The 144179-nt window shown below is 46.2% G+C and overlaps 2 protein-coding genes across 2 annotated transcripts; both read right to left on the reverse strand.

Annotated features, from left to right (window-relative positions):
* Nucleotides 1–18543: 18543 nt before the first annotated feature.
* Nucleotides 18544–102810, reverse strand: LOC147727464 (RNA-binding protein 43-like). The gene is made up of 4 exons (XM_086961533.1): nt 102650–102810; nt 32529–32739; nt 23282–23376; nt 18544–23192 (listed from the first exon to the last, which is right to left on the reverse strand). The coding sequence occupies exons 1-4, from the start codon at nt 102650–102652 to the stop codon at nt 22398–22400; spliced, it is 1104 nt and encodes a 367-aa protein (XP_086817659.1). The 5' UTR covers nt 102653–102810; the 3' UTR covers nt 18544–22397.
* Nucleotides 102811–108948: 6138 nt separating this feature from the next.
* On the reverse strand, nt 108949–109681 carry LOC147727465 (uncharacterized). Its single transcript, XM_086963122.1, has one exon. The coding sequence runs from the start codon at nt 109621–109623 to the stop codon at nt 109021–109023; it is 603 nt and encodes a 200-aa protein (XP_086819248.1). The 5' UTR covers nt 109624–109681; the 3' UTR covers nt 108949–109020.
* Between the last annotated feature and the right edge of the window lie 34498 nt (nt 109682–144179).

Genomic DNA, 144179 nt, shown 5'->3' on the forward strand with positions numbered 1-144179 from the left:
ACCTGTAACAGGACATTTCAAATGCAGTACGTGTAAAGCATGCCCCCTCTGTATTGAAGGACCAGCCTTGTCTCATAACAACAGAACATACACACTGCCATCACTGACGAACTGTAACACCTCCAACGTAATATATATCATTCTATGTCCCTGCGACAAACTATACGTGGGTCAAACTACGCAGAAGGCCAAGGCACGAATATTACAACACATGAGCAAAATCCGTTGTAAGATCCAAGGAGCCCCCATGGTAGACCATTTTGTAAACCAAAATCATGACACAGACAGTCTACGTTGGCGAATACTTGAAAAGATCAAGGCTAATCCAAAAGGAGGATCCATGACATCTGCACTCAACAGAAAAGAGTGCAAATGGATACATACTCTGAACTCTGTAACCCATGGACTGAATGAACACGAGGAAATTTCCAAGCAAATGGGCTTACTGTAAGTTACTGTAATTCTTTTGGCACTATCCAGCCCTGAACAATTGTTGACTACCCCTTTTTACACAGTCATGTACTGTCTGACTGTGTTATTTGTCAACTGACCTGATTTTTGAACAATTTAGCATCAACTGTATAGTTTGTATACATTAATTGACTGTCTTATTCCATCCAGGGCCGGCTCTAGGCACGTGCAAGCTGTGCACCTGCACAGGGCCACCAAACCCCAGGGGCCACCACGCCAATATATATCCTTAATATATTAATCCTCTGAGGATGGATACATATTTGCGTGGTGGCCTCTGGCAGGGATTTGGCGGGCTCTGGCTCTGTTCCACTTCTAAACTCCCTCACCCCCTCCCCTCTTTACTGGCCTGCGCGCTCCGCCCTGCCCGGACCCCTCATCCGGGCCCCCTACCTACGCTCCCTGCCCAGGGCCACCATGAGCCTAGAGCCGGCCCTGTTCCATCCAATCACGCTTCTGTCCTTATCCGGCCCGAACAGTGGTGAAACCCCCCCCATTTACTGTCTGACTGTGCCATTTTTAACAGCTTCAATTGTTTAATTTGTATGCATTCACTGTCTGATTTCACTCATTCCTGCCTTTGTTCCAATTAATGTTTCCTCTGGCCTATGCGGTATTCTTATCTCAAACCCTCCCGCCATCACGCTTGATGCGTGATACCTGGCACGCGTCCACACGCTGCTTAGCAACCATCCAGCTTGCCCCCGTCACCGCGCGTTAGGCGTAATACAGTAGGCCTCCACTGTGTTGCCTAGCAACGGACGAAATGTACGTACACGAGGGACTTTCTTAAACGCTCTAGCAGTGGTTCCGCATTCATCGCTTGCAGTGATCGTGGTCGGAACCACAGCGCATTCTTCCGCGATTTGCTTCACTTGAACACGGGGTAAGTCACTATCCAAAAACGCAACTTTCCCCGGCGTTAATCATCACTTCACTCCTCTGGGATTCACGACCTGCTCGACGTAGCGAGCATTTTATACACAGCGCTTTAATCTGACTCAGCGCTTTTTTAGCACTCACTTCACTTTTAAATCCCCTGTGCTTGGCAACACACTTACCGCCTTGAGTTTGGCAATCTTATCGCGTCTGAACATCGATCGAAGCATGTTGATGGAGGGATCAAACATGACTCCCTGTCACCGCATAATTATCCATTAGTCTCACGAGTCAACCACTCTGATCAGTTTTAAACGATGCTTGAAGCCCTAACATAGAGGGAATGAGCTTATATTTAGTACAATGTCACTGATTAGTCTAATGAGTCAAACAGCCTCACTATAGAGGGAATGTCTCTTAGTTAATATAATAGCATCGGTGCATATCATTTAATTGCATCTCCCTCACTTACCACTTCTATAATTTATTTGGGTCACATTTAAGCACTTTAAGACAGACCTTTTTAGTTACTCTGGCATAGACCGCCGCTCTGAATTCGCTTTTTCCCCCCCTCTAGGTTTGACCTTTCGGCTACCCACCAGGCTGCGATATCTCCACCTGTTCCCCATGTGAGTAACTCTCGCTCACATACGTCATCTCTAACGTTTTCAATCCCACTCCTCTCTGAAAACCTTCTCCCCTTCTTCCTTTCCAGACTGTCCCTTGTTTTGATAAAGCCCCGCCGTGACCACCAACTGGGGCACATTAGGGTCAAAACGTCGACGCTTACCACTAGTCCAGACACTCCAGGAGCTTGTATAGTTACCCCTTGTCTCCTTGGAGTAATAATTCAACACTCTGGCCATCTTACTTCCCTATGTATAATTTGTATATATGTGTCACTGGATTTAATGCACTGATCACTCTGTTCACCAACAGTCACGTTCATCACGTTTCCTTAACGTTTTTACCATTTATTGAAACCTGTGGCATCACAGAATGAAGTAATTCTTATGTATCGTGATTGCTTTTTACTAAATATAAAGACTTTATTCCTAGTTGCTTGTTTTCAGAGGGGTTTTTTCAATATGTATTGAGCTGATCTAGCCTTCCTTTAAAGTAATTTCTCACTACCCAACAGAACCACCTTTGTATTTAACCCTGATTTTTAGACCTGCTACCTTCTTTATGGTGAATTTAGGTTTCTTGTTTTTCTGATTGTGTTGATCGTCTTTGGACTTTACGCGTTCTTCCTTTTGATCTGATCGTCCTCTTCTTTCGGATTTCTGTGACGAAGTCTGAAAGGTACGAGAGGAACGTGTATCAGTATCTTGATATCTGCCAGGTTTTCTCAAATTATCCCTATTCCTGAGGTTGTACCTCCTTTCAGAGGGATCCTTTTGAGGAGACCTACCTCTGGTTAGAGAACGCTTCTCTTTAGAAGTTTGTTTGCTATTTTCCTACTTCTTTTTAGAAGGAGTAGGAGTGTTTTTAGCAAAGACCTTTACAGAACATTCAGATAGTTGTGGTTTAACTGGTTTATCACCCAAACTGTCTCTACCTAATTCTTCATAGGATTTTTCAATTATTCTGGCTAGCTCTTGTGGTTGCTCAGTTACATCAAATTCCCTTAATTTTTGGCGAATCGCAACTGATGCTGCTGCACCTTTAATATTAGCTTATATTATTGCTGAGACCTGTTTGAAATCTTTCAGTAGTTTCATACCTAAATTTAAAGCAGGTTCTGCCCAATATTCGTTTTGAATCTGTTTCAGGATGTCGGGTATTACCGCCATGGACGGAACACCATGTGTTTTAGTGTAGATAGCAGCGAAGACTGTACCCCAAGTGTTGCAGCCTCCGATGTGGTGTGATCCCTATTGGTGAACAAATTGTTAAAATACTGTTTCTCATTAGGAAATACTGCTTCGATTTGAGTAATTTTTTGAGCTATGCAGAATGGAATTTGTTCCCTCTTTGCAGGTAACTTACCAATGACTGAGTGTAAAGTCTGTGGTGTCATTTTTAGTGTATTCTTCTGGTGAGATGTAAGTTGAGGAATCACTATTGCAGGTTGGACAGTAAGAATCCGCAAGACATATTGAACCAAGTGTCTATAGATTTTTATCAACTCTTTGAGTTGAGTTCGTAATTCTTGATCTGTTGTTTTGTTAATGTCAGTATGTGGAGTATAGCTGGCTAAGACCGGCCATGTTAATCCTGTTCTACCTAGTGGAACGAGCCTGGTAATGTGAATTAAATGTTTTAGGGCGCCTTTAAACCAGAGCTCATGCTCCTGGTATGTGAGTGGAATTTCAATATCCTTGAAAGGAATATATTCCTCTGGTGGTTCATCTTCTTTATAAAAGTGAAACATTTGTGTTACTGGATTTGCTTCAGGGAAGATTATCCATGAATAGAATACCTCTGTCTGGTGATATTCATGTGCCTCTATCACAAAAACTATCCTATCACCTCTCAATGTTAGGCCATTTTTTATACGTTTTATAGTGATAGCTTTCCTTAAATTCATAGGAATGCATATAGGATCCTCGTCAGTTTCATTAAAACCTGTTATGTTAAAAGCTGCTGGATCAGCCGCAACTCCACCGTTCTCGGTGTTGTTGCTGTTATTCGAAATTGTTGACTGAAAGTTTGCAGAGCAAGTTTCAAGGAAACAAAGATAAGGTACCTAATATTTTGGAACACTGTATCCTTCAACGTTGAAAAGAAAAAAAAAAAAGCTAATACATAGGATATTCGTCCTACGGATATAGACGTCTATTGGAATATTTACGGGAAAAGGGGTCTCCGAGAAAAGCACAACTGAGTTACTTTAGTATCTAGCGTTAAATTAGTGCCTTACCAAAGTTGGGCGCTATGTAGTGTAGTTCATATATTCCCAATAGGCTCTGCGGATTGAAATAATATACCTATAGATATGACATAGGACTGAGGTCAGTAGGTCTCTATCGAATATACTAGACTTAATTGTGAGTGCCAGCTAGCTCAGAGGTCACTAGAAACTTTTCTCGAAAACACAAGAAGGGATTAGTTTCTGACAACCGCATAAACATGACAACTTTGTTTTCCTAGGACTGGAACAAATATCTTCAGAGTCGTGGAAACAATAGATAACTATTTCACCTAGTCAATCGTGCATGCTTCGTATCTACAGAGTTGCAGAGAAAGAGTGAGACGGGCGTTTTCAATAAAAGGGTTTATTGAAATGAGAAAGATCAAGTCACGGAACCTGAACTTAATAAATTATGGGGAGAAGTAATAGCTCTACAACATGGCGAATTACAAGGTCTTTGGGGAGATTCTTTTAAATTGTTGCATATGGTTGTTAAATCTGCCCCCTTAAAGCGAAACCACTTGTTCACATTATATAGATCGTATTTTTCACCCAAGAAGCTGTCCAAGTTTACGAATATTGAATACTCTTGTTTGCGCTGTAAACTTTCCAAGGCAGACGACATACATATGTTCGCTGAGTGCCCTAAATTATCTCTTTCTTGGTCCAAAATAGAGGAATTTATAATAGAAGTGTGCAATATACGGTTTAAAATTACTCCGATGACCATTTTCTTTGGGTTAGAGTTTGGATCTCCGCTTAATGAGATGAGGACTAAATTTATATTCTATGCAATGATTATAGCTAGACGAGAAATATGTAAACTTTGGAAGTCAGAGATTATTCCTACCTTCACAGATTTTTTAAGCTATATTATATATATCAGTGAAGCTGATCTTGCATGTGATAATTCTTGCCTTGACAAAACTTGGGCGGCCCTGGTGGCCTGGCGGAACCGATGAGATATATTCCTATGATTTCACCTGGGTCCTGTGGATGCTTGGTATCCTACCCAACTGAGGGCCGTATAGACTACAGGGTATGGAGTGGACCTAGCTCACAGTGGAGACTGGAGGGGTATCCCACCTCCTCTCCGAATCTGGAGCCAAGATGGTAGTTTTGGTCCAGTTGGACGGAACATCGCACTGAGGAGAGGAGGAGATACCCTTTCTAGAATACCCACTTCTGGTATATGAGGAATACAAAAAAAAATAAAAAGGGTTTATTGAACAGTCTTCTTTCTCATGCAAGAGAGGTGAACTGCTACAATCGTTAGACAGAATGCAAAGTATAATGCGTACAGCGAGAAGAGTATTATAAAATAATACTGTAATAGCATTGCCTGTTGCTATGACATGTAAAAATACATACATAAATAACATAGGCAAAAATACTCAACTGGTGCTTCTAAAATACGCCTACCCTAATGTACCTAACCTAGGTCTAGTACGAGGGAAGAAGTAAGTGCGGTTTTAGCATAAGTTTTAGTTCTGCCAAGAATTGCCAGGTACTTCTAGGTTCTAATCAGCTCCATACCTTAGAATGAAAGAGGTTGGTATCTCTGTCTCGGGACTCGATTTTCCAACACCCAACAAGGGGAGTCAGAAACACTGGAGCTGAATTCTCGGCAGGAGGATGTCAGCTTCTTGTCAGTGTGTCAGCTGGAGAATCAGCTTCCTTCGGCACTTGCTGTAGCGAGCTGCGTCGGGCAAGTAGGTAGTCGAACTGCACTGAACCACACTGTGCTTTGACATAGCAAGTGAAGGTATATTTATAACTTGAAGGTGTTTAGGAATGCCAGTTTTGACGTAAAGTCGGGCATATGAACTTCATGGATGAACCCCTAAGGAATAGTTGTTCATGCATAATAAATGAGTTCTTGGAGTAATCAATATTCAAGCAAGGGGAAGTCTCTAACGGCTTAAGAGTCTGGTTTTCCAAGAAATCGTTGTGACGTAGATGAACGGATGGAAGTAGCCATGCCTGTATTTGGGTAGCATGGGCTATGCCTAAATAAGGATTGGATTTCTATGCCTATATAAGGGCAACGGAACTTGTACCTATATAAGGGTATGAGTCACAAAATTTAATTCGGAATCTAAAACGGCATACAACACCGGTCTCGTCATCCTGCTCGTCCGCTGCAACGTCTGTGCCCGTGTTCCATACAGGATCCTTCCAAGGCATATGGGCATCCAAGACACCTAAACCTCCCTTGAAGTGAAGAAGTCACTTCCCTGCATCTGCAGGCACTGCAAGCAAGCTGACTGGACTGCTGCCCCTGGGCTCCCACGGACTCCGAAAGTTTGAGGCCAGTATCCCTCGTCGGAACTGCAGGAACCAAACCCCTGTGCACAGCGTCGACTTGCCATGGCAAAGGCTCGTTGGCTCTCTTCCTCAAAGATCTTCGGGCTCCAAGTAGCCCCATCCTCAAGCACCGTCTGTGACCAAGATCTTCATCTTCACCGCATCTCGTGCATCATGGGCCTGAATCTTTGGTGAGCTGCTCAAGGTCCTCTTGCGACTCCAATGCCTCTGGCCTGTGGGTCCTCAGGAGGGTCTCCTTTTTGCTTGAGTGGGATCTCCTGATTGCTCGGGCCTACTCTAATTCCCCTGCTAGTGGTGAGTCCCTTGGACCTTGCTGGACCAGACACTACACCTTGCTCACTTGCCACATTGTTTGCAATTGCCAAGGCTTGGTGGTGCTACCGACTGACACCGATCCTTTAACTCTCAACATCGGACGTGGGACAGCTCGTGAATGGCTCCTGGTCATCCACAACATCGCCTGGTCCCCACAGCCGCAGCGTCAAGGTCACTGTCACCTCACTTGCAACACCGACATCGGTGGGCATTGGTCTTCCGTGCCTCCTGGTCACTCCTGTGTGGCATAGACTCTGTCCCCTCTGCTTGCAGGTACTTCTCATCATGAATCCACCGGACACTTTCACCTTCTAGGCTGGCGGCATCTTCCCGTAGTCCTCCATTGAGTTCAACGGCGGTTTCTGACGCCACTTCGCGTCTACGTCCCCAGCTTCCCTGGTGTAGGTATCCTGGTTCCTAGTGCATCGACGGGAGGGGTGGCTCTCCAACCTTCTGTCTTCCACTGGGTGTCTTCAGAGTCCACTGGGAAGGGTCCTTCTTTAAAATTGGAACCATGACTTACCTATTGTCTTGAATTGAACAAGTGGTCCTGTTCCCACTCTGCACACGGCCTCCGTGGAGTTCATGGGTACTTATCCCAGGTGGTTCCTTGGGTCCCCAGCACTTCTGCGTCTTCTGGGTATAGTCTTGGCTTGGGTCGTGGTTTGCATACCACTGTTTTAGTATATGGTTTGGTCTCCCTCTGGTGATCACTGTGTAAATTGTGCTACTTAGCTGTTTTCTTTGCAAAGTATTGTGTGCATTGTGTATATCTTCGGGTAGGAGATGTCTGTATGTGTTAGTGAGTGTCTTATATTAAATACCTACTTTTATAAATACATTGTGTGGCTCTTTTTCACTTAACCTTTACCAATAAGATTATGATCTGGTAAAACAAGCTGCTTTACAATCCTTCTGGTCTAAGCCTGAAGGCTGCTCTCCACAGCTACCACTTAAAGGGCTTTCTACGGTTGTCTAAGACAACTAAAATCACCACTTGCATAAATGAGCACCATATACTAAGCCAGCCTCCTACAGCTAGTAACCTGTAGATAACATGAAGACCAATTGATGTTCAGCTTACAACAAAATAACCTAGTGGGTGTAGAGGCACACCAAGCATCTCTACCAATAATGTCCTATCAATAAGGTCATCTAGGATGATGTTCACTTGGAGCTTTGTCAAAAGTCTGATTCTGGATGCACCTTGCCTTCATCTTTACCTTTGTGTACAACACTTGTTTTACAATGATGTTCTTAAAAATACACATACTGTCTATTCTTTCAAGAAGTACTAACACAATTCCACTTCTCCATTACTGTATTTCTTTACACTTTAATCACGTACCTACAATCTTTCTTCAAACAGGCACCTCACACAGCAATCACGAAAACATTTAAAACATATACATAAATATAATTTAAAATGAGTAGCAAACTAACCTTTGCTTATCAGTAACAGTATATTGACCCAATATCAAACATAAGAACCTTCACAAATGTTGTCTGGCATTCCTTACAGTAACTGAATGAAAAAGCTCCGCAGTGCCCCTACTTTCAAAAAGAAAAGTAACACCTAGGAAGACATGATAATGCGCTTGACTTTACGCTGGAGTTGAGGCCTACTCTAGGTCTATTTTGCTAGCTCTGCCACTCATTTTATACTGATGTGAAGACGCTGCTGAAGTTGAGAGAGTGGACAACTAAATGACCATAGGTGACACAGGTCTGGGTGAAGTGGTTATGAAAAACTTTAATGAAAACAAAAATATATCCTGAGCTAATAGACAATAAAGTGTTTCTTATAACTTTAAAAAGTTTGTGTTTCCCAGCTGTAAGTAACGTCCTGTTCGTTGAAGGATAACCGGCGTTATCCTTCGACGAACAGGACGTTACTCCGTTCTCAGTAAAACATATGGTCTCTCCTTATACTCGGAGTTTATTATTGAATTGCGGTAAACTTACAGCTGGAAAACACAAACTTTTTAAAGTTATAAGAAACTCACTTTGGGAATTAATAATGGCTGGGTTATACCAATAAGACCTGAGAGCCTTATTTTAGCCCTGAAGAAGTCTGTGGTATATAACTACTAAAGACGAAACACGTGTTGGCAACGGCTAGATTGCATTAAGAGAAGGATTACTGCTCGATAAAAGAAGAAAAGAAGAAACACTTGATTCGTCATTTGTTCATATGTACACTTTATTGTCTATTAGCTCAGGATATATTTTTGCTTTCATTTTCATAGGGTTTTGACTTGTTCATACCTATCTGGCTTTAGTTGGATGGCCTAAACCTTATCCTTTGAGCTTTCTCTTATTGTTCATTACATATTTGTCATCACCATAACTCCGCGCAACTATCGCCCAGCCATCTAATCTTGTTCTTTATGAGAAACTTTATGCAACAAGAATAACTGCCCACTCCGTGGACCCTGGACAAATAATTGCTCAATTCTGTTTGATGCAAAAGGTTAAGAGTAGTTTGGAGCCCGAGGTATGCATTTCTGGCAGCGGGAAGCTCTCAACAAAGGTTTGCAAGTAGTAAGAAATCCTAATCCCTTTCAGAATTGTTAAGCCCATACACATCATCTTGTAGTTCCTGGAGTCAATGTTTGCGGTAATACTGGATTTGAATGATCTCTATGCAACAAAAATTTGACCACCAATGGGCACTAATTAACATTACACATGATAATCACCATCGTTCTTTGTGCATCAATTTGAATAGCAGAGAGAGAGGATCCCCCACAGACCCATGCCCTCACCACATCTTCAACAAAGCAGACTCCATCATCGCACCACACCTCCGAGATGTCATCAACTGCTCCCTCAACTCTGCCACCTTCCCGGAAAGCTGGAAACACGCAGAACTCAGCGCCCTTCTGAAAAAACCCACAGCTGACCCCACCGAACTCAAAAACTACCACCCCATCTCGCTTCTTCCATTCCCGGCCAAAGTCATCGAGAAAGCTGTCAACAACCAGCTCGCCACCTTCCTCGAAACCAACAAATCCCTCGACTCCTCACAGTCCGGCTTCCGAGCCAAACACAGCACTGAGACCGCACTTATCGCAGCAACAGACGACATTCGAACTCTACTAGACAACGGAGACACAGTCGCCCTCATCCTCCTCGACCTCTCCGCTGCCTTCGACACAGTCTGTCATAGCACCCTTCTACAGCGCCTCAGAAACGTCGGAATCCAAGGAAAAGCACTGGATTGGATCACCTCGTTCCTCACTGGAAGAACCCAGAGAATCCGCCTCCCACCATTCAAGTCAGAGGCCTCTGAAGTCATCTGCGGCGTGCCACAAGGATCGTCACTCAGCCCCACCCTCTTCAACGTATACATGAACCCCCTCGCGGCCATCGCTGCCCAACACAACCTCAACATCATCTCCTACGCTGACGACACTCAACTGATCCTCTCACTCACCAAAGACCCTAACACCGCCAAAACCAACCTACATGAAGGAATGAAAGAAGTAGCCGAGTGGATGAAGCACAGCCGTCTGAAACTGAACTCAGACAAAACAGAAGTCCTCATCTTAGGCACCTCCCCCTCCGCCTGGGATGACTCTTGGTGGCCAGAGGCCCTTGGAAAAGCACCCATCCCGACGGACCACGCACGGAACCTGGGCGTCATCCTGGACTCCTCACTCTCGATGACCAGACAAGTCAACGCCGTTTCATCATCTTGCTTCAACATTCTTCGCATGCTCAAAAAAACATTTTGCTGGATCCCCACCGAAACTAGAAAAACGGTCACCCACGCACTGGTCACGAGCCGCCTAGACTAAGGAAACACCCTATACGCCGGTACCACCGCAAAACTCCAGAAAAAACTCCAACGCATCCAGAACGCTTCAGCCAGGCTCATACTAGACATCCCGCGTAAAGAACACATCTCTGGTCACCTGAAAAACCTCCACTGGCTCCCCGTAAATAAGAGGATTACTTTCCGCCTCCTAACCCACGCACACAAAGCACTTTACGAACTTGGACCCGAATGCCTCAACACACGACTGTCCTTCTACACCCCCCCCGTCAGCTACGATCCTCCAACCAAGCCCTTGCCACTGTACCTCGCATCAACAAAACCACCATGGGAGGTAGATCCTTCTCCTACCTGGCAGCTAAAACTTGGAACTCTCTTCCCACTCACCTTCGCCTTACTCAGAACCACCTAGCATTCAAAAAGCAACTTAAAACTTGGATATTCGACAAGTAATTCCCCACCCTTCCTCAAGCGCCTTGAGACCCTATGGGTATGTAGCGCGCTATATAAATCTCTTGACTTGACTTGACAAGCAGCCCTCACAGTCGCCTACCTCCCGTATAAATAAGTCTTAAGTTTTTCCTGAAAATGGACTCTGAAGGCTCCAAACGTAACTCTGTAGGCAGGGCATTCCACTGCTTGGCGGCCAGATATCTAAAAGACCTGCCCCCTGTGAGAAGTTGGCCCGATATGCAACGTTCGCTATTCTAGCGACCGCTATGTATCGTTCCAAAGTCCCTTATGGTGTTTGGTTGTAAGTCAACCTATAGACCAGCTATCCTAGTAGCGTGGATACGAGCAGTCTAAGGCTAAAGACTCGAGAGGGCGCGTTAAGCCAGCTGTTTACCACACATGTACCCCTTGAACACCCAGTGAAAGGACACCACACAAGTGTTATGAAAATAAACAGGATATTTATTAAGATTCACAACAGCCCTGGACTCTTTATGAGGACAGGGTACTAAGCACAAACCAAATCTCTTAGGAAAATACTTCAAGTGCACAATTAAAACAAGTGTCCGAGGACACGGAAAGTTTAAGGTCTCGGGCGGACCCGATAAGGCAAGTCGGAAGCGAGGGACTCGGGACCCTAGAGTAAAGAGGCTATGCAGGCACCGAAATGCCGAGTTACCTAGCCACGAGGGCTGCGGCTGCACAAGTCTTACAGGCGTCGGGGTCTTCGCTGACGAGCCAGGAGCCGGAAGAAAAGGAGTTGCTGGCCGGCGACCAGTGATGAATAGTTCGTAGAGATCCAAGCCTGGATCAGAGGTTGTTGATACCTGAAAGCAGAGGGGACCAAGTTCGTACTACTAGCCAGTAGTCGGAGGGTACCAGGATGGCACCGGTTGGCCGTCACCTCGACCAGGTGAGTGGGCGACGCTAGGCTCTGCAGTCTCACGGACCAGGAGGCGTTGTCGGCGACCACGGCGGAGGTGCGAGCTGTCCCACGAAGGATGATGCTGTTGGCGTCGCTGGGCCCAGGATGGGGCAACAAGCCTTGGCAGATCTCAGGGCCACGTGGTGGGCCTAAGATGGCGTCTTGAGTGGACCAGGAGGGCCCGGGGTGCTTCTCGCAAAGATGGAAGCAAGGGCCAGTCTGGAGCAACCAGACCAGCAGTGTTGATTGTCGGATGTCGTCACAGAAGGGCACAAGCCAGCGGCTAGTGACCAGACAACGTGCTGAGCAGCGAGCAGAAGGGCCCCACGCAGATCGTGGAGATGCTGGGAGACTGCACTTCGGTGCTAGAGCGGCTCAGGGTCGGGGCTTCTCGGACCCCAGAGCACTCACCAGGGAATCGCTTCGATGGTCGTGCTGGTTTAAGAGCGTGCAGGTTCTGATGATGGCCGGTCCCTCGAGGTCTCGTCGCACCCACAGATCACAGCTGAGCTGATGACGTGGGTAGAGGTCAGAGGTGCCAGGGAAGCCGGTTCTCGTCGAGCTGGGCCGTCGGATCCTTGAGGAAGGACTTGCAGCAAACCGCAGACTTCTTAGATGGTGCCCGCTGATGCAGGGTGACTACTCCTTAGTCACAAGGGAGAAATCTTGAGAAGAGTCTTGAGTGTCCTTTCGTAGAAAGTAGTTCTTGATTCAAAGATGATCTAATTTGGAAGGATCCCCGCTCCGGCCTTTATCCTAAAGAAAGGGGTGGGTACATGACTAGGTCCTGCCCTAAGGGTGGGACCAGGAAGGGGGGTAGTTACACCCCTCTCCCCTGCCGGACTTTCCCCAGGCCAGGGCTGGCGCCCCTGGAACTGGTTCTGACCGGCAGATGCGTAGTGAGCACCGGGGTGCCACTCCGCAGTCACCTTCTCGCAAAAGCCCTACCTACCCAGAATACACAAACCCTGTCTGGGACGGTGCGAACACCGCCCTCGACAGGAAACCCTTTGTCCAAGCGCCCCTCACTGGAAGGACTCCCAGCAGCAGGAGGTCAGACTCGTGTCTGTGGTGGCAGCATCCATTTTGTGGAGCTGAGGCTTTAGTTAACTTTAACCGGGGTTCACAGTTACGTACATGTCGTGTCCCTCTAGAAGGGCGGAATGCTAACCTCATCGCCAGGGTTGGTGAGAGCGCAGCATCCCGATTCGTATGACACCTTACTCGACATGCCTTGATAACGCGACACCGAAGTTACCGATGGGGTACGCGTTATCATGGAACAGCCATTGGGTCTTGGTTCCGCAAGCTGCAACCGGGCTCGGCTCGGGCCGGAGCCTAGTCCACACGAGCCCATGCACTCTGCCTTCAGGATTGTCAAGGCCTGCCATAGGAGTGACTGATAGGAACTCGAGTGTCCATTGTATGGTTAGATATAGGGCTACTATATCTAAAGCAAAGTGTGATTACACGACTTCGCCCCAGCTGTCATGCAGCCAGTTGTGTCAAATTTGGGCGGCCAGCCAGGGGTGGCATAATACATGCTGCAGCTCCTGGCGGCCCTGGGTACACCTATGCCCTGAGTTACAGGGTCTGATAAGGTGGCCCAGTACCAATTGGTAAATGCACCTAGGGTACATGTCGTAATTTAGAAAGAGAACAGCCAGGCTGTGGGTCTGATTAGCAGGCCCACAGCCAGAGAAAGTCGTAAACCAGTGAAACAAAAGCAAAAAATCTGGGTGATCATAGGATTGCAGACCCTACTCTCCTACATGACCCCCCCCCCCCAAACGTCGGAACAATAAGCTAACCTTGACCAGGTGAGTCTTCTTGTTCTAAGTGGAAATATCTGGAGAGCCCATCGGCATTGCCATGATCAGTACCAGGTCTATGTTCCACTGTAAAGTCCATCCCCTGTAGGGAAATGGACCACCTTAGCAGTTTGGGGTTTTCACCCTTCATCTGATTTAGCCACAAGAGGGGCTTATGGTCGGTCTGAATCTTGAAGTGAGTGCCAAACAAGTATGGCCTCAGCTTCTTCAGGGCCCAAACCACAGCAAAGGCCTCCCTCTCAATAGCTGACCAATTCTTCTCTCTAGGGGTCAGCCTTCTGCTTATAAAAGCAATGGGCTGGTCTTGACCATCAAAATTCAGTTGAGAAAGAACAGCTCCCACACCCAACTCAGAAGCATCTGTTTGGACAATGAATGGTTTGGAGTAGTCCGGACTCTTGAGGATAGGCGCCGTGCACAAGGCCTGCTTTAGGTCATCGAATGCTTTTTGACAGCTCGCTGTCCACTGAACCTTTTTTGGCATTTTCTTGCTTGTCAGTTCGTTTAATGGTGTCACGATGGAACCATAGTTCCTGACAAACTTCCGGTAGTATCCAGTCAGGCCCAAGAAAGCTCGAACCTGAGTCTGGGTGGTTGGAGGAGCCCAGTCCCTGATTGACTGTATCTTGCTCTCCAGTGGCTGAACCTGGCCTCCACCGACAAGGTGGCCCAGGTATACAACCTGTGTCTGCCCTATCTGGCACTTGGTGGCCTTGATAGTGAGGCCTGCTGCTTGCAGAGCCTCTAACGCTTTCCGCAGGTGGACCAGGTGATCCTCCCAGGTGGAGCTAAAGACAGCAATATCGTCAAGATACGCCGCACAGAAGTCATCCAGCCCAGTAAGGACTTGATTCACCAACCTTTGGAAGGTGGCAGGTGCATTTTTCAGACCAAAGGGCATCACCACGAACTGATAATGCCCACCAGGGGTTGAAAATGCGGTTTTAGGCTTGGCGTCCTCAGCTAACCTGATTTGCCAATACCCAGCTGTCAGGTCAAACGTACTTAAGTAGTTGGCCGAAGCCAATCTATCGATAAGCTCGTCTGCCCTTGGTATTGGGTGGGCGTCAGTCTTAGTGACTGCATTGAGACCCCTGTAGTCTACGCAAAACCTCATCTCTCTCTTACCACCCTGGGTGTGAGGTTTCGGCACTAGAACCACGGGACTAGCCCAAGGGCTGTCCGAGGGTTCAATGACTCCCAGCTCCAACATTTTCTGCACTTCACTCTTGATGCAGTCTCTAACGTGATCAGGCTGCCGGTAGATTTTACTCTTAACGGGCAAGCTGTCACCAGTGTCAACCTCATGGGTACACCAATCGGTCTGGCTGGGTGTTAGAGAAAACATATGTCTGAAAGACTGAAGAACCTGTTTACAGTCTCTCTGTTGATGTTCGGAGAGGCTGCCACAAAAGACAACACCATCTACCGATCCATCGTCAGGATTCTGAGTGAGCAGGTCGGGGAGAGGGTCACTCTCCTCCTTCTGTCCCTCATCTAGGGCCATGAGCAAACTCATGTCCTTCCTGTCGACATATGCCTTGAGCCTGTTGACATGAAGCACCCTGTGGGGGCTCCGGGGAGTTCCCAGGTCGACCAGGTAGGTGACCTCTCCCTTTTTCTCCAGGATGGTGTAGGGCCCGGACCATTTGTCCTTGAGTGCTGCTGGGGCCACTGGCTCCAACACCCACACCTTCTGTCCGGGCTGGTAAACAGTCAAGACAGCCTTTTGGTCATGCCAAGCTTTCTGGAGTTCTTGGCTGGCCTTAAGGTTTTCAGATGCCTTCTCCATGTATTCAGCCATCCGCGAGCGGAGGCCAAGCACATAGTCCACTATGTTGGCTGCAGGCTTTTTGAGAGGTCTCTCCCATCCTTCCTTCACCAAACACAGGGGTCCTCTTACAGGATGCCCGTACAAAAGTTCAAAAGGGCTGTAGCCAACCCCCTTCTGTGGGACTTCTCTGTAGGCGAACAAGAGGCAGGGGATCAGGACGTCCCATCTACGCCGAAGCTTTTCAGGTAGTCCATGAATCATCCCTTTAAGGGTCCTGTTGAATCTCTCAACAAGCCCATTGCATTGTGGATGATAGGGTGTAGTGAACTTGTAGTTGACACCACATTCCTTCCACATAGCAGTTAAGTAGCTCGACATAAAGTTTGCACCTCTGTCGGAGACGACCTCCTTAGGGAAGCCCACTCTGGAGAATACTCCAACTAGGGCTCTTGCCACAACAGGTGCTGTAGTGGTCCTAAGGGGAATAGCTTCAGGATACCTGGTGGCATGATCCACTACCACCAGTATAAACTTGTGCCCTGATGCGGTCGGTGGTTCCATGGGACCGACTATGTCGATCCCCACCCGTTCAAAGGGCACCCCTACCACAGGCATTGGTATAAGGGGGGCCTTTGTCGTGCCACCTGACTTGCCACTGGCTTGGCAAGTGACACAGGAGCGGCAAAACTCCTTGGTATCTTCGTTCATATGAGGCCAGTGAAAGTGTGAGACAAGCCTGTCCCACGTTTTCGTCTGGCCTAAGTGACCTGCTAAGGGAATCTCGTGGGCCAAGGTAAGTAGGAAACCACGCTGAGACAAGGGTACAACCAGCCTCCTGGTCATGCCAGGCTTGGGGTCTCTTGACTCAGTGTACAGGAGTCCATCTTCCCAGTATACCTTGTGGGTACCTGTGGCGTTCCCAGCAGCCTCAGCAGCAGCCTGCTGTCTGAGGGGTTCAAGAGAAGGGCAGTCTAACTGATCCTTCCCCAGGTCTTCCCTTGAGGGTCCCCCTGAACCCAAGAATTCAACTTGATCAAGTTCGAACCCTCTCGGCTCAGTTTCCCTCAATTCCTGTAGGTCAGCCTCCTCTGAGACTTGATCCACGACCTGGGGCAAGGGGGAAGGCGCAGCCTTAACCCTACCGCTCTTTTTCTTGGGAGGGGTCTGGTCCATTGTTCCAGGATCCAGCACCTGTTCAGTGGGGCATTTCCTGACCTGTGACCTGGTCACAGCGAACACATGTGCCTGCAAACCTAACATTTCCATGTGAGTCCGGTGCTCCACTTCTGACCATTGTGATGACTCCAAATCATTGCCCAACAAACAATCCACTGGGAGGTCTGGACTAACTACAACCTTCTTTTGGCCAGTTACCCCTCCCCAGGAGAAAGCTACAATTGCCATACTGTGATTGGTAGTGACATTGCTTGCATTGGTCACCAGGAATTCTGTACCTGGCATGATCTGTCCAGGGTCCACAAAGTTAGGCGTCACCATGGTGACGCTGGCACAAGTGTCCCTATAGGCCTGAGCCATCTTTCCATTTATGAAAGGCGTCTGTCTGTATTTGCCCAAGGTATTGGGACTTATGTCAGGGGACACGTCCGCGTCCCCTGTACTGACAAGGACAGCCTGAGTGAGTGTGCCAACTAAGTTGTCACGCCCCTCAGAACCCAGGGTTAACCCTACTAAACCCTTGGGAGGCGCACTACCACTGCTGACTGTACTAGGGGGCACAGGTGCCTTAGGGGCTGCAGTGGCAGGAGTCTGCCCTCCTCCTTTCTTGGTGCACTCACTAAACCAGTGAGATTTACTTTTACAGTACTGGCACCATCTTTTGGATTGGCCTTCTTTCTTCTTTTGGGGAGCCTGACCCCCTCCCTCTTTGGGTTGTTGGGGACCTGTCGAAGACTTCTGGTCATTTTGTTCCCCCTTAGAATCTTTACCCTTCTGGTCTGCTTTCTTCTGACCACCTTGATTCTGGCCCTGGTTCTGTTTAACTCTCGTGCGAACCCATCTGTCTGCCTTCTTTCCCAATTCTTGGGGAGAGGTCAGATCCGAGTCGACAAGATGCTGATGCAACAACTGGTTCTGACAATTGTTTAAAATTTGTTCTCTCATCATCAAATTATACAATCCTTTGTAATCAGTAACCTTGCTGCCCAGCAACCAGCCCTCAAAAGCCTTAGTGGCACAATCGACAAAGTCAGACCAATCTTGAGACTGCGTTTTCTGGGTATCCCTGAACAGCACCCTGTACTGCTCAGTGGTTAGGCCGAACCCTTCAACGAGTGTATTTTTCAAGACTTGGTAATCGTTCGCATCCTCCACCCTTGTGGTGAGGAGCTTGTCTCTTCCTTTACCTTCAAAGGAGAGCCACAAGATAGCTGCCCACTGACTCTGGGGAACACCTTGCACAGTGCAGGCCCTCTCCAAAGCAGTAATCCATTTGTGGATGTCGTCCCCTTGTTTAAAGGGGGGTACTATCTTACCAAGATGTTTCGTATCGAAACTCTTTTCCCTATTGCTAGGTACATTGCTGCCACCAGTGGGGACTACCCCACTTAACTGTTGCTCTCTCGCAAAGGCAAGCCTTTCTTTGGCCAGGACAAGTTCTTCCCTTTCGATCCTCAGATTAGCTGCCCTTTCCTTAGCTTCGTACACTCTCCGCTGAGGGGACGTCATCCCTCTCTGAGAAGAGTTGCGAGAGCCATTGGTTTGAAGGGATCTGCCAGAATCTCTTGACAGAGATCGGGCTCGTCCATTCCCAATGTTAAGCTGACCTGATAGTGGCCCCAGGGGTCCCCCAGTACCGCTATCATGTTTGCTTAAGTTGGACCTGCTTAGTCTGACGACTTCTACCTGTCCCTTATCTGCCTCATCCCCAGAGGGATCCTCATCCTCATCATCCTCCACATCTTCGTTCTCAGTTGCGAGGTGGATGAGGTCAGGATCGTCTCTGGTTCCCTCGAGGGGAGGCATGTCTCCTTCTGGATTAGAAGAGCTAAGACGGGTCTCAGCTTTTCTGGCATCATAAGTCTCCAAGAGACCAATCAGAAAGGACGTGGTGGGGTTAGACCCCTGCTTGATCTTCCTGGAGTGACACACTTGTCTTAACTCCTTGAAGCGCAGCACAGTATATCTTGAAGGGATGACCTGTGGAGGGTCAACTGACACAAGGGGAGACTCGGAGTTTCCTCCTTTGTCCGACATACTGTTTCTAGTGTGGTGTAAGTGATGCACCTACCTACACTATGTGTTTACCTACTGTTCCCTTGCTAAAAGTTGCAGCCAAGGTGTGCTAAGCCTTGAGGAGCTGCAACAGCTGGTTCAGTAGAACTCAGAGTATTCTAAGCTTTAGTTATATGTACCTAACAGTACTTATGTGATCTTTCAACAAGATATTCTTAGGATACGTGTGGTAAAACAACAGCAAGCTCAAATCCCAACCGCTGCTCACCAATGTGAGAAGTTGGCCCGATATGCAACGTTCGCTATTCTAGCGACCGCTATGTATCGTTCCAACGTCCCTTATGGTGTTTGGTTGTAAGTCAACCTATAGACCAGCTATCCTAGTAGCGTGGATACGAGCAGTCTAAGGCTAAAGACTCGAGAGGGCGCGTTAAGCCAGCTGTTTACCACACATGTACCCCTTGAACACCCAGTGAAAGGACACCACACAAGTGTTATGAAAATAAACAGGATATTTATTAAGATTCACAACAGCCCTGGACTCTTTATGAGGACAGGGTACTAAGCACAAACCAAATCTCTTAGGAAAATACTTCAAGTGCACAATTAAAACAAGTGTCCGAGGACACGGAAAGTTTAAGGTCTCGGGCGGACCCGATAAGGCAAGTCGGAAGCGAGGGACTCGGGACCCTAGAGTAAAGAGGCTATGCAGGCACCGAAATGCCGAGTTACCTAGCCACGAGGGCTGCGGCTGCACAAGTCTTACAGGCGTCGGGGTCTTCGCTGACGAGCCAGGAGCCGGAAGAAAAGGAGTTGCTGGCCGGCGACCAGTGATGAATAGTTCGTAGAGATCCAAGCCTGGATCAGAGGTTGTTGATACCTGAAAGCAGAGGGGACCAAGTTCGTACTACTAGCCAGTAGTCGGAGGGTACCAGGATGGCACCGGTTGGCCGTCACCTCGACCAGGTGAGTGGGCGACGCTAGGCTCTGCAGTCTCACGGACCAGGAGGCGTTGTCGGCGACCACGGCGGAGGTGCGAGCTGTCCCACGAAGGATGATGCTGTCGGCGTCGCTGGGCCCAGGATGGGGCAACAAGCCTTGGCAGATCTCAGGGCCACGTGGTGGGCCTAAGATGGCGTCTTGAGTGGACCAGGAGGGCCCGGGGTGCTTCTCGCAGAGATGGAAGCAAGGGCCAGTCTGGAGCAACCAGACCAGCAGTGTTGATTGTCGGATGTCGTCACAGAAGGGCACAAGCCAGCGGCTAGTGACCAGACAACGTGCTGAGCAGCGAGCAGAAGGGCCCCACGCAGATCGTGGAGATGCTGGGAGACTGCACTTCGGTGCTAGAGCGGCTCAGGGTCGGGGCTTCTCGGACCCCAGAGCACTCACCAGGGAATCGCTTCGATGGTCGTGCTGGTTTAAGAGCGTGCAGGTTCTGATGATGGCCGGTCCCTCGAGGTCTCGTCGCACCCACAGATCACAGCTGAGCTGATGACGTGGGTAGAGGTCAGAGGTGCCAGGGAAGCCGGTTCTCGTCGAGCTGGGCCGTCGGATCCTTGAGGAAGGACTTGCAGCAAACCGCAGAGTTCTTAGATGGTGCCCGCTGATGCAGGGTGACTACTCCTTAGTCACAAGGGAGAAATCTTGAGAAGAGTCTTGAGTGTCCTTTCGTAGAAAGTAGTTCTTGATTCAAAGATGATCTAATTTGGAAGGGTCCCCGCTCCGGCCTTTATCCTAAAGAAAGGGGTGGGTACATGACTAGGTCCTGCCCTAAGGGTGGGACCAGGAAGGGGTAGTTACACCCCTGCCGGACTTTCCCCAGGCCAGGGCTGGCGCCCCTGGAACTGGTTCTGACCGGCAGATGCGTAGTGAGCACCGGGGTGCCACTCCGCAGTCACCTTCTCGCAAAAGCCCTACCTACCCAGAATACACAAACCCTGTCTGGGACGGTGCGAACACCGCCCTCGACAGGAAACCCTTTGTCCAAGCGCCCCTCACTGGAAGGACTCCCAGCAGCAGGAGGTCAGACTCGTGTCTGTGGTGGCAGCATCCATTTTGTGGAGCTGAGGCTTTAGTTAACTTTAACCGGGGTTCACAGTTACGTACATGTCGTGTCCCTCTAGAAGGGCGGAATGCTAACCTCATCGCCAGGGTTGGTGAGAGGGCAGCATCCCGATTCGTATGACACCTTACTCGACATGCCTTGATAACGAGACACCGAAGTTACCGATGGGGTACGCGTTATCATGGAACAGCCATTGGGTCTTGGTTCCGCAAGCTGCAACCGGGCTCGGCTCGGGCCGGAGCCTAGTCCACACGAGCCCATGCACTCTGCCTTCAGGATTGTCAAGGCCTGCCATAGGAGTGACTGATAGGAACTCGAGTGTCCATTGTATGGTTAGATATAGGGCTACTAAATCTAAAGCAAAGTGTGATTACACGACTTCGCCCCAGCTGTCATGCAGCCAGTTGTGTCAAATTTGGGCGGCCAGCCAGGGGTGGCATAATACATGCTGCAGCTCCTGGCGGCCCTGGGTACACCTATGCCCTGAGTTACAGGGTCTGATAAGGTGGCCCAGTACCAATTGGTAAATGCACCTAGGGTACATGTCGTAATTTAGAAAGAGAACAGCCAGGCTGTGGGTCTGATTAGCAGGCCCACAGCCAGAGAAAGTCGTAAACCAGTGAAACAAAAGCAAAAAATCTGGGTGATCATAGGATTGCAGACCCTACTCTCCTACACCCCCCATTCGGGCCTTCTTTATTTTTCGAACTTTCAGTAGCCCTGTACGGGAGGAGCGCAGATCCCGTAAAGGCTCTTAACAAGTAACCAGACTCTGTAGCGGGACAGGGGCTTTACCGCTCAAGATACGGTGACACGTGGAGAGAGCCTTAAACTCCACCCTTCTCCTGACAGGAAGCCAATGTAAGGCCTGGAGCGCTGCTTTAGACCGATGTCTCCTGGGGAGCCTCAGAACTAAGCGAGCGGCTGCATTTTGCAGCACCTGGAGGCGATTAATAGCCTTTCCCGTGGCCCCCAGATACAGCAAATTGCCATAATCTAGGCGCCAGGTGACAAGGGCATGCACTAATGTCCAACGCGCTGTGATGGGTAGGAGATCCAGGACCTTCCTTAGGGTTTTCAGAACACCAAAGCATACCCCTACCACCCGGCCAATCTGAGGGCCAAAGGCTAGGTCAACATCAACCCACACTCCAAGATTCCTTGCTTCCTGGCAGGGGACTGGGGTTTCTCCCAGGCAGGGTGGCCACCATGCCGACGACCAAACAGATGGTCCTCCCCCACCACGAGTACCTCGGTCTTGCTACCGTTTAGTTTCAAACAGTTGGCGGACATCCAGGTTGCCAGTTCTTGCTTCTTAATATTATTCAATATTATAATCTAGCTCTAAAAAGCATCTAAGAAACATTATTTTTTTGATATTCAGGTCTACTTAGGACACTGCTCTTTTGAGATATTGCCTTTAGTTAACTTCTGTTAATATCTTAATACACATAACATTAAACATGTATATCAACTACCCAAAAAGCATTCAGAATTCCAACTCCAACATCATAATATCGCTGCTCTAACTATGGTCACCTGCAGGTCTGTTCAGAGGCATATCCTGGCCTTTGTATAAACTCCTTTCGGTCAAAGCTTGCATAAAAAAAGAAATATCAGAGGCACGCCCTATTAAGTCAATATATATACCACATGGAATAACAAGAACTTCAGAAAACTGATGTTTTAACTTATTACACTCATCAATGATATGTCTCTCATTTTGTTTGTCATCAAGATAAATTCTCTCTTTACGCAGTACAGGTTGTAGATTTTGATACAAAATCTGTATGTCCATTTTGGCATGTTCAACTTGCCTACTATCAGTGTCTGCACCAGCAGGTTTTAAACGTAGCATGGTAATATCATCATCTTTCGTCATATCACATTCAACACTATACGTGTTTAAACATTTATCAAAGTCTTTCCTACAAATATCCTTCATGAAAAGGCATACATCCGTATCAAGAAAGAGACTTGAACTCTCAATATTATTCTCTTCTCTGAATGATAAAGAAGAATCCAAACGAAGTTTCAACTCTTGCGTTGTGCTAGCCGTTGGGATCTCTTCTGAGCTTTCCCCAACTCTTGAAGGCAGATGAGCCCTGCCTTTTTCTGCAACAGAGTTTTTGTGCACAAGAAATTCTCTAAGTCGTCTGATAGCTGGGAAGGATCCTTCTACTGTGACTTTTCCATCTGATGTCAATGAACTAAAGAATAGGTCAGGGACATTTTTCTTCAGTTCTTCTACAAGATCTTCTAGAAGCCATTGTTCACAAAAAAGGGACAAATCAAGGATAGCAGAGGCAAATGTAAAGACCTAAAAAGGAAAAAGAGCAAAAGGTCAGTGAACTACAGAAATGATAATGAAACAGTCAGGAGCATAGTGTGTGCAGTGAAAAAACTCACATGTTCCCCATAGCGGACTACTTTCAGAGGGACTGAGTTAGGAAGACGACGATCAGTTAGAATATGCCCATTTTTCTGAAGAACCATTTCAGCCACTAAAATGATACAGTAAAGTCAATGAGATCTTTAATCCATACAAGACGTGTATTTCTTACAGGTACAAAATGGATTTCCACACGTTCTAGAGATGAAGATCATGTACTTGAATCACAATGAAAATGGCACAGTGCGGTATATATATTTTGAACTGGCATAGAGCAGACTGTAACCTTGCAAACTACATAAATCTTGTGGCGGGAATATTACATTATTCCTGGGTGGAGGACACATATTGGACCAGAACATTAGCACCAACATCACGGAAGTGGTACCTTCAAGTTGAAAATCAGGTACTTTCTATAATGTCAGAAATGAGGACGACATGCTTACCACAAAATAAGAATGGTTGCGGAAGAGTAAAATTTGGGAGGCAGAGGAAGAACTTTGGAAGAGCACTGCACTATAGTAAATCAGACAATGGTTGAAAGTAAATAAAAGTGGGGATTTAAGAGCTGCAAGAGAGCTGTAAAAGAAACATGCGGAAAAGACCATCTGAAAGTCCGAGCAAAATTATTACAGGTCAATGAAAACCTTGATATTCTTTCCATGAAGGTAAACTATCCAACAAGGAGAACATTCATAAGGGAGAAAGTCTACTAGCATACACGTGAAAACCACCCCCAAATATTCCATGGTACCATAACAGCCGTTTATGCACTGAAAATGACACTACAAATAAATCATTGCAACAATGTAAGCATTCACTGCATAGTCCAAGAAACTGGCACAGATATTATCAACCAGAGTGGTTTATTAGTGTCCAGCATTTACCCTACCTTTGAGCACAAAATTGATCACCAAGTACCTTCTTTAGCACTTGACTCTCAGGGCAGTTGAGACTAGCAATCCAAAACTCACTCAGGGAGGTGGTGTGGGAATTTCTGGACTCATTAAGCCACCAAGACAAGTCAGTAACAGAATGTCCAATCAGTGTGTGTACAGAAGTACTTTCCTGTTAAATCACTCACACACAATAATAAGCATAAGACTTCAAAGTATCATATTAGCATGGGATTTATCATAACCCTGAAAGGAAACAGTTCATGGTGAGAGTGGTATGTACCATCTTCGTGGGAAACAACTTTCCCAGGTGCTCATGAGCTACTGTCTCTGGGATTCCCCTGGATCATAAAAGAGAGCTCGAGAAATCGTAATGGTATGGATGGAATCACACCCTAGTTCTCAGTTATCAAGAGGGTCGGGTCTCGCACTGTTCCCCCTTAGCTCCCGTATCCCTAATTGAGGTTACCCCTGTATTTCACTTTACCTTCGATGTTGTCAATAATTACAGCACAGACATTGCCATGCGTTGTGTTCGGCTCTACTTGCAGGGAGTGGCTAGGATTGACTGTTTAACAAATTAGAGAGTGCAATCAGCCACTTTAGGAAGGAAGTGTCGTGGCACTGAACAGAAAGAGACAGCTATAAATAACCACAGCAAAGGTGATCCCCCAGATGTGATCTACCATTAGTGAAGAAGAAAGCATGCAGGTGTTGTCTAAAAACAGATAGATTTGAACTGGAAAAATAGTGGCTGAGAATTCCAGGCTGTATCACCACTGTGAGGGAGTGGCCACACATTCATTCTAGACCTTTACCTGACAGGCAGACTGAGATGTGATAAAGACAAGAGGACTGATACCAGGAATATAGTGAGGCCATATAAGACATCTGTCCACCATTTTAGATGGGTTTGTGGTCAGGCACAAAGCTTTAAACAGACATCTTTTGTGGACAAGCAGCCAAAGTAGCTTCTTGAGCTCACTGGAAATTGATGAAGATTTTTGCAGACCCAAAATCAGTCACCTGCCGCATTCTAAAGCATCTGCACTCTGATTAAAAGAGTTAGCATGTTGCTGCACTGCTTCATAGCACAGGAGGGGGCAGGAGAACCAAAGGCCCCAGAGTGTGTTGCGGCAAAGCCGCCGCCCACGTTGCTGCTCTGCGCCTGGAGGCACGCATATCTGCTGGTCGGGTGTACCGATGCATGCGCCCGTGTGCGTCCGCCATCGGCCGACATAGGCCGGGCAACACCTCTTGGTTCACCCAAAGGACAAAGGTACTGTTTTTGTCAAATCCCTTGGCACTTTGAAGGAGGCTTCGTTTAGACTGTACGAGTGCTTTGCTCTCTCTTATCTTTTTTAATAGCACTGCATAACTTGATGTCTGGGCGGGTCAGCCAGCCAATCTAAGACAACAAGGCCCACTGCCTGATGCAATATACGTTATCTCTCTGTGACACCCTATTCTCTACCATAAGTGTGCAAGGTTTGCAACAATGGGCAAAAGGAAAATGACCGCTGGGGAAACAGCAGGGAATATGGTAACCACCATAGACTCTTTTCTAATCAGGGCAGCTAGTGTCATCTCTAAAGATATAGCCCTGACCGAGAGGAGGCTTTCCCTGGAAACTGAGAAAATTACTCCTGATTCTATATCCTCAGATAATCATGAGGCATCAGGGGAGGTATCTGGTTCTTTGCCCACAGCAATATTATCTACTATGATCATGAATGACAAGGCTGGTGAGGGAACAGCAGAAGAGGACATCTCTACTATGATCATGAATGACAAGGCTGGTGAGGGAACAGCAGAAGAGGACATCTCAAAAGGAAGAAGGCTGGGGAGAAAAAGAGCAACCCAGACTCTATCACAGAATAAGGCTTCCCCGTCAGCCAATATTGACTTGGAGAAATTTTTAGACAATCTATTTCCTAGGTTGGAATCCTCGTTGAAAGCGCTGTATGCTTCCATTTTGTTACGGCTTGAAGGTATAGACGCCAAGCTCAGTTCTTTTTCCCTGCTTGCCCCTGGGCCTCAAACCCACAGTACAAAGCCTGTGGCTGTGAGGCCAGTTGTGCGGCTGTGCTCACACCCACAGGATTGCTTAGCAAAGGGAATCCATCCGATGAGCCCAGTCGTCTAAACCAGGAGAGTCAAATCCATATGTTATCCACTGAGGGGGAGGGCCAAGGGACAGGGATCATCCGTGCCACTGATATCCTGGACACCACTGTTCAGGTGGATCACCTGCAAGGGGCATAATCATCAAATGGGATCAAAACTCACACATCCAACACGAGTAGAACCCTAACAGCCTGAGTGGTAATTCCGACTTCCTTAAAGCTGCCCCCAGAATCTACACCTCTAGTGGCCATCTTATTGGGAGTTCCACCAATTACGCAAGGATCGAAATAAACCACGTTGGATCTTATGCACAAGTTCACTCATTTGTGCGACAGTAACATAGTAAATGGGCAATATTTGTCCCCCCATGTTATAATGGTCAGAAGAGTGGGTTGGGTGGGTCATAGGGTGAGGAAAAACGTTGAGGGGGGCTGTTTCGTAGTTAATGTAAGACACCCTGTACATGCTAAAGAGCTGGTTGAGAGTCACCTCATGCAAGTCTCTAAAACGACAATCAAGGTTGTTCCCCTTCAACACTTTTATCCCACTGACTCTTTTCTTCTTGATTGACATGGACGGTCCATTTTCAGGCTAGCAAGGACCACCCAGGGAGATAGTGGTAGGATCGCACTTCCACTAGCCAACAGATTCAAACCCTTGCTAGGTCTAGATGGGCTAGATGGCAACGACTGACTATTACCAGCCTAGGCAGATTTGTTGGGCCCAAGGCCCGCAGGCCAGGTGGGTAATTCATTTATTTCATCGCCCAAGCCAGATTCTAAAACTCCCGTTCCCTTTTGTATGAAGATTATGTCCTGGAATATAGCGGGACTGGAGTCTAAAAGAGATGATGCATTATGGTGGAGTTCCCTTGCATGCTGTCACATAATTGCTTTACAGGTAACATGGGATACTAAGGAGACTTTTTCTTGGATGGCTTTTCCTCTTTTTTCAAATGTACTTCCCCACCTCCAGTGGGCAGAGCCAAGGGTGGTCGTCTTCTCTGGTCTCACTCACATTAACTTGTACTACCAGAGTTGTAGACAGTCACTCACCCCACTTGTTAGCAGTAGAGCTGTTGTTCATAAACCATCCCCCCCTGTTGGTTGTACATTTTTACAATTCTATTTGTAGAAATGTTGATATTGAACATATTACAGTACTAGTGGGGTCTTGAACAATATGGGGAGAGGAAACTTTCTTACTATGCGGTCAAACTCGTAGCTGATTTTACAACACATCAATGTCAGCTTGATTGTACTTCTGTAAAGGGCCATGCAAATAAGTTACCGCTTGTGTCCCATTTTGAACACTCGGAATCAGGCATTCTTATAGAAAAGCTCCTCGCAGGTAACAATCTGCTTTGCTTAGAACAGACTGGAGTGGATGCTCCTGTTCCCACCTAAACAGGCAAAGTTTCCTCGCGCATTATTAACTTTATAATGCTCTCCGCCCCTTTAGCGTCAGCAGTTCATAAACTCAGTCTCCAGGAGTAGTTATAGTGATCATAAACCCTTAACGCTCAAGCTGGTTCATTCCTTTGGCTCACACGGAGGGGAGGGAAGGAGCATTCTAAATTCTGCTATCATCATAAAAGACCAAGCATGTAGGTTAAAATGGGAGAAGGTGATACCGGAGACTTTTTTTTTAGATAATCTGTATGTAGAATGTGCAGACGAGATTTCAATCTGTTTGGACAGGGGAACGCAGGAAAGAATTGTTCTCGATGCTTTTAACAAACTAAGGAGATAGCCGATAACCTAACCACCAACTGCAGGTACAAAAAAGGAGTTAAGGAGAAAAAATGGTTTGATGGCACCTGCTCTAAGGCTCACAGGAATTTAATGCTGGCCCTTAAGCAAATTCCGAGGGATGAGTTTGGGTTCAGGTCTTGTAGGAGGGCCTACAAAATCGCAATCCAGCTGAGGAAGAAGGCTATCAGGGAACGGGCTTAGGAGGCCCTCGGGCAGGCAAGTGTGTTGACCAAGTTCCGGGAAGTGGTCAACAGGCCCTTTTTTCAGATACAGCAGACTCTAAAATAGATTGCACTATAGCTGCAGAGACATGGGTTCACCACTTTTAAGGAATATACAGTGGCGATGAGCTAGTGGGGTCCGACGCACTGTGGGAATTCTGTGCCATTGCATTTTAACACAGATGACGTACATAAGGCCATCCTGGCCACAGCCAGTGGGAAGCCGCCAGGTCCGGATGGGGTTCATTCGGGCCTGTATAAAGCGAACCATCCGGCGAGGGCCAAGATATTGACTTGGGTTTTTAACGCGGCCTGTCTGTGTGGCTTCCCCTCTTCTTGGTCAACGGCCAATATTTTATCTATTTTCAAAGAAGGCTCATGAGACCACCCAACATGTTATCGAACAATTTCCCTTGTAGATTCAGCTGCAAAAATTATGGGAAAGGTGATCCTGGAACGTTTAACCTCCTGGATTAGCGAATTTTAATGTCATTTCAGACTTACAGTACAGTTTAAGGCAGGGCAGAGGGACGTTAGATCAATGTATTAATTTACACATTGCTAAGAGGAGATCCTTTCATGTGGCATTTATGGATCTAACTTCGGCATTCAACCGCGTCAACAGATCCAAGCTGTGGTCTACTCTTTTGGATCTGGGTATGGACGTAGATTTGGTGGCTTTCCTACATTCTGTCCATACTAACATTACTGCTGCAGTGAGATACAATGAGGGCGGCTGTGTGTCTGCCTCTTGGGAGGTCAAAAGAGGGGTTATGCAGGGATGTATTTAGGCCACCCTTACTGTATACGCTTTACATCAACAAGCTAGGTTATGTCCTCTCAGCAACCAGTAAAGACATCCAGAGAGCCAGCTCTAAACATATTCCTGCACTTTTATACACAGATGCCATGGTGTTGTTTGCTAGGACTGTTGTAGGTCTTCAAAAACTCCTAAATGCTTGTATAGTTTTATGGACTCGCTCAAAGTCATAACTCATTGTACCAAATCCCATACTAGGACGCTCGGTACCCAGAAGGCTGTTAGGCGTACCTTCTAATTAAAGTCTCAACGTTCCCTTACTTGGATATGATGTTTGATGATAGAGGTTTGTGGGTTGTGCAAAGAGCACACGAAAAGAATGTTTTGGCAAGGGCAGTGGGGGCAACCATGGACTTCCCAAAGAGACTAGGGGCAAAGCCTGTACTCACCCGGGTAAATGTGTATAGATAGAGATAAATGTAATCCAATGGCCACTTATGGATGTGATGTGTGGAGGTACAATAATGTGAGAGACTTGCAAGCGGTGGAAAACAAATTAATGTGCAAACTCCCCCCGCCCCCCCCGCACTCCTGCCTTCATGTTGCACGAGGAGCTTGGTCTGGGATACATCTCTGATCATATCGCAGTTGCGCCTTTAATGCGCTGGATGAGAATCTGGTCAAGTCCAGCACCCACTTTAAATCAACTTCTAATAGCGGATTGTACTGCACTTGAAGAGGTCTTGCGTATTCCTTGGTTAAGGTATATCTTGTAGCAGTTGAGGCTGCTAGGCTGTCCTGATTTGTATACAAACCCAATGCCTTTACGCCCAAGTGACATTAGGAACATTAAACACCTGCTTCTGGCTAGGCTGCAGGGGGGAAAGGGAACTTGCTAAGCCTTCGGTGAGAAAATATATCACACTAAGTTCAAGCCCACAGGCGCAGCCCTATCTGTCACTTGTTAACAATGCTCACCATCGCTTCTTGTATACCAGATTTAAATGTAATCTCATCCACTGGTTATTAGCCTTTCCTAAATGCTTCTCGAAGCTTGGTGCCTCAAAGCCATGTCCATGTGAAAACTTCTGTGATCAGGATACCCTGCATTTTACATTCTATTTGTGAATTCTATGACCCCCTACAGAAAAGATTCATGCTTTCGCTCCTTTGATCTGACCAATTTGTCCAAGTATGGCCAGCATTATTGTATCTACAAATGATTTCCTCTCCTATGGTTTGCTTCGGGGTCGCAAGCTGCTTTTCAGTGGCTTTAAGACTCAGGAAGAAGATGCTCATGGTCTAGTAAACCTGAATCTGATTAGCGTTCCTTGGGCATTACTTGTGCTTATCTAATGACGGCATATTGTATGGTTTGAACCTGTTGCTTTCTGATTACACCAATGTACTGTCAAATTTGCACTTTATCTGTTGAATTTTACATTTCGAACTGCCTTTACTCTTACTTGTTTGTATAAATAGTCTTAGTTATGTTATTCGCGTTAATCGGATCTGCTATGTATTTATGGTCTCTTTTTAGGCCTTTTTATTTATAAGAGTATTTGGTACAACTGTTTTTATTTGTGCGCTTTTATGGCCTTTACTGGCCAAATAAAGAATCTTTGACTGACTGATATTCTAGTAGTCCTACAAGTAGAAAGTTGAGTTGCAGTAGTCAATCCTAGATGAAATGCATGCTTGAATCAGGTATTTTCTAGCCGACGAGGGGAGAAAGGGAAGTATTTGTTTTATTCTGCTCAGAAAAAGAAGGGGGCAATATACTGCCCCTGTGCAGAAGGAGCAGCAATCATTTCCACAACCAGATTGGATGCAGAAGCAGGATTGCTGTGCAGAGCAAGGTTGAGAGACAATGTCACCACCAGTTGGAGAGGGGATGTGAATATCACAATGCTTGCAAAAAACAAAAACAAAAATCAGGCTCTTGTAAGGACTTCCTCAGACCCACACACATATCCACCACCACACACAAATCCACCACCCACACAGCTATGCGTCCACCCTAGATCAGTTCTTGTTTGTTGCTGCCAACCTCTGTATACCAGTAAGTTGGCTTCTTGGTGATGTTTACTGTGGACAGCGGACAGGGACAGGGACAGGGAAGCCCCCCCTTCCAAAAACAAATAGCTGTGCCAATCTCCCAGGCCCTGGCCCAACAGAGGGGCTTATTTTTTTTAAAGTGCGGGTGCCTGTTCTGTTTTCATACAGGAATGCAGTTCGTACGCTGTCCCGGATACCGTTAAAAAAATACATTTGTTTTTGGAACCAGGGTAGGTCTCACCAGGCCTAGAGGGGCAGGGTATACTTTCCCTGCTCTCCTATATATTTTTCTAAATAATTTTACAGGACGGGGACCCCTTTGATAATGTGTTGGCAGCCCATCAGATCTATCAATCTGTGGGATCCACAGATCCTCGGCGGCATGATAGATACATATATTTTGAATGTTAATTTCTCAAAAGCTACATAACGGATTTACACCACATCACAAAAAGCATGGTTTCCATTCCAAGATCTAGCTTTCTTCCCAAATTTGGTGTAATTCCATTCAGTTGTTGTGGCTGTAGCTGTGTCTAATATTCCTATGGATATATTGCATGGGGAAAACACATTCCCCCTCCCCTCCCCACCCCACCCTTTTCTCTGCCCCTGCTTGATAGATTACCTTGAAATCTTCTAATAAGAAACGGAGGTAGATGAGAATTGCTTTGAAAGTTTTGTGAAAATTCATCAAACGAAGTCAAAGTTATTAGACTACCAAAAAATCCATTCTATATGGAAACGTGGTCCTAACTATAACTAATAAGTGGCGACTGCCACTGGGTAAAATATATTTTTTTTTATTTAAGAATAGTTCCTATGAGGTGTTATTTAATTCCCTTCCTTAATTAATTCCTATAGGAGAGTGTGGGCCATTTGTGATGCTTACTTTCTTCAAAGCCGGTCTGGAGTACATTTACACCTGTTTTGATGCCTTTAGGACTGTTGTAACTTTAGATTGATAGTCTTTGAATAGCAACCCGCTTACTCTTTCGTAGGTTTGTGTTTGCATTAGAATGTTCCTCCCTAAATCTCTCCCACTTAGTAATAGATATTCAAAATTTTTCCACAATTCCCTATTACATCCCACATTTGTTACTATAGCGTACACCTATGTGTGCAGACATTTCTGCACAGAAACGAGAGGAAGGGGACGAAGGCATCAGCTTTGTGTAATGCATTTTGTGGAACATGATTAGAACTACTTTAGTTCTACTTTATGTGCTAAGAAATGCAGTTTGTGAATTGGGCCTATTTAGTTTACAGAAGGTTTCAACCTACTGGTTATCTTTTGATATGTTCATAATATATCTATATTATATAACAGGCGTAAGACAAAAAAAAAATTCCAGTAACAACAAACGGTCACAATAAATTTTGGAAAACAATACGTTTTTGCTTAACTAATGTCATGTTTTGTAATCTAACAATGGGTTGTACACAAATACCTTTAACATCTTCAAATGTTACAAATGCGACTCCTTTTGCTGTTGTTGGGTAGGTAACCTTTTCCACATCTCCACCGCCATTTTTCACCTTTTGAAAATGGATCGTCAGTAGGTCCTGAATGACTTCATCTTCAAGTACTCCACTCGGGATTCCATGAACACTTACGGTTCGTATTGCCGCTACAACATTTTCTACACTAGATCCAGCAGCCTAGAGGGAGAAGGCACGACAATAATAAAGATAAATGGCTAACAAAAACCGATAACTGGTATTTACACACAGCAGCCCTATCAAAATGGAAACTGCAAATTGAATTCCAGTCCGTAACAAGCCTGAGCCAGTAGGGCGTGAATGTGCCTCTCCGTCTACCTAGCCTACGGTATTTCCTGCTACAACCGGATGGAGCAAAAATGAGCTGGATAGATATTGATTGTGTAAAAAATGGCTGTAATATACCGGTTGATCCAAATTATTACAAGTATATAATCATGCTGGTTTGGGCCATTTCAATTCCTTATATTTGGCAAGACTTGTGAGTGAACCAGGAGGTGACCAATCTCTGTTCATCATAGATTAGTGTTGGGCAGTGAGAATGGCAATCTGATGTTGTATACAAAGACAAAGGATGACTCCCTGGAATGACAATGCTCTAGAAGCCACAGTCCAGAGGGCCAAGGTTTCACATGCGGAGTAAGGAGAGAAAGTTCTAGGATTTCAGGTTCTGAGACTATCAGCTATGTCCTTCATCACAGGGAGATTAGAAAGTCCTCAGCTTTTCACAAGCTTCAAACAAGTCACATTATCACATCCCCAACCTGCTGAAGAGAGGCCCACATGCAAGCATATTTGAAAGTAGATTATCACCATTCATATGCTATCATTCATGCCAATTATTGATCCATGGAATTCAACATGTTCTTGAGATGAAGGAACACCTCGCCCTCTTCTTCTGACAATGAGATATGTAAAGTGTATTTTGGACTTCTTGGTTTCTCCTGCATTTTAAACTGTTCATATATCTGAAACTTAAATAATTAACTTGTTAGAATTTCTAATGAACTAAAACATTTGATTTATTTTTCTTAAGCAAACTTTACCTTCAGACACCTGTGATCCATTCACTTTGTTTTGGAACAAATAGAGCAATATTACTTGCTCTTTAAGCGGTATTCCAATCAGAAAAACCCAAAACATATGTTTATTTTATTTTGAAAATTTTTATTGCGCAAACAAATACCCTAGGGTGTCTCGGCGCATGTGTGAGCTAGCAGGACCATATTAGTAGAGTTCACTGGTCAAACAGCCATGTCTTTACGAGCCTCCGGAAGCTCATCAGGTTAGGGGCATTTTTGATATTTAGTGGAAGAAGGTTCCAGAGTTTTGGAGTGGCCACTAAAAAGCGACGGTCTCCCCAAGTTGCCGTTCTAGTGCGAGGTACAGGAAGAAGGCAAGTGTTGGCAGATCTCAACAGTCTTTTGGGGGTGTACAGCTGGAGTGCCTCAGTCAGGAATTTGGGTCCTGTGCCATGCACTGCCTTATAGGCAATGCAGAGGGCCTTGAACTTAATACGGCTCTCTACTCTGAGCCAGTGAAGCTGGCGGATGGCAAGAGTAGTAGGCTGGCGGCGAGGGATGTTTAAAAGAATTCTGGCAGCCGCATTCTGTACCGACTGTAACTTTGACAGCACAGATTTCTGGGTGTTGAGGGAGGAGGGCATTTCCATAATCCATTTTGGAAAATACCAGAGTGGTAACTAAAGTCTTCCCGGCAGAGGAGGGGAGATAAGGCAGTAATTTCTTTATTTTCTTTAGCGTGAAGAAGGCAGAGGAGACAACCTTGTTAACATGAAGGTTGAAGGTTAGTTTGCTATCGAAGATGACTCCCAAGTTCCTCGCTTTTACCACTGGGACAGGTGGAGAGCCCAGTTGTTTGGGCCACCAGATGGAAGACCATTCTGGGGCGAGGTTGCCAAAGGTCATAACCTCGGTTTTATCCGAGTTGAGCCTTAGGCAGTTGGAGGACATCCACGTACTGACAGCAAGCATTGCTTCCTGAAAATTGGCTGCCACTGCTGTGCCGTTCTTGTGGATCGCCAGCACCAGTTGGGTATCGTCTGCGTAGGAAGTTAATCGCACCCCATAGGCCTTTATTACCCTCGCTAAGTCCGCTACCTAGATGTTGAATAACGTGGGACTTAGCGAGGAGCCCTGTGGTACTCCACATGGTAGTGCAGAGACGGGAGAGTAGAAATTGCCCAACTTGACTGTCTGGGTGCGGTCGGCCAGAAAAGATGAAATGAGGTCTCTAGCCGAACCGTCAATCCCCAGAGCTGTGACACGGTCGACCAAAATAGCATGGTCGACCGTGTCAAATGCAGCGGATAGATCCAGAAGAATTAAGATGGCCGTTCCTCCCTGATCCATGATGGTTCTGATTTCATCAGAAGCTTTTATTAAAGCGGTCTCCGTCCCGTGTCCCTTCCTAAAGTCAAACTGCGTTTCGTCTAAGAGTTGGTGCGTGTCGACGAACTCTGAGAGCTGTATATTCATCAGAGCTTCGCAAATTTTGGCCGGGAAGGGAAGACAGGCAATTGGTCTATAGCTGACCGGGGCGGAGGGATCCAGGGAGGGCTTCTTCAGAAGAGGCTTAATCACTGCCTTCTTCCACGGGGCTGGATAACATCCGGTTTGAAAGGCAGTGTTGCAGATTTCCATGAGTGGGTGGGAAATCACCTCACTTAAATTAGCCATCACTGAGGGAGGGCATGGGTCCAGAGGGGATCCAGACTTGGTAATGGAAATGAGTCTGCTAATTTGGTCTTCAGAGGTGTCAGCAAAAGAAGAAAGATGGTCATGGTTATTATGGGGAAGTTCCTTATTGCTGGCAGTGGATCTAGCTCCTGAATCTCCACCAAAGGATGCATAGATATCTGCCACTTTAGTAGTAAAGAAGGTGGACAGTGCGTTACAGAAGAGTTGGGAGGATTCTACTCGGAGACCCGATGGAGTCAAGTCAAGTCAAGTCATAAAATTTGTATAGCGCACTACATACCCAGAGGGTTTCAAGGCGCTTAGGAGGGGAGGAGGATTATTTGTCAAATATCCACGTTTTAAGCTGCTTTCTGAACGCTAGGTGGTTCTGGGTGAGGCGAAGGTGAGCGGGGAGTGAGTTCCATGTCTTAGCAGCCAGGTATGAAAAGGATCTGCCTCCCATGGTGGTCTTGTTAATGTGAGGTACCGTGGCGAGGGCTTGGCCGAAAGAACGTAGTTGGCGGGAAGGGGTGTAGAAGGACAGTCGAGAGTTGAGGCAATCTGGTCCGATGTCGTAGAGTGATTTGTGTGCGTGGGTAAGCAGACGGAAAGTGATCCTCTTATTGACGGGTAGCCAGTGGAGGTCTTTAAGGTGACCAGTGATGTGTTCGTTGCGTGGGATGTCTAATATGAGCCTGGCTGAGGCGTTTTGGATTCGTTGGAGTTTCTTCTGGAGTTTAGCGGTGGTGCCTGCGTAGAGGGAGTTTCCGTGGTCCAGTCGGCTCGTGACCAGAGCGTGGGTGACTGTTTTCCTTGTTTCGGAGGGGATCCAGCGAAATGTTTTTCTGAGCATGCGAAGAATGTTGAAGCAGGAAGAGGATACGGCGCTGACTTGTCTGTTCATTGAGAGTGAAGAATCCAGGATGACGCCAAGGTTCCGTGCGTGGTCTGTCGGGATGGGTGCTTTTCCAAGGGCTTCCGGCCACCAAGTGTCGTCCCATGCAGAGGGGGATGTACCTAAGATGAGGACTTCTGTTTTGTCTGAGTTCAGTTTCAGACGGCTTTTTTTCATCCATTCAGCAACTTCTTTCATTCCTTCGTGTAGGTTAGTTTTGGCGGTGCTGGGGTCATTGGTGAGAGAAAGGATCAGTTGGGTGTCGTCCGCGTAGGAGATGATGTTAAGGTTGTGTTGGCGTGCGATGGCTGCGAGGGGGCTCATGTATACGTTGAAGAGGGTGGGACTGAGTGAGGATCCTTGGGGTACGCCGCAAATGACTTCAGAGGCCTCGGATTTGAATGGAGGGAGGCGGACTCTCTGGGTTCTTCCGGTGAGGAACGAGGTGATCCATTCAAGTGCTTTTCCTTGAATTCCGATGTTATTGAGGCGTTGTAGAAGGGTGCTGTGGCAGACTGTATCGAAAGCTGCCGAGAGGTCGAGGAGGATGAGGGCGACTGTGTCTCCATTGTCCAGTAGAGTTCGAATGTCGTCTGTTGCTGCGATGAGGGCGGTCTCAGTGCTGTGTTTTGCTCGGAAGCCAGATTGTGAGGGGTCGAGGGATTTGTTGGCTTCGAGGAAGGCGGCGAGCTGGTTGTTGACGGCTTTCTCGATGACTTTGGCCGGGAATGGAAGAAGCGAGATGGGGCGGTAATTTTTGAGTTCGGTGGGGTCCGCTGTTGGTTTTTTCAGAAGGGCGGTGAGTTCAGCGTGTTTCCAGTCTTCAGGGAAGGTAGCGGAGTTGAAGGAGCAGTTGATGACGTTTCGGAGGTGCGGTGCTATGACGGAGTCTGCTTTGTTGAAGATGTGGTGAGGGCATGGGTCTGTGGGGGATCCTGAGTGGATGGAGTTCATCAGGCGGATGGTGTCCTCAGTGGAGATTGGGTTCCAAGCGTTAAGGGTGTTCGCGGGGGGAAGAGGGTCGGCAGATGGTAGGGTGGGTTGGTTTCCGGGTTGGTTGTCAAAGCTGCTGTGGATGTCTGCAATCTTGTTGTGGAAAAAAGAGGCTAGGGAGTCGCAGAGGGTTTGAGAGGGGGTGATGTCGTTGGAGTTGGCTGATGGATTGGAAAATTCTTTGACGATGTTGAAAAGTTCCTTGCTGTTGTGGGCGTTGTTGTCAAGTCGATCCTTGAATGCTGTTTTCTTGGCTTTTCGGATCAGTTGGTGGTGAGTGCGGGTGGCGCTTTTGAAGGCGTCCTTGGTGCTGGTGGTTGGGTCTTTTTTCCAGGCCTTTTCGAGGGAGCGGCAGAGTTTCTTGGACTTCTTGAGATCGTCGTTGAACCATGAGGCCTTCTTGATGCCAGGTTTGCTTTGGCGTTTTTTCAGTGGAGCTAAGGTGTCGGCGGTGTTGGATAACCATAGGGTGAGGTTGGCGGCGGCTTCGTTGGCGTTAGAAGAGATGGCTGGGGAGTTTCGAAGGAGCGATGCGGAGATTTGGTCTGTGGTGATTTTGTTCCAGTTTCTTTGCAGGATAGGTTGAGAGTGGTTGATGGGTATCGGTTTGTTGTAGGTGAAGTGGACGCAGCTGTGGTCGGTCCAGAGGAGATCCGTAGTGTGGCTGAAGGAGACATGATTGCTGGATGTGAAGATGGGGTCGAGTGTGTGACCTGCGATGTGGGTAGGGGAAGTGACTAGTTGTTTAAGTCCTAGGTTGGCGAGGTTGTCTAAGAGGGTGGTGGTGTTGCGGTCGTTGATCTTTTCAAGGTGAAAGTTGAGGTCTCCCAGAAGGATGTAGTCTTTGGAGGGGAGTGCGTGTGGAGTGACGAAGTCCGCGATGTCTTCACTGAATTTTGCGCGGGGTCCTGGTGGTCTGTATAGGAGGGTGCCTCTGAGTGTGGTCTTGGGGTCGATGTGGATCTGGAAATGAAGGTGTTCGGAGTTGGCGAGGTTGGCGTCAGAGCTGGTTGATAGATTTCTTATGGACGATAGCGATTCCTCCTCCTGTGTGGCTGGTACGGTCTTTGCGGGTGATTTTGTAGTCTTCAGGGATGGCAATGGTGATGTCTGGTGCGGAAGAAGCATTCATCCATGTTTCTGTAAGGAAGGCGATGTCTGGAGAAATGGTGTCTAGTAGATTCCATAGGTCAATGGCGTGCCTGTGGACAGATCGGGTGTTGAGAAGGATGCATTGTAGGTGGTTGGGTTCTAGAGCCCGTGGTGTGGTTGTGGCGGAGATGTTGTCGGTGCCGCTGAATCTGCAGGAGTAGCAGGAGAAAGGTCCATGGGTGTGTCCAGGAGCGGCTTGGACGCAGTTGGGGGCGCGGCCGGGGTTAAGGGCTAGGAGGGAGGCGGCATCATAGGTAATGCGGGGGGGCTGGGGAGCGCGAGGGGCAGGGGGTCTGGCGCTGGGCGCGGTCCAGGCGCGGACGGGCGTAGACGGGCTTACCTTTGGCGCACCTTCGGCGCGGCCGAAGCGCGTGGACGCTGCGCGTGGGGGCATTGGCCATAAATGGCTGGTGGGGGGGGCGGAGCGTGGGAGGGGTAGCTGGGAGGCGTTAGCGAAGTGGGAGGGACGGTCTGCAGGCACAACAAAATGGAGGGCACAAATGCAACAGCAGGACGCTATGGGAGGTCAGGCAACAAGTAAATAAACACCAACGATGATTCCAGCAGCAGCGCTAATCACATAAGTCAACAAACGCGATGCTTGAGCCCAGAAATGGTAATCGGCAGCCAGCAGCGCGATGCTCGTAGGAAATGGGTGAAAGAGATTAAATGGCTACGCAAATGCGGAGCGCTACGCAGGGAGCTGGGTGCTAAATCGGAATGGGGAGGTCAAATAGTTAATACAAGTCAGAGGCAAGGCAGCAATAACGATACCACTGAGGCGCTTGTAGGAGGTGTGCAGGAGCAACCGCTTCACGTGTAGTGCAGCTGGTAGATAGGGAGTTGACCACTGAGAACAGTTCTCTGGCCGAATTCCTGGCATTGTTTATTTGGGTCGAGAAAAAAGTCATTTTCCGAGTAGTGATGGCCTTTTTATATATGGTTAAGGCATCTTTGTAAGATTGCTTAGCAATGGGGCAATAGGATTTCCTCCAGTGTCTTTCTAAATTCCGACAATGTTGTCGGTGAAGTCTAAGCTCTTCTGTATACCATGCCGCCGAAGGCGACCTTCTGTTAGGTTGAATGGACTTTTCTGGAGCGACCTGATCAGCAGCGTTCCTGATCCAGTCTTGGAAGTCAGAGGCTGAGGGAACAGGATTGGACCCTATAGTAGGGGAGGATAATGTCAGGATATTTGCCATCTGAGGGATGTCAGCATTCATCCAGGCACGAATTGCTGCCCTGCTAGGTGGTCTAGAAGCGGGGAGGTTGACTGGGCGAGTATCAATACCAAATATAATGGCCCTGTGGTCAGTCCAGGTAAGAGGTAAGGTGTCTAGTATTGTAATAAGAGAGTTGTTCGTGAACACGCCGTCTAGGGTGTGTCCTGCCTGGTGAGTAGGTCCGTTTACCAATTGTTGGAGTCCTAGAGTAAGGAAGTCAGCAGTGAGTTGGGCAGTGTCGTGTGTAAAGAACTCATTCTTCTAGCACGTAGGCTAAAAAATGAAATTCACAACAAAAAGTCTCTGCAGGCGCATACAATTTATGATATAAGCACCATAAACATTTTGCTATCTTATCACGTCAGCTTAAACCAAAATGAAGCACTTATCAAATTGGAAACCTTGCAGACTTAAACCCAAGAAAATATCATTCCTATGTCCAAGATGGATAGAAAACAACTGCACACCTGAACAGTTTGGACTACTTTTATACTCTTGCTGTGAACAGCTCGGCTAATAATGTCATTTAGGCAACATATTTTATCTATGTAGATTGAATTTAGGTATAAAGACTCTTCCCTTTCAAATAAACAAGTGTCTTAGGAAAGTTCAAGAAGGACTTTATGGAACTCTGAATTCAGAACACATATGCAGAAGCCAACTGTTTCCTCCAGAATGAAGGTGAAATCAATGCACACTTTCCATTTTGCAATATCACGCAATCCAGAACGTTACACAAAAACCCCACAGGGTTAATAGATGCTACTTATGTATCTATGTTTCTTGCTGTGAGAGCTTGCAAAGAAGGACAATCGAATGATAATAAATGCCAGTTGTGAGTGCATATACTCACCTGAAGTAAAAAGTTCTGTGAGGGAGACTTATCTCTCTACCCGACTCAAGCAGCCTTTTGCGTTCCTCAGACCTTACCTCTCCTAACTCTTCTTACTCAGACACCCTACCGGTCTCGTTGAGTCTATTGATCTCATCTTCCACTTCGTTAAGTCAGTCCTACCCTCATTCATGCTTTTGCTTCCTTAATATCAAGCAGCCTCCTCTTGCCACCTACTATTAGAGAGGTTCCTTAGTAAGAAAAACATTGAACCTAGTGGGTATTTTCACATTCCCTTTAATAACCTCCAAAGTTGAATAATTTCCAGACAGATACCATATCCCCAGTGGGCTTAAAGATTCTCAGAGTCGGTATCTGCTTCTCCTATCCTCCCCACTGCACCGCATATATTGTTGCCGTAGCCCAACAACAGGAGAGAACCACTTTCATTTATATGCACACTTTAAAGAAAGATTTAATATAAACCAAAATAAATTTCTGCAGTGTGTTCTGACAGAACATGATTCCAATTCTTCATATTCAAACAAACTACTCTTGGCTGCTGTAAAAGAATGGGAGGTATCAGTAATGATTAATCATAAATGAACGTACAATTCTTCGTCCGAATTTAAACCATTAGGTATTCTGCTGTTCAAGATGATTATCTAGCGAAGTTCTAATATCCTTAATTGAAGTTCCCTGTTGCCCCCTCTAGCATTTTTGGGGATTGCGTCTATAACATAAACCAAATTGGTTGCATTACCCACTTATCTCATGGATGTGGCAGGCAACTGGGTAGCTCTCATCTTTATTGGTTACGGCTCTTAGGTGTTGCAGTATCCTGGCATGAACCATGTGTATTGTGCTTCCTACGTAGGTTTTTGGACAATATATATATCTTCACAAATGACTGTTCCCACAATAAGAAACAGACTCCTGAATACAGTCCCACCGAGGCTCTGACACTGATGGGAGACTTGGGTAAGGGGGAGGGGGGGTCTCCCGTATCTACGGCACCCTAGTTAATAACACTCCCACATCCCTGGATAAGTTGAGGGACCAATGGGTGGAGTGGGTGGGCCTACTTGATGATGAGGACTGGCGCGACGCCCTTATGGCCCCCAGAATAATCACTATCTCTGCCAAACTCAAGCTGATTAAATTGTACTATCTGCACGCTGCGTACCTCACTCCCCTGCGACTGCAGCAAACGTGTTTGCGCCCAAACGCGTTGTATGCAAGATGTAAGCATGCCCCGGCTGATTTCTATTACATGGTTTGGTCATGTTCCCGCTTGGAGCAATTTTGGGGATCCATTGAAGTGGAGCTAACTGAGGTATTGGGCTGGGAGGTTCCTCACGATCCACGCCACTCCTTGGTGGGGATCACTGACAGGCTGGATGGGTCCAGGAATTATAGCGGTTTTGCAGCATAGCTAATATGGTGGTCTAGCGGGACATTGCGGCGGCTTGGATAAGCCCTGATCCTCCTACCCTGGAGAGGTGGCGCAGAGGGGTGGACTGGTGTGTGACCCAGGAAAAAGCCATGTATAAAGCTAAAGGGCGTGCTAAGAACTATCGTAAAGTGTGGGGGAAATGGCTGGGGGCTGTGGAGGGTCCGGATTAATTGGACTTGTGTTTCGTCTGGGTTATTTTATGGGGATCGTGATTAGGGGTTATGGTGATGGTGTGAATGAACTAGTATTTGTGATTTCCGTGCATTGGCTGATTGGCTTCTATGCTTTTAAAATCAATAAAATGTGCTTATCAAAAAAAAGAAACAGACTCCAGCACACTCAGGATTGCTCAATAGGGATTTATTTTCAAACCACGCTCAACCACGTCACGCGTTTCAACTGCGCAAGCAGTCTTTCTCAAAATATATATATTCATCCATCCAGGTAGTGTGTGGAAGGAGGCAGAGAGCAAGCCTTCACCATAGGTTCCTGAAGGTGATACAAACTATTACAAAGCCATGCAGGTGTGTCAACCTCGCTCTGGATTTGTCTGATAGAAGTGTCATTTCTCAATAGATGAGAATGTAAGTTTTGGTGATCAAATGAGAATGACACCACCTATCCACAGCATCAGTTATTCTGTGTGTGTTTTTCTACGCATTTGGACATTAACTTAGAAAAAAACCTCACATCTGGCTAAAACGTCAACCTGGCTGTTAATCAAGTAAAAAAGATGTTAAAATTCCACAATCCGTGCAAGTTCAGTCAACCGCTTATTCGGGGTTGATTCAGCGTGTTGTCTTCAGTGAGGTAGAATGCAGATCTGAGTTACAGCTAATGATGTCACCCTCCTATTGTCATGGTTAGTCAATCTGTTAATGTCCTAAATGTCGTGCCATAAGACAAGGACTTAGTCAGAACTATATCAAATATACTGAAATTGGCTAATCTAGTTCATATCGTTCTGCAGTCAGACTGAATGGGAGGACAGTCCTATAGAATATGGAATAAGCCCACATCTCTCTTGGGCACATCTCCAATATCTGGAATGATCAAGAAACCCTACCCTTGGCAAATACTGTAGCGACCTGTACAAGTTAGTTAAGATTTTAAAGTATAATACATTTACCATAGTTTCTCTGAGAAATGTATCATGTGGCACTAGGAGCTGTAACCAGTCTTGAGGATGGGAGGCCCTTTAGTGGTGGAGCTTCCACTAAAGCCTTAATGCATTCAATGACCTTAGAGAATTATTCAGTCACAAGGACATTATGTTGCCCAAAAAGTGTGGCTCTGGAGAATGACGTATAGGGGATTCCTGTAGGATGATCAGTGTGGGTCCCCTGCAATGAATCAAGCAGTTTATTAATTGGTTATATTTCTAAATACATCGATAGCCCAAACAAAAATCAGCCTAAAGTGTTGGAAAGGTACATAGCCTCCCCTCAGAAAAAGGATGATCTATTCATAACATCCCTACATTTGACCATGTGGTCCAGTGAACTGGAGCGCCACCTATTCGGAATGCTGTGATGTGTCAAAGCCTGGATGTAATTTAAGACGAAATTTTAATGACGAAATTGCCAGGTCGAAAGCACATTGTCCACAATCAGCAGTACAAGGAAGAGTGTGAATGATGTCTACAAATAGACTGGTATACTATTAGCCGTACACTGGAGTAGGGAAGGCGATGAACTTGTTCATAAGAAAAGTATATAATTTGGGAAAGCTGTGGAGTCTGATAATAAGAGGTCATATGGGGAGGTCTGAGGCCTCTATACAAGTTGTGCTTAATCTGGGGTCTGTTGACGCCTGGCCAACCATAACACCTATTAAGGGGGCCCTCCACTGCTTTTATTTTAAATATTAGAAGATTAATACATTATATCTACACAAAAAAGAAAAATTGAAATCAACATTTTTAAAACATTCTGTAAATGTGAAGGAATTTGATATTAGAAGCTAACAATTAAGTTGATAGTTTTAGCTTAATTCATGAGAGCAGTTCAAGTACACCAAACAGGAGTATGGACGAATGGTGACCTCAATTAAAGCACTAATATGCACTGACAAAATGCATACATTAGGAGCAAAAGAGGCAAAGCAGTGTGCTAAAGCCTATTATATTGCTTTGTCTTTTTGAAATAAATCCACATTTTTAAATGCTCCAACTGTCCCATTAAAATTATCAATCAATCAATCAGGTTTTATAAAGCGCGCTACTCACCTGTGAGGGTCTCTGGCTGCGATAGGAGAAGGTCTCTGCCAGGGTGAGGTTGGCGGAGTGGAGGTTTCTCTTGGGTACATGGAAGGAGACTCTCTAGTTGAGGTATTCGGGTCCGATATTGTGGAGGGATTTGTAGGCGTGTGTGAGCAGTTTGACCGTTACTCTCTTCTAGACGGGGAGCTAGTGGAGGTCTCGGTCATGTGTTCGTGCCGTGGGGTCCCGAGGACAAGTCTGGCTGCGGTGTTCTGGATGGTTTGGAGCTTGTATAGAGTTCTGTTAATTCTGGCATATAGGGCGTTGCCGTAGTCCAGTCTGCTGGTTATGAGTGCGTGGGTGACCGTTTTCCTGCCTTCGGGGTGGTATCCCTTTGAAGGTCTTGCGGAGGATGCGAAGGCAGTTGAAACTGGTGGAAGCGACGGAGTTGATCTGGCAGGTCATGATGAGGGTGGAGTCGAGGATGATACAGAGGTTCCGTGCGTGCTCAGTAGAGGTGGGTGGACTACCGAAGGCGGAGGGCCACCAGGCGTTGTCCCAGGCAGAGGTGGAGGGTCCGAGGATGAGGACCTCGGTCTTCTCTGAGTTAAGCTTCAGGCAGCTATTTTTCATCCAGGCTGCGACGTGTATATAGTTTGCTTGTTAAACAAAATATTGAACAAATTATGTATTTGTTAATTTAAACTAGTTTCTGTAGTTTCGTAATGTTTCGAGGTTAAAATCACAGAAATAGGTTAGGTGGCGGTCCGGAGTGCCCAGTAGTCTTTCACTGGGGTCCCAAGAAGTCAAAAAGTCGTAGATGATGACTGCATCCAGAGTTTAGATGGTTACGGCCTGGGATGTTCACTCTCCCACATATATGATTCTCGATCAGTATAGATCTAGAAGAGCTGTGATCTGCGTATCTGGATAAGGTGCATACCAAAACAATACTGCCAGTATGTATCCTGCCCCCAAATACAGAGAATAAGATGTGACCAACGCACAAAATCGTTCTTGGTACGAATTATGAGAGGTAATGTATTGTTCTTGGCCATCTTCTCACGTCATCTGTTCATATAAATGCCTAAATATTTAATAGCTTTAGAAAGCCACTGCATCTCTTTAGCCAAATAGGTTGGCCTTTGTGAGGACACTTGACACAGGGAGAAATTCATATTTCCAGTAATTCATTTTAGAGCACAAGAACTGTGAAAAACATTGAATCTACACTACCAAGTCTGGCAGTATTGTGAAAAGGATATCATCAGCTTATGAAAAGGCCTTGATGGGATCAGATGATTGGATAGGAATACCCTTTATAGATTCTGCCTGTCTTTTTATGGCAGAGAGTGGTATACAGTCATTAGATTTCATATGCACTCCTAAGGCGGACAACAAACCACAAAAACTGCACAATTTGCAAAACACAGAAATCTTCCCACTTGCAAAACCATTAAAAGAAACAAAACTCTTTAAATGCGTTTCACCGTAAAACTCTGTTTTAAGTAGTTATATATCAGATAAGCACCTTTGGCTGAAGGACGAAATAAAACAAGCTTGAGGGTCAGAATAGATTTTGGAGTCTTTTAACTTACAAACATCCTTTTCATGTACAGAAATCAATCAGCCTTTGAGGGACAGGCAGGTAAACAACACATATCTTAACTCTTGCACCCCTCCTCTTGTTAACAGGCAGGCTCTAGCATGAAGACTTAAACCTTCCTAGTTTCACATGCAGGGTCTTAACGGAAAAGTAATTGTTCGTAGATGTAAAAAGAATGAGCACAGTTTACTGTTAATTAAACATAGAAAATGCATTTGCTTCCGTTTTAAGGTAGCAGCATTTTCAGAAGCACAGGTTCAGGTCAAACTTGGTTCATTCCCATATATGGGCATTCACATCATACGGAATCAACAGGCCACTTGGCATGCAAATATTGCCCCAATCTTCAGGCGCACATGCTCCGATTGAGACTGTAGAGAAGTGCTTTATAAAATGCTGGTCCTTCCCAATTTCCTTTGCATGTTGCAAAACTACCCCTACATATTTTAACTACAGTTTCAAGACCTACAATCTGTGTTTTAGAAGTCCCTAAAGGCAGACAAACCCCCTAGGATCTCATGTCAAATGTACTGCCCCAGAGTACAAGGGTGGCGTATGGGCCCCTGCTCTTCGACTTTATCACTGGGCAGCATAGATGACACCACTGGGGGATTGGATTTTTGGGGATAGACGCGACACCTCGCGGAGACTGGAGGTGGCAGCCCTTGAGAAGCTGGGGACATTATGGGAGGGCGCCCCATTTCCTCCCTCCTGCAGGTTTCAAAAGAGCTTATCTTGTGCTGGCGTGCAGCCCTGCCTTACATTAAGTGGCTTTATGAACCCAATGCACAGACCCCGTGGGGCGAGACACATGGTTGAAACAGGTGTTTTGCCTAGTAGGCTTTCGCGAGCTGGATTTTATTGGGATCTTGAAACTAGGAGATCTATGGGATTACAGTCACATTATGGCATTCGTCCACTTTGTCGCAGAACACAGCCTACACAAATCTCAATTCTTTAAATATCTTCAGATCAGTCAAGCTCTAGACACACTGGGAAGACCTAGAGGAAGTACCAGATTATAATTATGAGCCTCTAGGCATATAAGGGCAGATCGCAACTTTAGAGGTCTCACCTCCTCAACACCCCGACTTACTCCAGAAGTTGAGATCTGACTAGAAGACAGACTGGCCATTCCATTAAACCTTCCCGCAAACCTCTGTACAAAACACACAGCTCTGTATTTTCAGAGACTTTTAGACCGCAGAAGCTGCAAAGAGAGTACACAACCATAAAAGATACAAACACACCCAGCCGCTTCCTTGGTAGCCTTGTAGTGCCTTTTCAACTCACAGGAAACTCCACTTTCACCCAAATCATTGGCAGGCAGAGAAATTACCAGGAGCAGCACAAGTAGTAAGAGGGACAATGGCAGTCTTCTTCTGAAAAGTCTTTTTGAGACTATATCGTTTACTTAAATGGGTCTCCAAAACTTTGATATCAACAGTGATTAATGAAAGGATGTAGTAAATCTCACATTCTAATCGGTCTTCGCCATACTGTAGGAAGCTGGCTCTGTATATACTATACCAAAATGAAGTATAGTGTGCACAGAGTCCAGTGGAACCACAAAGGTAGGCAGAGGTAAAAGTAGATAGCACCTTACTCTCTATTTGTGGTAGTGTGGGGGTGTTAGAAAGTGGCTCTGTATATACTGGACCAAAGTAAGGTACAGTGTGCCCAGAGTCCACAGTCCCCAGAGGTATGGCAGAGGCTAAAGTTAGATATAACCTTACTCTCTAAAGTGGTAGCTTGGTCGAGCAGTAAGGCAGTATCAGAGGACAGTTTAAAGCATTTGTTGTACACACTCAGTCAGCAAATGGTCTCAAACACTCAAGGACTGAACTCTAGGCTAATTGTTTTGCATCAAAAGATATAATTGTTTTATTTTAGAACCAACAAGGTATCAAAATATACTTTCTCAGGATGAGTTACTTTAGTTAAATTCTTTTCAAATAGGCAATAGACTTTTTGAATGCAATAGTTAGTTTGTTGCAATAGGCAACACAATTTCAAACACAATGCCACATTGAGCTCAATGGGAATTTCTAGTTATATGCAATTAGTTACTATGTAGATTACTTTTCTAACCTCAAGACTGGATCCTAGATTCAGTCTTGGGACATGACCTGTAACCAGTTAAGCAAAAGTGTTTTGGTTACAGTAGTGATTTTGTAAGGAATATTATTGTATTTTAAAAGTTGACAGAAACCTTTTCAGTTGAAATTGCCAATGTTATCCTATGGGAGGAAATTCACTTTGCAGGTAAAGTATGTTCACGTTACTTTTGTAATCCAGTACTGGACTCCTAGGTTCAGCACTGGGACCTCTATCTAAAACAGGTAAGTAATTACGTTTTTGTACTTGGTACGATTTTCAAAGAATATTTGTAGTTTGTAAAAATCGACAGAAGAAATTTCACAGAAAAACAGTCAATGGTTTCCTATGGAAGAAAATTCAGGTTACTGGTAAGTACGGTTAAAATTACTTTTCAGTGTTTGTACTGGGCTAAAAGGTGCAGCCCTGAGGTCTCTCCTGATAACAGGTGAGTAAATCGGAATTCGTTGTTCGGCTGATTTTAGGAGAATATTTTAAAGTTCCAAAACTCCACACTTAAAAGAATTTCCAAGTGAAACCAGTCAATGTTAGCCTATGGAAGAAAAGTGAGTTATCGGCTTTTAGGTAAGTACTCGACTGGCAGAGTTAAGGTTCTGGACATAGACTCAGGTACAGTTGGTACATCCTCAGTGGCACAGGGGCAGTCTGGTGCAGAGGTAGTTAGGCCCAATGTTATACAATGAGAGGCAGGGGGCCTTCGGTTGGTGGCTGCTGGCTAGCAGGCCACGCAGCTGTGGGAGCTGGGCTCCTGGTCACTTGCTCAGGGCAAATGGGGAAGTAGGATAGGCAGAGGTTGCACTGCCAGGGGCACTCGGGCGGCTGGGTGCACGGTGCTTTTGAGCCATCGGGCGCCCTGCTGACGCTGTTGCGGCTCCACTGCTACCGAAGTTCACCGAGCCCTGCTGACGCTGTCGCGGCTCCTCTGTAACCGAGAAGATCACCGAGCCCGCTGACGCTGTCGCGGCTCCCCTGCTACCTTGAGAACTTGAGCCCTGCTGATTCGTTCGCGGCTCCCCGAAACCGTAAGACAACGACCTCCTTGCTCGAGCCCTGTTGATTCGATCACGGCTCGAGAGACTACTCTGGTCCGGCTGGACTCAAGATCATTCCGTATCCCCCAGCTCGAGGATTGAGAGCTGTGCGCCGGATACATTGAACTTTGAGACTGTCCCGCTACCCTATCCCTACCAAGACTAGTCGAGCCCCGACTCGCCTGTACTTGAGAATCTGCGGATCATAAAGATCCATTTTTATTTGAAGAGATAAAAAATACGTTCTCTTAAAACCTCCAGTGTGGTGTCTCTCTGTTGAAGTGGTGCTAGCGCAGCGCGTACGATTCGAGATTCGAGATCCTCAACCTGAGGGTCTTCCGCCAGTGCTCGGCTGTATTTCTAAGAGAGTTGGGTCCCAGGGTGGTCAGGTGCGAAATCTGTCCCCTCCTGAGATCGGCCCTCTAACATTGGTGGCAAGCGACGGGATCAGAGTCCGTAAATCTAGATACCGTACAGTAAGCGGCTGACGCATTACCGAACAGAGATGGCAGAGAAAAATACCGAGGGTGCCACTGAAACTGATGCAAGCACCACGTTCCTTCCGGAATGGTTAGAAGATTACACGCACAAAGAACTGAAGGAATTTTGCAAGGAATGGGGAATCGCAACCACAGGCCTGAATACGAAAGAAGATATGCAGAAAGCTCTACAAACTTGGGTCGAGTCCGAAGAAAACCTTCCTCCGTCGGGAGGAGGAACAGAACAGCCGATCGACCCCGAACTCCACCCAAGAGAAGGCAGCAGCACTCCGGTACGGAGCAGCATCCCGGATGGGGGCCTCACCCCGAGAAACTAGCGGACAGAGAATGGACCCGCAATCATGAACTTGAATTGGCCAAACTCAAAATTGAGTGTGAACTGAAGCTAGCAGAAAAGAGACTAGTGGTGGAACAACTACGAGTCCAAGGAGAGTTGGGGAAAAGAAGCTCCAACGAGATCATGAAGACAAGAGACTCCAGCTGGAGCACGAGCGCGGCCTGAAAGAGATTGAGCTCAAGGCCCGGAGCGAAGAGAATCGCACCTTGGGGAGGCGGGATGCGGTCCCCCAGATAGAACCAAAGGTCCACATCCCCAAGGATGTGGTGAGAGAATACTATAAGAACGATGATATCCAGCAATGGTTTAAAGCCTACGAAGTCGCCATGCCCTCCCACCGAGTTCCGCAGAGAGAGTGGGGAGCTGGGCTGTGGGGCCGATTCCTGAGCGAGGGGAGAGGCACCCTGCTCGACTTACCATCCTCTATGCAGACTTCCTACAGCCACATGAAGGAGGCCCTCCTGACGAGATACGGCCTCACTCCAGAAATGTGCCGCCAGCGGTTCCGGGACTGCAAAAAGATTCCTGGTACTACCTGGGTGGAGTACGTAAACTTTTTTAGCAGAGCATTCGACGGGTGGGTCAAGGGCAGCAAAGTGACCACCATGGAAGAGCTAACTGACCTCATGCCCTGGAACATCTGTCCGTGAACTGTTTTGTGGAACTCCGCCAGCATCTGCTTGACAGCAAGCTTGCTGACCCGAGGAAGCTGGCCGTGGAGGCTGATCGCTGGGTGAATACCCGGGTCCCCCGGGCCCCGTAGTAGACTCCCCCAGAAACAGTCAGGGATCTCCCCTTTAGAGGGGTGGGGGAACCAAGGTAGACAGAGGGATTCCCAGTCAGGACCCCAGCGTAGTACCCCCAGAGGCCAAACCCAGACCGTACCAGCCATCGCACCAGCCAATCCCGCTCCCCCGGGCAACCGTTTGCACCAGGTCACTATTTCCTGTTACCGATGCCAAAAAAACGGGCATTACGCTGTGGGACCCCCTGTGTCCCATGGCCCCGCGATCCTCTGAAGCAGCTCCCCCAACCAGACAGGTAGCAAATGTAGCTCTAGGGGGGAGGAGATGGAGGACACCGAAGAGTGGGAACCCGCCGCCATGGCCCTAGTCTCCCTAGGAGACCGAGAGGTGATCCCCAGGGCCCCCCTACCCGATAATACCAAGAAGTACCGACAACTAGTAACGGTGAATGGCCACCGGGTGGAGGCTCTTCGCGACACCAGGGCAAGTATCACAGGTATCCTCAGTCACCTAGTCAGGGAGGACCAGATCATTCTGAATGTCCTATGCCCCGTATTGTCCACTGACAACACTGAGAGTCTATGCAAGATGGCCCTAGTACCGTTCGAATGGGGGGGAGTGACAGGAGAGTAACGAGTCGCTATCAGGGCCTCCCAACCCGTAGACTGTCTCCTGGGCAACGACCTGGAAAGTTCCCCGTGGAGACAAGTAGAACGTAAGACACACCTGGGCATGATGGGCCTACCCGAGTGGGTGTGCACCACCACCCGCTCCATGTCCGCCCGACTACCCCCCATCGGGGCGGTCGACGCCGAGCCTCCCAACCACCTCCCTGTAGAAGAAGATAGGGAAGACCGAGCTGAGCCCACCGGCCTCTCCCCAGGAGGAGAGCCCGTCACCGACAACGAGCCCTTGCATCCCGAGGCCGCACAGCTCCCTGAGTTAGATGATCTACCCGAGTTGGCGCAGTGGCGTCACGAGGGGGGCCCCTCCTGAGAGGAGTTCTGCCGGGAGCAAGCCACTTGCCCGTCCCTGGTCGGACCCCGGCGACAGGCCGCGGCCCAAGCTGCGGGTGACCAGACTGGAACTCATTCCTTATACTGGGAGAATGGCCTCCTGTACAGTGAACAGAAGTCTGCGGAGCTAGGATCGGGCCGGGTGCTCGTGGTACCCCTACGCTTCCGAGACTTCCTCCTGGGTCTAGCCCACGATGTACCCCTGGCGGGACACTTGGGCCAAGATAAGACCTACGATCGCCTAGTCACTCAATGTAGAGACCCACTGCAAGTCCTGCCCCACGTGCCAGGCTAGTGGAAAGAGTGGGGGCGCGCGCAAGGCTCCCCTCCAACCCTTCCCGGTCGTCAGTACCCCCTTTGAGCGGTCGGGATCGACATACTAGGACCCCTGGACCCCAGAACCTCCCAAGGTCACCGATTCATCCTAGTCCTGGTGGACCACGCCACCAGGTACCCCGAAGCCATTCCCCTCCGCACCGTGACGGCCCCCGTGGTGGGCCGGGGGCTGATGGGGATTTTCTCCCGAGTAGGCTTCCCCCGCGAGGTCGTGAGTGATCACGGCACAAACTTCATCTCAAAGTATATTATGTCCCTGTGGCAACAATGTGGAGTGTCCTACAAATTCACCACCCCGTATCATCCCCAGGGCAATGGCCTAGTCGAACGGTTTAACCGAACATTGAAGGGGATGATCATGGGCCTAGAAGAACCCCTCCGGCGCAAATGGGATGTCCTCCTTTCCTGCCTCCTGTTCGCGTACAGAGAGGTCCCCCAGAAGTCCCAGGGGTTTAGCCCATTTGAGCTGCTGTACGGGCATCCCGTTCGGGGGCCCCTTAGCCTGGTCAAGGAGGGATGGGAAGCAGCCCCCCCGGGAACCTCCCCCCGATGTGTTCCACTACATTCTCACCCTCCGAAACCAGACACGGAAATTCCGAGCGCTGGCTGAAGCCAACCTCGAAGCAAGTCAGGAGGAAATGAAGCCGGTGCGATACCGAGCCTACCGAGTGCCTGACCGAGTCCGGACCTGCATCCAGGCCGAAGTCTCGAAAATGCTCGCCCTAGGAGTGGTCGAGCCCTCCGACAGCCCCTGGGCCAGCCCAGTGGTGCTGGTCCCGAAAGCCGCGGCCCCTGGAGCTGTCCCCGAACTTCGGTTCTGCGTGGACTACCAGGGGCTCAATGCAGTCACCCGAGCAGACGCCCACCCCATTCCCCGTGCGGACGAGCTCATTGACCGCCTGGGGTCTGCTCGCTACCTGAGTACCTTTGACCTGACTTGCGGCTAGTGGCAAATTGCGCTCACAGAGGGAGCCAAGGAGCGGTCCGCCTTCTCCACCCCGGACGGGCACTATCGATTCCGAGTGATGCCGTTCGGGATGGAAAATGCCCGGCCACCTTTCAGAGACTGGTGAACCGAGTCCTGGCCGGGCTGGAAGAGTTCAGCGCCGCATATCTGGATGATATTGCGGTGTTCAGTTCCCAATGGAGTGACCCCCTCCGGCACCTCCGGAGGGTGTTGCTAGCCCTGCGCCAGGCGGGCTTGACGGTGAAAGCCAGCAAGTGCCAGATTGGGCAGGGGTCAGTGACCTACCTAGGTCACCAGGTCGGAAGCGGGCAGGTCGCCTCGCTCCAACCGAAGATCGACGCCATCTTGGCCTGGGAACCACCCACCACCCAAACCGAGGTCCGAGCCTTCCTGGGCCTCACCGGCTACTACCGGAGGTTCATAAAGAACTACGGCAGCATAGTGGGTCCCCTCACAGAATTGACATCCAAGAGGCAGCCCAAGCGCGTGCACTGGACCCCCTCCTGCCAAAAGGCGTTCGACGCCTTGAAAACCGCAATTTGTACTGCCCTTATACACCGAGCCCCGGACCACTCCAAAGAGTTTGTGGTCCAGACCGACGCCTCCGAACATGGCATCGGGCCGTACTGTCCCAGCTCAATAAGGAAGGCATAGATCAGCCCGTAGCATTCATCAGCAAGCAGAAGGCTACTGCCCCGAGAACAGAGATGGAGCACCATCGAACGAGAAGCGTTCGCAGTAGTCTGGGCCCTCAAGAAACTCTGAACCTACCTATTCGGAACCCACTTCCGAGTGCAGACAGATCATCGACCCTGCCTGTGGCTCATGCAGATGAGAGGGGAGAACCCCAAACTGCTGCGATGGTCGATCTCCCTCCCGAGTGCCCCGAGGAGAATCACCAAGAGGATGGGTAGTTCTCCCCGACCTTCAGCTGGGGGGACGCGTGTTGGACCCGGCCTCGTAGCGTGGTCACCCCTGAACCAGACAGCTTCCCAAGACCCTGAACCACCAGACCCTTCCCGCCATGATACACATCCCCGACCCTGGGCTCCTGTCCTCGTCCCCCATTTTCCTGGCATCAGAGGCCGAGGCCCTTGTCCCTGCACCTAAAATGGCCGCCCCGGCCCCAGCCCGACCTCGGCCGACGGCGCCATCCCAAGACAGGGGGTAGAGCGCTCCCTGTGAGCGAGAGAGGGAGAAGTAGCTTGGTCAAACCTTCCACCTCCCCTCGAGAGATGAGTTTTGATCACCCATCCGGCCTCCCTGAGGGCTGGCTCCAGGCCTGCTGAGTGTCTGGGATCCCTCCAGACCCAACTTGAAAGGATGAAAGGAGCCGCCGAGGCGGAACCCCCAACAACCAGCCCCCAGGTGCTAAGACCTCCGCCTGCGAGGACTCCGGACACCAAAGGAAGGGAGTCCTATATCAAGGGCGGCTCTGGAACGATCAGGCAGTTGTATCCTGGACTACGAGAGCCCTGCGGACCTGGTCGTGGCTCCTCCTTTGCAACCGAAGAGACCCCCGAGCCCTGCTGATTCGTCGTGGCTCTCCTACTATCCGGAGAACTATCTGAGCCCTGCTGACGCTGACGCTGTCGCGGCCCCACTGCTACCGAAGTTCACCGAGCCCTGCTGACGCTGTCGCGGCTCCTCTGTAACCGAGAAGATCACTGAGCCCGCTGACGCTGTTGCGGCTCCCCTGCTACCTTGAGAACTTGAGCCCTGCTGATTCGTTTGCGGCTCCCCGAAACCGTAAGTCAACGACCTCCTTGCTCGAGCCCTGCTGATTCGATCGCGGCTCGAGAGACTACTCTGGTCCGGCTGGACTCAAGATCACTCCGTATCCCCCAGCTCGAGGATTGAGAGCTGTGCACCGGATACCTTGAACTTTGAGACTGTCCCGCTACCCTATCCCTACCAAGACTCTTCAAGCCCCGACTCGCCTGTACTTGAGAATCTGCGGCTCATAAAGATCCATTTTTATTTGAAGAGATAAAGAATACGTTCTCTTAAAAGCTCCAGTGTGGTGTCTCTCTGTTGAAGTGGTGCTAGCGCAGCGCGTACGATTCTAGATTCGAGATCCTCAACCTGAGGGTCTTCCGCCAGTGCTCGGCTGTATTCCTAAGAGAGGTGGGTCCCAGGGTGGTGAGGTGCGAAATCTGTCCCCTCCTGAGATCGGCCCTCTAACAGTGTCAGGTACAGGGCCTCTAAGGGTGGCACAATAAGTGCTGTAGCCCTTAGGGGTCTTCTCTGGTCACAATGCCCTGGGTACCTAGGGTACCATTTACCAGTGGCTGACATGTGGCCAGAGATACCAATTGGGTTTAGGCTTTAGTATAGTTTTTATAGTAGAAACACAGGCCCTGGGTACCTAATTGGCAGGGACCCAGGGCACACCAAGGAAAAGTGCATCAGTTATCAGGCAAAAAGTGGGGGGGGGGGTTACTGCAACAGAAACTCACTTCCTTACAGGGGGCGAGCAGTAAGGCTTTATCAAAGGGTAGTGTTAAGCATTTGTTATACGCACTCAATCAGCAAATAAGGTCACACACTCAAAGACTGAACTCAGACCAATTTTGTTTGTTCCAAAAATAGTATTAAGTAATTTTATTTCTAGAACCAAGCCAAGCCTGGCACAGGTAAAGGAAATAAATGCTTTGCAAAATATTATGCAGTGTTTACAAGTGAATGCCAGTTCAAAATGCAGTTGCTTGAAATATGTTGTATCTTACATCTTCCTGCTGCTCAGCTTGTTTGTATGACTCGTGGAATGTTAGATGATTGGAATGTTGGTGTGCTGTGAATGTCAGTTGGGTGAATACAGGTAAGTCAAGGTATTGAAATACTGTACAGATTACTTTTTAGAATACTTTTCTACTCAGTGTGATATGCCTAGATATCACACTAGGACATTTCCTAGAGAAAATGTAAGTAAAATCAGTTTTGCACGCTTGGTATTTTTCAGATTTCCATACAAATCAACTCCACACAACATTTTCAGAGAAAAACTGTCAATAGATTCCTATGGAGAGAAATGAAGTTATCGTTTATCAGGTAAGAACTCGGTCTTTGGGGTTAAGTTTCCGAATTAGTACAAGGGCTCCCCCAGCGTCAAGGATGCACTCTCATTACACCCTCAGCTGCACTAGGGCGGCAGGTTGCAGAGTGCTGAGGTCTAGTGTTCTCCAATCGGGGATAGGGGGCCTCCGGTTGGTGACTGCTTACGAGCAGGCCACTGGGTTGTGGGAGCAAAGCTCCTGGGGTTTAGCTCAAGGCAAAGGGAGATCCGAGTTAGCACCCAAAGTACACCCGTAGCGGCACAGGGGCAGCTGGGTGAAGGGTGCCGTTTTGGCATCAGGTGCCCTGTTGATTTCAATGGGGAGTCCCCGGTTTCAACAAAGACTGCCGGCTCGGGAACGAAGATCTTCTGGAGGTGACCACTGGTTGGAGAGGTAAGTTGGAATGCTTGGAGATGCTGGGACACCATCAGTTGGGCCACCCAAGGCCGTGGGGCTTCGGATGCAGGGGTGTCTTTAGGCGTCTGGTTTCTCTTACCAGCTCCGGTACAGGGGAATCTCCAGAAAGAGACTGTAGGCTGCGCTGGGAGATTTGAGGTAGGTCAGAGATCACCAGATCTTGGGTCAGGATCGCGGGGAGACCTTCTCGTAGTGTTAGGCCACTCAAACTCAGGCCGTGGGCGACGGATGCAGAGCGGTGCAGACTCGGGGATTTGGCCGGAGCCAGAGTCTGTAGGTGAACAAATCCGGTGTTCACAAGAGACAAAGTCTTTTCTTCGGAAGGCAGGGCAGGTCCTCAGGGTTGTTGAGGTTGCTGGCTGCAAGACACACCGGAGTTTCGCTGCTGCAGGTTCGAGGTGGGGACAGGCGGGTAGGGCTAGGACCAAGTCAATGGGCCTCCTCCTCTTCTTAGCTTCGGCACGGCTGTCCTGTCCTCCTTCTTTTCTTCTTGGTTGTTTCTTGTCTTCTTGATTGAGGGCTTCCCCCTAAATACTCTATTTAGGGGACGTTTTAGGGGTCTTGAGGTCAGTAGCCAATGGGCTACTGACCTTAGGGTGACTACACCCTTGGTGTGCTCACCCCAAGTGGAAAAGTGAGCACAGTCCCTAATCCTGATTGGGGAGTGCCTACTATCTCCAAGATGGCAGGCACTGAAGAGTGGGCTTCACCTTGCCACCCCCACCTGAGGGGCAGAGTTGGCAGAGGTGGGCACACCTTCTGGGCTGGTTAATTTTGCCTGCCTGTCTTCCCACCAAAAAGGAGGGGAGAAAGGAAGGGGGCCTGCTCCTGATAGCATGAGAGGCTAGGGGGTCGCATTACAAAGGCTGCACGGCCTTTGAAGCTCCCCTGCCACAGATGGCTCTTCCTGGCCTGGGGAGGTGTGACCACCTCCTCTCAGGAAAGGCTTTGTTTCTGGGCTCAGGGAACGAAGACTCCCACCCAGGGGGTCCAGAAACATGTCTCGTGGTGGCAGGCAGGTGTGTACCTGTCAGGGAACCCACCAGAGGCTGGTCATTTTTCAGGGGGCATCTCTAAGATACCCTGAGTGCATTTGTCATTAAATCCCACACTGGCATCAGTGTGGGTTTATTGTGCTGAGAAGTTTGATACCAAACTTCCCAGTTTTCAGTAAAACCATTATGGTGCTGTGGAGTTCGTAATGACAAACTCCCAGCACCATATACTCTTAATGGCATTACTGAACTTACAATGTCTAGGCACTGGTCTAGACACTGTAGGGGTATAGGGCTCATGCACCTGAACCCTCATCACTGGTATAATGCACCCAGCAAGAGGGGTGGCTGACCTATGCCAGGGCAGTGGGTTGTAGGCTCGGCACACACGGATATGTGCCATGTCAACTCTTCACTTTCTTCGGCACCAAAAGACGCAGCCTGGAATAGCAGTGAGTGTGTGTAAAGGTACAGAGCCTCTAAGGGTGGCACAATAAGTGCTACAGCCCTTAGAAGTCTTACCTGGCCACAGTGCGCTTGGTACCTTTTACAAGGACTGACATGTTGCCAGAGAGGTGCCAATTGGGGGCAAAAGGGACAGTTTTGGGAAAGGACACAGGCCCTGGAAACCTGATTGGCAGGGACCCAGAGCACATCAAGTCAAAGTGCATCAGTAGTCTGGCAAAAAGTAGGAGGGTTGCTGCCACAGAAACCCAGCTTCCTACACATATTTAAATAATTATACGATTGTGGCCTCATTGAATATTCGGTCCAAGGAGTCCGAAGATTCAGCTTCTTTGAATTCAGAATATAACAGAGGCCTGAGGCGAAGTTTACCTGTTTTATAAAATTCCTGTAGAAATCAATCTTCCCTAAGGGGGTTTACAAGTAGGAGAATTAGAAACAGCCTTATTTTTTCTTGCTATTACTCCTCGGTTAGAATTGGGGGTCTCTAGTTGGCACAGGTAGGTACTTGTGACAAATAGGGACTCTCTCTTCTAGTTAGAGTAAGGGGGATTACACTCCTAAAATAACCTCTGCTCACACCCTTGGTAGCTTGGCACGAGCAGCAAGGCTTTATCTCAGAGGCGTTGTAAGTTAAGCATTTGTGACTACATACAGTAACCCAGTGACAACACTACAAATGGACACCACACAAGTTTTTATATCAAAAATAGGTATATTTTATATAGTTACCACAAGACCAATTAACGACAAAAAGAATCCACAGTACTATTAGCTTTCAAGAGTTCTTGTTAAACAGGCTTAAATCAAGGTTCTGTGCGAGTCTAGCAAATCTAGCGGACAGCGTCGGTACGGGCCCATTCAAATGTCGATAGACTCAGTCACAGTACCTTTTACTTGGGGCAGCCGGCACAGATGTGCGAGCCGGTTCCGGTGCAGAAAGGAAGCGTTGCAGGACGCGTTGCCCCTCGATGCGGTGCAGGCAGCGGCCCGTTGACAAAGTCAGTGGATCCAAGGCTGCGCGAGGGCAAGGCAGGGCGAGACGGTGCTTCGATGGGGTGCTTGCAGCTTGCGGTGCGGCGAACGAGACGGAGTTCGGGAGCTGGCGTCGATCAGTCCGGACAGTGGTGCGAGTCGGGCGGTGTGTCATGAGGCGTGCGAGGCGGTGCCCAACTCCGGTGCGGTCACAGGACTCTAAGTCAGCAGCAGTGACCGCGTCGGTCACACCAGTCCGATTCGGTGTAGCGAGGCGTTGCACATCGCGGTGTCTACCAGTCATGGTGCTCCCTACACCTCAGTGACGGCGTCAGGACGGAGTCGGTGAGCGCAGAACTTGAGTTGTTCGAGGTGGACGTTGCATGATGCGGTGCCTACAGGACACCGGGCCGGTCGTGAGAGTCGGTCACAGCTCCCTGCCTCTGTAGCCACTTGTTTCCAGCAGCAATTCACGAAGGCTGGTTAGGTCCACTGGTCCTGGGACTTCGGTCAGGGGCAAGCTCTCTTCCAAGCTCTTGGAGATCTTTTGCACAAGTTGAAAGTAAAGTCCACAAAGTTCTTTCTCCTCTCTTTGGCAGTCAGGCAACCACTGCAGGCCAATCCCCCAAGCAGCACTTCAGCTTGGGAATAGTCTCTCCTCAGTTTCTTCAGGTTCCTTCTCCTCAGCAGAGGTTTCATCTTGTAAGTCCAGAAGTGATCTAATTTCATGGGATCAGGGTCCCAATACTTATACCCCAAAATCCTTTGTTCTCTAAGGGGAGCGGGGCCTGTGCCGAGTTCAAGCTAGTTCTGAAGCACTCTGTTTACCAGACTTCTCCTTTCCTTTCACAGCGCAGGGCAGGCACATCAGACGCCCCACAGGAGGTGGAGCCAGCATTGTGGAAGGCAAGTACAGTCCTGGAGCACTTTGTTGACAGTCTTCCTTCTCTTCTTTCAGTGTGCAGGGCAGAGACATCAGACGCACCACAGGGGGTGGAGCCAGCATTGTAGGGGAAGGCCCGGCCCTATTCAGGTCCCAGGTGCAACTCCTCCCTCCCATCTAGATGCAGATCTCCCTATTCACCACCGGGCTGCCTCAGCCTGTCTCTTGGAATCTCCCAGCCCTGTCACTCACAGATACTAGAGGAAGGAATACACAACCTCGCAGAGGTGGGCTCAAATGGTTAGGCAAGCAAATACCTACTTTCTAAAAGTGGTATTTGCAAACACAGAATATTAAAATAAACTTCACTAAAAGATATATTTTATTGTTCTGAGTCCAGGCATACTAAACTCGAATTTCTAGCATGTTCTCAGAGTCTGCTAGGATCATAAACATGTAATGATCTAGCAACCCATTCTGGCCTATGGAGAACAGTTAGCCTTGCAGTAGTAAAAAACGAAAATGGCTGTAATTCCCTATTAGGACATGCCACACACATCAGGGCTTGTCCTACATTATACTTACAATGCACCATGCCCGTGGGCCTACCATAGGGGTGACTAATATGAAGTCAAGGGAAGGTTTAGGGACTGGCAAGTGGGGGCACTTGCCCAGTCAGCATGACAGTACTAGACTGCACACAGGCTCTGCAATGGCAGACCTTAGACACATTTTACAAGGCCGCTTCTGTGGGTGGCACAATCAGTGCTGCAAGCCCTCTAGCAGCATTTGGATTTACACGCCCTGGGCACACTCAGTGCACTGTACTAGGGTCTGACAAGTAAACCAAATATCCAATCAGGGAACTACTAATCAATACATCAATTTACAGTAGGGAGCACTCGCACTGTGGCACTGGACAGCAGCAGCACAGTGTCCAAAGCATCTAACACCAGCAAAAACACATGATGCCACAGCAAAAATGGAAGGGAGACCCACGCCAATGGTGCCAGGTCTAACATCCTCTTAACAAGGGCCTGCAATCCTATGACAAACAGGAGACGGGCCTCATAAAGAGGTTCTCTATCTCTGTTATGTCTTGACTATTGGAATGGTATAGATCTTTATAGAAAGATATGATGGTATTCAGAATTTCTAGGTGTTTGAGCAAGGTTCCATCTAGGGTGCGGATTACTGGGATGGATAGTTGGCCTTTCCTCTGATGCAACATCACTGGAAGGAGCCTGCTGGTCTTTTCTCATTATGTACATAGCGACTCCAGTGTAATTTCACGAGGGACTGTTCTGCTTTATGAGTTAAAAGCACATGTAAAGACATTTTAGAAAGTTCAAGTTTATGTTTATGTCTCCCTATTATACCTGTGGAAATTGTTTGGGCATACTACTCTCTTCTGGAAAAACATCGGGCTGCCACCGTGGTTATCGGCGAGGGTACAGAACACCGGGCTGCCTCGTAGTCCTCCCGCCGCCGCTCCTGTAATCTGCGGCCGCCGAGCGGAGGACTACGCTTCTCTTGCTACACCGCGGCAGGAGCCGCCATCGTCCGCCCCCGTCCCCGGAGGCGCTACTAAAGCGCGCGTCACCAGCTGAGCGGGTGTCTCCCTATTATACCTGTAGAAATTGTTTGGGCATACTACTCTCTTCTGGAAAAACATCGGGCTGCCACCGTGGTGATCGGCGAAGGTACAGAACACCGGGCTGCCTCGTAGTCCTCCCACTGCCGCTCCTGTAATCTGCGGCCGCCGAGCGGAGGACTACCCTTCCCTTGCTACACCGCGGCAGGAGCCGCCATTGCCCCCGACCTCGTCCCCGGAGGCGCTACTAAAGCGCGCGTCACCGGCTGAGCGGGTGTCTCCCTATTATACCTGTAGAAATTGTTTGGGCATACAACTCTCTTCTGGAAAAACATCGGGCTGCCACCGTGGTTATCGGCGAGGGTACAGAAAACCGGGCTGCCTCGTAGTCCTCCTGCCACCGCTCCTGTAATCTGCGGCCGACGAGCGGAGGACTACGCTTCCCTTGCTACACCGCGGCAGGAGCCGCCATCGCCCGCCCCGGGAGGCGCTACTAAAGCGCGCGTCATCCGCCTCGCGGGACGCCGGGCAAAGCCCGGGCAAAGGGCGGGCCCTCTTAGGCCCTCAGAGGCCCGAGGAGGCCGGGCTAGGCAACCCGCCTGACGAGACGGTCGTCTTTGCATTCCCTGCTGCACTATGGAAGGACCGCAAGGTCACCATTGCATCCACTGGGGGGGTTGCAACAGGCACTATTGATCAATTCCTGACACGGGCTAAGGTGGTCATAGAGAAAGAGATAGCATTAGTGGAGAAGCGTTCGTCGCTGGATCTTCTAACTGGGAAGCGCTCTTCGCTTGGCAAGATAGCAACATCTGTAACACCTGAACCTGCATCAAGCACCACTGCACTAGTTACCCTGAGCCCAGTTTCTAGCCACTTACCAGAGGAATTTGATGGCACCGAGGTGTGTTCTTCAATGAACTCTACTCCCATCCGTTTGACCACTCGTGCTTCTCACGTTTCTTCACCTGCATTATCCATCTCACCTGCATTATCCATCTCACCATTGCGGCTACCCCTGCCCGCTACCTCTGTTCATGCTAATACTGAAACACATAATACCACCAACATTAGTATCAGTATTGTCAAATCACCAGCATTATTGTCTTCCCCACCTGTGATCCCTGTGCATGTACATTTAGACCCTCCAGAGACTACTGTTATTGGTACCTCTAGCATCACCGACCCACCTGGTAAAAGAAAAAGAGGCGTCACCCCACCAAAGAAGGCGTCAGCAAAAAGGCGAAAAAAAGTGCAAAGGGTTCCCCGAGAGCCTGTACCGCCTGTTACTTCACCTCTAGTAGTTAGTGATAATCCCCGTTTACCCCATCATGGGTGTAGTGAAGTGAGGCTAATGGAGAAAATGGAAAAGCTAGTCAGGTCCTTAATGTTACCCCTAATTGAAAGGACGAAACAGCTTACCTCCAAATTAGAGCATATAGAAAAACTAGTCACTGGCAATACAACCAGACTAGATGTCATTACTACTGTTTTAAAACAGCCAAAGGCCCCACACCCAATTACTGTAACACCATCTACAGCCCTAAACCCCAAAAATACAAATAAGAACCCTAAAACCAGTGCTGCCTTGGTTACCCGCCCTGCGACAACGACGTCACACAAAAGTACCTCAGATCCCAACTCAAAGGGGTCTGCTAGTACCCCAGCCACTAGGGCAGGTACCATGCCCAAGACCCAACCTGTTTAATGTGTTCACACAGCAGACAACTTGCCTAAGGCACAGGGTGACACAAACAACAAACACATACACCAACGAGCCCCCTGTGTAAACCTTCCTCCGGAAGCAATACCCTATACAATCATTATGGTAGGAGTACGCGGAATTGGAACGGATAAGCGGGAAACACACAGGGATCTGAAGCATAAAGTTATCTACTGGCTAAACACCAATAGAACACTTCCCACCTTTTCCAACACAGAGATACTCAATGTTAGGAGGGTAAACTGGGTAGGGAACACTACTAAGGACTTGGATGGCGTCTGCGTCATTGTGAGTTTTAAAGATCCCTGGGTGGTTGATTTTATCCGCACGGAACCAAGGTTTGGCAGAGAGGGGGACATCCAAACACTAGACTTACACTACTTTTACCCAGGCATAAGACAAGGACCGCCTTTACATCACCACTATGCCTACAGAAGGGGACCACATACAGGGAACACTTTCAACAGGGCTATGTTTCACCTACCCTTATCAAATCGATTTGAGCCATTCTCAGATCTAGAGGGAGTGGACTGACTGTTTTGTAAGGTTGATTAGTCTGCTACTGATAAAATGTTCCGGAGGGGCTCCAAGCATGGATCGATTGTGGAAACCTTAGATGATGGGCCAGAGGAGGGCAACGAGGAAGGGCAAGAGGAAGGGCAGGCTGTGGATACCCCTTATCTGTACTCTGTCGAGGAAAGAATAGTTAATATTAGATCTATTATAAACGATCTAGCCCTGATCGCGGACCCTCTCGCAAATTTGGAGAAAGACCAACATTCAAGCAACCGTGAAAAAACCCTATGTATAGAGTCACACGCCCCACCCAATCATAACAACACGCATACCATCGATACAACACCTATAGGCAGCCAGAGGTTATCCGCACCGCACCAACCATTATACGTAACAGGAGCAGGATTGAATTTTATAACCTGGAACATAGCAGGCATAAATAGTAAATTTGACACCCCGTTTTGGAATGATTTTATCTTACAAGGGCATGACATAATATGTCTTCAAGAGACATGGTATAGAGATCCAATTACTGTTGAAGGTTATATACCCTTTTACATAAACTCAGAGGAATCGGTTGCAGGTAGGGCAAAGGGAGGCCTACTGACATTGATCTCTACAGGGCTTACAGAATTTAAACTAGGTTAATACATAGAAGTCGGTACCCATGCATTAATAATTTATCTTGAACATAATCAAACAAATGATTTGATTGTTAATTTCTATAATAACATTTTTAACACAAATAGAGATCTAGTGGTACAGGAAATAGACATAGCAATAGACAATCTCCTTACTAAGTATAGAGATTGCCCTGTTATTCTTTGGGCAGGGGATTTTAACCTACAAGCTTGTGCCGATGCCCAAAAGGGGTTTTGTGTTACCATTTATGACCTAGAGGACAGAAGTACTCAAACCCAAAATTACTTCTCACATGATAAATATGGGTTGGCTTTGAACAGTTTGGCCGCCAAATTAGACCTAGAGCTCTAGGATTGCTCCAAAAAGAGAGGAGACATCAGATGTCCAACATTTAAAGGCAGGAACTACAATTCCAACATTGATCATATCTTAATATCGAGTGGCACCGCGTACCGCGATCTAGGGATTGAGGAGCAAGTTGTGAGCGATCACAACAGCATTTTACTAACTTTACTCGGCTGGGGTCCCAAAACCCAAATATATAGCAAGCCGACCCAAGAAATTATGGCCTCTAGACCAAATGGCCCTAGAATTAAGTGGGCGAAAATTAACCCACACAAACTGTTAGTGGAAATAACAGATAAATGTGGTGAGGACATAAGCTATTGCCTCAAAGATGAGTATAATCCGGCAGCTATGTTACCCAGGATTAATAAAATCCACGTCACCATAGAGGGCCTTCTGACTGGCAAGAACCGTAAACATAGGCCCAACCCATCTGGCTGGTTTGATAAAGACTGTACTGAGGCACTATCCTCATTAAAACACGTGATGTCAATCAAACCAAGAGACATGGAACAAATTAGGGAAAAACAGCATGTTTACAAAACCAGGCTTGCAATAAGGAAAAAACAATTACAAGAAGAGGCATGGGAAAAATTAGATATGGCGGCAACTCTAAAGAATAGTAAACTATTATGGCCCTTTTCTAAAGAATGACGTCATACCTATAGTAACTTCCAACGTTAGTTGTGCAGATTGGATAGAGCACTTTTCCAAGGTTTTTAATTCAGATGAATTGATTTTACAAAGTCCAGGCCAATGGCCGATCACTGCGCTATCTATTACCTTGAACGAGGTCTTGGCAGAACTGGAGAAAAGCAGTGGTGGCAAGGCACCTGGTCCGGACGGTGTGCCCATAGATTTATATAAACACGAGAAACTATTATGGGCACCCATCCTTACACGTTTTTTTAACGCTGCCATCGAATTTGAACTTCCTCAGACATGGGGTCAATCAATCATTATACCACTTTTCAAAAAGGGTTCTAGGGCTGAGGCATGCAATTACAGACCCATCTCCCTCCTTGACTCTTCCATCAAAATACTAAGTAGGGTCCTTCTGGCCAGACTGGAAACTTGGGCAGAAGAGGAATCCATTTTATCACCAGTACAGTATGGGTTTAGGAGGGGAATTGGTAAGATGGAGCAATACGTCAACCTCAACCTCATTATTAATAAATATACTACAGTCAAGGAAGGAAACCTTTTTTTATGTTTTGCCGATCTCAGTTCTGCCTTTGATCTTGTCGAACACTCGCTTTTATGGCCTGTTTTAATTGGTATGGGAGCACCGAAAGATATAATATATTTTCTGGCTAGATTATATGAAATATTAACATGCAAGGTACGCTATGGGATGGCCGGCGAATGCACCCCTTTTTTCAAAGTCAACAGAGGCATAAGGCAAGGATGCGTTTTAGCACCACTTCTGTTTTCGTTGTTTATCAACGAGGTAGACATGACACTTAGAACTATTGCGGTGGATGCACCATGTATAGACGGAAAGCCCACCCCAATTTTGCTTTATGCAGACGACGCGGTACTTCTATCGCGCACCCAAAATGGTCTGCAGCACCTCATTGGTAGCTTTTCCGCTTTTATAGCCACACGGAAACTGGTAATAAACAAGGGTAAAACGTTTACAATGGTATGTGGGAAAAAGACCAAACACAACAGGACCTTCCTTTTAGTTAACGGTAGGCTAGAACCCATCAAGAAATTTTGCTACCTAGGGATAACTTTCTCTGGGGACGGGGGCTGGACCAGTGAACAGGAGTCTGTACATCTAAAACTGACGAGGAACATCAACAGCATGTTTAGATTTGCAACCAAGCTGGGGAATCGCAGAATAAAAGAAATGATCCACATTTACATCGTGAGGTGTCTGTCATCTGCATTGTATGGGGCCGGCGTTTGGGGACATAATACAAGTAGCTGTAAGCAACTTCAATACCAGAAAATTATTTTCCTAAATCGTACATTATGTACCCCGGCATCTGCTTCCATAGAGATCTCACACAGGGAAGTAGGTTTAGCCTACATTGAAGATTTGGCAGCATTACCCCCCCCCTCCCCCCCCCCTATCCCTATGGAGATCTATTTGGTCCGAAGCAGAAACAGAATTTACACAAACTGTCATCAAGGATTGTTTAAATTTAGACAATCACATGCGTATCCCCTGGTTCAGGCACATTCGGTTCTGGTTTAAGACAGTCTTTAATCACGACCCTTTTTGAATCCAGAATTGGGCGTCCAGGTTTCAAAAAAGGAGTTCAAAGATCTGTTCCTGGAAAATGCTAAGAAGGTTAGGTCCACTAGATATGCATCCCAACATACATATGCCTTCTACAATGAACACAATACCATAGAAGGTTTCCAACAATATTTGTTAACTGTTACCCGAAGTTCTCATCGATTTGTATTGACCCGGTTGAGACTCGGCACTGTGCACCATTTAGTGTCTTTCCCTCACATCAGAAGGAGTAGCACTTTGCCCTGCCCATGCGATGGGATATCTAAACAGAGCTGTTGTCACTTTATGCTTTTTTGCAAATTCTATATTCCTTATAGGAAACTATACTTAAAGCCTTTATTCTTAAAATCCAACATAAGAAGTACTAAAGAAGCCTTGCAGCTAATGTTCGATCAGAATAGCGCAGATGTATGTTTCCATGTAGCTTCCTACATTTTAAAATGTGTTTCCAGCAGGAAATCCATCATTTTATGACCTGCATTATTATGACTAAAGTAATCTTAATAATCTGTATACCTTTGTTGTATTGGTTTTATTCTTTTTAAATCAACTGTTTATATTAACTAGATGAAATCATTATACATTATTAATTTTAACATGCTTTTAACTTAGAAACTATATTCAAAAATGCAATATGTGCCATTCTAATCTCATCTGATAAACTTTGGGACTACGCACTTCGTCACTTTACTTAAAGGAAACTATGTAATAATGTACTTAACTGCCTGTAATGCATCTTGGGCGAAATACCACAACCCTCTCCTTTATAAACTGTTTTATCTATCTAATTTTGTGGAAACCTAGTACATGTCATGGACTCAATATGATAATGGATCCTTTTTTTAAAAAGTTTATGATGTATCATTTGTATATTTTCTGTATGCTATATGGTTATATTTTATACACCGAATAAAGCATTTGAAATTTGAATGTTTATTTTCAGAGGACAGATTCAGTGTGAATTGAGAAGTTCTATCCTGGACCTTGTGCTCCAGGGTCTATTATACAGTTGTAAATTGTCATTTAGCAATAGCAGTATCGCATATCAAAATGCTGTGCTAGGTAAGCTTAACCACTGACAAAATGCATTTGTGACAATGTGACAGAATCACTATTTTCCTGTAAGCGGCAACATAAGGGAGCCTTTTCTCCTCATGTGCTATAGCTAGTAGCCGCATGTGTAGATGGTACAGTTAAGTGACCAAGTTTTTTTCAATTTCAATGATGAATGATCAGTAATGCTTGCCGAAACAAAAAAAGTAAACAAGTAGCCGGGCTCACCAAAATAATGTCCGAATCGTGGGAGTCCCGGAGGGCATGGAAGGCCTGTCAACAGACTGGTTCGTGGAGGACTTAATACTTAACCACCTTAAGCCAAAGTGCCTCTCTAATTTCTTCTCTGTGGAGAGAGCTCATCGGGTGTTGGGGGGGGGGAGACCTGCAACTGGACAACGCCATCATTTGTTTCTTTCTCGACTTCACGCTAAACGTGCAGCGTCAGCGGAGATCGTTTGAAGGGGTCAAGAGGGCCCTCAGGGATCAAGGAATCAAATACATGATGCTATATCCGGCTCGCCTCAAGATCCTAGACGGCGTCAGGGCGTTTTTCTTCGACGCACCGACTGAGGCGAGCGACTGGATGGAGGGGTGGTGGACCGTGGGTCGCCAGAATGGCCCGAGATGCTCTGCGATGGGCTATGCTGGTCAGGGGACTCAAAGCATGAACGGCCACCCACAAGAACCCCAACAGCTCGAACAGATATCCCACAAGTGACTGCAATCGTAACGTTAACCTGGGGCACTGTTAGGAAAGCTGCGGGGAGGGTGCTATGCCTCACAAGTCCTTGTATGCAGGTGGTAATCGGATGGGAGAACTTGGGGTAGCGGACTCCACGGACTTTGCAGGATGGGGTCTCTTGCATGTTTTGTGACTGTGAACTGAGGGACTCTGGTACACCTCTGCAGCGTTTGGGGGGGGGGGAGGGGGTGGGAGGGGGTGCAGACAGCGAGATCCACCAAATGGGTGGGAACTCCGTCTCACCAGTATGCCATCTTCTGCGATTGCAGGCTTATGTTTTTACCTCTTACGGTTGTTATGGGGTTGAAGGGGCGACAGGCACTCTGCATGGTTATGAGGTGGGTCGTTGGGGGACCCACTTAGCAGGGAGGCAGGGAGGGGGTGCGAGTTTGAGGGGAGGAGAATGGGGGAATGTTTATGGTTACCTCAGGATGACTCTAGTTCGGGAAACAACACTTACAACGCAACTTTTACAACTAACTACCTTTACAACAAAACTTTTACAATGCAACATCCATTACAACGCATGCCATTACAACGCAACCATTACAACGCATGTCACTACAACGCCTACCACTACAACGCATGTCATTACAACGCAGTCATTACAATGCAGTCATTACAACGCATACCATTACAACGCATACCATTACAACGCATACCATTACAACGCATACCTACACTATCCAACACTTACCCTACTGTTGCAACCCCTGGAGTTAGAATAGTAATTTTTACCCCTACACTATCCAACACTTACCATACATGCAATGTGATGGTATGCGTTGTAATGGTATGCGTTGTAAATGTACTATGCATTGTAGTGGAATGCGTTGTAAAGGTAGTTTCAAAGAACTTGTTGTCATGGCATGCGTTGTAATGGAATGCGTTGTAATGGATGTTGCGGTGTAAAAAATGTGTTGTAAAGGTATGCGTTGTAAAAGTATGCGTTGTAACGACATACATCCCTCTAGTTCCTATGTTCATGTGACATTTTCTATGGGTGGGCATGTGCGGGAGGGGAATACGGGACAGTTGAACGGGTTGTGCCTTAATGGGTGATCAAACTCACATCAAGATCTGGCCATGGAACGTCAACGGGCTGGGTAATAAGATTAAGCGAACACTTGTCCTGCAGTATCTGAAACGCCATGCCCCAGAGGTAGTGCTCCTACAAGAGACTCACCTAAGGGGCAACACATGTAGGGCTCTGGACCGGTTTGGCTACAAGATGGTGGCTCACTCGGGGTTCATGTCCGGTTCTAGGGGGTGGGTCTATCGGGAGGAATCCTTGCACGCAAGGCCCTCCCGATGGCGGTCACAGGCTCGTGGGCGGAAGACTCGGGGTGTGTGGTGGCTGTGGCGGTCAGGTGGGAGGGTCACAGGTTGGTGTCTAGCTGCTGTTACATCCCGCGTGGGCTACACGCACAGACCTATGTTAAAATAGGGGCCCACTTGGCGGACCTTCCTTGGGGCACTTTGATTTTGGGGGGGACACCAATGTGGTCATGGATGCGGACTTGGACAGTTCTGGAGAGAGACAAGGGCACAGGGGGGAGGCGGGCTTGAGTGGCTTTGTTGCAGCACTGGGCCTCAGTGATATTTGGCGTATACACCACCTCGCCCAGAGACACTACACCTTTTACTCCGCACGTCACGGCTCTATCTCTAGGAAAGATCATGTTTTGACCCGGGAGGAACAATTGGGTGACTTTGTCGATTCCTGTATCATGGAACAGGGAATCTCGGACCATTCTTAGAACGGCAGCAACAACTAGGGCGGCCTTCCCTAGATTAGACCCATGGCGCCTCAAAGACGACTCCATAGCCGAAAAGATACGTGAAGGCTCCCAACTGTACTTCGCCGAGAATCAGAGATCGGTCGATTCCCAATTAATTCTGTGGGAGGCATTTAAAGCAGTCTTGAGGGGACAGGCTCAGGCGCTGATTGGGGCCCAGAAAAAGGAGGAAGCACTTCAGCACTTCAAGTGGCGTAGTTGAAGCGAGACATTGAGGAGCTCGAGCGGGAGACAGGGGGGCCCCCCTCGGTGGAGCATAGCCGCGAGCTTGCCCTTAAACAGCGGGAACTTCGCGCTTTGGAGGAGAGTGAGGCACGGACCTATTCCTTAGCCACGCAGCATTGGATCTACGATGCCGGGGATAAAAGCATGAAGTTATTGGCATGGCTCTTGCGAAGGGACCGCGAGCGATCCTGGGATGTGGAGGTGAGGGGTGAGTCGGGATCATTGGTATCCACCAGGTCTGAGATAGCTGAGGCCTTCGCGTCATATTATGAAGGGGTCTATACCCCGGTATGCACCAGATTGGAAACAGACTGCGAGGAGTTCCTGCGGGACTTCGCTTTGTCCACGCTGTCCCAGGAGCAGTCTGATTGCCTTGAAGCTGACCTCACGGCGCTGGAACTCGGGAAGGCCCTCAATGCCCTCCAGGCTGGGAGGCGCAGGGGCCCAATGGGCTCCCAGTTGAAATATACAAGAGGCAAGCCAGTGTTGTGCTTGAGCCCCTTCGACAAATGTTCCTCGAGGCGAGAGACGTGGGGGAACTCCCGCCGGATCAGCGAGAGGCCACGATTGTGGTCATACACAAGGCCGGGAAGCCGGTGGACCGATGCTCGTCTTACCACCCTATATCGTTCCTTAATGTTGAGGAAAAGGTGCTGGCTAAAGCCTTAGCGACAAGACTGCTCTCGGTTATACCGGATCTGGTCCATGTGGACCAGTCATGATTCATGCCCCACAGGAGTACTAGGCACAACCTGCGCCGCCTTTATGGAGCCTTATAAATGACGGAGGATGTAGGTGACACCCAAAAGGCCCTAATGGCCCTATTTATTTATGGTCCTGCGGCATTTGGGCTTTGCACCTGTCTTCTGCAGCTGGGTGCGTTTACTCTACACACAACCGGTGGCAAGGGTGAGAGTCAATGGGTCGATGTCTCAGACATTCCCCCTGTGGCGGGGCACCAGGCAGGGATGCCCACTATCCCCACTCCTTTTTGCCTTGGCCTTGGAGCCATTGGCCCACTGGATCCGGAGGGAAAGGTCTTTTTGGGGCCTGGCCCTGTCTGATGAGTGGGAGGAGCGTATATCCCTATACGCCGATGACATTGTCCTCTATATGGCCAGACCATACCATTTCATGGCGCAGGAACTCCATCTTTTTAAACTATTTGGCAGCTACTCTGGCTGCATGATCAATTGGGTCAAATCCCTGATTTACCCTCTGTCGGGTCCCCCCCCCTAGGGTTCCGTCGGGGTGCGCAGCATCGGTAGTTACAGAAGGCTTCAAATATCTGGGAGTGTATGTCACTAGGGACAAATCGGAGTTCTTTGCGAAAAATCTTGAGCCGAACTCTGCTGGCTTCTGATGTTGCCCATTGGAGGTCCTTGCCTCTTTCACTGATGGGACACGCTGCGCTCTTTAAAATGCTGTTGCTCCTGCGCCTCCTCTATATCCTGCAAAATACACCATACCCGGTCCCGGGGGGGGGGGGGGGGGGGGGGGGGGGGGTTTAAACGGGTATCTCAGGCCCTGAGAACGCTGCTATGGGACGGGAGAAACCAGAGAATTTCACTACATAAGCTCACAAGGGAGGTGTACGACAGGGGGCTGGCCCTCCCGGACGTGCAGTTGTACTATTGGGCGTCTCAATTACTGGTCGTTAATGACTGGATTTACGGGGAGAGATTGGAGCCGGGCTACATGGTTGATAGGAATGTAATGCCGGAGGGAAACTGTGAGCCCCTGCTTTACTCGCAGAAACAGCACAAAGATCTGCCCTCGCACACTGGGGCAGTGGTTCAATGTTGGAGAGAGGCCAATAAGTATTTGGGGTGGGCGGGCACTGTAACTCGAAGGATCCCGCTTTGGATAGGAGATCTGTTGACGGGGAGAGATCGTACCCGGCCTACAGAGTTGATAGGTATGTCATGCCAGAGGGCAACTGCGAGCCCCTGCTGTACTCGCGGAAACAGCACAAAGATCGGCCCTTGCACACTGGGGCAGTGGTTCAATATTGGAGAGAGGCCAATAAGTATTTGGGGTGGGCGGGCACTGTAACTCGAAGGACCCCGCTTTGGATAGGGGATCTGTTGAAGGAGGTGAAACGACGAACAGGTGAGGGGTGGAAACTGATTGGGATAGACTATCTTGGGGATGTCTTGAAGGGGAGTGCCCCTAGAACCTTCGAATATCTCAAAAAAGAGTATCAAATGTGCGACTCCCAACACTACCATTAGCTCTGCTTTGTGCATGCCCTACGCACGCATATAGGCTCAGATACCTCGTCCCAGAGTACTCGTCCATGGAAGACAGGCTCCTGCTAGATCCCATTCTAGAGAAACCCACGGCCACCATTTACCGTAAACTCATAAATAATATGCCTGATCCATTGGTGTCTTTCAGGGCTAGATGTGCGGAAGATATAGGGGACCTGGCGGACGACGACTGGCAGGATGCCCTGCAAAGTTCCCGTGAGGTGGCGATTCGGATTAGGTTCCGCCTGGTCCAACTAAAAATCCTCCATCGGGTTTATTACCCGCGCATTCACCTGTTTGCTTGGGGTAGGAGTCTGTCCCCCCTGTGTGCCCGGGGATGTCGCGGGGAGGGCTCCTTCTTCCATATTCTTTGGAAATGTCCATACATTGTGCAGTTCTGGACTAGGGTGGCACATACAACGGAAACAGTGGTGGGCGCACCGGTCCCGGTGGACCCTAGGTGGTTTTTGCTTATGATTAAGGGTCCGACGGACTGGTCACGCTATGCTGAGATTTGGATGACCCTAGCGGCTGGAGTGGCCAAGAGGAATATTGCGAGCTTATGGGGGGGCGCAGGAGCCTCCACAATGGGACCAGTGGCAGCAAGACCTTGACTGGTGTCAAAGAGGGGAGGAGACAGTGTACAAGGCTAAGGGTTGTCAGAAAAAATGGAGGAGGGTCTGGGGTCCCTGGAGCGAATACAGAGCCCAGAGGGGGAGGGCTGGACAGGTCTGATTAGCATTGTAGTTCTACGGCACTGTATCGTTTGCATTCTAATGCGGATTGAATTTTTCTCCTTGCACTTGCCTTGTGTACATTGTTGTGTATTTGCGGAGTCACTGAGCAAAGTTAATAAAAAGAATTACATTTTTTTTTTAAAGTAAACAAGTTTAGAACAGGAGGCCGTACCTTTTCACATCTGGCAGCACGGCATTGGAACGAGCTCTCAGCCGAACTTAGGCCGACTAAAGAGTACAACGCCTTCAGGAGAAAACTCAAAGCACACCTATTCCCTAAAGACTGATATCTGGCCCTTCAACCTCACCGACCTACTCACTACCGTAACCCTTAGCGCCGTGACATCCCCAGGGATATATGTTGAGCTCTATAAATAAATAAATAAATAATGCCACCATCCACAATGTCACACTCGGTATGTTTTGTAGTGCAGGACCTTATTCTAAGAATTAGTCTACCTGAGAGAACTTCTTCTGTGGCCAGGACTGAAAGGTATATTCCCCATGTTTAGGGTGCAACAGTTACCATTTGGCCATCAGGCAATGATCATTAAGAAAATTATGTTGCAGGACTCAGTCAGTACCATTATGTGTTCAACGGTCCAGCCCTGCCCAAGACAGGGTCAAAAGCTAGGTCGTAATCACCGCAAACAAGTACTGAAGCAGAGCTAAATTCAATGAACAATCTGGAGGGAGTAAAACCAAAATGTTGTTGGTTACCATTGGATGCATATACTTAGCCAATAATTAGTGCTCTGTTTAATGTGTGTATCTAATTGAACACAAATCTTCCTGTCGCATCTAGCCAAGTCACTTTATGAGATAATGATCTTAATCAGAATGGTTAACCCCACATTTCTTAGCCTGGTAGGTGAAATGTGCACATATAGGGCCTCATTAGGATCGCGGACGGATTTGCGTCCATCCGCGACCCCAGAGCAGGAGGGAACCTCCGCATGGCATGCGGAGTTCACTCCTGTGCAATTAGGATGTGACCGCCACCCTGGCGGTCACATCCTCTATTTTTAACATTGCGGCGGGTGCGGCTTCAAGCTGCACCCGTGGCAATGTTAAAAATGCAGGTGTTGCATTTGTATGCAGAAAGGAGGCAGGCACCGCGCGGTGCCTGCCGCTTTCGGCATACAAATGCAGGGGGGTACCATAGGTACCCCCCATGTGCACCCCCCACCCCCCCTTCACCTAGGGGGCCCGCAACGGGCCCGCAGTGAAGTTACACATGCTTTTCCGCGGAAAAGCATGTTTCACATCCCATCCTAATCTGCCTGACGGTGTCTGAGAGACACCGTCACCAGATTAGAGCTTTTCCGCCGCGATTGTAAACCAACCACGGCGGAAAAGCTGCGGACGGAAACCAGGACCCACCAGCCATCCTAATGTGGCGGTGGGTCTTTGGTGGGTCCGCTGCGGATTTTCCGCATACTCCGGGCCGGCGGTGGCTTCCGCCGGCCCAGAGGATGCGGAAAATCCGCAATCCTAATAACCCCCATATTGTGGTCTGTGCCCATTAAGCTACTGGTTGTAAATGCTCCCACCCAATCCCATCTGAATGTACTCCATTCCAAAATAGGTGGGTTGCTTTGACACATACAACACCAGTGTATTTGATGTAGAAGTAGTGGAATGCTTTCCCCCCTCTGATATAAAGCAGCAGGCCTTTCAAATGAGGAGATATGATTTGTAATTGCTTGCATGATTTAGCAGTCATCTTTGATTTTTTTTTTTTAAATCAATGGGCAACGGGTGCAACAGGGAGTGATGACTGATATTAGTGTACGTCTCGTTCAGTTGACATAACCATGGAGGGTAAAACTGTTAACTGGATTTCACGCAAGTGGCCCGTAATGTTATCCCCACCTACTGCATATCTGGGACAAGGGATGAACTCGAAATATGGGTAAAGCACCTTCTAACTACCTATGGAGAAGCGATGGAAAGGAGCAAATAGGGACCACCAAGCTCAACGCATAGGAGTATATATACAAATGGAATAGAGGAGGGAGAGAAATGAGAACTTTGGCCCAAAAGCTGAGCTCTTGCAACAGTTCTTTGCTGCAGAGGTGGATGAAATGAAATATTTATTAAGTGCATATCGGTCATGTGACTATCATAAAGGTGGGGGTAGAGTGGGTAGCAATTATTTGTGCCAGTAGTTCTACTAGAGGAAGGTAGTGGAGTGGTGTTTTGTGATGAACACCTATATGGCTTGGGAAAAATCTAAAAAGCATGGTATTTCAGAACTCATCACTGAGACCTACGGGGAGTATAAAGCAACACCTAATATATCCTAAATCTACAGCATTCAATATGCATACACCAAAAAGCAGTACCTATATACCACAAGCGCAAACCATCACCAGTGGGGGAAGCAGGTGCAAAATGGAAGTAGAACTCACGACTGACAACTGTGATGCATACTAGAGGAAATGAACAAGGTCACCTAGTAGTAGATGGATCGTCATGGCAACATGAATTCTAAGTGAACAGGATGAATCAATCCTACAACCAACTATGCCTTGGCTTTACCCTATAAAGGTGCTCTGGATTTGTCTCTATTATCAAACTGCCTACAACTTGATGGAGTCCTTCCCTCTCTGACTGCTGTCAAGTCGCCTTCTGTATTCTATTTTGAGCTCTAGCAGATCATACAGAGAATGTGTGTTTGTCCTAGCAACAGTCTTGTCTGGATTAATTCACACTTGCGGTTGTTGCCACTGGGGGAAGAATCGATTAAATGAATTAAGGTACTATTACAGTTCATCTGTCTCAGTAAATTTCATGGTCTTGCCATCCACTGTGATATGCATTGCTGTGAATTCCAAGCAGCCATACCACCAAAGTCTAGTTGAAATCAGAATTTCTTTTAAATAAGAACAGAGCTGTTTTTTGCCCACCAGTAGAATTGTCTGTTCCTGCTGGAGTCTCAGCAAGCAATGGAAGGTCTAGGTTTGCCTTTCTAAGATGGTCTATGCAGTCAACTCAATATTATCTTTGAAACTTCAAAGGTTCAGAGCATTGCACCCTTTGAAGACGAGGAAACAAGTCAGTGTGGTATCTAGGTATGTTTTTCTTCTCCAGTTTCTCAGGTATTCCATAAAACCACACAATATTGTGGCGTAAACATTCAAAAAATGTGTTATTTTACAATTGACTTAGGAACAACATTTCTTGACTACATTCCAGGTACTTGGTATAGCCCATCTTCAATGTCTGTGATGTTTTCATCCACCTTACTATAAAGTATGTTGCATGAGTCAATGTCTGTTTGGATTGATTTATATTCTAAGAACGTGCTGGCCATTCTAGTATCACGCCTGGACATAGTTGTGCCTATTGTGAGAAGTTGACCTGGTATATGCTGTCCACTAGTTAATGTGGGCACCCTGTACCGGTCCAAACAACCCTTATGGTGATTAGGTTAAAGATAACCTTTATGAAAGCTATCCTAGTGGTAGCTATAAAGAGCAGCCTTCGGGCTAAGTCTTGAAGGAACGTAAATTAGCTTGTTATACCAGATCAGAATAATCGAATGAAAGGAGAACCACACAAGTGTTATCTATATACATAATAAAAACGAATGTATGTCTGTCTGTTTGTCTTTTATGAATTACTACACCATTCATCCAATCAGCATGAAACTTTGGGAAGTTGTGGAGTACACTCCCGCGAAGGTGTCTGGCAAAAAAAAAAAATAATAATAATAATAGTTACATATCGGCCCCCCAGGGCCCTCATAATCTTTCCAATACTGAACGTTTACAGTTTCCGGTGCGACTCGCTTTTGCAATGACCATCAACAAAGCACAAGGACAATCGCTGCAAGTGTGTGGACTAGATTTGGAGAATCCGTGCTTCTCACATGGACAACTGTATGTGGCCAGCTCACGCGTCGGAAAACATTCTGATTAATCTTTTGAATACTGAAATAGACAGGGAATTTGCGAGCATCGTCGACAGTTATGACCCCCAAACGGAAATCAATTGGTCAATCTACATCAGAAGCACGAAAGAAAAAGGCATTACGAGCTTCAGAAGCAGACGAGCAAAGGGAAGCAAGATTAGAAGATGTTCGAATACAAACTGCTCAAGCCCGTAATGCTGTTCGAATACAAACTGCTCAAGCCCATAATTCTCAAACGAACGAGCAAAGAGAATCAAAATTGGAAGCCGATAGAGTACGCACTTCACAAGCCCGTTCTTCTCAAACAAACAAGCAACGAGAATCAAGATTGGAAACAGATCGATTACGCACTGCTTAAGCCCGCTCAAATGAAACAGGAGAGCAACAAGAATCAAGATTGGAAGCCAATCGAGGACGCACTGCTCAAGCCACACTTGGAAATGTTTTCAAAAATAAAATGAATAAGTTTCAATAACAATGACACAATGTAAATTTAATGTTATCATAACAATTTTCCTTGAATTTCCTTTCTTCTGAGATCGCAGCAACGCGCGACGGGTAAGCTAGTTTATTATAAAACACTCCCTACTAACCTCTATACGGGATTAGAGCACAAAGCACACAATACTTAATCAATTGAACGACCGTAAATAGCACAATACACAGCAGGCTCCAGGGGGAGACCGCACACAATACTTAATCAATTGAACGACCGTAATAGCACAATACACTGCAGGCTCCAGGGGGAGACTGAACCATATACTAAATAAAATGGTATAACAACAACGACTTCACTAGACACAGTGCCTAGAGCACATAGATTCGCTGGGACCCCAAAGAACCACCCGAAGGAGTGACACAGGGAGCCCACGGGGGACGGGTGCAGTGTGAGAACACAGACGCGTGTTCCATACAACTCAATGGGAAAGTCGCAGTTGGAAATTTACAGTTTAAGGACACTTCGGAGAGGACTTAAAGCAAACCCTTTGGAACAGAGAAGGTTCGAAGGCCAGCACCCTTGTGAGTTCCGAGGTACCCGTGTTACCTATCCCAGGGGAGCCGGGTGCATAGGGGTCAAGTGGTGTCGGAAATCTTTGTTGTTTTCAATGGCATGATGCAAAGAAATGCTGCTGCCGGAAAGATGAAATGTGTCCGGTGGAATCCAAACCTGGATCTGAGGTGAGAAGAAACCTGAAAGCAGAGGGGGCAGAGTCTGGGTCACTCCAGGGGGACCAGGGGCAAGGTAAACGAATGCACACTGATGTCGGGTGCTTCAGGTGTGAAGATTGGATGCCTGACTCTGCAGCCAAGGGGACCAGCAGACATCGACAACGACCAAAGTCCCAAGGTGAGCTGCCCCACGAAGCATGTCGAGTGCTGAGGGGTCAGGGTCCAGATTGAACAACAAGCCTTGGCAAATGCAACCCAAGCGGGCAGAGGAAACAAGTTATGGTGAGGACCAGCAAGGTCCTGGAGACTCTCCAAGCTATGGGGAGTCAGGGCACATCTGGAGCAACCAGGAAAGCCCACGAGAAGTCAAAGTTACCCTCGCAGGGACCCACAGGCCAACGGACCAGGGATCGTCAAGGGACCTTGAGCTGGATCACGAAGTACAGGCACACGGAGCACTCATGGAGTGGAGGCCGGAAATCTTCGGTGAAAATACTGCTCGGGGTCAGGACTACACATAGCCCAATGCACAGCCTCAGCGATCGCTAAAAAGCATATGCAGCTGCAAAAGTACACAGTGCAAAGGGGTTCGGGTTGCTGATAGAGCATATCGAGCTCAGAGATGCTCGGGGACCCAACCCCTGTGTTGCAGAAATCTTCTGAGTCCTCAGGAGCTCGGGAGATGCAAACCGGTCAGATGCGTTAAGATGTCTGCTTCTGCAGGGGAGTAACTTTTTTACTAAAAGGGAGATTCTTCTGTCGTCCAGCGAAGTGTAGACCGTCGAACTACGTGGTTTCAATTTGCAGAGTTCAGTAATCTAAAGTTCTGTAGTCAGGTTTCCTACTTTATACCCAAGGAAGGGGTTAGACAAACTCTGGGGACCCTTCTGTGGGAGGTACAGGATATGAGGGGGGTAAAACCAATTTAACATGTCCAGTTTCGCACCAGAGCAGAAGCAAATGGCTCCTGCAACCGGTTCGAGCTGGGCTATGCACAGGGACACCAAATGTACCGCCAGTGCAGACTGTCAGGCACTCTCAGAGTGCACCCACCCAGCTCCAATACACTAAAGCCTGTCTGGGAACACCTCCCTGTGACAGGAAACCTATTGTCAAGCCTTCCCCTGCTCGAGCTCAGCTCAGCAGCAGGAGGGCAGACTCGTGTCTGTGGCTGGCAGCATCCATTTTGTGCTGCCCAGGTTGAGAAAGCTGGTACTGGGTGGACCAGTGACCCACAGTAGTGGTTCTAGAAGGGAGGAATCATACCTCCCACACCAGTTACTGGTGTGGAGGTATGATTCCAAGGTGTTTGACACCAAACATGACATGTTTCTAAGCAGCTGTTTTAAAGTTAGCATTTACCGTGAGGTTATAATGCACTTAAGTATATATGGTTTGGATGCATTACAAACAACCCCGGAGAATAGATTCTGAAGGCTGCAGAGGGGCCCTGCTCATGTAGGGGCACCCTCTCACACAAAACCCATCACCCTGCCTTCAGGATTGATAAGCCCTGCCATAGGGGTGACTGATAGGTTTATAAGTGCAGTGATTTAAAATAGATGTAGGTAACCTATTTCTAAGTAAGGGGTGCATGCACCACCTTACACAGGCTCCAGTAGCAGACCTGTGGTGCCATTTTGAATGGTCTCTCAGGGGTGGCACAATATATGCTTAAGCCCCTAGAAGGCCTCTGGGGTACCTATGCCCTGGGTACATGGTGTACCATATACTAAGGACTGATAAGGGTACCCCAGTATTCAATCTGGAGTGTACCTAAAGTACATGCATTGTAATTTAAGGGAGAAAGCAGATAGACCGGGGTTCTGGATAGCAGGACCCCAGTCAGACTAGTCAAAAACTAGCAAAACACCAGGAAAAAAGTGGGGTAACCATGCAGTCAGATTCCACCTTCCTACACCTATCAAGTATAGTTCTCTAGTTTCTTCCAAGATGTTTTGGGATTTGGTTTTAGCTGATTTTCCATAAACATCTACAAAAATAACAGTGGATAATCCATGTGCGCTGCAGACAGACTTCGGGGTGGCATACTGATAAAAGTGGCCGAAATAAAGTTATCATAAAAAAAATGTTTTAAAGATAAATGTTTTTAAGTACACAATGATGGCAGTTAATATTTGCACTGAAGTATGTAGGGGTGATGTGATCACACACCACTTAGCTTCCAGTTCCTCAGTTTAGTCACTCAGTGTGGTTATGAGAGAGATAGTCCTTTTTAATATTGCTTTTTTCTCTCTTTTGTATCCTTAACATGAACTTATTCCTGGGATAAACATGTTGATCTAGTCTAGCTGAGTGCAGCTGGGTTCATAGAACTGGTAATTGAATATTGTGCCTAGGAAAAGCTTCTACTGCAGAATGTTTTCCTTCCCATTCAAAGGTCACTAAAAGAAAGCATTAATCTCACACTAAATTTTGTAAACTGTACCCATTGCCTGGGAGCCAGTAAGGAATCCGATGCTGCACAGATGTTCTCATAAGATTAGTTATAAATACTACAAACTCCCCATTGTGTTGTCAAGGTCAGTGAATAATGATTTGTTTTAAGTGTATCAAACCACAGAAACCTGTTCATTTATTCCTCTATGAGTGATCGCTAACTCAAGCCTATTTATGGACACACAAAAAATTGTGATGAGATGTCCTCACACACCACCAGGTGTCATGCTTCATCAAATGACTACCCTTGCTCTTTAAAAACCCTGTTTGATGAAGAGCAGGCCTACTTTATGGTAAATGAGGCAATTCTAACTACTTAACCCATGCTATGTATGTATAAAAACCAATGTGATACATCAAAACTACCTTTTTGAGTGAGATATCACTTGGTATTAAAAAACAGTGTGGAGACTTAGTGAACCAATACCCCATCCCACTTAGACCATCGACATGTTTCTGACTCTTAGCTCACAAGAGTCCGTGGCATTCGTCAGGATGGAACAGAGGATCATTTTGTAGCATATAATTCTGTCGGTACCACTTTTAACTTGGGCTGACCTATGTCGTCCCGCATTTTCCTAGATCCCTAGATACGTGAAAAATAACAAGCAAACATAATGTTTAAAATGATAGGCTGAAACTGCCAGCATGCACATTTGCACGCACAAATTGTGGGTGTCATACTGCACTCATGCATCATACGTTCCATATTAAAATAATGCGAGGCCAGCTCACATCCCTCTTGCCCTACCAGGGGGTCATCTGTGCCCCATGGAAGAAGAGCTCAGGATCCCCTCTAGTCACACACTGTGTGTGAGAGAAATTCAGCAATCGTCTACATTGTAGCCCCATTGTCACAAAGTTGAGCCAGTATTCGCAGGTAGAACAGCTATTGAAATTAGGCGACCTGACTTGGAAAGACATTGATACTATGATTTCCACCAAGGTAATTCTTTTATTGTATAGTTAATAAAAACTGTTACAATGTGAAAAACAATCTTGTTATAAATTGTTTAGAAAAATACATTATTGTACAAATGTTAAAAACAGAAGTTGATTAAAATTGTAAAAAACAGTGATACTATTAGTTTAGAAAGTGAATTCATTAATAGGAGAATCCGTTTTTGAGAATCCTAAACATTCAAGGTGGTATTAACTCATTACAAACAATTTTGTTTGTTTTTTTCGAAATTAATGACATATTTATTCATTCGACAAATAAATTGTGGGTCTACTGAGTCCATCACGTGTAGAATCGCTGAGCGACATGTACGGATTCCTTTTTCTTTAAATTTTGCCTTTAGTAAGCTCCGGCGTTCACTATCCAGGGCAGGACAAATGCAAATCAAGTGAATAAAGTCTTTTATAGCAGCGCCACATAGATCACACTCCTTGGGGCCTGGTTGCTTCCAGCCGGGTTGATTGGAGTTTGTTGGTAGTTTACCCATACGTAAGTTTAAATATTTTTGTTTAAGGTGTGCGGAAAAGGCGAGACCTAGATAGGTTGCAGGTGCCGGGTTTTTATAAGATTGCAGTATCATCCAAGCGTGTGAGCGTTGTCTCAGAGTTAATTTATCGTCAATCAGCGAATGCATGTTGGCTGCCTTTTTTATGGCCTGCTTGAATAGGGGTGCAGGTAGCTTCTTTTGCCATAGTGGTGCAAATTCTGTCATTTCCAAAGAGGAATTTAGATACTTTGCATACTGGGAACTAGGATTCCTTAGTATGGCTTCCCAGATTGCAAGGTCGATTTCTATCTCACGGTTCAACCAGATGCTATACCAAAATTTTACTGCCTCGTTTTTTTGTGCAATATTTGAGTCTGCAGGCCGAATTCCAACCGAACCTGTGCCGGTGAAGCGTCACATGGTAAGCCAAATACCCGTTTATACACTCTAGTTTGAATTTTATCCAAAAGCAGAGCGCTTCGTCCGCAGTGTACCACACTGCCATAAGCTATTGTTGGGAGTAGCTTGGCTTTGATGACTGTTAGGAGAGGAGTGAACAATGGGCCGTTCAGCTGCTTAGATAGGCTACTGAATGCGTGAATAGGGCTACTCCTTTCTTCTCAATAGCAACAAAGTGCTTGGATAAGGAGATTCGTCTGTCCAAGTATATTCCCAGGTATTTATAGCTTTCCACTGATACCAAATTCTTATTATCAAGTGTGAAATTCGTTGGTTTTATACGACAATGGGTTATTGTCATGACTTTTGTTTTTTTAATGTTTATTTCCATGAGATTCTGTCTGGTGTATTCGGCTAGCTCTTGAATAAGGCGTTGCAGTCCTATTTTAGTCTGACTAAGGAGAACAACGTCGTCGGCATAGGAGAGGTGTGTGACTGGCAGCAGTCCTAGCCGTGGAGGGTGTGCGTTGATCCTGTCTAGCCTTGGTGTTAGATCGGCCATGAATAAATTAAACAGGTATGGGGCCAAGACGCAACCTTGCTTTAGTCCTTCGTACGTACTAATCTTCCGCGTTAGCCGATTGCCGTTAGCAATCTTTATTAATTTTTAAAAAAATCTTTTTATTATTTTAAAAACAAAGAAAGGAAATAGACATATCAGGTGCCATACTTTCTGGTACAATAATGGAGGTGAACAGGCATAAAACAGGATATATACGAGCAATGCAAAAACAGTTGAGACGCCTACGCTTACGTTGGAGGAACAGGATGTGCAGTAGTACAATATACTATCCACGTTTAGCGCCAGTCCTCAGTGCTTGTCTACCCAACACAATCAGAATAATAACTGCAGCATGATCACCAGATATTAGAAGACGATTGAAGTCAGGATATTCCAACAACTATACTTATAAAGAATAGTGAAAAGAGAGTGAAGAAAAAGAAATCATAAAACAAAGACCAAAGACAAAATAAAAATAAAAAAACATCCCCCCACCCTGCACCCCTGCATACGGCAATCGCCTAACACAAACTAGCAGTGTGCCTGTCGCCCCAAATAACTAACTTTTAAAAGTAGAAAGAGAAAGTGGAGGAGGGAATATTTGTACATGCCCCCGGTCCCCCCTCCTCCCTTCCAGAACCAAGAATCACTAAACTAAGGTCCAGAGGTCTATTAAGCTGCATATACATAGCACAACAGGGGAAACTCTAAACAACGCCCAACCTCCCGATCGCAACATGATAGCAGATCCCCTGTCCAACGAGACTCAATGCTAAACCCAATCAATCAGTCTCATCCTTGATCCGTCCGATCAGACGTGCGAGCCCCTTCCGGACAGACTGTCCCCTCCACAGGACAGTCAGAACACAAAAAAGATGTGTCAAAGTTCAAAGCGAGATGTAGCAGAGAGATGAAAGAGCTGAGTACACCATCAAGTCCAATAACTCTCCTCGCCATTATTGACTCCCAGCTTCGTTTCGTCCGCCATCTTGGTGGTGCCGATATACGGGGGAGAGACGCGGTTTCCAGCCAGCAACAGTTCCCATCAAAAGACTCCGGAAAGGGAGCACCTAGCAGTCCTTCCTTAATCGGCAACGATCCTAGGCCAGACAATCCATTCACAGCATCGAGCACGCTTACATCAACCAAAACATTGGTCTGAGACTCCAACACCTCCCACAATACAGGGTCTGCTTCTTCCAACGACGTGGCCATCTTGGGGGTCTCGAGTCGTTTCAGTACTTGTAGTGGAGTAGGGTCTGGTCCACTCTGCCCGATTTTAGACAAACATTCCATCATTTTATGAATGCGGGCTTCAACACAATCATGAAGTGACCCAATGGCTGCCAACTCAGTTCGTAGTGACGGTTCACTCTCAGTCAGTTCCACCACTCCTCGGTCGGTCTCAGTCATGTTCACGTCCCCAGAGAGCCCGATCTCCCGGGGGGAACTGATAGATGTGGAACGGACAGCGGCAGAGGGGGACTTATCGATTGGTTCAATATCAATCCGAACTCAGCTACCGCAGGCGAAGATCTCAACCCAGCGAACATCGGTGGGGCCAGACCGGGTCTCCGGGCCAGGGACCCCCGCCCACCGCTTCAGTTGTGCATCGTCCTCCTTCGATGTTACCAACTCAGCCAATCGCCGTCAACTTCGGTACAAAAAACTTCCAATTCAGTAGACCGGACCCCGTCCCAGGACCACAGACGATTTTGTTCGACTGAGACGGAGACTGAGTCAGTACTCGAGACCCCGGCTTCCAAGCGGGTCTAGGCCGCAAACTGCCACACGACGGAACTTCGTCCACCAAACCGGTAGAAATCTTGGGATTACACCATTAAGTTGTAGTTCGGTTCATACACACGAGGCAGGGCGCAAAATCAGGATAAATGACAGGATCATTTGGCAGGAATCGGAGGTCGGCGGAGCCGGGAGCTTACGCGGCCATCTTGTTTGCTAGCGTAGCTCCTCCTACGCCATTAGCAATCTTGACCTGCATCCAGGTGTTGCTGTATAATTTCATTATTGGATTCAAGATTCAATCCGGCAAGGCCTGTTCCTTTAGTTTAGACCAAAGTAGTTGTCGGCTAACATGGTCGAAGGCTGCCTCGAAATCCACGAAACATAGGTACAACGCCTGCTGATTTTGCTGGCTTTTTGCAGCTAACAGGCTTAAAGCTACTGCATTTGTCATGGTACCTATGCCACGGCGAAACCCTGACTGGTTTACTGGGATTTTGTTGTTATCATCAGACCATTTAGTGAGGTCAGTTAGCACCAGGGAGGCATAGTACTTAGCTTCTGCGTCGATGAGCGCTATCAGGCGGTAGTTTGCTGGATTTTTTCGATCACCGCCTTTATATATCGGGCTGATGATCGCCCCTCTCCAGCTTTCCGGAATCCGACTGGAAATATTTATCATCAGGAACAGTTTGTTAAGGGCACTAGCCCAGAAATGGGGGTCTTCCTTATAAATTGCCTGGGGGACGCCATTCGGACCTGGTGCACTATCTTGCCTGCTTTTCTTTATTATTTGTAGTATTTCTACTTCCTCGTATATTCGTGGCGTGTGGTCTGATCCCTTCTGCTTATTATCCGAGATGTTTAGCAGATCAAGAACTGTTGTCGACTGAGGCGCTGCGTTTGGGGTTTTGTGCACTGGGATTACCGTTAGTAGCACGGATGTCCTGGGGTTTATAGAGAAAGTGTCAATTAGATGGTGTACCAATACCATTTCAGTGATACAGGTCGTACTTATGGTGTTTGCAGTTCTATTCAAGGAATTTACTTGCAGCCAGAAGGCTCTCGGATCAGGTTTCTTTGCATTATGTAATATTTTTTTTCCAGAAGTTGGTAGCCTCAGTTTATTTCTCATTCCAGATTTGTTTCTTATATAGTTTCTTAATAAGACGTACATCCTGCAATACCTTAGATTGTGGGCTGTATCCTTGTGCTCTCCGCAGGGTCTGTCGCAGACGCTTTCTCAGGGAAAGTGTTGTGTGGCTAAAATGACGCTTGTTCTTTGGGTTGTGCCTTATTTTGAGGTTGGCATTAGTCTTTGGTCATTTGTTAACAAAGGCATTCCATGTTTCAATGGTCAGTTCGTTTTCGAGGGTGAGGTTTTGCATTAGGTTCTTTGCCTTCAAGGCTATTTGAGGTAAGGTGAAGCTCGTCCACCTAAGGCGTTTCAAATTTATTGTTGAGGTTTCCCCTGATAGTAGTGGGGCTTCACGGTGTTTATGGGGATTTCAGTCGATATGCTGAGCCGAGTGGTCACTGTCTATGGAGCATATGATTTGAAACTTTGTGATTAGTCCAAGTAGTGGCAGGGAGACTGGTGTAAACCAGGATTGAGCTGGTACTAGGACCGGTGTAGGTGCTACTAGGAGGTCTGTCCTGTTTTATTCTCCCATTTAGCACTTGCATCCCTTGTTGCTCGAGCTCCCACAACAGCTGTCAGCCCACTTTGTCCATTCTCTTCGCATATGGGATATCCTGTGATTCGACGGCCCAAAGTTTGTTGGCAGCAATCATGTTGTCTTCGGCCTCATGAGGATGTAATAGGTTGGTATTGAAATCGCATGTGAGAATTATCTCCCAACTAGGCTGTTCGAGACGGAATCCTGATATTACACTTTTACCTTTTTTTAAAAACTCTGGTTTTACTTTGATGTTTGGGTGGGCGTATACGTTGATCAAGATGATGGTTCCGGCGCCAACCTGTGGACCCATTTTGAGTTTAATTATTTGCATGTCTGAGGTAGATATGGATAACTGGGTAGACTTGATATTTAGTGCTGTAGAGATGTAGACTGACAGGCCACCCTTTGCTTGTCCGTAATGCTGTGTTCGGGTGGCACTGACATGAAAACATATTCTACCTGGGGTGTCAACTGGAGTTGTTAGCCATGTTTCCTGTAAAGCGATGATTTCATAGATATCTCATATGTTTTCCTTATTTATACCTTCAGAATTGTGGGCCGCGGTTAAAACTGATCAAAAGGTATAGTGGCCGAAGGAAGAGCCAGATAGACAAGACAATGGTTTCCTTTCCCTGGGCACTATGGACCTACCACAAAAGGTTCAAAAATGTCTCAATGAACTGGTACCTTGTAAACGTATTTATTGGAATAAAATATCTTACGTATTTAAAGAAAAAGAATGAATCTGTTCATTGCTATTATGAGAAGATGAAGAAGGCTTTCAAGGCCCATAGAGGGGTTGATATACATGGTTCTACTTCTGCCCTAGTGAATGCTTTTGTATAAGGATTACTGCCCACCATTAAGAAACACCTCTAGACAGTTATTCCTTGCTGGTCGGTGGAAGCACTGGATAAAATATTGGCTAATGCTCAATATTGCTTTGAATTTCAACAACAGGGACATCAACAAGAGGAATAACGAAATAATACTAAAACAAAGTAAATGGTTCAACAGTTAAAGTAATTTAATATCACTAATAGGGGATGAGGCAGGGGATTCAGTAGCAGCACACAGAGAGATGGAGACTGCAGGGAACAAAGACGGGGTAGAGGGAGACATCAGACCAAGGATTTCCCACTTGTAGTGCTAATGATAACTGGAAGAATGAATGTCTCAATAACCCCAAAAATTCGTAATCTGTTCTGAGGAACCCAAAGCAAAGTCAACTCAATTCCTTCCCCGCTTCCCATCCAGGGCCTTCCTTATGTCCAATCAATAGGAATTATTTTGATCAGCAATATCAGCAGACCCTATATCCAATGATGGCCTAAGACACCTATGGTGAGGTCTGTTAAGAAGCATAGGGGTGCCCAGAGAGAGGGGAAATAAGAGCAGCAGCACCTGCATTGTCAATGGACCAGACGGATCCTTATGTTCAAGTTTTTCAAAGACACTGGTGCCACTTACTCCACAGTATCAGCTAATACTGTGTCTTGATTTGTTGAAAAAGAAGAAGCAGTCATAAAATATACGTTGGATGGTGTTTTCGTTGAATGTATTGATGAATATCCATTTATATCTCAAATGTGTGTACATTATACTGAAGTTGAATCTGATGTTTTGGATTGGTTACCTGATATTGTGCAAAAACTGTTGATGTCTAGGCTTTAAACAAATCTGACGTGGGAAGAATATTGAATGTTGATCCAATGTATGTTGTTTTGAAGAAAAATCTTGTGTTGCCCCGAGTTCCACAGAACCATATTTCATGCAAGGGAGAGATGGGACTGCAAGAAAGAACATCAGCACTGGTTAAGGAGGGAGTCCTGGTTGACACAAAGGGGAGTGCCTGTAATTCCTCGATTATCCCAGTGTGCAAATGAAGTACGGACCACTGAAAGTTTGATGAGTGGCGTCTAACGCCCAGATTTTCCTGTAGTGCCAAACCCCACTTACAATTCTTACCACCATAACCCCTTCGGCTAATTATTTTTCAGTTATAGATCTGACAAATGTGTTCTTATCTGATTCCCCTACACCCCGATATTTATTTTCCTTTGCCTTTAGGGGGATCATATTTTCTTGGACACCGACTTCTCAAGAGTATACAGAATCTCCTTCCATATAGTCACAAGTATTAAAGGCAAACCGTGATCAACAGGTTTTGGAACCAGCTGTTCGAATATGTAACAGCTGATGAGGAAGAACAGAGTACGTGAGCCACTATTAATGTGCTTAACTCCTTAGCATCCCATGTTCACAAAGCATCACCAATGAAATTACAGTTTTGTGGGAAACAGCTGTCCTATTTTGGCCACCTGATTTCTAAAGGGGAGAGGAGAATATCACCCAAACATGTTTATGCAATAATGCAAAACTCTGCTTCCATGATACAATATGGAGTACATTCATTTCTAGGAATGGCAGGGCATTGTAGGCAATGGAGACCAATTGCTTTTCCTCATTTATTTATTATTTATTTATTATTATTATTATTTATTTATTAATGATATTTATAGAGCGCGAACAATGGCCCAAGGGCGTCTCGGCGCTGAATATCTGTAGGTATTTACTCCCGGAAGAGAGGGAATGAGTTTGACTTTACTGGTTAAACAGCCAAGTTTTTAGGTGTTTACGGAATGACCAGAGTGAGGGGCTGATTTTTAATGAGTGGGGCAAAGTGTTCCATAGTTTCGGGGCTGATACCAGGAACCTTCGATCCCCCCAAGAGACCAATTTAGTACGGGTCATTTAGGGAGGACGAGCGTAACAGTCTGGGAGGACAGTAAGGGGTCAGATTTTGTGTGAGAAAGGCGGGTCCTTGGTTATGCAGGGCTTTGTACACAATACAGAGGGTTTTGAATTTGATCCTATTTCTAATTGGTAACCAGTGTAAGTGTCTGATGGTTTCTGTGGCAGATTGATATTTAGGGATTCTGCCCAGGAGCCTGGCTGCTGAATTCTGAATGACCTGCATTTTATTTATGACTCTGGCTTGAGCATTGATAAACAAGGCGTTGCAATAATCCAAAGTGGACAATACCAATGAAGTTACCAAGGTATTAACGGCTGATTCGGGGAGAAAGGGAAGGATTTTCTTTATCAATCTTAATTTATAGAAGGCGGAAGAAGCGATATGATTGGCATGTGGGAGGAAGTTAAGGCGGTCGTCAAAAATGACTCCCAAATTCCTCACTTTGCTGACAGGTTCGGGGGGAGGTCCAAGAGACGTCGGCCACCAGGCAGATGACCATTCTGGGGTCAATTGTCCAAAGATGACCACTTCCGTTTTGTCGGAATTAAGTTTTAGGCAATTGGAGGCCATCCAGTCCCCAATTGCCAGAATGCCCTCTTGAAAGGCTTCGGCTATTTTATAGCCGTTGTTTTTGATGGCGAGGACCAACTGCGTGTCATCTGCATAGGAGGTAAGGCTCATCCTGTGTGCTCGAATGATGTTAGCTAGGTCCGACACATAGATGTTAAAGAGTGTCGGACTTAGGGATGAGCCATGAGGTACCCCGCATGACAGCGACAGAGTGGATGATTGAAAGGAGCCCAGAGTAACAGCCTGGGACCTGTCGGCCAGAAAAGATGCCAAAAAATTCTTGGCTGTATGTTGGATACCCATATTTTCGACACGATCGATCAGAGTAGAATGCTCGACCGTGTCGAAAGCTGCCGACAGATCTAGCAGTATTAGTACTGCTGTTCCTCTGACATCCCGGATGAATCTAATATCATCCGCAGCTTTAATTAGAGCCGTCTCCGTTCCGTGAAAACGACGGAAGCCAAATTGGGTCTCTTCGAGTAGATGGTGTTCCTCTATAAAAGCAGACTGTTGATGGTTCATGGCTTTTTTGACGATTTTTGCCAGGAATGGTAGACTGGCAATTGGGCGATAGTTTTTCAATTCGTCGATATCCAAGTGTGGCTTCTTTAATAACGGTTTGAGGAGCGTTTTTTTGAGGGCGGTAGGATAGATGCCTGTTCTAAACATGGAGTTGCAAATTGAGGTGATAGCAGGAAGGAGAGCATCAATAATAGGTGGAAGTATTTTGAATGGGCAAGGGTCGAGTGCAGAACCTGATCTAATCGTAGAGATAATTTCTCCCAACTGAGTATTTGAGATGTCGGCGAACTGAGTGAAAGTGGCACCAGTACGAGGTGAGGAAGTAAATTGGGGGGGGGGGGGATTAGTGTTATTTGAAAAAGCCAAAAAGATGTCATTGACCTTACTGAAGAAAAAAATTGGCCAAGGCATCACAAAGGGATTGTGAAGGGGGTGGGGTCAGATTGAAGGAATGGCCAGCTAACTGCTTGGTAGTGTCGTATAGTTCCTTGGTAGAATTTTTGGCTAGTTCTATCTTTCCACTAAAAAACTTTTTCTTGGCATCAACAATCATAGCTTTGTATATAGCCAACATTTCCTTATAACGACTTTTGGCATCTTCAGTATAGTCCTTCCGCCAATGCCTCTCCTTATTCCTGCAGATTTGTTCCTGCGTTCTCAGTTCCTCAGAGAACCAGGGGGCCGAAGGGGCAAATCTATTTCGGGTCAACTGTTTGACAGGTGCTAATGACTTGGCGGCACAGCCCAACCAATCATGAAATTGTGTTGTGGCAATATTGGGGTCCACAGAAAGAACGGGAGTCGAATTGATCAGGAGGGTTTTCAGAGTGGGGCTGTCGATGTCGTTCCATGCAGTAAACGGCAGTCGACGTTTGACAGGGGGTGTGTGGGAGCTAGAATCGTGGACAATTAGTGAAGCCAAAATTACATGGTGGTCCGACCAAATGAGGGGAAGGATTTGGATATGTATATTTCCTCTAAGTTGGAAAAGATGCCATCCAAAGTATGACCTGCGTCGTGCGTAGGAGAGTTTACCAATAGTGGGAGGCCGAAAGTTATCAGATCCGCTAGGAGGGAAGCAGTGTCCTTGTCCTCTGTGTTATCTAGGTGAAAATTGAAGTCACCGAGGATTGTAAGAGATTTTTCCAGGGCCAATGATTCAAGTATGGAACTAAGGTTGGCAATGAAGCCTCCTCTAGATCCCAGTGGTCGATACAGGAGAATCCCTCTAAAGTTATAGGAGGGGGTTAACTTGATAGAGAATTGTAGGGCTTCGCAAGACGAGGACGGAATTACATTGGTTCTTACAGTGAATGAGTCATGTGCGAAAATTGCTACGCCGCCACCTATTTTGCGCTGTCTATCTAGTCTATAGATAGAAAAACCAGTAGGGACAGCAATCACAAGGTCTGGATCGGATGAATTATCCATCCAGGTTTCGGTCATGAATAAGTTGTCTAATTTCCTATCCTCAATAAGATCAGCTATGTCCTGTCGGTGTTTGCCAAGTGATCGCACGTTGGAGAGGGGTATTGCGATGGACTTAGGTGAATTAGGTTTGGTCCCAGGGGAAGGTTTAAAGTAGGGAGGCAATGCAGTGTTACAATGCGAACAAAGCAGGACAGGATTGCCTTGAAGGGAGGAAGGGTCCAGTTTTTGGCATGAATGATGATGCTGGGGACATATCTGTAATAGCTGGATTGGTGTATAGGTAAGACGCGGGGCTAGATCGCCAGAGACAGGGGGGGTGGCCCTCGGCCCGGTCCAGGCGCGGACAGGCGCAGACGGGCTCGCCTTTGGCGCGTCTTCGGCGTGCCGCCGGCGCGCCCGCCCGCTGCGCGGATGGGATGGCATGGCATTCTGTTTTTATACATGAGTTATGAAGATGGACGAGGGCGGGAGGGAGGAACAACTAGACCGCCAGCCTTACCGCAACCAAGATGGCGGCTAAGGGGGTCAAGCGAAGTTGACAGCGCCCGGCAACGGCAGCGCTGTGGCAGGACCGGTCAACAAACCGCCTCGGGGCGACGCAAGTCTCGCGCCGAGGTGGGAAATGCAATTTAAAAATTTTACTGGCTAAAATATATACAATGTTAAAATTTCCAAACCTTTACAAGATCTGACACACAAGGATATTCCTGACCCTGTACCCTGGATGCAGATACATCAGAAAAGTGTTCACACTATTAAAAGGCTCTCTTTGAGTCTCTTCAGCCTTGGGCATTCCAGATTACACTAAAAAGAGTTTCACCTCTTTACTCATGAGCAAGAAGGATGTGCCCTTGAAGTATTCACACAGGAACTTGGGGGTCTGCAATATTAGACCCTGCAGGCAAAGCACCTCCCAAATGTCTGACGGCAGGAGTGGCAGTCTCCATAGAACAAAGTGGGAGTTTGGCTTTGGAAGATAATTGAATGTATAGGTTACTAATTCTGTTGATAAATTGCTGGATAAAACATGTACGCAGCCTTTAACTAATGCCAGATTGACTAAGTACAGAATTGATTCAATTGGTGGCTGACTAGATTACTTTACATCATTGTACTTCTTTGAACCATGCCACATCGAAGCCTTTGCTACTGGAAAATAAATTACAGAATTGCATGATTGTATTTTGGTGACAGATTATTCTATAACTACATAGCGAACAGTAGTAGAGACAAGACAAGACAAGAATCATAATTGTCAGTCCAAGAAGCAGAAATAATAGCCCTCAACCGACTCTGTGAATTAAGTGCAGATTTGACAGTGACCATCTATACTGACAGCCAATGTGCTTTGGGGTTGTGCATGATTTTGGTAGGCTTTGGGAAAATGAGGACTTCTGCCCTCTAGCGGTGCTAAAATAAAACATGGTACCAAAATCGTGTGCCTCCCAAATGCACTGGCTTTGCTTACGGCTTTAGCAATTATTAAATGTGTTGCCCATCAGAAAGTGAAAGATGTTGCAAGTAGGGGGTAACAATTCTGCTGATAAAACTGCTAAAACTATTGCCTTAGCTGAGACAAGTACTGTGTATATTGCTCAGCCAGAGCAAACGACACAAGCAGAATGCAATATAAACATGAACCTCCATTTGTTACAAAAGAATGCAACTGATGAAGAAAAGGTTGAATGGCAAAAAGGAGGGTACTGCGGTTGATGGGATTTGTGTACGATCTAACAGAATGTTTAGGTTACCTAATGCTCGGGTGTATAATCCGCCCATTACTATTCATGGTCCGGCACATTTGGGACGCAATCTATTGTGTAGATATTTTTCACATGTTTGTATGATAAGAACTTTCAAAAGAATGCAGAGACCATCCGTAAAAACTGTCTCACATGTGGTATATTTTAAGAGCGTTAAGGAAACACCCACAACATCAGGACACTTTCCAGTTCCCGAGGTGCCTTTTAAACATTTTCAAATGGACTTTGTGGATTTCCCAACCACACAAACATTTCGGTATACCTAGGCTAGGAAGAAGAATGAAGCACAGAGGGTGTTTGCTGAAGGAACTGATCCTAAGATTCAGAGTCCCACGCACTACTTCTTCAGATAATGGTCCAAATTTTGTGAATAAAGTGGTGGAATAGATATGTAAGGCCCTGGCGATAAAGCTAAAGTTACTTTGTGTGTACCATCCTCAGGCAGCAAGAGTAGTGGAGAAGAGGAATACATTCTTAAAGCATAGATTGCAAAGTTATGTGCAGAGACTGAAGTGACTTGGGTAGACGCAGTGCCCTTAATACTTCTAAGAATGCACATTACTCTGAATGCCACGACTAAATTAAGCCCTCATGAGATTGTGGCAGATTGATGGCGATATGGGGGACTCCCCAAGGAAATACTATTGTACACATTGTTGATGCAACTATTGCATTGCCCCAAGTAAATGACTGAATCTTTTGTAAAGTACTCCGAATGCCACCACTAAAATAAGCACTCATGAGATTGTTACTGGCAGACTGATGGAGATATGGGGAACTCCAAGCAGATACTATCGTACACATTGGTGATGCAACGCTGAGAGACTATTGCACTGCCCTGAGTAAAAGGCAGAATCTTTTGTACAATCAGGTGAAAGATGCCTGCCTACATCATACACTACTGAAGGACACAGTCTCAGGAGACTGGGTGTTTACTAAGAACTTCCTTCTAACAATAGCCTTCAACAGAGGTGGAAGGGCCCAACCCAGGTCATGCTGGTTACTAACACAGCTGTGAAACGCCATGGACATAACAACTGAATACACGCTAGCCACATGAACAGAGCGCCTGCACCGACACGTCAACAAAGTGCATATCAGATCTACTGCAAGCAGTACATACTGACAAGCCCAGATATAACTTGCGTCCAAGACCTATAAGACAATCTTCTGAGTCCAACTAACACTCTTAAAAGACTGTACTCTGATTCTCACACGTGCTTGTAACACCTAAAGGCCTTGTGATTATGAATAATGTGTTGAATATAAGAAAAAGACATCCCAAACCAAGCCTCTTGTTAAAATCTAATAAACAGTATTGAATACAAGGATATACAATTATGCAGAGACATACGAGGGAGCTCAAAGAGGCTATGAAGTTTACCTTCTCTTGTTATGTTGGTTATAGTTTTGCTCTGTTCTGCTGGATATGTATGTAGATGCCTGCTGAGGTGAAAAAGAGTTCCCATTTGTTACATATCCCTCTACCATTTAGCGCATCTTGGTATGCATTTTGGTCTTTATTTAAGACCCTTACTTTTGGGACAGCACAGAAAAGAGTTAGGTTTAACACATAAGGGGAAAGGGGGAGGTCAGGCCACTGTATGTCCTCTCTAGTTACACACCCAATCACAATATGGGTACGGTATCACCACAAGGAAAGAAGATAGACTGTTTCCCAAATTTTGGGAATACAAGTCAAAGTACAAAGTATGAACTACACAGAATTCCTGTCAGAGTATGAGGGAAGACCATTTTTATGAAAGCCTCACACATGATTATGTCATGCTTCATCTTCTGCAACCTCTCCCCAAGCTAGTAAGATACTACTAGCAGGGCGGACTCGCCCTCTTGACGGACCCTGTCAGGATGGAGCTCTTAGATAAAAACTACTGGACAAAGACAGAATCCAGAATAATTCAAAATACCTTGGGGTTCCCCTGCAGATCACATTTAATAGCGGGGATCTGAGGAATACATAAAAAAATATTAAGAAAGTATATTTGAGGACAATGGTTCATCCCGTCTCTCTAACCCAACATGTTTAACAGGTCTGGGGCATTCATCAAGGCTGTGAATCTCTAACTTTCTCAGGCAGACTAATTGCCAAGAGACATAGACTAACAAACAAATAAATCAGGTAAGTCCTACCTGGGTGTTCAAAGAAATATTAACTTATAGGAGCAAAATACAAGAAAGGACATACATTTTAGACCTTCCCTACAATAGCAAACATTAAACTTGTGATCATGCAGTGGGCAAGGTTGTATGAAAGAACAATGCGTGCCTCAACAAAGCATGACTAAACAATGCGGTCCAATCCCGACAGCGTCTTTACCTTGCATGCCTTTTACCACGCATGCCTTTACAACGAATTCAGTTGAAACGGAAGAGGTGTGGCGCAGCGGCCAGGGTGCCTGACTCCGGACCACAGGGTTCACAGTTCGATCCCCGGCGCCAGGTTAGCCCAGCACCATGTGACTCTGGACAATAGCTTGCTTAATCTTCCCGTCAGTCCCCAGCGCCGGGAAACCTTCATTGGAGGTAGCTGTGCGCTTTACAAATGCTGGCGTTTACATTTAAAGACATGTGTGCTAAAGATCAGACCCCAGCCCTCTTGCTCCGAGCCCTAAAACCCAGCCCTAATAACTAGCCCGACCAAAATTCCTAATGCTGAGTCCTAAAACTGACCAAAAGTCATAAAAACTGCCCCTTACCCCCTACCGGAGCCCTAAAACCGCTCCCGAGCCCTAAAAATGGTCCTTTCCCCTACCCTGAAACTTAAATAAAAGTAAAGAAACTACTCACCAAGCCGCCGTCCCGTAAAATGCATCTGCAGGGAGTCTTTAACACCTCCCGCCCACTCGCTGTAATGCTAGACTGCTAACTGTCTTCACCACAAATATATGTGGTTAAGGCACATGCGTGGTAAAGGCAAGCGTTGTTTAGCTTGAGTTATAATGGCATGCATGGTTTAGCCCACGTTGTTAACGCCGTTTCCCTGTCTGCATACTAGTGGCACTACACAGAACGCTAATATAAGACAACACTTGTGATAGGTGACAGAGGCACAGGCATTTCCGACACACAGTCACTATGGACAACAAAACTCAGTAAATGTTTTATATAACAGTTTAGGTAGTTCCTATATACATGAAACTATCCCTTATCCGAGATTTTGGGGATACCGGCATCCTGGTCTAGAAGGGGAACAATGTCCTTTATAGTCCCACACTAATGAGGAATAGAGGAGGATAGAAACATTTTCTCAGGTGTAATAGACACATAACTATCACTTTGTAGGGTCTGGTTATTAGTTTTTAAACCAATCCTGTTTATTGAAGAAAATCGAGGATGAATCATTTTATTAAAGGTAACAGGATACATGAAAAGGAGAGCACACCCTCATATCACATGGTCTCTCTCGATAACTCGCCTAGTCGACTGTCAAAGGGCAAGCCTTTTATCAGGTTCAGGACATCTTTTGTGTCTTGTAGAAAGGTAGGCATTTTGTTCACCAAAAGCCAGAATAATAAGTCACAGAATAGTGACAGGGGCTTCAGGATGGAACCAACCCACAAAACTATAGGTCTCCAAGGTGGCGGAAACATTTTCTTGTGGACCTTGGGGAGGATGGAGAAGTAAGGTACTTTGGGTTGTTTATGGGTCAAGAAGTCTGCCTCAAGTTTTGTGATCCACCTATTATCCAAGCCCTTCGACACTAAGAAGGCATCTTTTTTGTATTTCAGGGGTTGGATTCTTCACCAGACATTTATAATGCGGGTGTCATTAAGTAACTTAAGGCATTCGTCCTTTTACATGGCTGTGGGGAGGATCACTATTGCACCACCCTTGTTGGCAGGTTATATTACAATTGATTTGTCTGATGATAGTAAGTTCAGTACCCTCATCTCTTCTTTGCTAGTGCTGCAAAAAATACCAAGCAGATTCATTCTCATATTGTAAATTTCTCAATTGACTGCCTTTTGTAAGCCAACACCTCGAATCGCCATTATGAAAGTAGGGGGAGTAAACGTACATTTTGGACCTACGTCAGTGTTTACTTCTTCCTTCACTGGGTGACCCTGAAAGAAGCCCTCAGTCTTATTTTTGCTGTCTTATTCAAGACCTGCTCACTGTAATTAATTACAATGTCTCTGGAGGGATTCCAATTTTATTGGCACTCTGAGGCGCATCCCTTGGTATGTTTGCTTCTTGTTGAGTGTCCCCGTTTTGCCACTCTCCCCTCTTGCCTCTCACTCTTCCCCAAACTCTCTCTAAGATTGAATTATTGGGGTACAATCAAGGCAAACTTTGTGGGGGTAAGAAGGTGGGTGGTCCATATTTGGGTAGAACACCATAGTTGGGGGCCAACCATTGGCATTATGATTCTGGGGTGGATGCGGAGCAAAAGAGATATATAGTATGTGGTATTTTCTCAAAGGTATTTCTCTACCACATCAAAATGTCAAGCAGATTCTGCATTAAAAAAACTGTATGTTAACTCTTTTCAGTGGATTTTTTGTGATGTTGCCACCTTCTTCAGGACAAAACATAAAATACAATCTCCCACATGTCTTCGCAAGAAAAACAATAATTTAAAAAAACACTTTGGAGAAGTTTTAAAAATAACAATTACTCCACTGTTATTTCCCAAAAGGGAAATCTCAGTGCAAAGGACATGGACATGATACTTTACATCATACTCATTAGTTATTTCTTCTTTCATATCCATTCTGAAAGGGGGTATTCCTACTGTCTCAGTACCCCATATACATTTGTACAGCACCTCGCTGTACTTCGTTCCCACACATTATGCAGAAGAGTTATTACCCTCAACATCCATGTGCATTCGTACAGCCCTCATTCTAATTTGTTCTCACACATTATACAGTAGAGTTAATTCCCCAACACCTATTCTCATTAGCCTACAGATAATTCCAATATTCCATAGGGGTCAGAGGTAACTCTTCTGCTGCCATAGGACTAGTGGCGCGGATTGGAGATGCATGTAGTGTATTTGTGAAAACACGCCAGATGGTGAGAATAGGTAAGCCCATTATCATGGGATGTGGATGATGAAATTACAGCTTTATTTGAATATTTGAATAGAATTAGATAATATAAAAACCACATGTTCCTTTCATATTTGCTCCAGCAATTGCATATAGTCAGTCATTATCTACAGATTTTGGATTTCAATGACAGTATGATTACAATGATGAATGCAATATAACAAACACTTCAATGAAATAGGATTTAGGACCGCAAGACCACACAAGACGGATGAGAAAAGGATTGAGTAACAAGAGTGACTACCTGGTATAGGGGGTTTTGCCCATATCATTTTTAACTTAATACTGTTATTTTATACAGATACGTGTTTTTAAGACTGGGTTTATCTGATATCCAGGACGGAAGTAGAACTGGTATCAAGGTAGGCACATTCACATATAAGTGATTTTATTTGCCGGCATTTGTGACTTAATATGGATATTAAATATCACACATATATTTTTGGCAACAGGACTGAACTTACAAGCCATTTACAGAAAAGACAGGTATGCGATGGGTACAACTGATTAGCTGCACTTATTTGCAAGGAACAAGATGGATGTCTGTGTACTTGGAAGTGTTCCAAGCCTTGCAAGTCTTTACTTGAAATATTCACAAAAGTTTTAAGCACCACTGTTGGCCTTTACATGTCTAAAATAAGTCTATAAAAATGATACAATGTTAATGGTTGCAGAATATATCAATATGGAATTCAAGCATGGGTTTCCACAGATTACTAATAATGAAGATACTTCATAACAGAACTATAACACAGGTGCGACTTACTGTGTCTAGCCACATATCGCAACTAGTATGTTTTTTTCTATTGTATTTTTTTAGCCCTGAAGAAGTCGTCGGGTACACCCTTCATGATGAAACACGTGTTGGCTAAAAAGAAGAAAGAAAATAAGACAAGAACAAATGCTGTTTTTCCTAAATGTTCTAATAATATGATTTATAGTCAAGCGTGCGCTTTGGGGATTGATACAATTCTCATAAGTGATCTGCCTGATCACATGTCTTAGAGGAGGAAGTGTTAATCTCCCTTCCCTTGATAGCACCGCCACATACACAACGATCAGTGATAACAGCGTGAGATAGTGGGTGAGAGCCAAGGAAAACCCATTTTTATTCACCCCCACACGAAAATAGTTGTCACAGTTGTTCGGCCACCTATGCAGGTGCTTCTTAAGACAGAGTCTCCACCATGTTAGTAAGAGACCCGAATGTTGGTGCGCTCTGTACTTTTCTTTTATAAAAGAAATAGCTTCACAATCAGTAAGAACTTACGTGTCTTATTGTACTCTATCTAGCCTACATCACCTGCTTGAGTACAGCTGGGTCTGTTCTGGTTCATTAATCTGAGGGAGCCAGGTGCTAAAATGTGAGTACTCTGTTATCCATTTTGGGGTCCAATAGTATTGTGGCCCAAAGATTACTGGTGGTAAATAACTACAATTGTCAAAATTGGAAAGAGTAATCTTAGTCGGCTCTGTGACCCAAGAGCTCAAGTCTTGCAAGGGGGTCACACAAACAAAAGTGAATGGGTGTCAATTCTGGGGAAATTTCAATCCTTGAGTAAGGTATTAGGCATCACTCCCTAGCGGTGGAAAAGCCAGAGGGTTCGGTGACAGTCATTATATTTTTGGGAACAGAGACTAGTTCAGTCAGCATGTGTTTGCTTAAATAGGAAAAGTTACTACTCTTAAAGAAGTGATTTGTGAAATAGTGGGAAGCGAAAAAGACAGCCTGAAAAAATATACAGCTGCTTGAGGGGAAGATCAATTTTGCAGCAGAAAAAAATATTCCAATAGTCAGCCTTGTTTTTAAACTATGCTGTCACAATACCGTAATTCAAACCAAATAGTATCTTTCCTTCCTGTCAATAAGAATATTTTCCTGTGATGTGCATTAAAACTTAAAAATGTTTTATTTACACAACCTAGTACACCTACCTGCATGGAAGCACCTGTCCTTTTCAAAATTGCATGCAATGGTTTAATTATAATTGTTATTGCCACGTTTAGGTGGTAGTATGTTGTTTTCTTCATTTTATTTTTGTGTCATAAGCTTTGACAGTTTTTTTGGAGTGGGTGGGGGTTCTAAATCTAAATTGACCATAGAACTTACTTGACTTTGCTAATGGTGGTCTGAGGTTGCTTGAATTGCAGTCAGGAGAACTCTTTCGGGAAAATAGCATTATGAAGACTTAGCGATGGGAATCCAAGTGCTACAAGTCATGTCAGGAAAATTATGTTGTAAGCTGAACAGTCCACAACTTATGTGTTTTTAATTTTCTCTTGTTAGAGTATCAATCAGGCATAGAAACAGAGATGATCAGCCACCTGTCCATAATCGAGCAAAAAAAAGGGCTCCTACTATTTGTGAAAGTGGAAATTCATATTACTGATTGAATCAGGTGGCTATTGCATATGCAGTTGTATATAGCGCATACTCGACCAGAAGGTACTAAAGCGCTTTATAGGAGCACCAGTTACATTACACAACGTCACATTCATTTTTTTTAAAAGACAAAGAAAGATTACATGATTTGCCAGAATCGCAAGATGTTAAGTCGATGCTGAGACTCATACCTGGTTCCCCACTTCTAAAGTCGGCAGCTCAGCCCTTAATGCCATATCCTCTTGAACGTGCAAGAATCCGTGGCACACTGGGCCAAGTTGTTGGGGTCCACAGAGCTTACTTAATTTTTCCACAGTCAGACTGGGTTGGAAGAGTGTAATTTTGCATATAACCGTAGGCGGACCTAGGAAGGAATGAATGTAGAGATGGATACGTAAAGTACTATGGAGGTTAAATGAGCTTGAATGCCCTAAGTAACTGTTATGAGGATGGGGATCACTTGTTCCTTATAAAAACTTAGCATGGTCCCTAAAATAAGCCAACTGTTGTCAGGATTCAATTGCGCTAAGACTTGGCTGGTAAGTCACCATCCCAACAAGCGTGGAGGACATCTGGACATCCCCAGCTTGGGGATCCTTGCAAGGCCAAGTTCATCACCCGTGAGTGCAACAACACCCTGAAGACGGGGTTGAAAGCAAGAACCCCAGCAATGGAGAGAAGATCATGCTGTGTAAATATGTCATATATATTTGTCCAAACTGAATCGCTTCAACTTTCCTTAAAATGTAACCTTGAGTGAATTTGCAACTTGTATATATGTAACTTTAACCACTAGTATATATACTAGACTTATGTGCTTACTACCATTTTTATGTGAATTTAAGAGTTTATCGGTTTGTATATGTTATGTAATTCGTGTACTCTGTAGTCCTTATGTAATATGACGGGGTCTGTTGTAAAGCGCTCTGACACCTTCGGGTAAAGTTCGGCTAAATAAAAACGCATAAATAAATGAATACATTATCCAAGGTTTGAGATTTGGTACCAGAACACTTGTGAGTTGCAGCTCTTCAAGGCTGAGGTGCACACGGGAGCCATCCCCCCTCCAACTATAGTCTGTGCCACATTACACAGGCCATACCAACTCTATTGGCACATTAGGTGGACATGATGTTAATAACGAGAGCTTCGTTACATCGAGGAGCGAGAGGCTGCTGCCCTTGACGGGGTGAGTGCGAGAACGGGTGCTGTCAGTGCTGGATGAGTTGCATACCCTGAGACTACTGGCAGTGCACGAACTAGGGGCCAGCATTGGTATTGGTTGCAAAGAATGTCCTGTACGTCCCTCACATGAGACGGCGTGCAGGAACAGCAGAGCCTACCCACAGACCGATGTCCTAACTGGCACAGGGAACCCCCTAGGGGAGTAAGTAGTCTTACCATGCCGCTCGGCGGTTCCCGTGCCCGCTGCACTGGAGAAGACGCTGGGAGAGCTGCAGTGGAGAGCGGGCGCGCGTAGACTTCTAGAAGCTGTGTCTCGCGTACCAAGGCATGAACAGATGCAGACTTCTACTCCCTAGATGTGAAGTTTGATGCTTCCTAAATACAAATTAAAAAAATATTGTGAAACACCCCTACGATGACGCAATGAAACCGCCCACTGTACCCAAAGCGCATGGTGAGAGTATGATTATGCTGAAACGTTGACTCTATTCTTGCGCATGCGCGAAAGTTGCGCCACTACTCACTTAGAGCAATTAGGGCATAAAACAATGAAAGAAGCTTTTAAGGTGTTTCTTGTACTAGGGGTGGTCGACAGCGAGCCAGCAGATTAACAAAGAGAGCCGCCTAGCCAGGTGTCTGGCTTGCACATAGAGCTAGTGTAGAGCTGAGCCCTGGAAATGTTTGCCACGTAAAGTATACAACAAGCATCACGTAAAATATAATATAGTCTCTTCAAAATTAAAAAATAATATTTCTTTAATATGTAGAAGCTTTGACATTAATATGCCATCACAGGACTGCACCTAAGAAGTACATATTAAGAGTGACAGTTTTTAAACATGAACTGTTAGGGAACTAAGAGGCAAGAGAGTTTTAATGAACACAGTATAGGTGACCCGGATTATTGTAGAGCAACATTATAGTCTATTAAATCAAGTACAAGGTTTTTGTACAACTGGTATTCTGAACTCATGTAGCCGAAAGTGCTTTCATACCTTTCAAACACCATTTGAGCTTCCAATTTGCGGACCACTCAAATGTCAATTTAGCCGCAGAGGAACTGTCTAGAGCAGTGGTTCCCAAACTTTTGACTCCTGAGGACCCCCATTCAGTTACCACTGGACGCTGGGGACCCCCAAGCAATTTGTATGAGTTAAATTTCAAACATTAAAACAGTAATTCGAAAAAAATACACACGTGTGCACAAAACAAATACTCAAAGTACTAAGGATTTTGGGGCCAGATGTACGACCATTTCATTTAGCGCCTCGCAATTGGCGACACACTGCGAGTGGCAAATTGTGAGTAGCTAAATGAAATGTACAACAGTGTGTTTAACACTGTTTGGGATTCCCAATGGGGTCGCAAATTGCGAGGTTCATTAATATTATTGAGCCTCTCGCAATTTTCAAGGCCATTGGGAATGACAGGCTCTCCCAGGGATGGTGGATTGCTGGGCCCTGCAGGCCACCATGTCTCGGACTGCTTTTAAATAAAGCAGTTTAAAAAAAAAATGCAGCCTGTTTACCATGCATTTAAAAAAAAAGAAAATAATTTTGCATGCATTTGCAAAGGGGAAGGGGTCCCCTGGGGACCCCTTCCTATTTGCGAATGCATTACCATCTACTTGATTGCGACTCGCGAAATAGGCTACTATGTACATGGCCCAATAGTTTTTTGCATGCGCAAACGGGTTCGCGAACCCGTTTGCGCATATAAAAACAGATCGTACATCTGGCCCTTAGTATTTTATATTGAAGTAATAGCCCCTCTGTCACATGTATTTCATTTGTTTTATAGCATCTCTCATACCATGGTAGGATGTCAAAGCCCTTTACATCACACACATATGGAGACATTGAATCATACATGTAAATCAGTGTGTATATAAAATGTTTAAAGAGTGCTTGGTCTGGAAAAGCACTAACTCAGGATTCAGAACATAACACAGTGGCTAGCATTGACTTTAACATTAAAAATGTATTTCCACCCAAATATATCTTTTTAGCAGCATCAGGATAATGAATAACTGGGACAAAATATAAGTTACTAACTGGTACCATGCAGTTTGCAAGCAGCTCTTTGATGACAGTTTATAGGTCCCTCTGCTAGATTACGATTGTCACTTATGAAGTGCACAGTAACGAAAGAATCTCTGTGACAAAAGCAGTAACCACGAACCTAGGCACATAAAATACTGCTTTTTAAGATGCATTTTACACATTATTTGCAGTAGGCACATTAACCCTCTGTGCTACATTAGTTAAATCAAAGCTGCTACTGAACAAAACTCTCCTCACTCTCCAGCAGGTACATTAATCACTGGCATTCTCTTGACACTTCTATTGTTGCTGGAAAGCTGCTAATTATACAAGTTTCTGTGCTTTTAAAACTGTTGCCTACGGACCCCCTGGGAATGTGTCACGGACCCTTGGGGGTCCGCGGACCACAGTTTGGGAAAAACTGGTCTAGAGGGTTGTTAGGAGCAGTGCTTGAAATCTCAGTACCGGCACTTCTCAATTTTCGGGCCCTTAGTACCGGCACTTCCCATTAGCCAGGGAGAGTACCGGTACCCTAAAAGACAGCACTGCAGGCTCCGGTTGTTTATCTCCTTTAACACAGGGTAGGTGCCGCTCTGCCTCTCAGGAGCTTGTGAGCGCGCCAAGCCCCCTGCAGAGTCCCTGCTGGAGATTCCAACAGCGTCCATATGAATGTCCTGAGAGTGCAGGGGTCTAAGAGATCTTGCCCTGTGTCACGCTGTTATTAACAGTGCAGGGTCTAGACAGACCCTTCACTGTAGATCAGGTGTTTATCTTTCCGAGGTCGATAATTGGCTTAAGGGACTAAAGCCCACATTAATCACCACCTAAAGCGCGTAGACTTTATCAGTTAATTTCTAAGCACTATATGCTCAGCATACACAGAGGGACGCATGTCTTACAGTCTGAGCTATTAGCAGCAAAACCAGGCTGCAGAGCCAGAACTTGCATTACTTTAAATGAACTGAACATACAATGAAAGCAGTTTCCTTTAAGATCCTGGCAATTGTTTAAAATGTATTTAAACAACTGTCTGCGATCCATCCGGTGTGAGGGCAGTTGAACGCAGTAATCGTTAAGAAGGGCAGCAACCAGAGAGGGAGGTGAAAGTATGGGAGACCATCAGAAGATTCTTCGGAGCATATGATTAAAAAAATATAAGGCATGGCAGGGAGGGATGAGACATGCAATGGTGTGATAAGTAATTTTTTGAACAAACAGAACACCCGGCGCATAAGCCTCAGCCGGCTCCCCAATGCCTTTAGATCCACTTTGCGAAATCAAAGTGTGCAGGCTTTCATAACGAATTTAATAAGAAAAGCATGCCAGCTGCAGCCAAGGAACATTTCTGTGAAGTCATAAACCTGGTGCATTTCTTAACTTTAATTTTTCAGACGGCAATTTTAGGGGATGAGTACAGCATGGAGGGGAGAACAGGAGACAAGTACAGAAAAACCAGGGAGAAAATGTAAGACTTGTGGAGAGTAAGCAAAAGGTGGGAGGAAGAGGAGCAGGACTAGTGAGAGAAGCTTAGCGCCTGGGTAAAGATTAGAGGCAAGTGGAGAGGACTTGTGAATGTAAAGGCTCAGAGCCAGCAAGAGACAGGAAGAGCCTGGTCATAGGGAAAAGGGCAGTGGCCATGTTTTAAATGGGCCGGTACTCACAGATACAGAGTCCCGGCACTTATTATTTTTATCCCTGTTAGTACGGGCACTTCTTAATACTGCTGAGGAGAGTACCAATACTCATGTTACTCTCCTCAACGGCTGCCAGTACTGGTGTGCACTCAACTGTCATGGTTGGAACTTATCTGATAGCCAAGGTGCTCCTATAGTCCTGAGCAGAGCAGCTGTTGAACTATTCAGCAAGGGATCATTTACATGATGATGTCCCTGTGTTCACAATCACACTGTGTTTGACAGTGGAGGGCCCATTTAGGCCCGGTACTGTTAATCACATTCACACTATTTTGTGAATTTTTACAAACACAGGTATGGAGGTAGCACATGGACAGCGGCAATTTAGAAAATCATGCGAGGTAAGGAGTTGAAAATTGTTTTATTCCGACCCAAGACTTTTTGCTTATGTCTGTGCGCTTGTCGACTTGTGTGTGTGCCTGTTTTTCTGTGAGAGAAAAGGGAGAGAATCAGGACACTCAGTAGATTTTAGATGGAGTGTGTAGAATGCTTGTGTACGTCTGCTTGTTTCTGTGTGTGTGTGTGTGTGTGTGTGCGCGCGCACGCTTAAGTGTATCTAGTATTGCGCCAAACACCAACAAATAACAGTATGGCATTCAGAAGCAGCAAATATTACAAAGCAAGGAACTGTTCACATATTATCCAATCTGGGTTTCATTTTGTGTATTGAGTTAACCTGTTTAGTTTATATAAACACATTTCTCATGTGTTTTTCATAGTTGCTGCAACTGATATAGAAGTCATCATGTATCGTCATATGTCTCTATAAGCCCCGCCCCTAGCCCCGCCCACTCACCACACCTCTAGCTCATATTAATGAGTACCTGCACTTATTTTTTTTACCATTTAAAGCACTGGTTAGGAGCCCTAGATACCTTGGCTACTATTACAAAACATTATGTTGCAAGAAAAATACCTTCAGCTCCATTGTACTCTGATAATCTCAGAAAGTTGAGACAATCCTGCAGCAAACAATAAAGAATTTGGCGCACAGACTTGGCGCCGGCAGGCAGAGAGCTTCACAAACAAAGCTTAAGAGTCTATAAAGCAGCCATTATGGAAGAAAAAAGATTGTATTATTCCAAGATCACTGAATCTATTAAATATTCTAGAGACCTTTTTAAGGTCATTAACTCTCTTGTTTTTCCTCCTGTTGCTGACTCAACTGAATGTTCTCAAGTATTCTGTTTACAGAATGGCCAATTTCTTCCTTACTAAGATCACAGATATATATTCCCTGCTGGAGGCCTATAACGCTGGGAAAGCTATGTCTGTTACCTCCACAACTGATCCCAATGCCTAAATGTATTGCTTTGCCCACTTGCGTAATCTGAACTTACGCACACCACTTACTCACATAGAAACTCCAACACTCCACTGGAGATAAAATGAGCTTTATTAATATTGTAGGCAAAGGCAATAAGTCACTGAAGCTAATAGATTCTTAGGCACCGAGTGAGAGGCAATAAACAATGAATACACCACACTATATACATAAATATGAAACTGTGAATACAGGTATATAAACAGTTGATGTACAAAGCACCTCACCAGATTCATTTGCAGCACTGGAGAATTCAACATCCCTGGGCCAAGCACTGAACACCAAGTCGGGAACCCGTAGACCGGGGCTCAGGGAGTAATCTCTTTGGGCACCAAAGTTGTCCCGCGAGTGCTTCCACTCCAAGACTGAGTTCCTGAGCTCCACCCCACAGACACCGCTTTTTATAGTTTAAATCAATATGTTCGAGAAGCCTCTAGCAGGCGCTCTCGCCCATCTACTCGCAGGTGCTGGCCCCATCTCTGCATCAGACCCACCCAGACAGACCTGGCCAGATTCTGTTAGGGCTGGGCCGAGGCAAAAGACATTCCTTTCCCAATCTCCGGCCTTGGAGACTTGCACGGCCATCCTCTCTCTGTCCTAGAGATAAGTATGGAATGCATGAAAACACTCTGAAGGTACAACATAACCTCACGAGGCATTCTCACGAGATGTCTCGCACCTGCTTGTACTGATTTACGTGAAAAACATGTTTATGTTACTGCTGAAGTGTAACTCTAGGTCAAGGCAGCACAAAATGGAAGTGCGAAGCAACAAAATGGAAGATCAGAGCATTGCATGGAATCGAGGTCAACATGTGATTTAGCACGTGTAAAATGGCAAATGCAGTACATTCCACCCCTTGACCTTCGATTCACCCATCATACCCCATTGGTCTAAATACCATGGATCTGGGACGAAAAAGGGAGAAAAGATTAGTAATGCATTGAATGCAACAACATAATGAGATAAAAACACAAATAATGACTATAATAACACCCAAGATATACCGAAGCTTTCCAAAATTAGGCAGCCACCCAAACAACCAATCCCTCCATCCTTGGTCAACGTCTTGGGTAACCCCTTTCACTAAATCTTTCAAAGCATAAATATGTGCATGGATAGACGTAGAATGGTCAGATAAATTAAAACAACATAGCCCATCAAAGTCCTCGCAACCGTGGTTATGTTTTAGCAGCAAATAGTCCACAGCTGCCCTATTTTGCAAAACAGCTTTTCTTGTTCCTTGAACATCTAATAATAATTCAGCTACAGTGGCAGAAGTGTGATTGAGATTCTTCACAATTAAACAGGCAAGCTTAGCAATTGTTCTGGCATTATAAACGGACAGTCCTGGCACTCTTACAATGGAAAGAGCCAAACTAGTATATTCTGTTCTCGAAAGCAAATCAATATCGGAGTCACAATCCTCAGGTAATTGAATAGCAGCTATAGAAGAGCGAATACGTGTAACAGAATGCATGGGAAAAAGCATAAGACTCAATCGTGATAAGGCACAAGGTCCTCCAGTTATGTTAGCTGTATGTAAGTGTATGAAATATTACCACACGAGAACAACCATCCTTTAGGTAATTTCACATGTTTAACATGGCTAGCGGCTAATACTGTGTGATTGCAAACCATATAATTGGTAACATTACTACAAAAACTGTCATGTCGTGACTGACATAATGTTTGTTGATCAGGAGCCAATTGTTTGCTTTTCTCTAGTTTCAATTGGCCACATTTGCCAATTTTGGCAGGGTCACAAGTTAGTTGATAGCAAACGTCTCCAGTAGAGATATTGTAGGTAACAATACTTGTCATGTTCCTCCAGAGGCTATCTGTAACCTCCGGGCAAAAGCGACAGTACTCATAAAGACTCAGATGTGTTTGAACATTACTTTCCTCCACTACACCATCAAAGTTAGTTTGGTTGAAAATGTGCAGAAGCACCTGTGCAGGGGTAGGTACGGCGACAAGACACGTTGATATCATCTCAGCTGTACTCTGAAGATTTCTCATACAGAAGTGGGAATTGTTTAGCACATTCCCGGCCAAGTAGGTCCAGATGTTATCCGGTTGCTGCAACAATGCTGTCATCCGACTCAGGCGGTTGATCCCTTTCGGCATCCCCGGGCCCTCCCGGACCCCTCCGGACACGCCCAAACACCGACCACACAGCGCAAGCATCGCAGCGGCAAGCCATACTGTGATCTAGAAACAGAAAACAAACTGGTATAATCACTCTCGCAAATAACATTTTTCAGCAGGTAAATTTTCCCACTTTTCCTGTCCGGGTTTCATGACGACTAGGATATTATCCTTACCCTTAGCAATAAATTCTGCAGGTTCAGGAGGTTTGTTTGGGGACTCCACCCACAATTTTGCCCCTGGGTTCTTGTTGGTAGATCTGAACCCGCCCTTTCCTCGCACAGTTAGAAGGGCTGGGGCCGTCCCCTTCATGGCATTTCCTCCATAAACCGGCATGATGACCATTTGGGCAATACGGTCACCAGGTTGCACAATCAGATAATGGTTTCCACTGTTCAATAGGATAACTTTAATCTCCCCTGGTAATCGGCATCGAACACCCCTCTCAGAACCTGGATGCCTTTAAGGGCAAGCCCAGATCGAGGGGCGATTAGCCCGAAATGCTCTGGGGGAATTTGAACTCCAATTCCTGTCTCAATCAAGGTAATGTCTTGTGGTTGCAATCAATAGAGTTTCAAGGCATGTAAATCAAGACCGGCAGCTTCTGGTGTGGCACGATATGGAGCCAAAGCTCCGGGAGCTGTCTCCCAATACAGAATCGTGTTTGTGGCCACATGGGGCATAATCTGCAAAGCTGGGGTCAACATGCGCATCAAAGGAGTCTCTGCATCAGCAAGGGGTCGGTTGTTTAAAATCTGCAATGCATCAGACAATTGATCCCTCCACCCCTTCAATGACCCATCAGACAACTTTTTCAACTGCTCTTTCAGCAAACCATTCATTCTCTCAATCAAACCTGCTGCCTGTGGGTAATAGGGTATGTGATAGATCCATTCACTGTTATGCTGCACACAAAATCTTGCACCATCTTTCCTTTAAAGTGTGACCCATTGTCACTTTGGACCTGAAATGGAATTCCGTAATACAAGATCAACAAATTCAACATTTTCAGAGTGTTAGACTGGGTTGCTCTCTTGCATGGAAAGGCGATGAGATAGCCAGAATAGGTATCCACCACCGTGCATGCATAGTGACATCCTCGACTCATTGGCATCGGCCCGATGAAATCAATTTGCCATATCTGCCCTGGTAACTTCCCTCTGCCTAACTGGCCTCTCACTACCTGTGGAACTGGTCTGTGCTGAGTATGCTGACAAACAGGACAGTGAATGATTGCAGTCTTAATCAAATCTAGGGGAATATACATCCCTCTACTTTCAGCCCACCTGCTAGTGGCTCGCTCGCCCAAATGTCCACTTTTCTGGTGCGCCCATTTAGCCATGCCCACCAAGTCAGAATCCTGCGTCTCCACCTCAGCCAGCTTCATGAATCTTTGCTTCTTGGTCTGCAAAGGAATTGCACCAACGCTCTAGTGAGTCAGTCGGGCAATGAGCATCAACATGATAAACTGTAACTGTACTCCGGGACAACAATTCCCAAATTTCCTGCCACAACTCCTTTCCCCAAACCTCCCTATTGTGAATCATCCAATTGGGAGCATCCCATGTGGGAAGCCAGGTGGCTAATCCATTGGCGGTAGACCATGAATCAGTGTAAATGTGACATGTACCAGGGAGCTCTTGCTTTAATGCCTGGTAAACAGCATACAATTCTGCAAACTGACTACTTCTTCCCTCTCCAGTAGTTGACAACAACTTTTTGGTCACTGGATTATATGACACTGCCTTCCAATCTCTCTTGGTCCTCACATATCTGGCTGAGCCATCTGTAAACCACACATGCTTTTTGTCCTCCACGGACAACTCTGGAAAAGGCCCACCCCATTTCACTGGGGACTCTCGCACTTTAGGTACATCTTGCAACTTTTCTGCATCTGCTATGGGAGTCTGCGCCACTTGCTCATGCAGCACTGTGGTCTCCTTAGGACCAACTCGTGCTCTGTCTTGTATGTACCACTTCCATTTTATGACGCTAGCCTCCTGTGCATGCCCAATCCTGTGTGTCTTGGGTGAGCTCATCACCCATTGCATGATAGGTATCTCATGTCTCAAAAACTCATTGTGCCCCAGGGTCAACTGCTTGGTATCCACCAGAGCCCAATAACATGCCAACAACTGCTTCTCGAAAGGAGTGTACCGCTCTCCAGCATCAGGTAATTTCTTTGTCCAAAACCCTAGGGGCACCTTCTGTCTCCCCTGTTTTTGCCACAGGCTGCAAGTCACATACTGATCCTGAACCGTTACATTTAAATCAATGCTTCCCTCTTGTATGGGCCATAAATCCAAGGCACGCTGTGTAGCCTCCTTCGCTGACTCAAACACCTTTTGCTGTGCCTCCCCCCACTCAAACTCATGCTTCTTCCGCGTAACCTTGTACAGAGGGGCCAAAATCTGACTCAAATGGGGAATGTGCTGTCTCTAAAAACCAAACAATCCAATGAAACGCTGCGCTTCCTTCCTGTGTTTTTGGCACTGCAAACTCTTTGATCTTTTGCCTCACTTGTGGCAGCACTTCCCTGTGTCCCTGATGCCACTGAATGCCTAAAAACCTCACACTCTGAGAGGGTCCCTGCACCTTCTCTGGGTTAATCACCCACCCTTTGCTTTGCAAGTGCTCTACCACTCTGTCTAGTTGAGCCTGCACCTGTTCTTGGGTCTCTCTTTGAATCAACACATCATCAATGTAATGACAAAGTTGGATTCCAGAAATGACTGACACCTCGTGGTCCCAACCTTTCTCTTTTGTCACTCTCACATGAGATTCCCTCTCTATCTCTCCTGACCTGCTTTTTCGGTCTTCTACTCAGGCTCCGGTTCCCTGCGACTTACTTTCTTGCTATCTTTTCTATTCACCTGCCTACTCCCCTCCTTCCTATCCAGTCCTCCCTTACGGTACATCTCCCACATGTCTCAATACCATCAATCTCACGTCTTGACACCCCATCCTTTAACAGCGCCAAAAACATATCACTTCTGGTCACTCGGTTGTTATCAGTACGGGACTCTGAGCGCGAAGCTCTGTCTGGCTTGGCCCAATACCCAAGCTCACCCAGCTCATGGACTGCCTCGACTACTTCTCCTATGGTATTACCAGTTTGATTAATTAACAAAGTCATTATCACCGCTATGTATACAGGGGGCGCCAAACTAATGATTTTGTTCCGCATTGACACAGTCATCAACTGACACATCAAATTATGCGCCTCACCTACAAGAACAGCTAACTTCATCCCCTCCTCCTTAATTCTTTGTGATGCATCTCTTAGGGTGAACCGTGGTTTTTCATTCCCAGGCCAATCTGAATCTGTGGGGTACCTGTGGCCACACCCCCGGGCAGCTAACTGCAACAGAGTTGTTTGATCATCACCATGGAAAGTCCGAAAGTATCCCTGCACAGTGGGATCAGTACTGAGAGTACAAAATTTGGCAGCATCCCCCTCATCTAACATGACCCCAGAAGCGCCGTGATCATAAAGGCGCACCATCCAAGCTAATAGCGTCTCACCAGACTTCTGTTTAAACCTCGCCAAAAGATCACTTATTTCTTGCTGGGTAAAATCCTCCAAACTATTTAACATGACTCCATCCGGGTTCCCTGGAGCGATTTGAAGTTTCCGTCTTAAAATGGGCTGTGCTTCCACTCTCTTAGCATTTTTGCCTTCCTCGTCCTTTCCCTCCTCCTGCAGGGGCTGCTCTCCTTCTGAGGAGAATTCTGACGATTCCCAGATGTTGGAGTCCCAATTTGATGGGTCAAAATCTAAGCCTGCTTTGGCAATCGCTAAATGGACTTTCCGTTTACTCACTCGTCCTCTCCTTTTCTTGTATCTGTATTCAGCAACACGGACTGCAGCCCGCTCTGCTATCGTCTGATATGTTTCTAACTTATATTGTAATAACTTATTCTGACAGGAAAGCATCGTCAAAATATTCTTAGCTTCAATAAGTTGTTTCTCTAAGCTCAACTGTTCCCGCTGCAGAGATAAACATTTGTCAAAAACTTGACGGTAGGCATGTAAGAGAGCCCAACCCCTGCGACCCACTGTACATAATTCCTTGCCTTTCTCCACAGGAACCTTCTTTAAACAATTTAAAACATCTTCTGGCGTTGTTTCGCCCTGGCAGTCAAACCAGCTCTCACTTAATCCTGAGCTTTTAGAATACTCACGCGCCAGCGCGGAGTACAGCGTCGCCTCCCATCCAGGAATTTGCATGGGGGCTAAAGGGATTTCACTCGGTGCCAAAGAACCAAAACCACCTTTCGTCTTTTTGAACATGTTTTTCCCCGCGTAATTTACGAATCCTGCCACCGACTACGCCAAAATGTATTGCTTTACCCACTTGCGTAATCTGAACTTACGCACACCACTTACTCACATAGAAACTCCAACACTCCACTGGAGGTAAAATGAGCTTTATTAATATTGTAGGCAAAGGCAATAAGTCACTGAAGCTAATAAATTCTTAGGCACCGAGTAAAAGGCAATAAACAATGAATACACCACACTATATACATAAATATGAAACTGTGAATACAGGTATATAAACATTTAATGTACAAAGTGTAGTAATCAGGTCCCACACAGTAGATGATGTTAAGATGTTTATTTGAAGATATGCAGATAAGATGGTAAAGCAACCCCACCAGGAGCATCCAGCATGATGCTCAGCCCAATGTCCACTGAAGACCTCAGCCCACAGAATCCCAACATTCTCTTGCGCATCATAGCTGCAACATTCTACAAGCTGGACTGGTAGTGGAGAAAGCATGTATAACATAAACAAGATGCAAGAATACTACATCATCCCCTCTATTCCACAATGAAAACAAAAAGGAAAGAACGCTGGTCAGAAAGAATCAAAAACAAAAAGGAAAGAACGCTGGTCAGAAAGAACCAAAGAAAAGAATACTACATTATCCCCTCTCTTCCACAAAGAAAATAAAAAGGAGGGAACACTGGTCAGGAAGAACCAAAGAATGAAAAACACACAGAAGAACATACCCATCCTCCTTTCCAAAAATAACAAGAGAAAGACAAGAACCGAACAAAAGGAAACAACAAAGAGGAAAACTAAGCTTGAAAATACCGATGACTAACCGACAGACACACCTACTGGCCAGACAGGCATGCAAGAAGGAAAGACATGGTACAAGAACCAATGCACAAAATAGTTCAACTCTAAGAGATATATAATAATATACCACATCACGAGAGTGTGAACAATTTAAAAACATGAGAATATGGATAAAATTAAAACAACAAAAGGTGTCAACATTACCCATCTTCCCACCAGAAAGATAATACTAACAAAATAGATAGAAACATTTCCATGTAAGAACAAGGATAATGGGACTAAAACCCAAATCATACCTCAAAAGCGAGGGACTCTAACCCAAATACTGACACTAAAAACAATAAACGCTGAAAGTGAAACTGAGGATAATGGGACTATAACCCAAATCCTGCCTCTCAAACAAGAGACGGTGAATGTGAGACTAAGGATAATGGGACTGTAACCCAAATCCTGCCCCTAAAATGAGGGACGGTAAGTGTAAAACAAAGGATAATCGGACTTTAACCCATATCCTGCCCCAAACGATGGACGGTGAAGATGCTCCCCAAGAAGAGAAACTCCATGTAAAACTGAGTATATGAGACTAAAACCCATTACTAGAAACGTAGGTGGGACTAACACCCCCTAAACACTGAGTATATGGGACTAACACCCAACACTAATTACATAGGTGGGACTGGAACCCCCTAGATGCATACACATGAGAAAACAAGTCGTACTGTTGCATGAGCACATGTAAGAGATGATGTGAGAGTGAGAAGTAAGTAAAGCTTAAGCTGCTAGACATTAAAAACTGAGGGGAAAGAAATCAGTGAAAAGGTGTGCACTACCCCAACTGAAAGAATAAAATAAATATAAGGAAACCAGCTCCTAAACAATAAATCCCCTAAGTAGAAGTCTTAGCGCCAAGAAAATACTTGCCATAAAAACAAACAAATCATGACTTAAACTCTCACTAAGCATAGCACATGTAAAAACTTACCCAGTACGCTTACAATGTACCTAAAGAATTATGAATGGCACTCATAACTGCAAGGTAACATGAGAAGTAACCCAGGTGCCAAATGACAAAGCAGTAAGTAAACTGCATGCAAACAATTAAACATTGTTCAGGAAGGTAACAATATTATGCAGTAAATAAAGACATATGTGCATTTTACATGGTACTGTAAATCGTACTGTAAATGAGTAATAGGAACATATAGAACTCCGACAGCAAAATAAATAATGTCAAAATCGTCTAAAGTAATTTCCATATGTTGAAACCATTTGAAGTAACTGTTCCTCATGAAAGCAAAGAGGTGCTGGTGAGCGGTGTCTCATCATGTGAAGACTTTAAACCAAAGAGAAGAGACACGGACAAAGCATTCGCCGACGGGAAACCAGTACCTGTGAGGAGGCTCAATACAATGATCCAAAGCAGATTAAGATGGTTTAATGCGGGATAATACCCGACAATATGCCAAGCAGGAAATCAGAAGATCAGCGGCATACAGTACTTTGGTGCGCAATAGCTGCTGAGAAAAAGACGAACAGCAAGATGCAGTGCAGATCCAAATCCAAAATGGAGGCACGCTTGTTGACGGTATGCCGGGTGGTCCACCGCACGGCAGAGCAGCAGGACGTCTTATCAGCAGAGCAGACAACGTCACTATGGAGGCCAAGAACACATCCACGGGACGAAGGTAAGTGCGCACTTGAGCTCATGGCAATGTTTCAAAAATGAAAAATGGCTGTTGGCAGCAAAAGTACACGGAGGACTGAGGCAAAGTCCAATTTTAAATGAAAATAAAATGTCTCACCTGACTTAGCTCGTCAGTATCAATTAAGTGCACACAGCTAGCGAAAACCGATTAGACAACAACGTTGTTTAGTCACAAACTCCGTTATGGCACTACTTCAAATATAAGTTTCCACTTAGCCATTACTTTGATGCTTGATAGCTCGAGTTCCCATTTCGGTTAGCCTCTCATTCCTTTCATGCTTGTTCGCTCGAGATAAATATTCGATGACAGTTTACTTTCCACTGTTTCAGCCAAGATAAATCATTCGCCATCAGTAATGCTGAGATTCTTTAGTTACATCTTTTATCTAACTACACACGCTTCCATCTATTGTTAGATCTCGGGTTGACAGTCTATTTAAAAGTACAGTCACAATTTGTAAAGTGGATGCCTTCCGCCCAAAAACGACTTTTTAACCCTTAACAAGTGGCAAAATCATACACACAGCCCCTGTTTACCTTCTTTTCTTTAAGTGTGCAAACATTTCTTTTTGTAGCATAGGGTTTCTTGTGACTTTGAAGGCTTCCGCTTGTTGACTAATTGCCAGATGATGTAACACGCCTGTTCTTGAGCTGTCCGGTGAAGTGGACTCTGGTGGGGCATACAGGTGTGACCTCTCCAAGCTCAGCCCAATGTCCACTGAAGACCTCAGCCCACAGAATCCCAACATTCTCTTGCGCATCATAGCTGCAACATTCTACAAGCTGGACTGGTAGTGGAGAAAGCATGTATAACATAAACAAGATGCAAGAATACTACACAAAGCACCTCACCAGATTCATTTGCAGCACCGGAGATTTCAACATCCCTGGGCCAAGCACTGAACACCAAGTCGGGAACCCGTAGACCGGGACTCAGGGAGTAATCTCTTCGGGCACCAAAGTTGTCCCGCGAGTGCGTCCACTCCAAGACTGAGTTCCTGAGCTCCACCCCACAGACACCGCTTTTTATAGTTTAAATCAATATGTTAGAGAAGCCTCTAGCAGGCGCTCTCGCCCATCTATTCGCAGGTGCTGGCCCCATCTCTGCATCAGACCCACCCAGACAGACCTAGCCAGATTCTGTTGGGGCTAGGCCGAGGCAAAAGACATTCCTCTCCCAATCTACGGCCTTGGAGACTTGCACAGCCATCCTCGCTCTGTCCTAGAGATAAGTATGGAATGCATGAAAACACTCTGAAGGTACAACATAACCTCACGAGGCATCCTCACGAGATGCCTCGCACCTACTTGTACTGGTTTACGTGAAAAACATGTTTATGTTACTGCTGAAGTGTAACTCTAGGTCAAGGCAGCACAAAATGGAAGTGCGATGCAACAAAATGGAAGATCAGAGCATTGCATGGAATCGAGGTCAACATGTGATTTAGCACGTGTAAAATGGCAAATGCAGTACACTTACGATCCATGGAAGATGAACCAAAGCTACTTACCTTTCCTTGCATTTCATCCAAAATAACAGATCATCTATTAGAAGGAGTCACCTGTGGACCACCTTTAGATACATACCCCCTAAAAATCCTAAAACTTGGAAGGGAGGCTATTGTTCCCCACCTCACCTCAGTACCTAATATGGCCATTACTGAGGGGCAGTATCCAATTCTTTGGAAAACTGCTGTGGTTAGACCTCTTTTAAAAAGCCATCTCTGGAGCCCTTGGAATTAAAAAAACTATTGTCCCATTTCTTTTCTCCCAGTTTCAGCTAAGATTATGGAAAGATACCTGAATTCTCATCTTAAGACTATTGACTGGACCATCAGTTGTTGGATGGCTCACAGCATGGCTTTAGGAGCCATCATAGCACTGAATCAGCGCTAACGGCGGTTTTTCATCACAATCACAATCTGCATCCAGATGCTCCATAAACGCAGTGCAGGTTTAGAGCTGAGGAGCTGAGGAGACCCCTATGTCCTCTTGTGGGCCTCCCAGCACCGCACATATTAATATCTTCAGTTTGAACTGTAGGTCTCTAGTAAAACATCATAGAGAAATATTCGATCTCCTTCAGGATTTTACTCCGGACATACTCTTTAACAGAAACATGGCTAACAAACAACTCTGTGGCAATTCCTGCTCTGGCCCTACCCTCAGGTTATTCTTTGCTTGCACAGAATAGACCTTGTGGTAGGGGTGGGGGCCTAGCAGTGATATTTAAATCTGCCTTCTCCTGTACTCTATTACCCCATAACATCCCTGATTGTGAATGTGCACTGTTTAAAATCTGTCTATCGTACACTTGCACCTTTTCCGGGCTCTTTATTTACTGTCCCTCAGAGCCGCCAATAACCTTTCAAGAGGTCCTTGCTCTTTCTGCGTCCACCTTTGCCCTGGAGGCAGCCTATTTTAGTATTCTGGGCGATTTGAATTTGCATCTGGATCGCAAGGACTCCCAGGAGATTATCAACTTCCTGGGGGGCATGAAGGCCTGCCAACTAATGCAATTAGTAGTGGGTCCATCTCATCTCGCAGGCCACCTATTGGACCCTGTATTTTCAAATATTCGTCCTCTTGGAGCCCATGCCCCTCTTCAGTCTGGAAAGACCACTTTCTTATTCATGTGAGCTTCGACCTAGTCGACGCCCCTTTGCAGATTTTCCATCACACCACCATGAAACGACCATGGCACAAACTGGACACCCTTGTTTCTGTGTCCAGTTTAAATGCATCATGTCCTGTATGGCCTACTGATCTGGAGGAAGCTGATAAGGCTTACAGGAGCTGGATTAGCAGCACACTAGACTGCTGTATTCCTAAGAAATTGACTTGTGCTAAGTGTACGCAATCCCATGCTTGGTATAACGAGTCCCTAAAGCAGGAAAAAAACTGTGTAAATCCCTGGAACCCATCTGGAGACGCTCCTATGACCCCACAGCAAAAACAATCTACAGGTTGGTGATCAAAGCCTACCATAAACCTGTCCAAAAGGCTTAAGCTGCATTCTATACTAATTTGATCTCATCGAGCTCTAACCCCTCTAAAACCATTTTTCTCTCATTATTGATATGACAAAACCATTAGCAGTAACTAATAATATCATCTCCCCTAACCAGCATTGTGAAGCTCTGGCCCGGTACTTTATTAATAAAGTTGATTGTATTTATACGACCCTCGACGTGAGTAGGGCGGCACCCAAACCAGGGCCATCTATCTATACATTAGATCCCTACCTCTTGTTACAAGATTTACCTCCTCTGTCCTGTAAAGACATGGAAACTTTGTCTAATAATTTGAAATCTGGTTCTCCTGACGACCCTGTAAATCCTGACATCTTCAGGAAGTTCCAAGACTGTATCCGGACAGAGGGGAGGGCACTGATCAATAGATCACTTCAGTCAGCAGTGCTTCCCAAATCTTGGAAACACGCCAAGGTTGTCCCAATTCTGAAAAAGCCCTCACTGGATGCATCTGCTCCAGAGAATTTCCGGCCTATCTCATTGCTCCCTTAGTTGGCTAAGGCCATGGAATCCCATGTTAACACCATCCTAACCGAGTACTTGGAAGAAAATGAGATTTTGGACAGGTCACAAAACGGGTTCCGGCCTAAACATAGCACAGAATCCGCTTTGTTGACAGTCACAGAGCAGTTGAGGGCAGCACTGGATGAGGGCAACACCACATCGCTGGTGCTGCTTGATCTGAGTGGGGCCTTCGACACGGTCTCCCATGAGATTTTGCTCCAACGACTCAGGGAGATTGGGGTCAGCGGCTTGGCCTGGGCCTGGTCTCCATCTTTTCTATCTGATCGCTCTTTCCAGATCCACACCCCCTCATACCAATCCAGTATTTACCCCCTCTGCTGTGGCGTCCCTCAAGGCTCTGCGCTGATCCCCACACTCTTTAACATGTACGTCCACCCTTTGGCCCTCCTGGCCAAAGCCCGGGAGATCAATATGATATCCTAAGTGGATGACTCGCAGCTGCTATTTACCTTCTCCAATAACCCCGGCCTTGATCAACTGAGGTTCCAGGACGATGTCTTGGAAATCTCAGAATGGATGGTGGAAAACTACCTCCAACTTAATTCCTCTAAAACGGAGGCGCTTCTCGTTGAAAGAGACTCTCACAAATGGGACTACCAGAGGTGGCCTGCTGCACTGGGCCCTCCTTCTCAGCCGAAAAGCACAGTAAAGAACATAGGGGTCCTGACGGACAACTCCCTCTCCTTTGAACTGCATGCCAAAAAAGTGGCAGGCACTTGCTTCGGCCACTTACGTAGGTTGAAACCCATTTTAGGGTTCTTTGCCGTACCCATCCGCCAAGTGATCATTCAATCAGTGGTCTTGTCTCGACTTGATTACTGCAACGGACTTCTATTGGGTGCAAAGAAAATGGTCACAAAGAGACTACAACAGGCTCAGAATGCTGCTGCCCGCACACTCTTTGCCCTCCCTAAACACTTCGAACAATACCACTGGGTCTGGGCTCCCAACGACACAGCTTGCCACAAGCTAATAATGAACAGAACAAATGCCTATGTCGCTATTTCTGAATGAGACAATTTTTTCGTCAAAACATACAGGTAAGACAGTATGTTTGTTGATTTAAATCTTTATTCTTTATGTTATTTTTAAGTTTCAGTTAACCACTTCTATTTGGGTGATTTTACTTATTTGTACAAATTTTAAAATCTGGTGTACACAACAAAATTTGATTTGTATCAAAATACACAACATGTATTTACAAACAATTACATTTTAGTGACCATTCAATCCACATTCATTCGTGACTCAAACCAATACACACAACCACAACAAAACAAAAAGAATTCACAAAATGTTGGAATTGCAATATTCACAACAGCAAGCCAACATTTTTCAGCACAAATATATATATACAGTTTATATTTCTCTTAATTCTTGAATTATTAAGTTTGGCTTGAAAATTAAACAGGTCTACGCGTTTCGAACTCCCGTAATTTCGGAGTTCTCATCAGGACCAATATCTGAAATGGAAGAACAGAGTTTGTTTTAAATTCTAGGATGGCTACTGCTGTACTGCCTGTCCCCTAAACTACAAGTTTCCTCACCTGCCTCGCGCTCATCAGAGCATAGTTGGAGTTGTTCTTGGAATTCACGTCTGCAAAACATGCAGGAAACCAAAATCAGGAAAGGATCGCACTACTTGAAACTGATTCAACACCACATTTGTCAGAATTCAACTTCCATGACCACTTACTTGTGAATTTCTCTAATCAGTTATATGTCTGCCTGGCTCACCATTTCTAAAAGAAAGAGGGGCAATGGCGTGGTTTTATTAATTTGTTGGTGCTCTGATGTAAAACTTTTTGTCACTACGCATTTGGGGCGCATGCTGGCGCTTACCTCAAAGGGCGGGTCAGGCGCGTTGTATCGCCTATTCTCGGTTTTCTCAAATTACGTTCTGTGGACAAACAGGGAAGTCTAAGTTAGATCAGCGTCTATTTAGACTATCCACAGAAGTCTACGAGTTATGAAGCAGCTGCGTGTGTGTTTAAGCAAGAGAATCTTCTTACTTGTTTGAAGCGGTGTCCTCGTCTCTCGGCGTCCGAATGCTCGTTTGATTGCATTCACTTCCTGGTCCGCATAGGATCATGGGAAGTGTAGTGCCGATGATCTTTGTAGTCCACGAGATGTTTTTTTAGAATTCTTTCAACTTTATTAAGTAAAGTGCTGATGAATTCTATTCGTTGAACATGGTTTCTTGTTCCTAATCGTTGATGTTTGTAGCGGATGTATACCGTGATCCGAGTTTCTTAGAATCGTAGCACTACGTAATCAAGCTGTTTTATATACATAAGCCTCCTTTCTTGCCCTTAAAAAAGTGGTCAAACAGAATTGGCATTTGTTGAAAAATTTGGATCCATCCTTCCATAATGAACCACTGTTTGCATTAAAAAAAAACACAGTATTTCAAACTATCTAGTGAGGGCAGCCTTACCAGAAGTCAAAAATCCAGATTTACGTACCATGTTACGCTTACCTCCAGTCCAAGGTCACCATAAATGTGGCACGTGTTCTTGCTGTGATTCTACACAAGAAGGGAAAGTTTTCACACATAACCAAATGAATTGGAAACATGAAACTTTTTCCAACTGCAAAACTCGGTATGTAGTGTATGGAATCTTGTGTCCATGTAACTTACTGTATATTGGCAAAACCAATCAGGAAGTACGTGTGAGGATACAACAACACAGATCAAGAATAAAAAATAATGTCATCAGCGCACCACTGGTAAACCACTGGAAAGAAAAAAATCACAAAGATACTGACTTGACCTGGACAGTTATTTCAAAGGTCGACAATGATATAAGAGGTGGAGATTTAGATGCCAAACTAACCAAGAGAGAAGCAATGCTTATAGTTAAGTTTAATACGGCATTTACAGGTTTGAACGAACTGTCAGAAATGTTCAAACTATAAACAACATGACCACCCAGATTGATCAATCAATTCAACACCTCCCAAAAACAACCACTGTGTTATATGACTGTTCTACATCACTGCCGGCGACCAGGGGCAGCAACAATAAATCATGCCAAACCCTCTGAGCATAAGTGTATTTGGAGCAATACCATCCGCTGCGGCTGAGCAATGTATTGGAATGAAGACAAGTTGTCCCCCTTCAAGCAAGAAAGGAGGCTTATGTATATAAAACAGCTTGATTACGTAGTGCTACGATTATAGAGAATTCTAAGAAACTCGGATCATGGTATACATCCTCTACAAACATCAACGATTAGGAACAAGAAACCATGTTCAACGAATAGAATTCATCAGCACTTTACTTAATAAAGTTGAAAGAATTCTAAAAAAAGTCTCGTGGACTACAAAGATCATCGGCACTACACTTCCCATGATCCTATGCGGACCAGGAAGTGAATGCAATCAAACGAGCATTCGGACGCGAGAGACGAGGACACCGCTTCAAACAAGTAAGAAGATTCTCTTTCTTAAACACACACGCAGCTGCTTCAATAATTCAAGAATTAAGAGAAATATAAACTGTATATATATATATATTTGTGCTGAAAAATATTGGCTTGCTGTTGTGAATATTGCAATTCCAACATTTTGTGAAATATTTTTGTTTTGTTGTGGTTGTGTGTATTGGTTTGAGTCACGAATGAATGTGGATTGAATGGTCACTAAAATGTAATTGTTTGTAAATGCATGTTGTGGATTTTGATACAAATCAAATTTTGTTGTGTACACCAGATTTTAAAATTTGTACAAATAAGTAAAATCACCCGAATAGAAGTGGTTAACTGAAACTTAAAAAGAACATAAAGAATAAAGATTTAAATCAACAAACATACTCCCTAAACACTGCCACACCTTCCATCTCTTGCACCGCCTACACTGGCTTCCGATCGAAAGGAGAATTCACTTTAAAACTCTTTGCACCATCCATAAGATTCTGTACAATCAGGGCCCTCAGATTCTGCAGGGGCTCTGTTCACTATATGTGCTGACACGAGCACTGCGCTCTGCAGACTTGCACCTGGCATGTACTCCCAAGGTGCGCAGGAGCAGAGTGGGGGGGGGGGGGGGTGGCGCTCATTCAGGTCCCTGGCTCCTGCCCTTTGGAACTCTAGCCCAATCTCGGCTCGCCGCCCTCCAAATCACTTGGCTTTCAGGAAACAGATTAAAACCTGGCTATTCTCCTCCATCTGGCCGGGGACACCTGTGTTGGGCACTTCTGCCCTGTGGCGTCCACATTTTAGGCATTTCGGGGCTGCCCTCCTTCTAGCCTTTCACCTCCCATCTTTGCTGCCTGCTCTGCAAGTGCTGGGACGCCCCAATGATGGGGTAGCCATGCGCTATACAAGCCCTATTAACATTAACATTAAATTTTTTATAACATCCGGGTCCAGGTCGATGCAGGGTACACTACCCTGCTGATCCTGCTTGACCTTACCGCTGAATGTGACACCCTGTCTCTTTTGAGACTAGCAGAATGCCTAAAGGTGATAGGGGTCGGGGGCTCGGCCCTAGGGCTTCTCACCTCCTTTCTTAGGGAGAGGGCACAGATTGTGAAAATGGGCCTGTTCTATTCAACTTCCAACCCTTGGATATGTGGAGTGCCGCAGGGCTCTTCCTTAAGCCCTACACTCTTTGATATCTATGTTGCCCCACTGGTGAGAGTTGTGAGATCTAATGGATTTGAGAAGCTGTCCTATATGGACGATACTCAAATCATGGTGTCCTAATAGCATTAGTGAAGCTGCTGCAAATTTTTTAAATTGCATGCAGGCAGTCTCAGGTTGGATGGGGGAAAATTATCTTAAGCTAAAATGGGGAAAAGACAGAGCTCTTGATCTTTGGCAACCAATATTTGGTCTAATAGATGGTGGCCTGACACCTTGGGCACGTAGCAGCGTGCTGCAAGGAGTACCCGCAGGCTGCATCAATTACACGGAGCCAGGAGGTGCGCCCGCTTGAGCTTCTGCATATGCATGCCTCTGGCGTCACATCCGTGCAGGCTCACTTTATTACCTCGGTCATGTGACGCGCGACCGCACCATTAATATGCCAGGTGTTGGGGTTGCACATGAACTCCCCCTGGACCTGTTCTGACAATGAGCTATCCCTGGTCGCGCCTATTGCATCATAGGGCCTACATTACATTCCTCCCCAAACAGAATCTAAAATACAATAACACTGTTAATGGTTCATACATTGAAACACAGAAAGAAAGGAACAGTCTTACATGATATGGTCCTTCAGTCTACAGGAGGGCTCAGGATTTCATCTTAGGCAGTACTGGGAGATCCAACGGCCTCCAGATACACTGACAGGAGAAACTGACATGGAGTTCTCTGGGGGACTTGGGCTAGTCACCGGTAAATCAGGAAACAGCCTCTCCGTCACAGGACAGTCCTCCTCAGAAACTCCTCACTCGTTGTGATCAGAATGGACCTCTCTCCGGTTCAGGCTCCCTGCCATCCCGAGGCACATTCTGGGAAGGGTGAAAGCTCTTGAAGAATGACACATTCCTTGTGACAGTCTCAGCACCCCTCTAAGCAGTGACTCTGGTGCCATTTAAATGAATGATGACCCACGGCTCCTTCTTGTAGGGCAAACACAATTTGCTGTTTGTGGCACGATTCTGCAGGAGAACTAGGTCACCCACTTTCAAGTCAGACTGCCGAGCTCTCCGCCGCCGACTGGCATGGTTATTTTGAATTTAGCGCTGCACATTAACCTGATGCTCCAGCAGGGACTCCGGACGCCACAGGGGATAATGCGGGATAGAGTCGGCAACCACACACCCCATGGAAAGGTGTCCTGGAGCAACTCCCATCGTGGAATGCGGTGTTTGTCGGTATAACCTGAGTAATGAAAAAATGGTTAGTTCCAAGGAGTGATGATGATCATGAGCAATGCAGATAACTTTGTTTAAGGTGCTCATGAACCTCTCAGCTTCGTCATTCGCTTTGGGCCACCTGGGTGTTATCCTCTTGTGGGTAATGCTGAGAGATAACAGATAGTTGACTATCTCCTGTCCCTGAAACGGAGGGCCACTGTCAGTTCGTAGTTCCTGAATGAGCCCATCAGTGGCCATTACTTTCTCTAATTTAGGAATTACTTTAGTTGCACTCAACGGCTGGAGTACTTTCACTTCAGGATTTTTCGAGTGGTCGTCAATCAGTACGAAGGTATATCTCCCGTCCAGGGGGCTCTCAAAATCCAAACTGACACAGGCCCAGGGGCGGTCTGGTCGCGGTTCAGTAATTACCAGAGCTGGTGGACAGCCTTCTCGGGTGGCCTGGCACCACTGACAGGATTTCGCTGCCTCTTCTACCTTTTTGTCCATGATGGGAAACCACACTTTGGTCCTCAGGCGGGTTTTTGTTTTCACCATCCCTTGGTGTCCGGAATGCGCCAGTTGGTTTATTTGTGTGTTTAGGGCTGAAGGAATCACTGGGTGATGGCCTCGAAGTAGGCATCCTGTGGAACCTTCATTTAGCTCCTGTCTAACGTGATATAGACTCTCCATAATTCGTTTGGCCTCGGTGGTGAGTACCTTCCACTCATTCTTCGCACTTTGCCACCGACCATGCTTCATTATTAGCATGGCACGCTGGAGACATTCATCTCGTTGGGTTTCTTTCCCCAACACCTCCATGGACAACGGAATGGGGCATGACCTGGCAGTTATGCGCTAAACGTATTCGTCCATGTCCTCAGCATCATCCTCCTCCTCAGGGGTAGCCGCCTGGGGGTGACATGATAGGTAGATTGCCTGGTTCTGGGCTATCAGATAGTACTCTACAGGGCAATTGTATTCCTGCAGCTGCAGCATCCATTTTTCTATCCATGGGGGCGGTTTAGAAGCGGTGCCTAAGAACAGGGGGAGAAGGGGTTCGTGGTCGGTTGCCACGATGAACGGATGTCCATACACATATAAGTGGAAGTGGAGACATCACCAGTGGGCGGCTATAGCTTCCTTTTCTATTTGGGAATATCGCTGCTCTGTGTCTGTCAAAGACCGACTGGCAAAAGCCACAGGGGCTAAGTCTTCCTCAGCGCAACTCTGCTGCAACAGGACAGCTCCAAGGCCCTTTGGACCCGCATCTACAGCAACCATGGTCAGTTTTCTTGGATCAAAGAAGGCCAGGGTAGTATTGGCGGACAGAGCATCCTTGATAGCTTGAAATGCAGTGTCATGTTTCTGACCCCAAGTCCAGGGGGCGGAGCCTTTGCTAAGCTCCCTGAGTGGCTGGGTGAGAGTGATGAGATCTCGGATAAATCGGCTGCAGTAGTTGACCATACCGAGGAAGCTTCTTACCTCGGTGACATTGGTGGGAGCAGAGGCCATCTTGATGTCTCGAACCTTGTCTGGGTTCTGGTTTATGCCTGAGGCTGAGAACACTTATCCAAAGAACTGGCGCTTTTGTTTAGGAATTCACATTTGTCTCGATGAAGGGTGAGACTGGACTCTTGGATCCTTTGAAGCACTTGGGTCAGCCTGGTGCTGTGTTCCGTGATGGTTTTTACGTAGATGAGAATGCTATCACTGATGTTCACCACTCCAGGAAGAGCCATCAGCAGTTCATGAATCACGACCTGGAAAACCTCGGCGGCACTTGACACCCCGAAGCTCAGGCTAGTATACCTCCTCAGGCCTACATGGGTGGAAAAGGTTGTGATGTAACGTGACTGTTTGTCCAGCACCAGTTGCTGATATCCAGATCGGAGGTTGAGCTTTGAGAACCAGCACACTCCACTTAGATCCCCGATGAGATCATCGATCGTGGGAGTGAGGTGACTTTCCCTTTTTATTGCGGCATTGGGCAGTCTCATGTAGACACAGATCTGCACCTCCCTCGGTTGTTTTGGCTTTCAGGTGACAACAATAGGGGACACCCATGGGGATGGCCCTGTCACTTTCTCGATTATTCTGGCGGATTCCAGTTTGGCTAGTTCTTTTTCAACCAACGGCCTTAGGTGGAAGGCTAAAAGTCTGTGGCGTAATGCTACTCGCTGAACAGTGGGGTCTAAATGCAGATGTACATCTTTCCCTATTAGCCTCCCAATCCCATCAAAGATGGCCGGAAACTTGGCTAAGATGTGTCGAACTGTCTCTTCGTGAATCCCAAAAGCGAACATCACAACTACCAGATCCTCCGCAGCTCGGCATCCTAGCAGCATCCCCTGTCCATCTTCCGCCAAGTGTGTTTGTGATTTCATATAGTTGGAGCAGTACGAGATTGTCGCCTTGAATTTTCCTTGCATGAGCAGAGGTTAGTCTTGTCCGTATGCAAAGGCTTTAATGGCCGTGGCACTCAGTTGTGGAGTTGGCTTCATCACCGTGTAGAGTTCAGCGGACATGATATTAATCGTGGCCCCTGTGTCAACAACAGCTGTGACATTGTGCTTTCCAGCTCGCACTTGACATTGCAGAAGCCGGCGTGACGTTTGGGTGGCTGTGCCTATCACGTATGCTGTGTGGACTGTTTGTTCTTCTCATTTATCATCATCCATATCACTATTTCCACTTCGCACTTCAGGGATGAGGTTAACTGCTGGCCTGGGTCTTCGATTCTTCCGCAATGGCATATTCGTTCAAAGTGGTTAATTTTCCCACATCCTGCACACCTTCTCCCAAATGCTGGACATTCTGTAGCGTTGTGGAGGCTTCCCCCACAGTACCCTCAGCTCCGGGCCTTCCCATGTTTCTTCCGGTTGGATATGGTGGATGGACAGGTCGCCATCGCATTGACTGATTCTAACTTCACTGGTGTTTGTAGGGTCACTTCCATGTGGGCTGCCCTCGCCTGCGACAGTTCTTTAGTCCGCCCTAGGGTTAGAATGTCGACCAGGGGTTTCCCAGATTCCTCCAGTATTCTCTCTCTGAATTTCGCTGAGGCACAACCCTGTATAATTTGACTCACTATCTCTTCCACCTCATCATTGAACCCACATTTGTTTGCAAAGTCCTTGAGGCAAGCGTGGAATGTGTCAATGGACTCAACCACTTGTTGGCGCACACCTGGCGGAAAACAAAGCGTTCGTAACCTTGAGTGGCCATAGGTTCAAAGTATGCTGAGGGGACCCCAATTAGTGTGAGATGCGTTTTGGGGGTGGTTCAGTTATCGACTTGGCAATCCTATAAATGTCTTTCCCCCCTAGATGCAGGAGCTTGGCTCTCCTTTGTTTGTTGTGCCTTTGTATGGCTTCAAAGAATAGTAGCAGCTGCTCCACACATTTCTTCCATTTGGGCGCCTTGGCAAATGGTGGGCCCTCAACCAGTAATGCTTCAATGGGGGGTATTGTGGCCATTCTGCTCAATGATGGCTCCTCCTAGCAACACCAGGACGTGTCGTGGCCCAGAAGGTGTGTGTTCCTCTGCACTTCTTGCTGTGTGTGAATACCACCCTCTTGGGTACTGCTGGCAGTCCCTTCCATGCTCTTGGCCAGTGTCACCACCACTTCGCCCTGAACACCTCCTGCTGACCCTGTGCCATGTGTCTTAACTCACCTCCTTGTTGGCGCTGGAGAACAGGTCCCTGGGATGAGATGCTGCTGGGGCAACACTGCCACTGCTCAGCTACAATGTAACTGCAACAAATGATGGACGGAATTCTGAATGATTCAGACATTTTCTCCCAGTCAAGAGATCTGGGTTAAATCCATTGTTCTTTTGCCCACTATGCCACCCCAGTTTGGACCCAGACGTATGCAAATCAGTCTTGACCCTGTGCTTCATGGGAACAGTCCAGACCGAACTGCCAAGCCAGGTCCACCCTGGACCGGAAACAAGCATCCTGGGACCGGTTTCAGGGTATGTCACCCTTCATCAGCCAGGCTAGCTTGAATCAAGTAGCACAGTGAGCAAGGGACCCACGTCTGGGCATACCCATCCCACTTACGGCAAAAAGTGTAACTGTAACTGCTCAGCTACAGGCCGGCACACAATGAAGGGCCGGTGTGCTCTTCTGCATGCTCTGTGGCACGTGCACCACATGCCTTCACTCAGCACTCGCAGCCGCCACAGAGCAGATGTGGGGATCAGCTGCCCACACCCTCGTCGCCAATGTAGTTTTCTTGACGCACCGTCCGCGTTGTACACTTAAGGGCCTCGTGGTTGCGTTGCAGAGTGCTGCGAGGAGTACACGCAGGCTGAATAAATTACGCAGAGCCAGGAGTTGCGTCTGCTCAAGCTCCTGCATATGCGCGCCTCTGGCGTCACATTCGAGCAAGCTCACTTTATTACCACTGTCACGTGACGCGCGACCACACCATTAATATGCCAGGTTTCGGGGATTTCACATGAACGCCCCCCAGACCTGTTCTGACAATGAGCTATCCCCGGTCGTGCTTGTTACATCATAGGGCCGACATTACAGCGGCGTGAGGGCGTGGTCAAATGCACGGCTAAAAAAAAAATCTGTAACTTTCAGTGTTTCACCTTCATATTACTACATATAAAATAACACTACATTTAAATTAAAATTAAATGCAAGTTATGTTAATCGGTCGGAAAATAACTATAGCACATTATAATCGCACATTATGAAACTTCTATTAGTTAATGCACCGCACCAGAGAATGACAGAATTGATCCTAGTTTGTGTAGTTGAGAATACTGACTTGTGTATTTTAAGTGCTGGAAGGTCCCAGTCTGTGACAGAAAGCACTGTGAGCATGTAAGTCATTATTTTAAAGTTGCATTACACACAGTATAGGATAGGTTGCTACAAAATGCTTCCAAAACATAGATGAGAGTAATCCCCAATGTATTGTAAAAAAAGTTATAAATGTCTTTTTAAAGCACGCACTTCACAACTTAGCTGGTAGCTCCCTTACCATACCACTCAAAAAGAATAAATATGTGTCATCAGGAAGCTTCAAGTTATTCCATGAATTAAAGCCAATACCGGGTTACAAGCACCCTTTACATTTGCAGATTGACCAGTTGTGCACAGTTACATTTCTTTCAGTGAAGCAGGCCCCCTCAGAAGGGGGCTTGTTTAGCTGTCTGTCCCTCCCTCGGTTTTACATCACATGAGGCTCCCTGCCTTACACTTCAGTTGAAGCATTTCCTATCTGAATTCACTATCCTGGGACAACATGCCCCTCAACCTACCCCCCCTTCCCCCCACACACACACACTTTGACCACTGTTTAATAAGCGATAAGGAAGAAGAAGGAGTTTTGGTAAAATAAAATATTTGCCTAAGATTTTAAGCACTGGATCCGTGATTTATTTATGTGTTCTGGTTTCACTTCGTACAAAACCGCCACTAAATAGCTATCTATTCGTCTTTACTTTTTTATGCTAATGAATTGTTTTTATCTCATTGTTTTTATTTTTCTGCAGTTCTTATATATGGCACGAACTCGAACCAAGGTTATTGGAGTACTTTACATGAGCACCAGTTACATTCGAGAAGGTCACATTCATTTTTTTCAGGCATAGGGAGATTAAGTTATTTGCCCGAATCACAGCATTTTGAGCAAACACTGAGATTCAAACCTGGTTTCCCAGCTCCAAAGCCTGTAGTTCTGGCAGGCCGATGACACCTCAAAGCTCAGCTCATTATGGGCAAAGGGCTTCAACAGGACATCGAGTTGAGCATGTGCCAGGCTTTAGGCACAAGCCTGACTTCAGTTTTCAGTTGCTTGCTGTTATACTGTCCAGCGTGGAACAGCATGCGCAAGGTATCCCCTCGTCAAGGGTGGTTCCACGCGACTGAAATGGAATGAGGAATCAGAGTAGAAACACTTGAGTGAGATACAACAAAGGATGTTCTTAAAATAAAGCTGCGTTACTTACCTTTCATTACTGTGTGATTTTTACATGATTTTTCCCATCCTTGACATCAAATTGTGTAAAATTCACACAGAAAGATGCAAAGTTGGATTCAAGTTTTGGGAAACCGCTCAAGGTTGTGATGGTTAACTCTAAGGGGAATATTCCCAAGGACTCATTGCCGATTTAGCGGCACTTTTCCACCACAAAAGTGGCGATAGATTTATCGCCCTATTCACAAGCCTGCACTAACAGCTGACATTGCCAGTTTACTTGTGATAGCTGCCGCTAAAAACATTGCTAAGGCTGACAGTGACAACTAACGCTAATCATATGCAGAGTAGGCGTTCCCGTCCAAAAACACACAATAACACCACTTTGCGTTATTCTTAACAACCAGCCAGATTGGTGATGTGGGCCAAAAAGGCACGTTAGCAGCAGGGACTTAAGACCTGCTTTTTTCTGGTCTTAAGTAGGACGAAAACCTGCAGTATAAAGGGAGCCCAGCCCGGAGCCACGTCTGAAGACCAACAGATGCCATGGAGCTACTAATCATGCAGCTTGGAGTCCCAAGAGGGCCTCAACACCCACTCCCACCACCCCAGGAACACCCACACCCCCAGGACCACCACCTCCGGAGTACCACCGAGGGAGCGCAGAACAAGACAGCGGACCTTCCAAAAACGCACCAGCCTCAGAGACTTAACGCCAGAGGATGTCATTGCCCACTATCCTCCGCATCCCGACCCACATTGCTCAAAGGCTGACGGTACCAACATAGCAGACAACCAACATCCCTCCGCAGACAAAGCTGCTGGCTGTGCGCATTTATTGGCCTCTGGTACCTTCCAATCAACAACTGCCAGAGTAGGAGCAGTCTAACAGAGAGCCCTATCAAAGTTCCTCATACCTGTTTTGGATGTCATCATCAGCTTGATACCCCAGTACCTTCACTTCCCCCAGACTGCGCAGGAACAGCTGGCGACCAAGCAAGGCTTCAACACAATAGCTGGCTTCCTGCACGTGTAGGGGGCAATTGACTGCACACATGTCCTACATGTGCCCCCTGCTGACACTGCACACAATTACCGCAACAGAAAACACATGCATTCCATCAATGTGCAGGCAATAGTGGACCACCGAGGACTGTTCACCAATGTCGTCCCCAACTTCCCAGGCAGTGTGCATTATTCCTACATCTTCCGACAGTCCATCCTCAACCTGCGCTTTCAGGATGGCACCCATGCAAATGCATTGCTCCTCGGTCAGGCCCCTCACTACCGGGGTTCCTCAAGGCTCCACATTGAGTCCCCTGCTTTTTAATGTTTATCTTACCCCCCTAATTGTGCTTGCCGAACAAATGGGAGCAAAAATCATAGCGTACGCAGATGATACGCAGCTTTTATTTACCTGGAAGGATGCAGCAACTAACACAGAGGTTGTCCGTTCGTGCCTTTCCGCTGTGTTTAACTGGTTAGCAGCTGCACAGCTGAAGTGCAACGAAGACAAGACAGAAATTTTGCTGTATGGCCAATTTCCATCCAACTTCAGAGACCTCTTGTGGCCGTCTGATTTTCCCCAGCCAGGCTCAGTTACCATCGCTGCCAAGAATTTGGGAGTCTGGTTTGGGGAGGATCTGAGATTCGAGGCACACATAAAAAAACTTACTGCTGTGTGCTTCGGCTCTCTAAAAGCCATGAGAAAGTTCTTCCCGTATCTGCCATCATCAGCTAGAGAGTCGGTTGCTAGAGCTTTAATTTTATCTAGGCTCGACTATGCCAACTCTCTTTTTAGCGGCACTCCAGCTTTCTTAGTTGCCAGACTGCAGATTATCCAAAATGCGACAGCACGGCTGCTGTATAACATTCCTAGCAGAGAAAGCGTGCGAGCACACCTAAAGGAACTTCATTGGCTGCCGATTGCTCAAAGGATAACTTTTAAAATTCTCACTTTAGCATTTAAGGCAGTACATGACATGGGACCATCCTATCTAAGAAAAAGATTCAGCCGCAATGTCCCCACACGGCCGCTACGTTCAGCCGGCTGCAACCTCTTGAGTGTGCCCCGCTTCCAGCGAGTACGACTAGGAGGCTACTCGCTTGCTGTTGTCGCAGCTAGGACTTGGAACGCCCTTCCCCTCTCCCTGAGATCGACTGAAAATGTTGTTTCATTTAAGAAAGCACTAAAAACTCATCTTTTTAGAACAGCCTATTAGTGTTATTTTTCCTTTAGATGGCCACTTGCTTGTTTTCCTTTTTCGCGCCAGGATACTCTGGAGTAATGGAGCGCGTTATAAAACAGCAAATAAGTACCAACATAACACACCACACACCTCAATTCCACAATCATACAACTCACAATTGTGGGAATGCACACGTAACAAAATCACATACAACATGCCAACCAACTTGCCCACCTACCAGACGTGACAACACAAGTAACTGTGGTAACAGGGGCCAGACATGTAGACAAACAATCCACCAAGACATAGCTCCTCAGCCACTCAATTGCAGAATGTAGGGAAAGGTGGGAACCAAGAATGTGCGAAGGAGGCAACAGACCCATGAATAAGAATGTATACAATGGCAAGTGTGGCGGTGACGTGCTGGACAGTCTTGAGTATGCAGAGCACAGACATGTCAATGTGGACATATACTGCTAGTGTTTGTTGTGTTGTGGACAGTGAACGCAACCGTGTTACCTCAGGTAGTGGGGAAGACTTTGGACATGTAGCTATGTTGTGCCCCCTGTAAGCGTAAGCGTAGTGGGCTGGGCTGGTGTGCGCCAGTCCAGAATAAGAGTGTGAATAAATAGCCCGGGGCTCTGGGCGTGGTTCACTTCCGGGATAGCCACCGAAGTAACTCAGAGTCACTAAATAAGTTCAAATTTTTTATTTTGACTATAGTGATTCATGAAACAGTATGCAAACTACAACCAGCAGCAAAATGCATAAAGGCAGCATCATCAGCATTGGTACAATACCATAGAATAAAAAAGGAGTTGTCATGTTTTTAAGACTGTGAAAAAGGCAAAATGACTAGGCCTAATCACCTCCCCATGGCAGTAAGAAGTTATTTTATATAATAGAAGATCTCTAGGTGTTATTTGCAGACCCCCTACCTTACAGCCTAAACGCAAAGGTTTACACCATAGGAACAGCAGAGCTCAGCTCCATGGAACGACTTTCTCCGAGTGTGTTTCAAAAACATGTAACAACGCTATATCAAAGCACGATTCTTCCATATTGCTGCTGTTGATCACATGTTTTGTCAAAGTAATAGGGACTGACCATAACAGAATAACAAGAGACATTGTTGATTGACCTTGCACATTATGTTCAGACAGAATTTTAAGGGAAAGCTGAGAATGTGAAAAACAATCTGTTATCATGTACGGGGCACAGGCAAAGTGTCGCGAAAACAAACTCCAGCAGAGGTGTGGGCAAAAGCAGCAGCGTAGGGCAAGCAAACTCATGCTAACTTAGCAATGTCGACAATGTATCCAAAGGGCCTCATAACCCCATATAACACCCTCCCCCCGGTAAGTCAGTAGGACATAAACAGAAGAACAAAAACAGAGTTCAAAAGTCAGGCAGTGTTCAAAACTACCCAAAAAAATAATATATAGGAGAAAAAATTGAAAATTCGTAGAAAAGGCTAACAGCACATTGAGTTTTAGAAAAAGAGTCAATAATGCAGACAGCGGAGTGGTGACGACCGAAGCAGTTATTCCATGAAGGTATGTGTGCAAAGAAATGCAATTACCTCCAACAGTTCATCATTGTCATTGGTAGAAAAAGGCGATGACATCCAATTAAGTAAGTCGAAGGAACAATCGTGTTCCTCACAAGCAGGATCATCCATAACCAGAAATGGGCAACTTGCATGATATTCAATGAAACTATGTTGTAGGAAAGTTTGCGCAGCCGCACAGATATCCCACTGAGCCAAGATTCCAAGGAAAGCTGCATGCGTCATTTGACCATCCACAGAACAAGCCTCATTATACGCCTCTGAGGGACCCATCAACCGGCTGAAATCAGGGATTGGACACCACGTGTTTGATAAGCAAAGTTCCATCGCCCAGGAGAAATGACATCTTTTGCAATGTAGCACAGGTTCCATGCAAGTATAGTAGGCAAAGTGAAAGGTCAAGTCATAACTTACGACAAGCATTGCTAAAGGCAAGCATCCAAAAGCCTCATACAGGCGATTGCGGTACAGTTGTAGCTGGGCCGGCCTGTGCAGAGCCCCTAAAGTGAGCAGCCATTAGGAAGCACAAAGAGGAGAAGCAGGACACCAGCTACTAGCGCCAATATTAAGCGGAACCCGCCGAAAACGCTGGAAAATATAGAATGAATAAAAGATTGTATTAGCCGACTATAGTTTGAAAAGAAGAGACCAGGCAAGATCCCACACATTAAAAAAATGTGCAAAGCCTGTTGTCTCAGATGCATTAAATATTTGGTGAATTAGTTCCCCAAAATGAAGTGGGAGGTTAGTGTTAAGAAGCGACTGTATCTCACTCGAGGTCCGAGGCACCTGCAATCTGAAGGTTTCTCTGGCAGAAGTGAGGGCCACCTCCTTTTGAAATAAAAGGGCTTTCAGCCTGCTCAACTTGTTGAACTCTGCTTTCAAAGTCGGAATGGAAGGCCACAGTGAAGAATCTGAACTCCCTTGCGGGGGCGAGAAAAGGACATTGCACGGCAAGTTCAAGTTTGGCATTTGTATAGCGCACTACTCACCCAGAGGGTCTCAAGGCGCTTGAGGGAGGTTGGGGGTTACTTATCAAATATCCAGGTTTTGAGTTGTTTTCTAAAGGAGAGGTGGTTTTGGGTAAGGCGGAGATGGGTGGGGAGGGAGTTCCAGGTTTTGGCAGCAAGGTAGGAGAAGGATCTTCCCCCCATGGTGGACCTGTGGATGTGTGGTATAGCTGCGAGGGCTTGGTTGGACGATCAGAGTTTGCGGGTGGGGGTGTAAAAGAAAAGTCGTGTGTTGAGGCATTCGGGTCCTAGATCCTATAGTGCTTTGTGTGTGTGGGTGAGGAGACGGAACGTTATTCTCTTGCTGACGGGGAGCCAGTGGAGTTCTTTCAGGTGACTGGAGATGTGAGCTCTGCGGGGGACGTCTAGAATGAGTCTGGCTGAGGCATTTTGGATACGTTGGAGCTTTTTCTGTAATTTGGTTGTGGTTCCGGCATAAAGGGTGTTTCTGTAATCTAGTCTGCTAGTGACCAGAGCATGGGTGACTGTCTTTCTAGTGTCGGTGGGGATCCATCGGAATATTTTTCTGAGCATACGTAGGATGTTGAAGCAAGAGGAAGAGACGGCGTTGATTTGTCTGGTCATCGATAGGGAGGAGTCTAGGATGAAGCCCAGATTACGTGCGTGGTCCGTAGGTTTGGGGGCGTTTCCCAGAGCCGGTGGCCACCATGAGTCATCCCAAGCGGAGGGGGATGATCCTAATATGAGGACTTCCGTTTTGTCCGAGTTCAGTTTAAGGCGACTGTTCCTCATCCATTCGGCCACTTCTTTCATCCCTTCGTGTAGATTGGTTTTGGCGGTGTTTGAGTCTTGGGTGTCGTCTGCGTAGGATATGATGTTGAGGTTGTGTTTGCGAACTATGGATGCGAGGGGGCTCATGTAAACGTTGAAGAGTGTGGGACTGAGTGAAGATCCTTGTGGTACGCCGCAGATGACTTTGGTGGCCTCTGATCTGAAAGGAGGGATGGCGGACTCTCTGGGTTCTTCCGGCGAGGAACGAGATGATCCAGTCCAGTGCTTTTCCTTGAATTCCGGTGCTTCTGAGTCGGTGTATAAGGGTGCTGTGACAGACTGTGTCGAAAGCTGCGGAGAGGTCAAGTAGGATGAGGGCAACTGTTTCTCCATTGTCTAATAGTTTACGGATGTCGTCTGTTGCTGCCATGAGGGCAGTCTCAGTGCTGTGTTTGGCTCGGAATCCGGATTGTGATATGTCGAGGGATTTGTTGGATTCGAGAAAGGCGCGAGTTGATTGTTGACAGCTTTCTCGATGACTTTGGCAGAGAATGGGAGGAGCAAGATAGGTCGGTAGTTTTTAAGTTCAGTGGGGTTTGCTGTTGGTTTCTTCAATAGGGCGCTGAGTTCGGCGTGTTTCCAGCTTTCCGGGAAGGTAGCGGAGTTGAAGGAACTATTGATGATGTCGCGAAGGTGGGGAGCGATGATGGAGTCTGCTTTGTTGAAGATGTGGTGGGGACATGGGTCGGTTGGCGATCCTGAGTGGATGGAGTTCATCAGGCGGATGGTGTCTTCAGTGGTGACTGGGTTCCAGGTGAAGAGGTTGTTAGGAGGGGGATTAGGTTCAGAGGTGCGTGGGAAGGATTGGTCACCCGACTGTTTTGTGAGGCTGTTGTGTATGTCGGCGATTTTGTTGTGGAAGAATGAGGCTAGGGAGTCGCAGAGGTCCTGGGAGGGGATGATGTCATTGGTGCCGGCTGAGGGGTTGGTGAATTCTTTTACTATGTTTAACAGCTCCTTACTGCTGTGGGCGTTGTTGTCGAGTCGATCTTTGAATGCTGTTTTCTTAGTGGAGCGTATTAGTTGATGGTGTTTACGGGTGGCGTTCTTGAAAGTGGCTAGGTTTTCGGTAGTTGGATTTCTTTTCCAGGCTTTCTCGAGGGTGCGGCATGTCTTCTTGGATTTTTTTAGTTCATCGTTGAACCAGGGGGCTTTCTTGAGGTTTAACTGTTACCAAGTATGGGACTCCCACCTCCTGTCTGCATTACTGCTTACAGGTTGTTAGCGAGTTTCAGCTTGGTTTTACGCTTCACATCATGCCAACGATTCTTGGCACTTCACTCTGACTGCATTCACCTTGGCCAAGATGGACTGCCATATTGCATTTTTAGTTGCCAAAGACACAGTGGAGGGGAAGAACAGTTGTCGGTGGTGTTCTGTCACCTCCGTAATCTGGATCTTGTTTTCCTGCGGACTGAATTGCCAGTTCATCTTCTTCTTCTCCTTGCCCTTCTCCTTACCTGAGGTCCCTGGCTGGTCCTCTGGGGGTTTGTGGGGCTCTGGTTGGCCTCTGTAGTTGCTCCAGCTTCCTCCATGGTGCTTCTCAGTAGTTTGGGTTTCCTTTTTTTTCTTCTTGCAGCTTTTATGGTGATTTTTCCCACCTGATGTGGGAATAACAAGCCTGGCGCTGCTTATCGCTGATGTTATTATTGCTGTTGGGCCCATCGCAACTTTTTTCACGTTCAGGTTTCCTTTTTTATCGTCGTCCCGGTAATTTTAACGCAGCCATTTGACACGATATCGGGGTACTATCGCCTGTTGCCGGCGAGTTGAGAATACGCCGTTAACACGGTGTTAGTTTCCCGCGATAGACAGCGGTATGTGCAGTTGCGTTAACCTAGGTTGGTGATGATTATCGCCCATTCTTGAGAATATCCCCCAAAGAGTGTTGTCTCACAAGATGGGAAAGTGTGGAATGTGAAACATGTAGCTAAATGCAACGATTCTGGTAGGGAAAGATAATAGCATTCATGGATGCATTTTTTTTAGTTTTCCTAAAAATTATACACAGTGTTTTACTGATGAATTTCAATCAGGTCAGACTGGTGGTGTACTTTTAGGTGACACTTGTAGTGAGTCACTGGGTTTTGTTATACATTCAGTAGAAGGTGATACTGTTGCTTCTCGTCTCAAAAACAGTGGAAGGAACCAAATGCCATCTGTCAGATGTAAGGATTTTGTGGGTTCCTTCAAATAAGTAATCTATATTTTTATCCTATATGTCTTTAGTTTCAGGTTTATTTATGTAGTCATTTCTATGTTATCGTATGTTTCCTTAGTTTTCAGGTTGATCCTTTTTAGGTTTTATTGATTGCAATATGTTTTGATGTGGGGCTTTGTATTTTCTTTGTAAAGCTTATTTGGTTATTTATTTTATTAAAGAAGAGAAATGTGTTATACTGTTCGGTGTGGAATTCCACGTGCAATGTATCCCCTCGTCAAGGGTGGTTCCACACAACTGCAAGGGAATGTGGGATCGGGGGAGAAAAGGCTGGAGAAAATGAAGGAGATATTATAATATAGACGCGTTACCTACCTATCTTTACCGTGTAATTCTTACACTCGCCCACCTCTACCCTGCCCTGTCTTCTTTCATGCACTGCAACATTTGGCTCCAGATAAGAGGGCGATTTAGAGAAAAATGAAGGGAAGTTAATCACCCCTTTTCATTTCAATGAAGTGGGGGTGCTGCATTTGAGGGATGGGCAGCCTATATTAGTGTTTGCTCCCTCAAGTGATCCAGAGAGCTGGTATCGTTTTGTGAGACAACTATGTTTATTTAAACAAACTGGATTCACCTTTGAGAGCGCATTTGTACATAAAAAAGCACACGTCCTGCTCTTCATGTTTGTGCATCTATTATCTTTTGTTCTAGGGAGCTGAGATAATTTGAAGACCTACAGTAATGTCTGTCTCAGATTTTACTCCTTAACAAGGAAAGAAAAAAGTGAAGGGAAATATAGGCGCTAGTTAAAATAAAATGTATTGATATAAACATTTTCTGCCTTTTTTTGTAATTATCAACTTGTAGTTTCAATTACCTTTTTATCAGTTGTTTTTTTTCTCAAACAGTAAAACAGTAAAATATTTTTTTCCAGTAGAGGAAACGGTGGCCTTATTTCCACCCCTTTTTTGAGGGTGTTCTAGGCCCATTCCCACCATCAGAAGGAATTTTCTCTTTCATCGGAGTAAACCACTGACCGCTTAATGAATGGGAATGAGTTGAAGAAAAGTTTGTACATTTTCACAATCATATGCGTTCAAAACATCCCATGTCATCCCAGGCCTCATACGTGCATTCCCTGTTCCAGTCATAAGATTTACTCTTGGGCAACTTTATTGCCCTTGGTGTGATGTTCCCCAGGGATAAATGGAGTGCAAGGTCTCAGTTTGTGAATACCTTGCACATGTACACTAAGCTATTTCCAAATGTAAGTGAAGTTGCATGTACGAACGCAATAGAGTGCTTATAGACAGGTTGGCAAGTTGTGGTATATTGCCTGTGTTTGGTTAATTTACCTTCCCAACAGATTTATTTTGTGAACAGAAGTTAAATTCCAATCATGGTAAGAGAGTTTGATAGGTTAATGTGTCTGCTGCAGATACTCTACAGATCACCAGAATAAATCTGAATTTACCCAACTAGTGTTCCATTTAACCGATTAATATCAAGAAATCATATTCTTTATTCGGCAAATGCTGTCATAAAAGTTCACATGAATACAGTTCGAATAAAAACTTTTTTTTAAAAAAATCCTTAAAAACTATCATAAAGGCCACTAATGAGAATTTCTTAACCACATGGCTGCTAGGCGTTTTCCCGTCCTGTGCTGGGAATTGCTTTATTACTTTATTTCATGACGAGCTGGCCTTGTCATCCGCGCACGGCAGGTAAGCGCCATGGCGAGCCCAGCTCGTCATTAGCTCCGAAGGGGTTACATAACAGAATGCAGAGTTCTCCCTTGGCACCCTGACAGTGCTAGGAAAACTCTTGTCCAAGCTCTCATCATCAGTCGCCTGAATTGTGGGAATGCTCTGCTGACATCAGTAAACAACACCTTGCTGAACAAGTTGCAGGTGGTTCAGAACACTGCCGCTAGACTAATCTGCAATCTTCCTTCTCGCCCCCCCTCGCTCCCCTACTCCCCTATTCCTCGGAAGCTTCATTGGCTGTCAATTAGAAAACATGCCATCTTTAAACTTTGCTGTTTCACACATAAAGCACTTCAAATCCTGCACCCCAGCACAGAAACACACTCTCCCACAGTCTCCGCTCCTGCTGAAGCCTTGTTTATTTTAGGGATTGTCCCCTCTCTCAGCATTGCAGTGCCGAGATACTCCTTTGGGAGGGATTTGTGCGCCATTTCAAATGTTTTTATCATATCATTTGTTTTATCATTTCATCAGCTTAATCAATACGTTGCTACTCATGAAGTTTCACAAACCAGGCTGGAGTCATACGACTTGTACTTCTGGATTCTAGTAGCACCTTATTAGGGAAGGCCATCAAATTAAAGGGTGGAGCTGGAACCATTGAAACCCTTCAAAATGCCCCCTGCATAATGTTCAAGCTTCAACTGTATTGGTATTGTTGCCAACAACAATGGACAGTGCAGGCCCAGCACTGCCCTGTCTGATTAACCATACTTCTATTAAAAAGCGGGACAGAGCAAACACAATCAATGGTGTTTCATGATGGATCTAAGGCTTCCAGAAACAACCCTAAAGTCCTGAATCCTCATACTCCAACTGAGTGGTAGTATCCGCTTCTTCCTGTAGTTATTATAAAGTTGATTAAAAAAAATGATACATGATTGATACATTCCTTCGTCTGGGGACAGAAAGGACAGGCCAAGTTTGGGTCAATGTCATGTTGCTCCCATTTAGAAGTGTAAGTGTGCAATGGTAGGATCCGAAAAAGAAATTTAATGTACAGGGTTTTTGAATATGGGGGTTCAATGGAGTCCATGTCTTCTTCCATTAGGAAGGAATCTATAAATCCAAGGAAGGCTAGTGTCAAGGTCCCCAAACTCCTGTTCCTGCTCAATTCTCCATCTTTATACCTCAAGTAAACCCTCTTGAGTGCAGCCTTTGATACACCAGTCAAAGCTCCTGGATTAGTCCACTGGTGTTCAGATCCGAACTTTGCCAAGTAGGTCTTGATGTGCCCAAACCAGGGCATCCTAGAAACTCCAGGCTGCCTAAGTAACTCCTCCAATCCCGCCAGATACAGAACTAGATCCGCTGAGGCCCATAGCTGTCTCCAATACAGCAAAGATCTAATGGTTGCTTTATGGGTGATGGACCTGTGGCCTAGATCCAACCGTAATGACAGGAGTGGGATACTAGTAGGGATATTTGCCAAAGATTGTAAAAATTGGTTCTCTTCCACCTCCAGTGCAGTGGCCCCGCAGTTCTCCCCTATACAAGGACCCGGCTAATGCTTGTAGGTTGAATATTTGGATGGCCGGGAATGCAGGTGGAAAGCTGGCACCATTGAAACCCTTCAAAATGCCCCCTGCATAATTTTCAAGCTTAGACTTACTTGTGTGGATCTGAGCAGACTAACCAAAATTCTCCATCACAGTGAGCCCCAAATACTCAAGGTGCGGACACTCTCAAGGGGACCACTGTTCAGAGACTGGTTGGGGCAGGTTGTGTGGCTGGGATTAAAACCCATGTAATTGTTTTTATGGGGGGGCTGATCACAAGCCCTCCCTGCTCACAGAAGTCACTAAACTGGTCCAGGAGATTTTGAATACTCATAGGGGATTTGGATACTAGTAGTGTATTGTATGTGAACAGGCAGGTTGGGATCTTTAGACCTGCTAAGCTCGGGCATCATGATTGCACCTCTCTAACTGGGCTACCAGATGGTTTATGTATAATAGAAACAGGGTTAGAGCAAGAACACAGCCCTGTCTTACCTCCCTCGTGACTAGTATCGATGTTGTCAGCACCACGTTTGCCATATCTGATCTGCGCATAGTTCTTTTGGTGCAGGCTCCTAATGACATCAACAGGATAACTTGGGACACCCTGTTCAATTAAAACTTTCAACAAGCCCTCACTTGGCACAAGGTTGAGGCAGTGTGGAGGTCAACAAAAACTAAGCAGAGCCAACCACCTCCCAGAACGACATACCTCCAGTATATAAATTGCAATCAAAATACTTGGTTGATGGTTCTGGTCCCTGATCTGAACCCTACGTGGAGGGGGTTATAAGACCCCTGCCCTCAACCCACTCACACAGCCTATTCAACAGTATGCACCAGAAAAGCTTTTGGGAGCTGATTGGCCGATAATTGGATGGCAGGGACTGTGAGTCTTTCTTATAGATCTCGGTCCCTGCCCAAGTAGAGGGAATGGGTAAGCCTTCCAGGATACAATTGAAATACTTAGCAAAGTATGGGCCCCAGATTGCCTTATCTGCCTTAAACAGGTCCGCATGCACCTTATCTAACCCCAGCGCTTTTCCGGGAGTGATCGAGTCTATGGGTTTAGTCCTCCCTTACGGAGATAGGGGGAAATGTACCTGTAGTTAGTTCAGATGGGGCCTCCCTGTGTGGATAATTTTCCACACAGCAAGACTATGCTGTTGTGACAGTGAGGCCCATGATATTACCAGAGTGATTCCTTGCCTTGTCAATGTTCACCCCCTCCCCCCCCCATTGTACAGCCCAGAAAAGGGATTGGCCCATGCTGTCGTTGAGATATTAGAATTCAGCAGAGCGGCTAAATCCAGAGTCCTATTGAGCAGAGTGTGCCAAAACAACATATGATCTTTCAATTTCACAGCATTCAGCAGGACTTCCAATTTATCCATCTCATACTTCTGTTTAGCCCTAACTAGCGAGGCTTTACAAGA

This window comes from Lissotriton vulgaris, chromosome 3_1 (genome assembly GCF_964263255.1).
Source record: "Lissotriton vulgaris chromosome 3_1, aLisVul1.2, whole genome shotgun sequence".
Lineage (NCBI taxonomy): Eukaryota > Metazoa > Chordata > Amphibia > Caudata > Salamandridae > Lissotriton > Lissotriton vulgaris.

Excerpts from the sequence above, each read along its gene's own strand:
- LOC147727464 (XM_086961533.1), bottom strand. Across the intron at positions 23,377-32,528 it reads AACATTTGAAGATGTTAAAG|TGGCTGAAATGGTTCTTCAG; the intron begins GTATTTGTGTAC and ends GTATCATTTTAG. Across the intron at positions 23,193-23,281 it reads TAGTCCGCTATGGGGAACAT|GTCTTTACATTTGCCTCTGC; the intron begins GTGAGTTTTTTC and ends TTTCCTTTTTAG.
- LOC147727465 (XM_086963122.1), bottom strand. The coding sequence starts at position 109,623 with ATGCCGAAAGGGATCAACCGCCTGAGTCGGATGACAGCATTGTTGCAG.